The 144,179-nt window shown below is 37.1% G+C and overlaps 1 protein-coding gene and 1 pseudogene across 1 annotated transcript; one reads left to right on the top strand and one right to left on the bottom strand.

Annotated features, from left to right (window-relative positions):
* Positions 1-38,094: 38,094 nt before the first annotated feature.
* LOC145254820 (ATP-binding cassette sub-family F member 1-like) lies at positions 38,095-131,303 on the top strand. Its single transcript, XM_080113648.1, has 20 exons — positions 38,095-38,973; positions 47,993-48,103; positions 50,003-50,402; positions 54,673-54,731; positions 58,605-58,718; positions 63,334-63,434; positions 66,336-66,421; positions 69,532-69,671; positions 71,987-72,135; positions 74,016-74,099; positions 77,556-77,680; positions 90,014-90,126; positions 92,927-93,101; positions 99,174-99,248; positions 101,854-101,924; positions 103,633-103,665; positions 104,702-104,773; positions 105,912-106,073; positions 125,458-125,530; positions 131,058-131,303. The coding sequence occupies exons 1-20, from the start codon at positions 38,836-38,838 to the stop codon at positions 131,240-131,242; spliced, it is 2,466 nt and encodes an 821-aa protein (XP_079969774.1). The 5' UTR covers positions 38,095-38,835; the 3' UTR covers positions 131,243-131,303.
* Positions 131,304-139,472: 8,169 nt separating this feature from the next.
* On the bottom strand, positions 139,473-139,626 carry LOC145255004 (U2 spliceosomal RNA; annotated as a pseudogene).
* Between the last annotated feature and the right edge of the window lie 4,553 nt (positions 139,627-144,179).

The following is a 144,179-nucleotide window of genomic DNA, read 5'->3' as shown; positions in this document are numbered from 1 at the left end:
TTTTAGATGCATTAAAAGTAACCAGCCACTCCTTTCCCCATTGTACAACGTGATCAAGATCAGAGGAGAGAGAATCGGAGAGAACTTGGTCGTTTACTGTCTTAGATGTGCTACCATAGATGGTAGTGTCATCAGCAAAAATGTCTATGAATGGTGTAAGGATGTGATTTGGAAGATCATTAATGTAGATCAGGAAAAGAGTTGGGCCCAGGATCGCCCCTGAAGGACTCCAGCATTTATACTGTGAGCTTCTGATTTTTGCCCCTCAACTACTACTCTTATGAACCTATCAGAGAGAAATGATTTAATAATTGAGAAGACATTTCCAGCAATACCATAGCTGGAGATCTTGTGAAGTAAACCTTTATGCCATACCATATCAAAGGCCTTTGATATGTCAAGAGCAATTGCCCTAGAAAGGTTGCCTCTGTCGAAAGATTTGCTAATCCTATGAGATATAACTGTAAGCACATCTGCTGTAGATCTAGCAGAACGGAAACCATATTGTGTGTCACTAAGAAGGTTATTTTTGCTGAGATGATTGATTACTTCTGTATTTAACACAGATTCCAGCAACTTACTCATGACGCACAGGAGACTTATTGGCCTGTACTGAGAGGGGGATGAACGATCACCTGAATTCTTAAATACAGGGCATACTGATGAGATTCTCCAGGGTAATGGGAAGCAATTCTCCTTAAGACAACGTTTAAACAGTTTTGTAAGTATGGGTGCTAGTTCTGGTTGAAGTTTTTTGAGTACTATAATTGAAATATCATCAGGGCCGGTTGCTTTACTCGAATCAAGGTTTTTGATTAGCTTGGCAACATCACATACAGATATTTGTATGTCACATAGTGTGTTTTCTGATACAGGAGGAAATATTGGGGGTTGGTGGCCTTGATCGCAAAGGGTAGAATTGACTGCAAAGTTCTTGGCAAAGAGTTTAGCTTTGCCTGATGCTGACGAGATTAACTCAGGTCCATTGATGATAGTTGGGATGGAGCACACGCTTCTGTTCAAGATTCTGTTTGCAATTTGCCAAAACGGGTGGGAACCAAGCCGCTGCTCAGCTACTTTGGACTTGACGGACTGAGCATACAACTCTCTTGCGTTCTTTATTACTTTCTTACAATGGTTGCTGGCAGTCCTGAAAGCGGCTTTAGTTTCCATACATCTATTACGTTTGAAGCAGTGGAAAAAGTGATTTCTGTGCGCAATAGCAGCAGCACATTCTGGAGAAAACCATGGCTGGCTGTTAGGTTTTTGCTGAAACTTTTTCGAGGGTATGAAATTGTCTATACCTACAATTAACCATTCTGTCAGGTCTGATACTATAGAGGACACATCCTTTTTAAACATGGAACGCAGAGGAAGATCCGATGTAAATGTACGGAAACTATCCCAGTCAGCCATAGTGTATCGATATACTGTACGATGAAGAGGTACGTCTGAGGACTTATTACATTTCATTTTTATCTTAATTGATACAACTGAGTGGTCGGAAGATCCAAGAGGAGACAGGTGATATGAATTAGTAAACTTTATTCTGATACAACCTTTTCTGGATCAGTTCAAAAAATCCTTATCTCTTGAATAAGCGCTCATTGTCACAACTATAACACTCTGAGAAGTTTGGCTCCCAGTATACAAAACTACTATTCATTCATAAATTGTATATGAATTAGATGCTTCTATTGTTGGCATTGTTTTTTCCCTGACATCTTTGTAGAAAGATATTGTTGGGTATTTATGCAAGGGATCACATGAAAATTACCAACATCCTAAGTGAAAGTGTTTCTGTTAAGAAATCGATTCAAACATGGCACACAGAACATGTTCAAAAAACAATTCTTCTTCTTCTTCTTATTATTATTATTGTTATTGTTACTACTAGTGGGACCAGTGGAAAGTCCACAGGGTACTCATTTATATGTAATATATTTATGTTTACATTCTGTAGATGTTCAATGTAAATGGAAACGCTCGGATATTATTGTAGGTTTTTTTGTTAAACTGCAAAAGTATATATCTAAGCTAGCACGAACGCCCAGCAAAGCCCGGTCGTAAAGTACGCTTAAATATGATATTTTAATTCTTGCAGATTTCATATATATTATTATAGTAAATGTTCTATCGATTTTTATATAATACTAGCGGGGGGGGGGTACCTGGCAATGCCCGGGTGTTTGGAGGTGTGTGTGGTGTTAAATAAAAAAGAACCCGGGGGAGGGGGGGATCGAACCCGAAACCCTGAGGCGAAGTTTGAAAATAAAATCGGCCAGCTAGAATGAGTTACGAAAGATGTTTGAATTTATTTAAGAACGAAATTGACAGGTGCACGGCCGGAAATCGTCGAGCATTACGATGACGACGTAGGTTTGTTTGTTATAAGCGAAGTAAAAAAAGAAAACGTTAACACTAAGCGGGGGAAAAAAACACAAAAAAACTAACGTAAGGCAAACGAACGATGAAAACAGAAAAACGAACACGTGAAAAATGGCTTAAATAAGCCTGTTTCGATATTAAAATTTTAAAAATCGAAAAAAAACAAAAAACATCTCACACCACGATTCGAACCCAAAATGTTTAGATAATGAACCAAGGCCTTAATCAACTGAGCTAATGCAACGTACATGAAATTTGTTTGGTTTTTCAACTATTTAAAGTAAATCAGGTCACGACGTCATCTGACGCATGCGTAGAATCTGTCATTGTCACGAGAGGACTGTTTTTGTTGCCCCCCCACCCCCTGTCGAAAATTGTCGATTTCGGGGTGAAAAAGTTAACATTTTTGGCCAATTTTTCAATATTTTTGGGGCAAAGGATGGAACTTCGATGTGATACCGAGTTTGTGAATTTTCGTCGTGTCTATACACAAACATACATACATACATACATACATACATACATACATACATACATTTTCGCTTTTATATATATATATATAGATAGATAAAGTTGCGATTTCAAACATTAAAAAAAATGTATCCATATGACTTGGGAGCATTAGCTTGAATCAAAACCGAAATAAAAACTTCTGAAAAAAAAAAAAAAATATATATATATATATATATATATATATATATAAGAGCAAATAGTTAATAAAACATGTTAAAAAACACTTTGAACAAGAGTTAAAAACATATTTAATTTGAAAAGGAAACACTAAATAAGCGGATAGTTCTTCATCTGCGGAGTTTCAAAGAAATACTTTTCCTTCTTATCAGAGGGTAGGAATTAGCAAAATGCCGGATCGGATTTTGCATGCAAAAGTATTTGATGAAACTGCAAGTAAGTCAAAGATCTTACTTGATAACAAATAGTGAAGCATAGGGAATAGGGTGAAGAAAAAGGTGATTTCACATGAATGGATAGTCTGGTGAAAGGTAAAGTATCCAATGACAGTAAAATCCAGAAATGTAAATCCAAGAAAGTTAGTTAAATTTCCATTCGCACAAGTAAAATCCAAGGAAATTGCGTATTTGAAAGATGGTCCAAAATAATCCAAAAGGCCGAAATCCGTGGAATATATATATATATAACTTAAGTTCCTTCAGCCATAATTGAAACCGAAACCAAAATTTATGAAGAATTCTTGGTAAAATTACAAGACAAGAAATGGAAGTACATAACGATTAAACGACACGGATGTAAGTGTGACACAGAAAATAACACACACGATATCATATTAATAATTAATATATTATTATTATTATTATTGTTATTATTACTAAATCTAGCAACACACTGTAAAGTAATCACTTTTCATCCAATTATTTAGTTGTCATAAAATGGTTAAATTATTCATGCAGATTTTATATTTATTATTAAATCTAATTCTCTATTAGATATTATGTTGTACCTAATATATATCATTGATTTGAAAAGTTTTTTTTTTTAAAGACTGGAGTACAATTAGCTAGAATAGAAACTAAAACATTTAGTGCCCAAGCCATGTTCCCTTCCATTTCAGCTATCGGCAGATAAATAAGAAAGATTTAAAATTAAACCACTTCCAGCTATGAATGAATTTGCACATGTGCAAAAGTAATAGAAATATATCAGCCAGTTGAAATAAACATATTACATTTCAACTTACCAACATATTTCTGTATGTGTAATTCATTCATTCAAACAAAGAGTTTACTCGTTATAAACCATCCTTGGTGTATGATCATTAGTTTAAGAGTTTATCAGTTAAATATTTTCAAACAGACACACACATGTACTGTTTCTATTTATATAAACATGCGCTATTGAATGTATAAATAATTTTCTAGTTTGGACTATTCAAATGCTTGCAAAATTATATACCCTGACAATTCTTTTATCATTCTCAAAATCAACACAGACAAATTTTGTCAGCATACAAGTTTATTTACAGTTCACTTTTGGCCACTGACGAGAGAGAGATAGATAGAGAGAGAGATCGAACAAAACAACTGCATTTAGCTGTGTGTGGCAGGTGACAGTTGGATATGTCAATCACGCTGGACGACTGTCAGCCTTCTCTTTTCCTCTCTCTCTCTCTCTCTCAGGTTGTTCATGTTAATTGTTTCTTCTAAAGATATCAACCGATATTCCTGAAATGTAAATATTTCAAATATTTAATTGTTCTTTTTTATTTTGTGTTGCGCTATTCTAACTTCCTTGTAGGATTGTAAGCCTTTCTTTGTTTTAGGTAATAGTTACAATTCAGGTCATTTTTATAGAACACAAGTCCATCTGGAATGTGCATGTGTGTACATCTCTGGTTTTATTGCCGTCAACCCAGCTCAATATCCAACAGATATGCTGCCATTTCCAAAACGAACGTGTGTTCATATCATATTAACGGGTATGCTGAATGTGTATTATTATCAGGTAATACTTTTATAACTGCATATATTCTGGAACTACATTACTCATATTACTTTCACAAGTGGAATGAGCTCATCAGATCACATTCCATTAAAGTACTTGCAAAAGAGGCACAGTGCTCGGACAGAGGTTAGAGCTTGGCTGATAGTTTGAAACTTATTAAATTTGAGACTTCATTTTTTGGACCCTCTCTATGAGTAAGACTAGTGGTAGATGCACCAGCTCAGATACGGTGACAATACTACACAGCCAAATGTTACTTGAGGACAAAGGTTGTAGTCGCCAGTGAAGCATTCCTGCGGTAATGTGTTCCACAGATGAGAGTAAAAAAAAAAAAAAAGTTAAAAGGAAAAAGTTTTATTGAAAAAAAAAAAGGGAAATTAAATCGAAACCGAAATAACAAAAAACAAAAAAAAAAAAACAGGTTAGTCCACAAGGAAAAAGGGAGATAACTATTTCTCAGATTATTTCCCTTAGTTCAATATTTCGTATTTTGGTGTGTATTTAGATATAAAATGCTTTAGTCAAACATAATTCAAAAAAATCAATTTATATTTACCAGACATAGGATTTTGAAGGCTGGTCTTTCTATTTTTATAAGTGGTCAGCTATTAAAGTGCCCACAGCAGACAAAAGTGCACTCAAGTGCTGTGGATTTGTGAAAGTGAAAGTTAGCATTGATGCAAAGCTCACCATAATTTTTTTTTTTATTATTTTTTTTAATTACATTTTCACCCCAAACAAGGCACATTGCCACTCAGGTGTAGGGGGATACTATCAGGGTCAGCAACTACGGGGGTACTATGTAGGGATTTGGGCAGCAAGATGTCGGTTCACGTTGCACTTGAACTTCTGCATGTCAGTACAGTTAGGGAAGCATGATCCTGGAATGGAATTCCAGAGTCTAGTGGTTCTGGGGAAGAAACTACTGGAGTAGAAGGATCTTTTACATCTAGGGATCTCTACTGTGTGGGGGTGGGATTTAACTGCCTGTCGGGTTTGTCGAGGGTGTCTGCGTCGTAGGGGCACAAGTGTCTGCAGTTCGTCAGAGCATTCACCATTAAAATACTTGTAGAACAGGCAGAGGAATGCAACGTTTCATCGATGGGACAGAGGCTGAAGCTTAGATGCCAGTTCAGGGCCTATCAGATTGGCGACTCTTTTTTTAACCTTGTCTAGGAGCGAGAGACTAGTAGTAGACGCACCAGCCCAGATGTGACAACAATACTCCATACATGGGCGAATGTATGTATTTACAAACTGAATCTGCATATGTGCATTGCTGGATAGCTGATACCTTGTCTGGACAGACAAGAGTGTGCACCAAAGCAGCATATGAAATGTTGATGATAAAATGTTGACTCACAACACTCTGAGAGTTGGTTTCAGATTATGAGCTGGAGATTGATGCTCAGCTTGTTAAATCTGACAATAACTAACCAATTAAATTGAAAGGGTATCGCAACTAAATGAAATCCATACAATAACAGAACCCAGAGAATCTGTGTGCACTGTGGCCAAAAAACAGAATGTTTCTCAAATACAGGTCATCTACTGTCCAGCGGGCACCCTGGTATGAAGAGAACATGTTACTTTCTGAAGTTGAACAACACAGAAATAATTAAAGCCGATGTGCGGTCAGTAGTTAGTGATTACAGAGTATGTTAATAGATTCAGGTCCATTATATTTTGTGGAAAGAGATTTGCCAAGTTTGTATGGATATAGGGTGTATATATATATATATATATATATATATATATATATACAATTTCAGTGTGCCCATGTACTATCAAGAAATGGGATAGTTGATAGATTTCATCACATGATCAAGCACATTGCTACAAGAGAGTGCTCAATTTTGGAGAAAGTATATTGGAACAATATTATGCCCAAAGACAATAAAACAGCTTTGATTTCATCATCTTGTAATTAAAAAAAAAAGAATAGTTCTCAGCATTCATACTACTTTCTATGGTCCAACCTATTCAGTTCGATTCCAAGAACTTGATTCTTTTTAAATTACAAGCTATTCCAGCATGAAATATAAAGTTGATACGATTGAGACAAAAGTAGGATTTCTGAAAATTGAAAGTCTGACGAAATGGAAATATTAAGCGATTTGTGCCAAACTTTGAACATTGAAAGTGTTGAGAAATGGAAATATTAAATGATTTGCGTTGAACTTTAAAAATCATGTTTGGACCGTCAAAAGTAGTATGGACACTGAAAATTATTCTTTGTTTAACAACATGTCTAACACAACTTCCATCTGTAAGATCCGTGTTAAGGGTCTAAATGCAGCCATATATGGGAGTTTAGACAGATTTGCAGACGATAATGTGATGAGTTATGTGTGTATGTATGTTCGTTAATGTTGGCATATGTAAGTGGAGAGAAATGTTGCAGAGATGATCGTTCAGGGGGTTGGTGGTTGTTTTTGTTTTATGGCATATCAACCCTTTTCGGGTTATTTAATGCCGAATCCAAAGATTTTGAAGAAAAATTTTTTTAATAGAATATATTTGTTGTTTTCACGTCGGTTTCTATTTAACCCATAGTTGGGACCCTAACAGGTACTACCACTCTGGGTTAGAGTGGACCTGGGAGCAATAGTAATTAAAGGGTGGCTCCACACTCCCCAAAGCCCACAAGCTGGGGCCTCACCACTGGATATAGTTTAAGGTCATATCCAGGACCCCCATTAAGAGACTTTTACCCTCTGCAGGGGGGGGGGGGCAGTCGGCGTATTCTAATGCCCCACAGACAGGGCCCCATATATGGAAGGAGATGCTGTCTGGGTTAAGAAATCTGTACAGAAAATATACGACACAGTTAAGCAAGGGTACAGTGACAAAGATAAATAGCCGACAAACAGTCTCAGTTAAGTGAATACTGCTCCACATAGAATATATGCATAGGAAGAATTATTTTGTCAGTGACCATATTAATCCCTCAGATGATAAAGCCCTGGTGATATATGAAAGACCAAATGAAGAATACTCTTCAGAGAGTAATGCACCTAACAAACCAGGACAGGAGGAATTAAGTGACACTTTCAAAGAAATCAGTACTGAAGAAGAGGTACCTGAGATGATACCATTAAGATAAAGTACTAGGCAGAGGTGGCCTTCTCCACATTGCTATTTGTGTAATGTTGAGATAAGGGAAGAGTGTGACAGGCATGTGCAAAAGTGCCCAGAAATGGTGTTTATGTGTTTTCACCAGACATCCAAGAGCTATATAAAGAGGACACTTGAGTCATTCACAAGTAAGTTTGCAGATTGCTAGTATTGTTATGTAGCAGAGTGAGTGTATATAAACAATGTCTCTTTAAGATTGTGATATATATATATATATATATAGTGTATCATCTGGTGTGTATATAACAGTGTCTTTGATATCCAATGAATGCATCTATGCAGAGTGTCCTGCATGTATATAAAATGTTCATTGTGGATGCAATCGCTTCTTCACGAGTGCACATAGTTAACAAATGTGACGCATAAACTTTTATAAACAGCTTCTCTTAGAATTAAATGGATAACAATATGTCTGCTTGTCTCAGATCAAAAGGGACACATATCTTGTTATTTGTCCAAACTCTGAAAGAACACCATAGCAATAAGTTATATTTTACCCAGTCGTTATTCATCATTTCGTAACTTTCAAAAAGTTTGATCTTGCCAATAAATTCCTTAATCAAAAATCCACTGACATAGTATGGACTTGGACTAGTAGTTGCAGTACTGATTTGCTGCAACTCTTGAGTTACATTTGTTACAGGGAAGGGCTGTCCCATGTGAATAAGAAGAATATTAGATAAGTGAAAATGAGATTAGGATAAGACTAGAATCGAACCCTGTAGGCAAAGTTAAGAAATTGAATGCTAGAAATTTAATCTATTGTTAAATTCTATTAGAATAGTTAAATATTGTTTATGTCGGAAAAAAGAGTTGATAGTCCATTCTTTAGAAATCTGAATATTAAATATGTCAGTCAAAGAATGAACAATGCAAATTAAATTATATTGTTTAAAAATAGGTTAGATTAGAATTGAGGATTCTTTTGTTTGTCAAAAGTGTGTTGGACAAACATGTTAAGCCACGTGAAATTGGTCACGTTTGAAAAACACACTTCTGACGTCATAGACAAAGGACTTTTCTCCATATTATGGGTTAGGATTTTAGTCAGAGAGAGCAAGTCAGTTGGTCAGTTGATGAGTTAGAGTCAGAGCCCCTTGGAGGCGAGGGAAGAGGAGTAAACCAATGTAGCCATACCATTTGAATTCCTGATGTCATTCGACCGGTCAATCAGATGAATAAAGCAATCATCATTGTGTTTTGTAACTATTGTCTTGTGTCACATCCTTCACGAACGAAAGGTAATTGTGTTTTATCATCAATTATAATGAACATTGTAAACCCTTCAAAGATTATGTGTCGTCCCCACCCTCATCATAAGTAAAGTATCTCCTCCTCTCTAATATGTGTTACTAGAACTGTAATATATATGTCTTCTCTCCCTCATCATCACTATCTTTGTATTCTGTTATACATGTCATCGTGATATATATCCCCGTCATCCTTAAATATGGAACCCCTGCTACACAACACATTGATCAGTTCTTATTCAGAAGAGTGGGCACAGGGTTTTTTAAATTGCCCAAGTTTCCATCCGTGCAACCTCAAGCAGAAAACCCCCAATGGACTAAAATGCCATCTGTAAAGAATAATACTAGGAAATTTGTTAACTCATTAGTGGCCGAATTAATGGAAACTTTTAAATGTAAATTTTTTTCATGAAAATAGGGTCTGTGACCCTTAAGAGATTATTTTGAAGATTTTAGAGTTTAGATATGAATAAAGATTACTAGACTAGCAAAATGTTTTAATTTTAAGTAACCATTGAAAAATGGCGATTTTTTTTTTTTCTTTTAGCATCCTATTAATGCGGGTAACAGGTTAAAAATGCAAAATAATGTATGGAATTCACTATCAAAAACTGAATTATTATAGGCCTCCCACAACTTCAAGATTTTGCTAAATAAAGAATTTTACTGTTTATCATTGACAAAAAAAAACATAGTAAGAAAGCCTTCACTAAAATCCCTTATTATTTAGAAGCTGAGGGAGAAAAAACTCCCAATTGTGGTTGCAGGAAGTCGCCCAGCATGTTAGATATGTAGGAAAGTGGGATATTTGACATTTACTTGTCACACAAGAAATCCAGCTCAACTGAACCCCCAAAATCGAGTGTTTGAACACCTGACTCCTAAAGTTGGGGAGTCTTCAAAAACAACAAAAAAAAGCAACTCAGCTCCTAAGTCTACACCAAACCCCAAAATTCATTGGTTACTCCAGATGAATTCAATTAACTTTTTAATTCAACTTCTGAATCATTCCCCCTAACCAAAAGACGGATTTTGATTATTTCTAAAAATTCCTCGCCTGCATGATACTATGCAAAATTCCTCTGAAGAAGTATTCCAGATAAGAACAAGGTGGGGGAGGGTTACATAACTTTAAGACTCCAAGAATCGTTAGACTAAAGTATAAAAAAGAGGGGCACATATAAAAAAAAAAAAGAAGCTTGTTCCCAGAAACTGCTAAAACCATGCCTCCCACCACCACGAATAACACCACTCCCCCTCCCATAAATATAGTACCTTCTCTAGCAAAGTTTTTCCTCCCTAAAAGGGAAAGCAAAATGATGTCCCTTAGATCCCACCCCAGATCTCCCCCTCCATTTATCACTTGCTGCAACACACTCAAAAGTACACTCCCACCTTCTCAAATGAAAACACAAAATACCACATCCTCACATCCTCCCTCACCCCTCACCCATTATTCCCACAACCCTTACCTCTCAAAAAAGAGAAGATCCTCATTGGAGAAGGAGGGACAAAAAAACAAAACAAAAAACAAAAACGTTCATTATTTTTCACTGGCAAAGATGCCTGTAAAGTGACACCAGAGACAATCATGAAAAGCCACCATAAAAAAAATGAGAAGTCTTCTTTCAATGAAGACTGTTAATAAAAAAGACATTTCTAACTCAAATAATTTTACAAAAGCTAAAAGATCTAGAGAGGAGACAAAAGTTATGTGCGAAATGATGAAAGAGACAAACATCTCCTTTTGCATTCTTTCAAGATAAAGAACTCTTTGAATTAAAAAAATAATTTGTGTTGGATGTTGAGATGATTGTGTCCTCAGACAGTCTCATTAATTCTGAAATGGGGCAGGTTCTCTGAAGACAGCTGTTGGTGTCTTGAAACTATGTTCATTTCGGATACCTAACTCGATGCTACCACGATGGCACTCAGATTAGCTAACTTGAATATCCGAGGGTTGAGAGACACCTCCTGTAAATCTTCAATGGCTCAATGTGGATATCTGTTTTTTTCTTTTTTTTTTTACACAGGCATCACCACATTATCAAGGCCAAGAGGCCACTCAAGGATACGGGTTAAAGAGTGTACAGTAGAAATTGGACAATATAGTAATCATTAGTAATGAAAATTCGGTAAATTTAATAACTTATAAGGAACGGCTCATCAAGAACTTATTTACGTTAGACTTGAACACAACCATATTGTAGTCAGCCGGAAAGCAGGAAAATGAAAGACAATTCCACAGGCGTTGTATAAAAAAAATCATTTTGGAACTTTCAAAAAGTTTGATCTTGCCAATAAATCCTAAAACAAAAAGTCCACTGACATAGTATGGACTTGGACTAGTAGTTGCGGTACTGATTTGCTGCAACTCTCGAGTTACATTCATTGGTTCTTATTGAGAAAAGTGGACACAGGGTTTGTTTTTTTTAATTGTACGAGTTTTTTTTAACTTGTACAAGTTTTTTTTTTTTTTTTTAGATACTTATCAAGGCCCAAAGACCACTCGAGGATAAGCATTAAGAGTGTACAGTAGTCAGTTGGACAATAAAGTAATCGTTAGTAATGGAAATTCGGTAAATTTGTTAACAAGTGGAATGGCTCATCAAGAACTTGTTTACGTTGGACTTGAAGACAACCATATTGTAGTTAGCTGGAAAGCAGGAAACCGGAAGACAATTCCACAGGCGTGCAGTTCTAAGAAAGAAGCTTTGTTCATGGATCTACGTTTAGGTTTAGGCACAGATAAAGAGTGTAGGGAATTATTGATAGTGTTTTCAGCTAGACGAGTGTTTCTTGTGAAAGTTTGGCGAGGGGGCATCATAGATTGAAGGTCAGTCAAACTCTTTCCATGAAAATAACGATAAAGCAGAGACAAACTCGCAACATTTCTTCTGTGAGATAGAGGTTGCAGGTTAGAGAAAAAGACATCTCCTACGAGGCTACAAAGTCTATTTTGAACTCTATCACGGCAGGAAAAGTCCTTTCTAGCAGCTCCTGCCCAGATGTGGCAACAGTATTCGATCCTTGGATCTACCTGGCTCTTATATAGATAGAGAATTGCATCAGCAGTGAGATATCTACTGGATCGATAGAAGGATCCGACCATTTTTCCAGCGGCCTTGACAACAGATTTGATGTACGTGTTCCATTTAAGATCAAGAGTAAAGGTCAAACCCAGAAGCCTGTCAAAACTTGAGGCCTCCCCAAGACGAGAGCCATTCATTATAATTGACGCCAGATGGGGATCAGAACGTTGATGATGTAAAGATAGGAGCTTGGTTTTAGATGCATTAAAGGTAACCAGCCACTTCTTTCCCCACTGTACCACACGCTCAAGTTTCCATGATATTGTTTACTCTAATCATAGGCTTGTCTAGGTTCAATTAAACTTGGATAGCCCTGAACCTAGAATAGTTGGGCACTGGAAATTCAACACTTCATTATTCGATTTGAATGATTCCAGGGACAGCTTTTACTAATCACTAGGGCTATGACAACAACACATTCTTTTCCTTGTTTTGATTCTCAGGTATATATCCATTGATATCTTATATGTTTTTCCTCGGTTGATTAATTATGTCTGTGTTGGATATATACTCAAGAGTAAAAACAATGAAAAGAATATGCTGTTGTCATGGCCCTATTAATCATACAGCAAGAACTGACAGAGGCTATAATTGGGAATAAGTGGCAGGGACCTCTTAAGAAAGTTTTTAGGTCCTTTGTTGCCGATTATGCATGCCGATTCAATCTTAATTCTTGGGCAACAAAAATGACATTAGATTTGATAGATTAAATTGGGCAATGAAAGAGTACCTTTAATATATTTAAGGCTGATCTGAACTTCTTCGATAATAAGGAGGATCAAGGATTCGTATTTAAGGTTAGATTAAAGAGTGCCAAACGAAGCAACGAACATGGCTGCTTCACTGTATACAGAAGAACATCAACGGTTCACTGATCAACACATTGCCAGTATCACAAAACTGAACGGACGTACTGTAACCACAAGCAATAGGATTTTTGAGGATTTATTCTTTCATTTTCAGGAACTTTGTGCAAAGGGGGTATAAAAGAAGAAGAAATCCTGGAGGCTATGAAACAGGTCAAGCCAGATAGAACTTCTGGAATCGATGGTCTACCTTACAAACTATATTTTAGGCTGTTACCCATTTTTATTCCCTCGCTGGTCGTATTGTACAATTTTTTTTAATGGAAATTGCTTGAAACAATGCATGAAGCTACTTGATATAAGGCGCTAACAAGAACGAAAACTGATTACTGCAAAGACAGGAGATACCTATTGACCTTAGTCTTGAAAAGACCAAGGCTGCAAGTAGAAAGAAAACAGTGAGCATGGAGAGTGTTCCACAACCTTGCAGTCCTTAGAAAGAAGCTACTGGAATAGGAAGCTGTGTTACAATGAGGTATTAAAACAGTGAATTGATGGAGATTTCTAAACCAACGAGTCAAATGAACTGGAACAAAGGAAGCAGAGAATAGATCAAACAATTCTGAGGAACATATGTCATAACAGTATTTGAGTTCAATATGTAAATATATAAATGATTCAAAGAAATAAGTAAAGAAAAAGATTAAACTAGCATTGGTGGGAGAACATACTATAATAGTATTTGTAGAAAAGATTAAGACTAGCAACATCACATCTGTGTGAGAGAGAGGTTGCGGTGAATAAAAATGTGTTTTAGGAATGGGTCCATTCCTAGTATTTTACTGGTGGTATCATTAAATTGCTTTGCAAGGACAAAAAATGGTGGGAATAGTATAGATAAATTACCAACCCTTAATGATGCTAAATACAGAGTAAAAGATTTTGGTCAAGATCTTAGCTAATTATCTGTAACTTGCATCACCTAATCAGTTCTGAACAGATGATCCAGGATAACTTGCATATGATACACATGATTATGGATAAAGTTAACACTGAAGCCACACTGCTCAATTAAATCATTCATTTTGTATGCAAACTCCACTACAATGGTGAGGGTAAATGGTTTGAGATCAAAGTCTTTCAATTTATTCTGATCTATTTATAAAGGTTGTTTACTCTCACCAATGCTTTATGTGCTTGTGTTGGAACCCTTCCTTCGTAGGTTTAGGGTGTGTTGCAATATTTTGGACTTGTAATGGGGTATATATTTAATTGCTGCCCACATCAGCAATATGTGGCACAAGACCGGAAAGTAGGAACCCCACAGGCTCCCCTAAAGAAGGGGCACTCCTGCAATTTTAATAATTGCTTGAGTAACCCCGTTGGCATTCCCCAGTCGGGGCGCCTCAGGCAGCAAGCAATAAACTTGCCCCACCGGAAAGCCTGGTGGCAAGGCCTGGGAGGGTGGACCTCCTAGGTATTACCCAGGCGGCGTACCTCAGTCCAACAGGTGCTGGGCCGGTTCCTGACCCCTCACCTGTTGGGCTGAGTGTCAAGTAACGAATCCTTGACATGTACTACCCTGTCTCCCTGCAGCCGAAGCCGCTAGGAGACACATCCCATCACAATGGACTTGTAATGGTGTATGATCCCACACAGTCGGACGATTCTATTTATAAACGATGCTGCTAGGACTGACGAATCGAATTAATTCACGTTCTGCTACCAACCAATCAGAAACCAGAATTGCTTCATAAATATTAAACCTTTTCTGGAGCAATTTCACATCTTTTTTTCCATCTCAACACGGTAAGAATATTTTGCTCTGTGGAACTGTCTACTGCAAACAAGTCACCTCTCAGGACTTATGTGTAACAACGAACCATCGGAAACTGTTCTGTCTACTGCAAACCAGTCACCTCTCAAAACTTGTTTAGAACAACGAACCATCGGAAACTGTTCTGTCTACTGCAAACCAGTCACCTCTCAAGACTTGTTTAAAACAATGAACCATCTGAAACTTTTCTGAAACTAAACATGGCTTACACTTCTAGAGGGTGAATCCAATATGGAAATAAAACAGTATGAACAGGTGACAGAAGCCATAATACACTGTAACAGATCTGGTGCATAGAGGGCTCTTTGATTGGATGGATGGGCCTTGTAAGATACCTAATATCAAGCCAGAGAAAAATTGGTCTGAAGTGTTGAAAATGATTAAGACTACAACCCATCTGCGGTCTTTGAGAAATCTTACTTTGAAAGGAAGAGTAGAGGTGTGTAACTCACACATTTATTCTCTCATTTTTTACTAATTTTCAGAACTTCCGCTCCTGAAAACCACACTAATTGATTTAGTGGGGGCACTTTTCAGGTTCTTGTAACAAGAAATGCAGCCCATGGTTTGTCGTGCGTGGGGGGGGGGGGGTGAGATCTGTTACCTACATCTTCTTGAAGGTGGCCATAAAGAGGGTGCATTTCTTCATATCTTGGAAACTCCTTGTTTCCTGGAATTTTAAATGTTAAACGTTTTAAAGGGTTTTCTGAGGATCAAATAAAGTCACCCCCCCGCCCCCGCCCCAAAAATGGTGGCCACAAAGTGTGTGCTCATTTTACATCAAATTATTATAGAAAAGTGATCCCCCACTATTTTCAAACTAACATTTTTTTTTTTTTTTTTTTACTCATGTTCAGCCCTTACAAAGCATATCGCCACTTGGAAGTAAGGGGCTACTATTTGGGGCCATGTCTAGGAAAGATTAACAAGATATTTGTTTATGTTACATTTAAATTTCTGCATATCAGTACAGCCAGGAAAGCAGGCAGCAGGAAGAGAATTCCAAAGTCTAGCTGTTCGTAATTTTAAATGTTATTTTTGTTTTCAGCACTCTCAAAAATCTACAAAAGTGTTAATTTTAAAGGAATTTTCGAGGGTGGAGTGATTCTTCATATTTACCAAAGTATTTTTTTAAATTAAGTTTCAAATAAACTAGCAGTTTAGCCCGGCTTTGCTCGGGCCGTATGTACTGTTCATAACTTGCCCTATGTGTGAATACCCTTTATGTAAGATTTCAAATGTTTAGACCAAAAATTGTCGGAGTAATTTCGTAGAGACGGCAGAGGTCAATTTTTTTAAATTTTAACCCCAATTTTGACCCCTTTAACATTTATTATTTATTTTGGTCTCAAATCAAAATAAAAAAATTTACCCATGTCTAAGTTACCTACATCTAAAATTTCAGATGTTTAGAACCAAAATTGGCAGAGAAATTTGGTAGAATCTGCAAAGGTCAACTTTTTCAACTTGGACGTTTTGGCAGCCAAATTTTCGCCGTAAGACTGATTAAAATGCTTGCCGCACGTCTGAATACCTGTTATGTATAAATTTTAAATGTTTAGACTAAAAATTGGCTGAATAGTTTGCTAGACACTGCAAAGGTCAAATCTTTTGAACTTTGACTCCTTGGCAGCCAAAATTTTCAACCCAAACCGATTAAAAAGCTTGCCCTATCTCTGAATACCCTTTATGTAAAATTTCAAATGTTTACACCAGAAATTGACTGAGTAATTTCGTAGAGACTGCAGAGGTCAAATTTTTTTTAACTTTGACCTCAATTTTAACCCCTTAACATTTATTTTTTTTGGTCTCAAATCAAATTATAAAGTTTGATCTATGTCCAAGTAACCTACATTTAAAATTTCAAGCGTTTAGGCCCAAAATTAGCGGAGGAGTTTGGTAGTTTCCAAAGGTCAAAATCATTGAACTTTGACCCTTGACAGCCAAATTTCTGGCCAAAAACTGATTATAAAGATTTTCCCAAATCTCAATACTCCTTATGTCAAATCTTGAGTCTCTAGAATGAAAATCGACAGTTATTTGGTAGAGAAATCTACACACACACACACACACACACACATTTTCACTTTTATAGATATACTAGCAGTTCAACCCAGCTTTGCTTGGGCCCTATTTACTGTTCCTAATTTTATGTGCATGCATATATATATATATATATATATATATATATATATATATATATATATATATATACTCTTCGGAATAGTTTTTTATTTGACAATCAGTGGTTATGTAAACGTGAGATTGTAGGTTTACAAAATATTACTGGCAGCAATATTCTATAAGTTATCCCATCTAAACAAGAATTGCTCGATATGCAAGATAGAGCAAATAAATTAAAATTGTAAATCAATGAATTTCAAAAAACTCTCATTGAAATGAAATGAAGTGGTTGAGTTTCATATCAAAGAATTTTTATTATTCTAAGCAAGACAAAGAATGCTTTAGAAAATTAATCTCCTTAACCTATAGGGTTTCGATGTCTACCATCTCATCAGAGGAGAGAAAATATTAGCAAATAGTTATAAAGGTATGCACCCTATTTGCTAAAGTCAGTGAGACATGGAAAGTCAAAGTGAAAATAATGCATTTATCTATATATATATATTAAAAAGTTTGACTCATGTTCAGGTAAGCTACATTGGCGGAGGAGTTTGGTAGAGTCTGCAAAGGTCAACTCTTTCAACTTTGACCTATTGGCAGTCAAATTTTCGCTCAAAAACTGATTAAAAAGCTTGCTGCATGTCTGAATACCCTTTATGTAAAATTTCAAATGTTTGGACCTACAATTGGCTGAATAGTTTGCTAAAGACTGCAAACGTCAAATCTTTTGAACTTTGATCCCTTGGTAGCCTATTTTTTGGCTAAAAAATGATTAAAAAGCTTGCCCTATATCTGAATACACTTTATGTAAAATTTCAAATGTTTAGACCAAAAATTGGCTGCGAGCTCAATTTTAACTTTGACCCCAATTTTGATCCCTTAACAGTTATTGTTTTGGGCGCAAATTAAGTTTAAAATTTGATCCATGTTCAAGGAACCTCCAAAAGTTTCAAGTATTTAGACCCAAAAATGGCAGAGGAGTTTGGTAAAGTTTTTAAATGCCAAATCATTGAACTTTGACCCCTTGACAGCCAAATTTCTGTCCAAAAACTGATTAAAAAAGATTTTCCAAAATCTCAATACTCCTTATGTCAAATCTCGAGTCTGTAGACTGAAAATTGACAGAGTAGTTTGGTGGGGAAATGTACACAAACAGACAGCCACACAGAATTTTACTTTTATATATATATATATATATATATATATATATATATATATATACTAGCATTTCAACCCGGCTTTGCTCAGGCCCCTGTACTGTTCATAACTTGCCCTACGTGTGAATACACTTTATGTAACATTTCATATGTTTGGACCAAAATTTGTCTGAGTAATTTCGTAGAGACTGCAGAGGTCATTTTTTTTTAACTTTGACCCCAATTTTGACACTTAAACATTTATTTTTTGGGGCTCAAATCAAATTATAAAGTTTGATCCATGTCCAAGTAACCGACATTTAAAATTTCAAATGTTTAGACACAAAATTGGCAGAAGAGTTTGGTAGAGTTTTTAAAGGAGAAACCATTGAACTTTAACTCCTTGACGGCCAAATTTCTGTCCAAAAACTGATTAACAAGATTTTCCGAAATCTCAATACTCCTTATGTCAAATCTCGAGTCTCTAGACCGAAAATTAAAAGAGTTATTTTGTACGGAAATGTATGCAGACACACACACACAGACATTTTCACTTTTATAGATATACTAGCATTTCAGCCCGGCGTTGCCCGGGTGTTTGGAGGTGTATCTTGAGCAAAAAGAAACAAAAAAAAAAAGCGGTCAATTTTTTTTAATCTTTGAACCCTTATTTATTGTTTTGGGCTGAAATCAAGTTATTAAGTTAGATCCATGTCCAAGGAACCTATACCTAAAATTTCAAGCGTGTAGACCCAAAATTGGCGGAGGAGTTTGGTAGAGTTCTCAAAAGTTAAATCATTGAACTTTGACCCCTTAATAGCCAAATTTCTGGCTGAAAACGAAACGTATTACAAAGATTTTCCCAAATCTCAGTACCCTGTATATCAAATTTCGAGTCTGTAGACTGAAAATTGACAGAGTTATTGCATAGGGAAATGTACACACACACACATGTTCACTTTTATAGATATACTAGCATTTCAGCCCGGCGTTGCCCGGGTGTTTGGATGTGTCTGTTGAGTAAAAAAAAAAAAAGTGGTAGTAGGAAGGCAGGCTCGAACCCATACCACGAAGGAGGAAAAGAACGGGAAAAAAAACCCTGATGTCTTTGCGGTTACGACCACCCCCAAACCTGAAGTGACTTATGTTAACATTTAGGCTAGACAATCGAAAGAAGAGGATAACTTTCAAAAATATCGGCGAAAAAAGCGACCCCCTCCTGTAGAAAAATGCCTAGTTGAGGGTAAAGATATTGTTTTTAGCCAATTTTTCAGTATTTGTCGTCTGAAATGTCAAACATAAAAACGATACTGATCTTGGTAAAATCCGTCGCCTCTGTAGAAAGTTTTAAGCAGACATGCAAACATACATACATTTATATATTGGTAACAAAAAAGTTTCGACCCAAACCAATGAAAAAGCTTGCCCTATCTCTGAATACCCTTTATGTGAAATTTTAAATGTTTAGACCAGAAATTGGCTGAGTAATTTGGTAGAGACCGCAAAGGTCAATTTTTTAAAAACTTTGACCCCTATTATGATCCCTTAACATTTGTTTTAGGCTCAAATCAAGTTATTAAGTTAGACCCATGTCCAAGGAACCTATATCTAAAATTTCAAGTGTTTAGACCCAAAATTGTCGGAGGAGTTTGGTAGAGTTCTCAAAAGTTAAATCGTTGACCTTTGACCCCTTAACAGCCAAATTTCTGGCCGAAACGCGATCACAAATATTTTCCTAAATCTCAGTACCCTGTATATCAAATTTTGAGTCTGTAGACTTAAATTGACAAAGTTATTGCGTAGGGAAATGTACACATGCACACGTTCACTTTTATAGATATATATATAGAGATATAGATAGATAGATAGATAGATAGATAGATTAAACAAAAATATATACGTATACATAAATATATATGGAAACAATTTTGTGTTTACTGTAAACTTTTTACGCAAATATTATGCAAGTATGCATGAATATAATTACACGTAATAGTTAACTAAAGATGATCATCCCATAAGAAAACCGAAAAAAATAATAGGGAATTAATTAAAATGAATGTTTAAAAGAATATGCAAATTAGCTAGATCTTTTGCTAGTGAATGCAATTCCACAATCCATATATAAGAAAATTGTATTTTCTTTTTAAATAAATAGAAAAGAGGGTTTTTAATATGAATATCAATACACGCAAAAGAAAAACGAATTCATAAGAGTATAGATTGGTAGATTATTTTTTTTAGTACTTACGCAGAATAGTACGGATTATGTTATTTTTTAGATAGGATTTTCAGGTTAAATGAAGGCAGCCTGGGTATTTTTCGTTTCTTTTTTTACAAAGGAGTCACACTTATCAATACCTGGAAGCCACTCGAGGATAAGGGTTAATAAGTGTACAGTGGTCAAAGGGAACATGCCGTAGTAATCGTTAATAGTGGAAATTTGGTAAGAGGATGGCTCATCAAGAATTTGTTCACGTTGGACTTGAAGACAACCATATTGTAGTCAGTTGAAAAGCAGCAAAACAGAATAGGCAAATTTCATTGAAAGGTGGGTGAAAGTTTCATGTTTGAATGGAGCTAATTTTAAGTGGTACTTAGACGTACCTTAGACAAAGAATATTGAGCAGTGAAAACAAACGCTGACTCAGTTTTGACCCAGTTAAGATTAGTGTAGGTAAGTTTTCTTATCTCCCCCCGTTTTTTTTAAAACTTTGCTCGTGTTGTCATAAAGCCCCCTTTTATTTTTTGTCCCTTCTCACTCTGTGTTTTTTTTTTATTTTTATTTTTTTTTTAAATGCTATTTTTGGTTGATAATCTTCATTCCTGATCCCAATTAGGTGACAAATTTGCTGTTTTGCCAGAGATGTAGGTTCACTTTTGTTTGTTTTTTTCGAAAAAGATGTTTTAAAATGATTTTTTATTTTTTTTGGGGGGGGAGGGTCTGTATCCAATTTTTTTAATTGGCAAAACTACTTATCTGCCACATTTTCTAGTGAGGGTGTTCTTATACTAACAACCATTTTTTCCATTGTACATATTTCATTCATGTTGCATATATTTTAATTTTACCAGCTCCCTATATAATATAGGATTGTCATTTTGGGTTTTAAGTAGGTTAGTTATTGAGTAATTTTGTTTTGGCAATTGTGACTAGTTAAGTTAAATAATGTTAGTTAGGTCCAGTTACTCTCCATCCCCCTTTTTTTTTCGACCTTGTGCCACATTTTATGTGTATCATTATTGTATCTATGAGTAGACACTAAGTTTGTAGGTTACTCGTGAATCATGTCGGCGTTCATAATTATCGCCATTATTGTTCAAGTACATATTAGGTCCTATTGGCGTTACTGTTGGGTCTGTGTTCTGCAAACGTTCTGGTTCAAGTCAAAAGTTCACTTGCTTTTATTGAAATAAGTTTAGTTTTAGGTACAAAGAGGGAGAAAAAAAAGAAAGGAAAATTATTGAGAGTTGTTGTAGCTAGAAAAATTTTTATGTCAATTGTTTTTTTTGCTGTAAAAAAAAAATCACTTAATTTCATCAAGTAGTTTTTTTTTATTTTTATATTTTTAAAGCAAAAAACCAATTTGTTATGATACTGATCAAAAAGTTCGATTGTTAGGAAGAAAAGCTAGTATTAAAGATGGGGAGGGAGTGTCGGCGCTTTAAACTGAGTTATCTTCCAGTGGTGTATTCAAAGATGGCTACTTTCAAGGCGCTGTCATAAAAATGTTTTTCCGCTGTAAAAAACAAAAAAAAAAACAAAACAACTCAATCAAATTAAGTGAAATTTTTTTCTCAGAGATCTTCAGTCCAAAACGGACACGTACAATATAACTTTTCGGTATTTTCATTTTTTTAATGTCTTGATTAAACTGTACAAGTACCTTTATACTAATCCGATATAGCATTCACCCTTAGGTTTTGGCAGTCTTGTAGTTAAGTCCCGGCAAAGTTCGACAACTCTAGAAGGGTCACATCAGTATTTTACACCGTCAAATCACGAATATTACGAATTATTAGTTTTAAAATAAAAATAAAATTTATTAAAGTTTTAAAATAAAAAAAATATGTAATTAATATAAAATATATTGGTACTCTTGCATAATTTGACCTGAACTCTCGTGAATTCCCGTCAAGCATGGATCGGGTGAGACCAGCAATTATCGGTGTCAGCCGAGCGTCGTAACAGACGCAGACTAATGAAAAAAAAACAAAACAAACCGAAAAAAATACAAATGCAGATAATAAAAAATAACAAAAAAACCTATCTTGAAAAATGAAAATATGTTTATTTCATTTTAGGATTTCCTTCTTTTTTTTTTTTTTTTTCAAAATATTTATCAACAGAAAGTTTGTTTTTTTTTCTCCAAGAAAATATATTTTTTACCGTAATTGTTAGGTGTAGGTACAAGTTTTGTTTTTTGGGGTGTTTTATTTTCTTTTTTGTAACTGTTATATTATGAATAAGCATATGGTGGCGAGAAGGAACCAGACGATCAATGTGTTTAAAATTTTAAATAATTGATTTTTCAATCGTTTATTTATAAAAAAACTAAACGAGAAAGCAAAACAAATAAAGTGTTCAAAGTTCGTAAGGATGTGTAGCGTCTACCCCGGAACTAATTTTGACAGTGACATTGAACATTCACTCCAAAAAAAAAAAAAAAAAAAGACCAAAAAAAAGCCGTAGCACTAAATTCGAGGAGTCTCTCGCCCTCTTTTTGCTCGCTACACCAGAGGAGTAAGACGCGTTACTGCCACGCTCTGTCGCTTTTGCGTGACACACCCTGTGCCGTTTCCAAGGGTGAAACCACACAAAAAAAAGAAAAACATTCTTCTTATCTATTCACTCCGCTCCTTACCCGAACAAATTTTCTAAAGAAAATTAATTTATCGTTCCTTTCCAACTTAACGCCAAAAACATTTGACCAGTCGGGAAGGATTTCTTCTTCTTTATTTTTGGACTCAAAATAAACACGAGTGTGATACACCAGGGCAAATAAATTTACACCTCTCATAACAAGCTAAGTCTGATTATTTGTTTTTAATTAATTTTTCTAAATATTTGTTTTCTTATTCATGTTTTTGAAAAATTAATTTTAAGTGAGCTGTTTGTTGTTTTGCCCAGCGAGCACCTCGCTTCAGATGTGAGAATGTTTAGGAAAGAAGATTTTTATCATAAAGTTAATGTTTTTACTTCTTAGGAGAGTAAAAGTCGGGCGCTAATATGAAATAAGAAGTGAAAATGTTAGTTATTGCTGTTGGTGTTTTCACGTGGAGAAATTGATGGATGATGCACGTGAAAGTGGGTTTAACGTCGGGGGGAGGGGGGAGATCCACCGGAGCCGATAATTATCCCATGCTGGTCGACTTGCTGTGACTCTGGGCGACTGCTTTTTTGTTGTGACGGCTAGTGTTTATATAGTGGTGTCGCGGACATAGTTGAAGACAAAGGGCAAACTGATAATTAGCTTATATTTTTCTATTTTAATTGTGTTTGTTTATTGTGTCTTAATGTGTTGTAGGGAATCGTCTGTTTGGTGTATGTATGCATGTGTTTTATCAATTTTAAGCTGAAAAAATTGTGAATGTAACCTAGTTGGTGTTGAATTTTTGCAATGTTTTGTGTAATACTTATTTGCATCAATATGCTGTCTAAGTTGCGTTTGCTGCGATGCTTGTGTTTTACATTTTGGTTTTCTCTTTTGTTGTGCAGCCTTATTTGGCGGTTTTCTTGGTTGAAGTGATGTGCGAGCTATTCTATTGATGTGTGTATGTGAGAGAATGGGCTTTGAAATTGATGTGTGTATTTATTGAGTTCATTTGTATTAACTCGACGAACATCTTTGTCTTAGCGTCGCCATTATTGACTGTTGCAACTGCTGCTGCTTTTCTGGTTTATCATGTAAATATAGAATATAATATTAACCATATTTTTTTTCTTGATTTTTTTTTTCTTTTTCAAGACTTGTTGTTCAGTCAAGTTCTTTTGGTGGCATTGTCGATTTGTACATATCCAGGAGAAACCATCCTTTACACACAATTTTTTTTTTTAAGTAAACATTTGTGTTTACAATTGTTGCACCGCATTTTTGGGGACAGCAATTTCTTCTCCTGACAATATGGGATTGTCTGCATCGATGTTTTCATTTCTTTTTTTCTAACATACATATATTTATTTTCTTGCCAGTCAGTTTTCTGTTTGGCGAGTTTGAAAATATATTTGTCAGCTTTTCTTTTTTGTTGGTTTAGTCGCTTTCTTCGAATTTGAATGTCGTCCGCTTCCATTTAGATAGCGCTTTTTCATTGGCTAGTCAAACTCCCAAATATTCAATTAAAAAAATAATAATAAATAACTAATCAGAAAAATAAAAAGTCACTCCCGACTCCTTAATATCACCTTAAAAATTACTAAAAACATAACAGCAAAAAAGATTATTTAAATAAAATAAAAAGTCGAGTTAGCGTTTCAACATTTGAACAATGCTCGGCTGACACCGATGATTGCTGGTCTTGCGTGATCCGTGCTTCACGAGAATTTGGGTCAAATTATGCAAGAGTACCAATATATTATATAATTAATATAAAAAAAATATGAAAATTTGTTCCATTCCCATGTAATGGAAGAGTTGTGGAGACGGCATGAGAAAGGACACGCATTTCCAAGAATTATTAAAAGCATAAGACAACAATACACTTTTTAAGAAATGTTTAATTTTCAAAGTTGTTTTATTTTGTATATATAATTTTATATTTTGTTATGTGGTTCGTTACTTCAAATGAAGATCTCAGCAGACGACAGTTAATAAATTGAAAGAAAATATTAGTTTTAATTGTGCAAAAATTTAAATTATTAAAAATAAATCATAGCTGTCACAATGGTTGCCGGAAAAAAAGTTATTACATTTTGCCAGAAGTGAAAATTAAAAAAAAAAGAAAGAAAGAAAAAAAAGAGGTAGGCAAAAACAAATAATAAATAAAATAAAAATAAATAAAAAATAAAAATTGAAAAAAAACGTACGAAAAAAGTTCATAAAACTCCTACAGTAACATTTTTTTCTAAATAAAAGGTAAAAATACAAAAAATAAAAAATACTTATATTACATATTATTTTACAAAACTATATATATATATATATATATATATATATATAGTTTCTTGTATCTAGTAACAGTAATTTATGTCTTTTCTTTTCTTTTTTCCGGCCTTTTTTTTCTTTTCTTTCTTACATTCGCACAAAAATACTGTTATAATGCCAAAATACTGTTATAATGCTTATTTTCGTTAAATAACGTCTAATTCAAAGTTACCAGACTATAAAATAATGTTCGAAGCCAACTTGTTCAGGAAAAAACGCCAAATTGAAAATTGATACTTTTAGAAAAAAATAAAACTAAGAAAATCTTAAATTGAAAATTTTCCTGCTTGATTACGGAGGCTGCTGGAAAATGCCGACGACGTAAAACGCAGCTTTCACTTGTAAATCAAATGGAACAAAATAATTAAATTGGGAGGCTTTTTTTTTATATAAAATAAAGAATAATAGTTAGCATAAGTTTAATTGTATGAAACAAAAGTGCTTCTACAGTTTATTGCCGAAACTGGAGACACTATAGGAGAGAAATGTTGCGTATTTCTCTCCTAATAATTACTTAAATAAACACAAGGCCAAACAACATTGCTTTTAACAAAACAATAATAAAGGGTTTATTTAGAAAAGGCAAGATTGTATCTCAGACTGAAGAGAAAGAAAGTGTAAATGTCTGTTTGAAGGTGTGATCTGCCATCGTCTGGGCTCACTGACGGCCAGACACCCGTACTAGTGCCCACCAACCTCCAGCTTACCGTTCAAGTGCCCACTGACGCTCGGCTAGCAGTTCCAGCATCAGATCCTGCCTATACAACTCAGATCAATTTGAGGCATGTCATCCTACCTTAGGAATCACTGAACTTCGGGAGATGCCCATACTTGCTCCGGCTGATCCTGAATCTATTGCCGTACATTTTACTTTTTTTCTTTGTAAAAATGAAACATGATACCCGTTGTCTTTAACAAATCATGTTTTTTATCCTTCCTTGCTATTGCCGTTACTTATTTGTCTTGTGTCTACTTTGTTAGTTGTACAGTCAATTGGCACCTTCACACCTTTTCGCCTCCCCTCCCCCTGCAACTTAATCTGTCCCTTATAGAATTTCTTTAGCTTTTAGGGGAATCACGGTCAACTAGCAGAGAGAACTCAGCAAGCATTGAAGACAGACTCCCCCCTCTCTTTCTCTTAATGCCTTAATGAATCTTGCTTTCTGGGCTGTTGGAAAACTGCTTTTGTGGTACCAGTATTCAAGAATTCTGGCGAAAGAACTGACCCAGTAAATTATCACCCCATTAGCCTCCTCCCACTTTTCGCCAAAATATTTGAGACCATAATTAACCATGCTCTAGTCCATCACCTTACAGATGCTAAACTTCTGACTGACAGACAATATGGATTTAGACAAGCCTGTTCCACAGCAGACATCCTCACTGTAATCTCTGAACGTATATACCATTCACTGGACAAAGCGGGGGAGGGCAGAGCGGTAGCTCTAGATATATCTAAGGCTTTTGACAGGGTATGGCATGAGGGTCTCCTCAGGAAAATGAGATCATACGGTATCACTGGTAGAATACTTAACATAATTAAATCCTTCTTAGATAAAAGAAAAATCCAGGTTGTCCTCGACAGTCGTACATCTAAACAATAAGAAATAAATGCGGGAGTGCCTCAGGGGTCTATCCTTGGACCTCTATTGTTCCTTAATGACCTCCCCGACAAAATTGCCCTGAGATAGGTATATATGCTGATGACACCACACTCTATAACAGGCATGACAGGAAAACAAATGAACACATATCTAAAGAAATGGCAAAAACACTAGAGGATGACCTCCAATCTGCAGTGGAATGGGGACAAAAATGGATGGTCACATTCAATGCTGCCAAGACTAAACTGGTTTCCTTCAATAATTACAAGAAACCTTCTCTGCCACCAATAGCAATGGCCAGTGACTCTTTATCTGAGAGTACATCTTTCAAACTGCTTGGCCTAACGTTCACAGAAAACATGAGTTGGAACAATTACATTGAAAGCATTGCCAGGGCCGCTGCGAAGAAGGTAGGCTCTCTCTACCATGCTAGAAAACTACTAACACCCGAAAGTATCCTGTACCTCTATAAGGCCACCATTTGCCCATGTATGGAGTATTGCTGTCACATTTGGGCTGGTGCATCTGCTACTAGTCTCTCGCTCCTAGACAAGGTTCAAAAGAGAGTCACCAATCTGATAGGCCTTGAACTGGCATCTAAGCTTCAGCCTCTGTCCCATCGATGAAATGTTGCATCCCTCTGCCTGTTCTACAAGTATTTTAATGGCGAACTGCAAACACTTGTGCCCCCACGACGTAGACAACCTCGACAAACCCGACAGGCAGTTAAATCCCACCCCCACACAGTAGAGATCCCTAGATGTAAAAGATCTTTCTACTCCAGTAGTTTCTTCCCTAGAACCGCTAGACTCTGGAATTCCATTCCAGGTCCCTGCTTCCACAACTGAATTGACATGCAGAAGTTCAAGTGTAACGTGAACCGACATCTTGCTGCCCAAATCCCAACATAGTACCCCAGTAGTTGTTGCCCCTGATAGTAGCCCCCTACACCAAGGTGACAATGTGCCTTGTTTGGGGTGAAAATGTAATTAAAAAAAAAAAAAAAATCTCTCATGTCCCTGTTCACTGGATATAAACGATCTTCACTTTTTACACTCGGACACAGTCCAACCTTCTGCAGTCAAAATAAACCTTTTTGTTGTTGTTTTTAAAAGAGGTTTTGTTGCTCATTCAGTGCTACATGTTGGACTAATAATTAATATTTTTTGGAGGTGTAATCTTGCATCTCTAAAATGGTGACTGGACGTTAGACCCTGTTCAACTGACAACAGCCAAAGGAAACGAACTAACAAAGATAAAAGAAAGAAAAACTTTCCGACTCCGAGAAACTGATGACTGAACTATGGGGTGGAATGATATAAGTGTTGCTCTAAAGAAAACAACACTACAGCTTTGTTCTAAAACTTTTATTGAAAAAATCGATTCGGGTAACTTGATTATGTAGTAGAGCTGACATTTATTCAGTGAAGCTGCCTTCAGCCTCAATCACCACCTCAATATGAGTCCGGAACTGGAAGCATGCCATTTCCACAAGCGCTGGTGGTAGCTTAGCAAATATTTGGCAGATGGCGACGATTAGGTTAGCTTTGGTATCGTGGGAGGTCATGTTGGTGATGTTCTCGATGTATGATCAAACAAAGTAGTCCAGCAGGTTCAGGTCAAAGGAAGTGGGGGGGGGGCAGTGAAAGAAAAGTACAAAGTCTTAGCACTCCTTCTGAAGCCAAGCCTGGGTTTCTTTGAACTTGTGGACCAGCGCAGAGTCCTGCTGCCACAGCCAGAATCTGCCAGTGGCCACCTGATTGAACCAGGGGATCACCACACTCTTCAACACATTCAGGTATACTTGGGTGTTCATTTTCAAGTCGGCTTTGAAGTGTGAGGTGGCATGATGTGGTCCTCACTTGAAACCACACCAAAGACTATAACCATGGTAGGCTTACCCCCCCCCCCCGATCAACAGAACTTTATTCCACTATTCTCCATAAACCAATCTCAAAAAAGATTGTACTTCTCCAGCATTAATACTGAGAGCCTCTGATTTCTGCTCATCAACCACTACTCTTAAGAACCTATCAGAGAGAAATATTTAATAGTTGAGAAGGCATTTCCAGCTCTACCATGACTGGAGATCTTGTGAAGTAGGCCTTTAACTGTGCCTATTTTATTACAGATTCCTGATCCCGCACACATTGTTTAGTTGACATAACAGAAGCTTGTAGTATTTGGCCGCTGAAACTCCTCACTGAGAAGTTACCGGTGTTGTGCATCTCACTGCAAGCAGTAAATCACTCCCCTATTCCCACATACAGTCAAACTTCTTGTTCTTTGGATTTGAAATTATGTAGAGATGTATTGTTACTATTGTGGATTTACCCTACCTTACCCTATGCTCAGACTTTCTACACCACTCCAACATCTTAGTAGATATGTGCATTTGTCGGTTGATAGATGCTAACATGGAACTCTCTGCCCTGGGCTTGAAATCAAATGCCTCATTTATCAGTTCTGTATTTTTCATTACCACTATCAACAACCCATAACAAACTTTATTACACTCCTACCTGGAATTAACAAACTTGAATTTTGTTGCAAGCAAACAAACTCGATCAACATCTGCAGATAAATGAATGGCAGCGAATGCAGAGTTTGACCACATGCTGCACCTGGGAATCATATGCCCCTCATCTGATCCAATAGTTTCTCCTTTGCATATGGTACCAAAGTGCTCTGGAGATTGGCGTCTAACTGTGGACTCTCAGCAACTGAATATCATGGTGGTATCTGATGGTTGCCCAATCACACATGTACGGGATTTCTCTTCCTCTCTGCATTATTACTTTCACATCCTGTATCCGATGCACAGTTTTCACTGGTTGTTGATGCATCACAGTTGTAGTTGCAGTGTTGCAACAGCAGCACCAACAACAACTACAACCACTCTCATATATTTTGAGACAGCTGAAACTAACAGAACAATGTTATAGCAAATTTGGCCTCGAACTCCTGGCTATGTACCTCACAGTAAAACACTTTCGACATCCACTCGAGGACCATCATTTTGTAATCTATACCAATCATTGTCTGTTTATATTCGCATTGTGTTCAGACCCCTGTAGTGTTGGGTCCTGATTTGTGGGAATTAGAATTAGCAAGAGCTGGTGGGAGCACATGTTTTGGTGTGAGATTTGAAAAGAGTTTCCAGTTTGTTCTTGGAAGCAAGAGAACACATACTTGTTTTAAGATGTAGCCACCAAATTGCAAAAGTTCCTCACCTTAAGATGAAGAACGAGTAAAGAGAACTTGGCAACCTGTTTTCGTTGAAGTCAATAAACTCAACTGTATAAAAAAAACACAGAAGACTCAGAGTTTCCATCTTTGCTTATACATGAAAAACATTCCCTTGCAGAAAAAATAGAGACAATAGTGATAGAACGAGTCAGCCCAGTAAGAGGTGGTCCTGAAAAGTATGTGCTTGAATGACTATCTATGAAGTAAGTTAAAGTCAAAAAGTGTTGTTATTGCTCAACATCTATATGCATGTATAAGAGAAAGATGATCACAGGCCAAAAGGTAAATGAACTATCTGTTAACTGGGTGACTAAAAATATGTACTTTAATTGAATGACTATACGAGTGTGTGAAATATAAAAAAGTTGATATGCCGTTACATAACTAGAGTAAACAAGTTTAACAAAAACTATAAACACTATCTGAACGTATCCCACAATATCACTCAATAATTTCCGGTCCTAACAAATAAACCCCACTTTTAGGCAAAATTCAACTTTATCCATCAACATAGTCCTCTTGAAGTGTGATACACTGATTCTAATGCTTCTCTAACAATTTGATACCTTTTTTTTTTTTTTTTTTTTAACTAAAACGATTTGTATTTGAGCACGAAATATGCCTGCTTCCATTATCACTTCTTCATTGGAGCCGAGTATCTTTCACTGGAGCATTCTTTTAAGGTCTGTAAACAGCCAGTAATCACTGAAGGTCAAATCTGAAAAATAGGACCGATGCAAAACTAATTTGAAGTGAAATTCATGTAGTTTTACAATTGTTGCGATTAACTTGCAACACTGTGCATTGTCTTGGTAAAAGAACATTTTCTTTTTGATTTTTGACAATTTTTTTCCTTCAAATATACCGATAATTCTATATAATTTACTATTGATGGTTCTTCCCATCTTTTTTGAGTTAATCCATTTAGCATCAGAAAATGATGAAGCCAAAACCTTACCTGTATCTTCCCCATTTGATTATATACATAAGTCTTATATACAGTTTATATAAATTTATATGGTCGGGTGTATATACATGCGGTCAAGCTCCTTTAAGGACCCTTAAGTTGCATATTTACCTTAGTAGTTCTTAACTCTGTGTGTGTGTGTGTGTGTGTGTGTGTGTGTGTGTGTGTGTGTGCGCATATATACAGGTTAAAAGTTTACCATACCTTTTTTTTTTGTTGTTATCCTGTCTCTTCTGGGATGCATTTCTTCCTGTCACTAGTTGATGATTACTAAGAGCATTCAAGAAGAAAACATAACGCTAATTTTCTGGCAAGAATCTCTTTATTTTGTCTACGAGTGAACCCGGGGAACTCCTTTCATTGCTGACTTAAGCTCTCTTGCGTTTCCGTCGACACATTTTTTCTCTGATCCTACTGGTCTCAAATTTACTCAAGTTCGGCTGTCTACCAAACTTTGACTCCAATCGACTGTCTACTCTTTCCAAAAATCCTCATGTGCATTTCTATTTATATCAGAGTATATGGGTGAGGGGGAGGGTAACCGTACTGCATGCAAACACACCAACCCACTTTCTAGCATGCAGGTGCATGCTCTGTTAATGGAAGTCACTGGATCTGATATGTATTATCAACAACCCCTTGACCTTTCTGCACCTACCCAACTCAAGTAAGTTGGGTTTAACTCAGTACTGTGTTAACCATGTTATCGACACACAACAAAAGAATACATTCTTCTTCTTTCTTTTGACCAATTTTTTCTTCAAATAATAATTTGCTATTGATGGTTCTTATCCTTTTTTTTTTTTGAGCTAATCAATTTAGAATCAGAAAATGAACAGGCCAAAACCTTGCCTGCTGGTTTACGTCTGCATCAGTTCAATGGTGGATTCACAATCGTAACATATTAATAAGTATTTTGAGTACCACCCACACTGAGTATTGAATCTTCAACCAAAGAAGAATGTAACTGAATTTTACCAACTACTTTATCTACTATGCTACAAGTCCTGAAACAGTTGCAAATAGCGCTTTGCATCATCAGTGTTTGTGTTTTTAATCAACTGTGAACAGATGCAACAGCCTCTAGATTATTGACAGATGCGCATGCAAAATGATGAATACACTGCTTTTTGATATCTTCAACTTTTCTGTTATCTCATGCAACTGCAATTTAAGTCTGGCTAAAGCGAGTTTGTTAATATTTTGTAATACTTTCCAGGACAACTGCCAAATTTAAGCGAACAGAGTATTCAGCATCATTCATGTTTGCATGATAGCGTTCCACAATAATTTCTCATGCCTGTGGAACTCTTTTCCGTTTCCCTGCTTTCAAGCTGACTACAATATGATCATCTTCAAATCCAACACGAACAAATTCTTGATGAGTCGTCTTGTTAAGTAATCCAATTTACCAAATTTCAACTCCTAACGATTACTATGATACTCTCTCATTGACTACTGTACAGTCATTAATCCTTATCCTTGAGTGGCCTCCGGGCCTTGATAAGTGGTGACTCCTTTGTAAAAAAAAAAAAAAAAAAAAAAAAAACTCTCAACCTGTGACAAACCACATTTTCTACCCTGCTCAATGACATTACTGCCAACCCCAACATTGTATGCAATAGATTTGTTTTCATTCATCTTTTTTCCTGCCCATGTCATTGTCTCTCACATTGCCAGCTGTCGAGGAAGTGCACATGGCTTCACATGTATAGTAAATAGATAAAAAAAAATGTTTGTGTCACACTGTCAACCTTCTATATGTTAAGGTCCACATCTATGTTCTGTTGAGGCCAAGTTTGTCACTTCATCTCGATCTCCTAAAGCTCTCCCGACCTGGTCCAAGTCACTATCTGCTTTTACTATGTCTAATTTGCAACCGTTCTTAACCGTGACCAACTGGCAACTGTCCACAATTGGATGATCGTAAAACATTGCAAACCGCTTTCAACTGTAGTAAAATTCATCGTCACATCTAAACATCACCCGCACACTAACTTTAAAATATATTGACCGATATTTGTTCAGTCCTTTATCCTAAAATAACTGCCTCCACTTTGCTTAACAATTCTATTTCAGCTGCCTTTTGTCTTCCTTGGTGAACAACTTCCTTGCCATCGTTCTGTAAATGAACTCATTTCCTATACTTTAGTTCCCTGATAAACTTATTTTCTCTGGTCTTTTATCAGACTTCTTTTGCTCGTCTTCCCCTACATCCCAACACTTGGGAATATGGGAGGGAGAGGCAGCATCGATAGTATCACAAATCGTTGAGTAGAGTCTGAATAACACTTATCAAGCCCTTGCCTTGCTAGAATAGTATCTTTTCCCATCAGAAAGTAAGTTCAGATAGGTTAGTTTGGAAGTCAATTTCTATTATCCATCAAAAACATGCTAGCATGTAAAATGATCATGCAACTCATGATGATGATGATGATGATGAAAAAGTAATGCTACATCAACTCACAAAAATTATATTTTCCCATTGTTTTGAAGTTCAAACTGCTCCAAAGAGGATATGACACTGTGGCCCTATCTATGTTAAAGAATAGAGAGAGAGAGAGAGAGAGAGAGAGAGAGGGGGAGATGTGTGAGTTGTAATGTAGACACGTTGACTGGAAGTTAAGATCAGCTGATTGGATTGCGTGTGAGTCATGTGATCAGGTTAGCTGAATCGAGGAGATTTGGTTGGGACTTGGACGAGAGCGGACGGCCTCGCCGTTGTGTCCTCCCCTTCGCTGGGATGGACAAATGCTGATGTGGTAGAAATAAGACCTAGAAGAAGAAACATCACAGGCCAAATTCACTTTCCATTCCTTCTGCAAGACATCTGGAAGGTGAATAAAAAACTATAGAACCAATTCTTGTCTTGGAGAGAAATAAATCTTCATCCCCGAAAACAGGAATCAAGTCTCCCTCCCAGACGAGAATTTCCAGATGGACCAACGAAATGGCAGAAGGTATGTCTGAAAATACATGACATGTCACACACATATAGAAAGACCACTAGATGATCAGACACACAACGACATTAACTCTGATAAGATAATCAAACACTCAATCCTTTATTAGAGTTAACAATACAACATCTATAATTGTATCAGTGGTCAGGCTTCAATGAAAACAGCACAAGATAAATCAGGCGTGTGTGTATAATACCATTGGGATCCAAACACTATCTGTTGATCATTGTCTGCTTGTGTCAGTCCCAATGACAAATTGATATGCCCTACACTGAGACCTTTCTCATGTTGCCTACTGTCAGACTTTCTAATTTTCTTCTACTTGTTAAGTCAATGAAAAATAAAGTTCACGAAAAATGAGAGCATAAACTGTCCAAGGAATTTTCCCGAGTGAAAGCAATGTTTTTTTGCATGAAAGGAAATTGAGCACTCGTGTACACTTATGTATGTGAATGAATTCGCATATGTGTATTAGTGTGCCTATGTCTTGTTAAGAAGAGAATGTATGTAGCAGTCGACTTCCTTTCTGGCTTGTTCAAGCAACCTCTTACATGTGTCTGTGAAGTTGTGTACTTGTGCGTTCGTCTATGTACATGCTTCGCTGGCTGCAGTGTTTAGAAGTAATGAAAGGCTCTTATTCGTCTCTTGAAGCCTTTGTCCAGAGGGCCGAAATCAGCCTTCAAGGACTATCTTTATTTGATAGGTTGAGATATCAGTAAGTAGGTTAAATATTGCTGAGATTCTTTCAGACTCTAAAGGGTTCTGGCTGGATTGTAACATACACACGTGTTCTCTCTTGAAGGAGTTCAGCTTCTTATCATAAACATTAGATTTTTCATCATACCGACCACACTCGGTTATCCAGGCATGTCCAGAATGAAGGCCTTGATGCACAGATATACGCATTGGCCTAATATAGACTGGGACATGGAAAAAATTGTAAGAGTGTCAAGGGTGTCAGCTAGCAGCAAAGCCATCATCTGTACAAATACAACCGGAGCCAAAGACGGATACACCGTGGACTCGGTTACATATTGACTATACAGGTCCACTGAATGGACATTATTTCTTAGTGATCATCGACAGTTTTACAAAATGGCTGAAAATGTTTAAGTGTAAACATCTGACATCAACAAGTACACTAAGCACTAAGACTTCTCTTCAGTCGTTTTGGAGTGCCTAAAACTATTGTCAGCGACAACGGCACTCAATTTACCCGCAAAGAGTTTGAAGAATTCTGCAAGGCTCTATCCATTAAACATTTAACAACTGCAATATACCATCAAATGGTCTCGCAGAGAGATTTGTTGGTATGTTCAAAAGAGCTTTGAAAAAAAACAAGGCATGGACACTGATGAGAAGAGTCTTGAAAATGTTTTATCTGTGTACAGAATCACTCCTAACCCAAACACTAATGCCGGTTTGTCACCAGCTGAACTAATATTCGCACGGAAAATGAGATTCATATTTGACAGGATTTTGCCAAGCGCAATCAAGACAACAGCAACGAGAGAAAATCTTTCGACAAGATTCTACAAACCTGGTGACAAAATACTTTTCTTGAATTATAGGACTGGGAAAAGCTCTTGGAAAGAGGGTATTATTATAAAAAGAATTGGATGCATACTATATATGTAAGAAGTAGTTAATTTGACTGTCGCAGGCATATAAATCAGGTAAGACCTCAACACACTGATGACTACAAACAGGCAGAAGATAATGAACTGCTCCTAGAGGTATTGTATGACTCTTTTAATATTCCTCTACCCATAGCACAACCTACTCCGAGAATGGTATCTCCTACTCCAGGTCTGAGAGTACCAGTTTCACCACCAACTCCTCTCCCTCAAACAGTGTTGAGGAGAAAAATTACAAGGGTAAAAAAGAAAAGTTAACCGGCTGAGCCCCAGATCTAAAAACAAATGGTATTAAGCCAAATTCTCCAAGGGGGAGATGTTATGGTAAAATATGTAATCACCACTGGGGCATCTATATATATAAATCCCAAACGTCTGTGTGTATGTATGTTTGTATGTAACGCTAAAACTTTTTAAATAAGACACGCTCCTTGAACTGAATATGATAAACACTACACTTTGTCTCTTTGTAAATATGTTCATAAACTTCCCTTCTCTATTTAAACCTATAGTACATATTTATCCCTTTATTTCCTTCATGGAATACAGTCTCTTGATTATCCCTATATATCAAAGAACTCCTCTGGGAGGGGGGGGGGGAAGACATTGTACAACAATATCAAACTTTTAGTTAAAAACAAAAGAAATACATTACAGTCATCATATCTTGTCGCTCCATCTCTTCAACCAGCGGCGTGCGGTTTCATTACTAACACTGAGGTCTTCGTCCGTGCAATTGGGCCCCAGTGGGCAAGATGTTAAAATGTGCTCGATGGTCTGAACTTGGGCACCACAGGGGCATTCAGCAGTTGTAGAGTAACCCCACATGAGGAGGTTGTCGCCAGTTTTTGCAACTTTTGCCCTTGCCCTATTCAGAGTGACCCACTCCGAACGGGACAGGTGTGTGCCAGGTGGTAAGGTTTCACTGGGCTCTGGCAGTGCTATATTTGTAGACTGAGGGTCTACCTCTCTCTACATCTGCAGTCGGTAAGAGGATGTAGGAGTGTCCGGTAGTTCCTCCACTGTGGCAAAGCTTCGCCGGGACACAAGTCATCTAGCCACCTCCGAGTAGCCATAGAGAGGGTGTCTGGGGTCTTCGAGTTGTTTAGTAAGCTCAACTCTCGCAATTATATCCCGGTGGACTTTAGGTGGTGGTATGCCACTTAATCGGTATAGGGTTGGTAGAGGTGTGCTTTTTAAGTTTCCGGTTATGATCTGGCAAGCTTTGTGGAGATCACATTACAGTAATACAATAACACAAAATAAAAAGTTATCTGTACATATATTGAATTAAAATCAAGAAAAATTTTTAGTGTTATTTTATCGACAGATCGATTTCTTTTTAATATGTCGTTTTAAGCAAAAATAATATTACGTACTTAATTGCCATGTCGAAAATAGTATTATATCCAAAAATTACAAACATTCATTGAGTAGAAAGTTATTTATAGTTAAAAGTAATTTTTATGAAAAATCAGGTAAAATTGCATTTTTCTTAGATGTTATAAAAGTAGTTGATGAAGAGTTCATACACAGGGACATAACTCGAACGAATATTTTAGATTATTTGCTCATGGCGACTAACATTTTAGCCTTATAGGGCTACAGTTTTTTTTATTTACTAAAAACACAACCGTAAGTCTATTCGATGAATTTTCGTGATTTTTTAAAATATTTTACTAATTGTGATATGGCAGTTTAGTACGTAATAGTTTTGCTTAAAATGACATATTTAAAAAATTGATTTATCGACTATCTTAACATGCACCAAAATTCGTTTTCTCAAAAAAAAAAGAAAAAAAGAACAAAAAAGTTACACACATTCAAATAATGACTTCAAAACTATTTATAATTTTTAAGTCCATAGACTTGCATATCATGACAACTTTCATTCATTTCAGAATTTCCTTTTAATAAATGAAGTTTTATTTTGTGGGCCCTCAAAATCAACAGAGATTAGACCATTCCTGTAATGATCCAGTTCCTGTTGATTTTGCGGTGGGAGATTAGTTCTGTGCAGTCCTACGAGATCCACCCTCTCAGGCTTTGCATTCTTGCTTTGAGAAGCGGTTAGTTTCTTGCTAATCGCCTGAGGCGCCCTCACCAGGGAATACCGACTGGGTTGCCTAGGCACCTTTTGCAGGTACCCCTCCTCGGGGGTGCTGACTTCTCAATCCCACTTTCCGACACTGGTGTCTAAGTTATTGCAATGGAAGAGAACTAAGCATCCCCCTACTTTAGTGTAATTGTTTTTAACTAAATTATCTCCCCCTGAAAGGTGTCCTTCAAAAATAAAAACAAAAATTTGCCCCCCCCCAAAAAAAACAGTAATAATGCACAAGTGCCGTCCAAACTGTTTCAAAAATAATTATAACGTTTCCATTAGCAATCACTATAAAACAGTTATGTAAAATAATAGGGCCAGCCAAAAATAATTAAAAAAACAAAACATTTCTGAAGTTGAAATCAGTTAAAAATATTACTTAATCATTACGTTATCTTCATGTAAGATCATTAGAAAACAGACAAAATTTAAGCTAAATCGCTAAATTCAATTTTAGAACGCTAAACTATTAAAAAATTTCAATCTGGCAACTTATATTATTGAAACTATTTATTTTTGTAATATTTTGTATGGCAGCCATGTTGGAATGGAACGATTAAACAGAACTGTTATCACATTAAACTTACGCACTCTCCTAAAAACAAATTTGCGATAATTTTAAAATAATATGCTTAACCGATAACATTCTGCATGTATCCAGTAAAATATAACATTCATTGCAGCATGATTTCGTAAATATTTGGTTCCGGTTGGTAAATTAAAAACTACGCAAATTGTTTCCAGAGAAGTGGAGATTAAACCACGTGGATTACTTCCTCCCTCACTTCGTCAATCAAGACGTAACTAAAGCAGAAAAAAAGAAGAAAATCCAAAACGAGGCTTTCTTGACCGGTTTTTCGATTAGTCATCTTTCGGCGAGGAGGTAGAGAGATCCTGAAAAAAAAAAAAAAGAAGCTAAAATGCCGAAAGCCAAGAAAGGAAAGAAGAAAGATGATGATGAATGGTTTGATTCTGCCGCTGAAAAGAAAATCGAACAACAATTAAAGGCCCTGGGACTTGATGCTAAAGATGAGGATAGTGATACAGGCGCGAAAAAGGTAAGTAAAAGTACAATCTACCTAAAAGTAGTCACAACTGAATGATCGTCATTGGCTTTTTTCTTCTTGACCAGATGTCTAGTTTTATTTGCGCATAAAAAGTTAATAGAAATAATTTGTATGATTTACTTGTGTGTCTTAAAAGTATTGATCAAACGTTTAATTGTAATTTTTGTTAGAACTCCGTTATCTAGCAACTAGTTAGAACTTAATATAAGTCACATGTGGACAAAATAGGTTTAAAATATTAAATGAAAAATTCCACTCAAACTTTTAAAAATGTTTTAAAAATGTCTAAACCTTATATACAGAAGTTAGACAACATAATGAAAACCTTAAAAATGTCGATGTTTCTACAGAATTTGAACCGAACTAAACGTATGGTTCGGTTCGGTTCAAATTCTGGATAAGCACCAAAAATTTCCGTGCTTGTATAATAAAGGAAGTCGACAAATCTTATTAAAAAAAAAAAAAAAAAAAAAAACATTGCAGAAACAGGGGACATAACTCGGATTGCTTAACAGGCGCTTCTACACTACTAGGACGAAATTTCGGAAATCATAATACTGAATTTCAGATGAAAACAATCGTATTTACGTATTCTTCGTATTTTTTTAGATGATTATATTCCAAAATTACGGAAATCGATAAGGTAGAAAATTATTTATTACATATAGGTACGGGATAAAATGGACGAATAAAAATGGGGGGGGGGCTAGTTTTGAAAGCCGATTTATCATAATTTGTTTGTAGGATTCAAATACTTTTTGATTGTATGTGAAAGATTAAAGGCTAAAGTTAATTTCCCAAAGGAAAAAAATGTGTACACGTAAAAAAAAAAAAAAAAAAAAAAAAGTTATGAAAAATGTTTTCACGGCGAGAGGTGTATCAGAATTTTCGGAGTTTTTGACACCCCGGTATTTTTTTTAGATTAGGTCCACCTCCACAATTTTCTTTTAAATGACACCTTAGTAGGTTTTCGACTATGCTGAATACGAAAATCTTATTGAAATTTTGAAGAAATAATTAGTTATTGAGATATAAAAAGTTGTATTATGCATTGTATTCTTAAACGGCCATCTTTTTTACGTGCGTGCAGTGTCAGTCATAGATGAGTAGATTTGTTTATGGCGCGCGCGTACAAAAGATGGCCGCCAAAGAATACAATGCATAATACAACTTTTTATATCTTGATAACTACTTATTTCTGTAAAATTTCAAAGCGATTTTCGTGTTCAGTATAGTCGAAAACCTAGAAAAGTTGTCATTTAAAAGAAAATTGTGGAGGTGGTGGACCTAATCTGAAAATTTACTCAAACGCTTTTTTTTTTTTTTTTTAATTCACCCCCCCCCTCATTTTGAAATGTCTATTAAAATTTAAATAATTTACGCACCGAAGTTTTATATATATCACAAATTGAAAATAAAAGATCAATAAATAAAATATTCTAATTTAAAACAAGAAAGTTATTTGGAAATTTGCCTGTAAAGTCCAAAGTGTAAAACCTTTGATTTTTTTTTAAAGTGGAAGCTTATGTTCTGCTTACATTGTCAAGTAAATATTGGATGCTGACGACAATTTTTTCTCTTTCATTCAATGTTTTCTTTTTTTTTTTTTAGATATTTTTTTTTTAAAATTCACTCGATAAAGTAGAATTAAAATATATTAAATCAAAAATTCATGTATTTCTTTGAGAAAAGAAAAATTCAACAACTGTTTTTTTTGTTTTTTTTTTTGTTGTTAAGGCAAAAACTAATAAGTAAAATGTGACTAGTTTTCAACTATGGGGACACATTTCTTCACGCACAGGGCTAGATGGCTAACACGAACGTGTGGTTTTTACATCATTCTGTCCATCCGTATTTCAAAACAGGAACAAACACTACTTCCGGCGTTTCGCTAACACGTAACATTGCTTATGTAATGGCGGCTTTTTCAAATAGTTGTTTAAAAAAATTCTTTTATTTTAAAAAAAATACATGGAATTTAAAATATAAATATGGATAAATTCTTAACAATGAAGAATGGAAGTACCCATTGAATGTTATTTTTTTAAAGGTAAGTGATTTTTTGGAATTTATATATACATATATTTATTGAAGCAAGTTAAAACCCATTGATTTTCTTTAAATCTTTAAGAAAACGGATTTTAAAAAACAAATATTGCATAATTTGTTATTAAACCTGTTTTTTTTCTTTAATTTGGTCTTTGCTCCTTTAATTGAAAAAAAAATTAGGGTTTGAATTACATTTTTCAAGTAGTTATTAGCTTGGAAAGATAGGACGTCGAATTATTCAATTTTTTATCACACATTTTTAATGTTTTCTGACACACCTAGGCAAGCTCAGCTAAATTTTGAAGTCAAATAAATTCATTGTAAAAATCCTTTTAAAAGATAAAGATTAGTTTTCTGGGTCTATTTCAAGGATAATTAGTAAAGTCCTAAGACATTGAACAAAAAAACCCCAAAAAACCTTCTTTATACAAAAAAAAAATAGCTTAATTAGCCCAAAGCGCGAGGGATTCTGCCCTTCGCAAAATTGCAACAAACGGAAGTTTTGTAAACACGGATAATATGGAAGCCCAAAATTTTAGCCAGTCGAAAGGCTATGTGGAAATTACATCATGTAATTATGAGGTAAAGGGTGCTAGTATTCTTTCTCTACCCCTAGACGTGCATCCGTACACTTATCTTGAACGTTTGTATCGTTTTTACCAGTTTTTAATTTAATTATTTTTCTATCTTCCTGTTTTTAAATTAAATTTTTTCAAATAATTGTTTAAGATTATATAAAAATTATGTTAGGCTGAAAGTTTCACATTCATGCAAGCAAGGAAAATATTAAAATCTTACATATAAAAATTATGTGAAATTTGTAATTTAAAAAAAAAAAAATATATATTTTTTGCTATTATAATTTTTTGGTGTGAAAATATTAAACAATGCTTAATTCAATGATAATATCAGTAGTTTGAGAAATTAATTTTTCTTCAAATTATATCAACTTTATTAATACAAACTTTAGGGGCTTTTTTTGTAATGTTCTCTTAAAAATTAAATTAGTTTTTTTAATTGTTATAATTTACGATGTTTTATTTTTATAAAAAAAAAGCAAAAATAAATTCTTTTTTACTACAGAAAACCATAACTTTAGTAAAGGTATTTTTTGTTTAAACAAAATAATAAATTTACACTTAGATTTAAATGAAAATAAAAGGTTCAATATATTCCGTGATCATTATTTGAGAAATACTGAAATTTTCCTTAAAATTGGTTAAATTCCTGACTTAATTTTTAAGTAAAGGGAGGGGTCAAAATGTTTATACATTTTGAGCTCCGGCATTCATTTTGTATGTACCTAATTAAAGAAAATAAAAAAAAAGAATTTGATGAAAACGATCGTAAGACACAGGAGAGTTCAACAGGGAAGTAATTTTTCGTTTTGATTTAACTAAGATGGCCGAAATTTTTTTTCACCTGCTAACACGATTAAAGGTTTTTTTTTGTTATTAGGTAAATGTGTAGTTTAGCAGCGTAAATTATTTGAAGGCCAAGTGCTGTATGCACCTTCTGGGAAGGTTGGGCATGAGGCCAGCACCCTCACCTGAACAAAGAACTCCTCGCTACAAAAGCATCTACACAGTTGTGGATGGCCTATGCCTCTCTAGGGTCTCAAGGCTATGGATTGTCACTACATAATTATGAAGATTCTGCAGGTTTTATTATTATTTTCATTTTATCTGAAGCTGAGGTTAAACATTTCATTAATGGCTTTTAACTTCAGCTGCGTGTTACCATTTCGTTTGTGCTGCCCGCCAAAATCAAGTTGTCATTAATTGATTCCGTCATGTCTTAAGTTATCTACTGCATGATTTTGGACTATCGACATCGATGTGGGGCACGCTTAGTTTTAGACATCTGATGGTGATGGCTGTTGATGTGGTCTTATCAATAAAAACATCATTGTGTGACATACTTTCTCAGGGTGGCCTGTCCAGTGAGACTGGCAATATTCTCAATCCCATGTGCTGCAGCCAAGATTAGCATTGTGTCATTGCTACAATAATGAATGAAATTTTCAACCAATCTCATTTGATATCTATAGATTAGTGCTCTCTTTCTCTCTCTGAGTCAGCTGTAATTATGAATGCTAAATACATTAGTAGCAAATTACTCTAATTACAACTAAGTTTACAATCCAAGGATTTCAGTCCTTTGCAGTTTAGTGGAATTCTGCTTTTCTATATTATATTTCTATTTGTCTGTCCCACTTTTTCTCAGAAACTACTGGGCTGATTTGGCTGGAATTTTGTGTGGACCTTTATAATAAGGTGCAGCAAAATATTATGATATGTTAGATGCACAGTTTAGCGATAAATATTTATTATTATTTAATGCAACAATGAGCACTAATTTAACCATGTTCAATCATCAATTTGGCATAAACGATTCGCTCTAAGTCAACAAGCTGTAACTTTTGTCCATTTTTAACAGGCTGAAAAGCCTAGTTTTTTTGGGTTTTTTTTCTCTGGAAAAGTGGATTTCTGCTTAAATTTCTAGAACCTTCTATTGATGTGAATTTTGCATGTTTTGGTTGAATTGTTTTTTTTTCCTTTTATTATTAGCAATACCATACCATTTTTTTTTGTTTGGATCGAATAAACTCAAATCAAGTGTTATTGAAAAGAGCTTAAAGAAATATTATCTCCGATTTATTTTTTTAAATCGGACTATTAGAACTGGACTTATGACCATTAAAAGTATCAAAAAATGCATGGTTCACTGGACATTTTGCTTTAAGTCAGTCCTATTCAAATGCATATGAGCTTGTGACTGAAAATGGTAGTAAATTTGCACAATTTACAGACTAACACATAAAAAGCTGTATTTTCAGATCTTTTTAAGATATGAAACTTTGAACATATTATCATTATACCATGGAGATTCAGTTAGCTTTATTTACGACCATCTCACTTGGTAATATATTATATATAGTATATTTCAGTTTCATTTTAACAGCTTTAAGTAGAAACATCATAAAAACAGCTTAGAAAAATGTTAAGTAAGGCTTTATCATCATAGGAAGTTTTATTCTGATGGACATTATCATTTGTTGTTATCACATCATAAAAAATCCAAGATGGTGACTGGGAAATCCAAAATTGCCACCATGACACGATTCAAAGAAATTATTAATAAAATATGGCTTGTAGCATATGAAACTAAAAAAATATTTTACAGATCAGAATTATGTTTTCAAGTACATTAAACTAATTAGCATAATTAAGTTTCATTTTAATGGAAGCATCATAAAAAAACAGTTTAAAAAATGCGAGGTAAGGCTTTATCATGTGAAATATTATTCTGATGGACATTATTATTTGTCATCAATACATTAGATGTATCAGAAGCGGCCATTAAAAAATGACGTGATAAGAACTAATAATTCAACTTAGTATCTTTTCGAAGCTTATAACTAATTGAAAAATGTAAACCAAACCCTAATTTTTTTTTTTTTTTCAATTAAAGGAGCAAAGACCAAATTTAAAAAAAATAACAGGTTTGATAGCAAATTATGCAATATTTGTTTTTTAAAATCGGTTTTCTTTAAAAAGATTTGAAGAAAATAAACGAGATTTAACTATAAAAAATCGATATAAATTCCACAAAACTATTTACCTATAAAAAATACTATTGAATGTTTAGTCCCATTCTTCATTGTTCAGAATTTATCCATATTTATATTTTAAAATCCATTTATTTTTTAAATAAAAGAATTTTTTAAACACCCATTTAAAAAACCTTCCATAACACAAGTATTTTACGTTTTTATTAAAACCGGAAGTAGTTTTTTTTATTTTTATTGTTTTGGACTTCTTATTTAAATGATGTCGAAGCATTTCTCCTAACAAACACCCCGGATATCTTAGCACTAAGTGAGACTAACCTACACTCCTCCATCCTCTCTAACTACTTTAACATGCCTGGCTATCTCCCACTCTGCCGTAAGGACTCTGACAGACATATGCACGGACTTGGAGTCTACATTCGTAACACCCTCCCCTTGACTAGAGAAACAAACCTAGAATCGGAAGATCAAGCCTTTATGTGCTTTAGACTAAACATACAACATAACATTAGCTACTTTTATTTTCTCTACCACTCTCCCTCGACCCAGAACTGCACCATAATAAACAAAGTCTCTGACAGCATGAACGAAGCACTCTCCCTCGACACTAGAGCACAAGTACATGTATTTGGTGACTTTTATGTCCACCACAAAAACTGGCTTGGATTCTCTACTTACACAGATGCAGCGGCCAGCACAATACATAGCTTCGCTATATCTCACTCCCTATCACAAAGGGTTATGTTTCCCTGACCAGCAAGAACACACATCACTTTTAGATCTGTTTCTGACCACAATTCCCAAGGATTGTATAACAAATGCTGACAGCCCACTCTGGAACGCTGATCATACAGTGATAATGATCGAAATCGCCCTAAACTCTAGACCCAAAACTGAAGAGCCAGTGCTCAAAACAACGAGATGTTATAAAAAGGCTGACTGGAAAGCCATCAGAGATGCCCCATGGGGAAATATATTTTCGCTTCCTGCTGAACAGTGCGCAAATGAGACCACTTAATGGTTCTAAACAGCAATTAAAGCACATGTTCCCATGCGGAAATTTTATAGCAAGCCCCACTCTCCCCAATGGTTTCCTTCTACTTGGCAACTGCCATTGCTCAAAGGCAGCATGCATACCGCAGATTTAACCAACATAAGTCCAGTTCAAACAGACAGAAGTATATAGAAGCTAGAAGTAACGTTAAGAAAGAAATAGCGACATCTAAGAGAGAATTTACTAAAACCACTAAAAATGCATCGAAGCACAAAAATTAGGAACGCGTGACTTTTGGAAAATCTACAACAGTGTAGTAAATAATGGGCAATCAACAGTTCCCCCACTAACCAACAATCACGAGGTTGTTTGCTCAGCAACCGACAAAGCTAATATGCTTGCCAGCCGGTTTGCCTCAAACTACACACTGGAATCTTCCAACCACCCCCTGCCTGACTTTCCTTTGCGGACAGACGCCACGCTAGACAATCTAAAAATCACCCCTGCTCAGGTGCATGCTATCATAAAAAACCGTGACACTTCAAAAACATGTGGACCCGATCTTATCCCAGCTGTGCTATTAAAAAAGTGCTCAGTCGAAGTAGGTCCAGTTCTCTCCAAACTCTACAACAAATGCCTTAATGAATCTTGCTTTCCGGGCTGTTGGAAAACTGCTTCTGTGAAGAATTCTGGCGAAAGAACTGACCCATCAAATTATCGCCCCATTAGCTTCCTCCCACTTTTCGCCAAAATATTTGAAACCATAATTAACCATACTCTAGTCCATCACCTTACAGATGCTAAACTTCTGACTGACAAACAATATGGATTTAGACAAGGCCGTTCCACAGCAGACATCCTCACTGTAACCATTCACTGGACAAAGCGAGGGAGGGCAGAGCGGTAGCTCTAGATATATCTAAGGCTTTTGACAGGGTATGGCATGAGAAACCTTCTCTGCCACCAATAGCAATGGCCAGTGACTCTTTATCTGAGAGTACATCTTTCAAACTGCTTGGCCTAACATTCACAGGAAACATGAGTTGGAACAATTACATTGAAAGCATTGCCAGGGCCGCTGCAAGAAAGGTGGGCTCTCTCTACCGTGCTAGACAACTACTAACACCCAAAAGTATCATGTACCTCTATAAGGCCACCATTCGCCCATGTATGGAGTATTGCTATCACATTTGGGCTGGTGCATCTTCTACTAGTCTCTCATCCCTTGACAGGATTCAAAAGAGTCCCAAACCTGATAGGCCCTGAACTGGCATCTAAGCTTCAGCCTCTGTCCCATCAACGAAATGTTGCATCCCTCTGCGTGTTCTACAAGTATTTTAATGGTGAATGCTTTGATGAACTGCAAGCACTTGTGCCCCCACTCGACAAACTCGACAGGATGCTAAATCCCACCCCCACACTGTAGAGATCCCTAGATGTAAAAGATCTTTCTACTCCAATAGTTTCTTCCCCAGAACCGCCAGACTTTGGAATTCCATTCCAGGTCCCTGCTTCCCCAACAGTACTGATGTGCAGAAGTTCAAGTGTAACGTGAACCGACATCTTGCTGCCCAAATCCCTACATAGTACCCCGGTAGTTGTTGCCCCTGATAGTAGCCCCCTACACCAAAGTGGCAATTTGCCTTGTTTGGGGTGAAAATGTAATAAAAAAAAAAAAAAAATAATTATATTCCTTGACTGGAATATTTCCATTGTTTTCAGCTGGAACTTCAACCCATGTTGAAATTTAGAATGATCCCATTGTTTACGTTTTACCAGAACATTCCAACTATCAATCAAGAATGTCGATTGATTCCTTTGTTTTAATTGAATTACGTCAGCAATTGGATTTAACGTCTGGCTTTGCCAAAATCCTGAATTTGCGTGTGTGCAATACATTCAATGTTTTCGGTGTTACATGTCATTCTATCCAGCACCTTTTTAAATATTACTAAACAATTGACCCACTCACCTGCAGTTCTCAAACAAATCTCTAAGTTGATAAGCTTGATATTGATTCCAGCAATATAACTCTACAGACTTTGTAGCCTGTTAAAGATGGGCAATAGTTATAGTCCGTTGACTTAATATGAGTGTCAAATTGATTGTTGAATATGGTTAAATATGTGCTAATTTTTGCATTAATTACTAAATCCCTAACTGCATAATTTTTAGTTTGTTTTCTTTATCATAACAAAGGTTCATTTCAAATTTTAGCCAGGAGTTTCTAAGAAAAAGTGGAACAGACAAATATGCAAAGAGAAATATAATATAGATTAAAATGAATATAAAATATTTTTTTAAATTTCTGATATAATGGTAAATTAACGTTTTAATAAAAATAGGGTGGCCATTTTTATTTATTTATAATCTTTTGTTATTTTTCTTCACAGAATAAAGCAAAGACTAAAAATAACAAAAAAAAGAAAGCTGACTTGTTAGCGGAACTGATTGCTGAAGGTGGTGATGACAACGATGATGAAAGCAATGAAAACCAAAATTTTGTGAGTATATTCCCCCCCCCCCCCCCCCCGATGTCACAAGCATTATCATCACCATGCGACATAAAAAAAGAAAAAGAAAAAGGCCCCTGGATTTTCCTGATGAAGAAACTGTTATAATTCGAAATATTAAATTTGTTTTAATAAATAAATATATTTGGTACTTGTTCAGTTTAATCAAGATATTAAAACATGAAAATATCAAAAATTATATTGTACATATCCGTTATGGAATGAAGTTCTCCGAAAAAAACAATTTCACTTAATTTCATAAAGTACTTTTTTTTTTTTTTACAGCGAAAAAACAATTTATGATACCGAGCAAAGGGTTTGATTTTTAAGAAGAAAAGCTAGCATTAAAGTTGGGGAGGGAGTGCCGGCGCTTTAAACTGAGTTATTTCCTTGTGGCGTGTTAAAAAAATTCAAAGATGGCTACCTTCAATGTGCTTTCATAAACATGTTTTTTTGCTGTAAAAAAAAAAAAGAAAAATTACTTGATCAAATTAAGTTAAAAAAATTTTTTCAGAGATCTTCAGCCCAAAATGGATATGTACAATATAATTTTTTTTTTAATATTTTTATTTTTTAATGTCTTGATTAAACTGTACAAGTGCCGTATACTTATTAAAAATGTCTGCACTGGTTTTGGTCTTCAAATCGTTAAAGTTTGAATTTTGTATTCCATATAAAACTGCTTAAAACAGTGAATTCCTATATTATGAAACATGCGTCAACCAACACTCACACCGTACTAAACAATCAAACCTTCAACATCTGAAGACGTCCCAAGCATTATCACTGCCATGCGATGTAAAAAATACCCTGGATTGTTTTGTGTTTTGCCTGCATGAAGTTTTCTTTGTTTATCACAACTATTTGTCAACTTGAAGGATTACAGGTTTTTACCCCTTACATAGAGACCAGTAATGTTCTCTGGTTGCATGCAAAGTCAAGGAAGATTTGGTCCAGAACACACAAAGGAGGACACAGAATCCATTGTTACTTTGATTCCATTGATTTGTGGTTCCATGCCTGACACGTCTTTGTTTGCAACACACAGTGGCAGAGTATGAAAGATCTTGATGCTGACTCTTCTGGGATTTTCACCAGAGTCCTGTATCATGTTATCCCCACCCCTATCACAGTTGAGAAGGATTAGACTTTGAGATGGGGGGGGGGGTTCAAGATTGTGAAGTTTGTAGCCTAAATGTGATTGACTCGTTCAGATTTCGTTTTTTACAAGGCTACTCGAGGATACGAGTTATTGAGTTTGATGGACAGTGAAACACCAGGGGCATTAATAACAATGGTTATAACTGGTCAAAAAATGGCTATATAAGAGGATAACTCAACAAGAATGTGTTACATTAAACTAGAAAATGACAATGTTATAGTAATCTGGAAAGCAGCTCCAGGTTATTGTGTTCTACAGATGGATACTTCTAGAAAAAAAACTTTGCTCATGAAAGTTCTTAGTTCTAGGCAGATATAGGTAGAAAGGAAAATTATTTACAATGGTTGTTGCTAGATGGGTTTTTGTAGTGAATGCATTACGGGGAGAGGGTGTAGTTTAAAGCTCAGTCTAGCACCTAGCATGAAAATAATAATAGAGAAGAGAAAGATTAGTGACATCTCTTCTGCGAAAAAAAGACTGTAGGATTGAGAATATAACATCGCCCACTGCAATTTCAAAAGGTCTGGCTTCATCTAATAAATGTTCGTCTTTCTCTCGTATCAATATATTAATATTTTTTCAGCGATGTGAGTCCTCTGCTTTTTATTCATTTCACTTATTCTCCCGCTTGATCTGTTAATTGGTTTTATATTTGTAACCTTTTTTTTGTTAATTGAGTTAATATTTACGTCTTTTTATATAATTTATTTAAAAATTTTTTTTCTTAGGTTGAGGATGCTGTCCCTGAAAAGGGTAAAGGAAAGAAAGGGAAAGCTGATTTGGAGTCAGAGAGTGGACCAAAACAGAAAAAGGGCAAGAAGAAAAACCGTAAGGCTTTTTATTCAGATGATGAGGAAGAAGTTGGTCCAGAGGGCCAGGAGGTGAAATCCACATCCGATGAAGATTTACCAAAAAGTAAGAAAAAGACAAAAAAAAAGACTCCCAAGAAATTCTTCAGTGATGATGAAGAAGAAGAAAATGAAAAAGTGGAAGAAATAGAACCAGAGCCAGAGGAAAACATGGAAGAAGATATTGTTGAAAATGGAGTTGAAAATAATGACGCAGAAGTTGAAAAATCTGAAGAAATAGAAAGTACAGAAAATAATGAAGAGGAAGAAACCAAACCAGGTAAATTTTTATTGGTCAAGATGGTTGACTCTTTTTGACTTCTGGTTTCTGCTGTCCATTTGGTTGGATAATTAGACATGGTCAAGCAGACAAGAATGCCATTCTTAGCATTGAGAAAGTTGGAGAGGCTTCCACGTTATCTTAGAGGAAAATAATCATTAACCAAAAGGGACCAGATCTTACTTGTTACCATCCTCCTACCTGCAGAGCAGAAACGAGAAGTCAAGAAGAACAGACAGTTTTGACTATAACCTTTTTATTTTTGTTTTAATACATGGCTGTTTTCTAACGACAGTCCTAGGTATGACTTGAAAGTTCATTTGGTAGTGGGGACCCAATTTGGGAGCTTTATTTCAGATCCACACAGTTTGGACCCAGAATCATAGTACATGCCATTTATATGTTTAAGAGAAACTATTGTTTGCAGACTATTTAAAAAAAAACAAACAATAATAATGTTGACGGATTACTGGTAATAATAAACCTACCTTTTTGGGGAGGGAGGGTAGTGATTGTGCAGTTGTAGGCTCTTAACTTTTACTATATGAATAGCTGCTATATGTCATTGGTTTGGTTGTTTTGTTTTACAGCATATCAACCCTTTTCGGGTTATTTAATGCAGAATCCATTAATTTGGGGGAGAAAAAAATTTAATGCTTAAAGTTCTTCATATCTTCAAATAGTTATTCTTGATATTTGGTTTGGTTGTTTTGATTTTTTTTTTTTTTTTTTTTTTTTTTTTTTTTTACTTTGCAAAACATGATTGAGTTGTTTTGCAAAGGTAAAAAAAATTATTCTGGTACTACCAGATGAGGCTGTCTAAAGATACTGATTTCCTGATCTAAAATGTACTAAACATTGATGTTCTTCCCCCCCCCCCCCACTACAAAACTCTATAATGTTCTATAAAGTCAAAAGCAAGAATAGTAAAATAGTTTTATTTAAACCAGTTCAAAAAATAATGCTTGACGTGCATGCGCAGTTTTCAAAGTTGTTTAGAAAGGCATGATTTTTCCGACCATCCCTTTTTCTTTTCTTTTTTTTAACACAGTGATCACCACTTATCAAGGCCCGGAAGCCACTCAGGGATGAGGGTTATTGCAAGTACATTACGTTAGTGTGGAGATTTGATGAAGTGTTTAATTAGGGGGGGCGGTTCATTAGGAATTTGTTAACATTGGACTTGAAGACATCCAAGTTGTAGTCCGGAGGGAAGCAGGCAGACGGAACAGAGTTCCACAGGCATGCAGTTCTAAGAAAGAAGCTTTGTTCATGGAATCCGTTTTGATTTAGGCACAGATATAGAGTGTGGGAAATTTTTCACAGTGGATTCAGCTAGACGGGTGTTTTTCGTGAAAGATTGGCGAGGGGGGACCAGAGATTGAAGTTCAGACGAGCTCCTGCCATGGAAATAACGATAAAACAAGGATAGTCTCGCAACGTCTCTTCTGTGGGAGAGAGGTTGCAGGGTAGAGAAAAGGGCATCCCCCACTAAGCCACGAAGTCTATTTTGTACTCTGTCATGGCAGGATAGGCTGTTTTTAGCAGCTCCTGTCCAGATATGGCAACAGTATTCCATCCTTGGACATACTTGGCTTTTATATAGATAGAGAATTGCATCAGTAGTGAGATATCTTCTGGAGCGGTAGAAGGATTCCACCATCTTTCCAGCGACCTTGGCAACAGACTTGATGTACGTGTTCCATTTCAGATCAAAGGTCAAATCCAGAAGCTTGTCAAAACACGGGGCCTCACCCAGACGAAAGCCATCCATCACAATTGATGCCAGCTGGGGATCAGAGCGTTGGTTTAAATGTTTATTTCTATACAAAATAATTGACTGTTTTTTTTCTAATTCTCACATATTCGACTGAGACATTGCTCTTTCAGATGGTACTGATTTGAACTCAATCCGATGCAGCTGAGAAAAGTTTTTATGAGACAGATAAACTCACACACACATTTTGCCATTTCTATATATAGATAGAAGGTATGAGATAAAGGGTACCTGTGTGTGTGTGTTTGTATGTTTGCTAAATATTTTTGTTAGCCACATCTGGCTGGGTAGTAACGGTACCATTTGAAAGAGCAATGACCTGGATCTATACTATGTGAAAATTAGAAAAAAAGATTCTGTAACGGTAAACCGGACAAGTTTTTGGAGGGATTGGGGTCCTTTTTTGCGTCACTGTTTCTGCAAGTCAGGCAGGCGTAATTAACTAAAACTATGTTTAAAAAGCTTATTTTGCAACGTCAGGAAGTTATAAGCACTCGTGGCCATGTGGGCAAATATGTTTGCCTTTATCTTTTTACCTCCTTCTCCTCTCTTGCCTTTCATTTTCGAGCCCGGCCACTATGGGCTCAAACATGAAGACAGTTAAGTTTTTTAAAACAAAAACGTGAAGACAGTTAAGTTTGTAAAAAAAAACAACAAAAAAACAAAAACAAAAAAAAAACATACGTTTTTCCTAATGTTTAGTTTACTAAAGTTGTTTTTTCTAATTTTTTTTTTTTTCCTCAAACAAATATCTTTGAATTTAAATATAATCTTTCTCCACCCTTTGAAAATAGTAAAATTTATTTACAGAGAAATGTTTCTCTTTAAAATGAAAATAAACATTCATTGTTAATTATCATTTAAGTTTTTTTTTTTTTTTAATTCAGAAAAAATATATTTTCCATAAAATGCCCCAAAAATGTCAAACTGATTGTCAGTAATAAATTTATTCAGTATCAGATATCCAATCAATGTCCTAAAAGTTCATACAAAAATATGTAACCCCCCCCCCCCCAAATCCTTGGGATTAAAAAAAATACTTTATATATATATTGGGTGGGTAAAATTTTTTGGTGGCAGATTCATTGGAAAGACACTTATAACATTGTTATAAATGCATAAAATCCCATTGTACAAAAGGAAATTGATTTATCTACAACTTTCCTAATGTGTATGTTTTTTTTTTTTGTTTGTTTAATAGCTTATTGTTGAGATACAAAAATGATCAACATATCACAGATATGATTTTATAAAAAAATTTTTCCGATGCAAAATTATGTTATTAAAAAAACTGTCATTAACAAATTGTAAGCTGATTTTTTTTTTTTTTTTTTTTTTCAACTTTTGATATTTTCATTTTAACTTTATTGTCCTTTTAAGGAATTTTTTTTTTTTTTTTTTTGTGGGTGAGGTACATATTTTTGTATGAACTTTTAGGACATTGATTGGATATCTGATACTGAATGAATTTATTACTGACAATGAGTTTGATATTTTTGAGGCATTTTATGGAAAATATATTTTTTCTGAATTAAAAAACAAAACAAAACTTAATTAAATGGTAATTAATAATGAATGTTTATTTTCATTTTAAAGAAATAAACATTTCTCTGTAAATAAATTTTACTATTTTCAAAATATTAGTTTTTTTTAGTTTTGTTTTACAAACTTAATTGTCTTCATAGTGGCTGGGCTCGAACATGTAATGCGAGAGAGGGGAAGAAGGTAAAAAGTTACAGGCAAACATATTTGCCCGCATGGCCACGAGTGCTCATGACTTCCTGACGTTGCAAAATAAGCTTTTTAAACATAGTTTTAGTTAATTACGCCTGCCTGATTTGCGGAAACAGTGACGCAAAAAAGGACCCCAATCCCTCCAAAAACTTGTCCGGTTTACCGTTACAAAATCTTTTTTTCTAATTTTCACATAGTATAGATCCAGGTCATTGCTCTTTCAAATGGTACCTCCAAGTAACATGAAATTTCTATATAAACTAATTTAAAGCAACACTGTTTAATGAATCCTTTCGATAGTTTATCGTTCAGCAGGTGATTACTTTTATGCTGTGGCTGTGTTCTTTCGGGCATATTTCAAATCAGAATCAGGAATTCAGAAAAGAATAGATAATTATATTGGAGTTAAGGCGGGTATTGGAATCACATAACAGAAATTCCCTGACCTTGCTCATATTACTAATTAGCAGAGTGTTACGGCCATCAGCCAAGAGAAGCTATCAGGCAATGTGATGATTCATGGAAATGAAACCAGGCCACTGAGGGTTGAGGAATATATGATATATAACAGTTGATATAGCAAGGGAAGGCTGAGGAAAATGCAAGAGCTTGTGAGAAAGTGATGGATTTTAAAGAAAGAGAAATAAAGATCTGGCCAGAGATAGGTTAGTTTAGAAGTCAATTTCTAAAAGCTTTGCAACGTGCCGGCATGTAAAATGGACATCAAACCAAATATGATTTTTTCTTTTGTCTTTTCAGAAAAGAAAGTTGAAATGCCAAAATTGAGTAAGAAAGAATTAAAGAAAATGAAGAAACATGTAAGTCTTGCATTTTGATATTTGTTGTTTTGAAATAGTTGTTTACAATGATTTCTCATCGAAAAATCTGTTTTTATTTTTGCTAAGAAACATTTTAACTTGCATCATATTTGTTTGGTGATCATGGAACCAGGTAACGCTAAAATGCATGTATAAGGTAGAAAAAAAATTTCTCAAGTCACTCTGTAAGAAATTAAATTAAAAATTAACCATGTTATTAGGTTCTCTAGCTTTGTATAAGAATTATGTGTAAATCTATTTACTTGTATTTACATTTAAAAATGCATTTCAAAGCGTGATCATCATAATGGCCGAACGTTAAGAAGCAGGGCTACATAATACTTAAATCCGGACTGTGTATTAAAAACGTGAAACATATATGTAGATTAATATTTTCCAGAGGTGAAGCAACCAATGAATTTTTAACAAACTTCATACAAGAGTGCTCAATACCGAAGTAGGGCAAGATATACTTTTATTTGTTTTACATAAGCATTTATGTCACTACTCATTCAGACGAACACTACTTTTGTATAAGCAATATCGCCTGATGAGTTACGTGTAACTGGCTGACTGAAACATGCTCATGAATGTGTTGCGACATGTAAATACTTACGCAATATATATATATATATATATATATATATATATAATTATTAACTAGAATACCGGTCCCAGAATAGGTACAATTAACTCTCTGAACAGAACAGTTTTGCATCACTGTTGTTACATTCCTTTATGAAGATTGAAATCATGATATATATATATATATGACCATGATATGTTGCGTCCTACATGTTTCATTGAATGGTTGAAATTTACCAAACAAATCTTCAGAGACATATATAAGATCTTCAAAAGTTTTTTTTTTCTTTTTTTTTTAACCTTTGATTGAAAGGATAAAAGATGGTAAAAGGAAATGTAAATATTCTTTAAAAATTAGAGAAAAAAAACATTTTACTTAAAGGAAATATTATGACTTTCCAGAGATGTAGACGCAATTTAATTCACATGCAATACGAATTGTGCTTTTATTATCTCTGGAAAGTTTCAATATTTTCTGTAAGTAAGTTTTGTTTGTTTGTTTGTTTGTTTTTTTTTTTCTCTCAGATAATTTAAAAAAACTTTTTAAGATCTTCTATATATCTCTGAAGATTTGTTTGGTTAATTTCAACCATTCAATGAAATGTGTGTAAAACACAACATATCAACAATAAATAATGTGAAATAAGTGTATCTGTGGCGTTGAAATTTTCACTATATATATATATATATATATATATATATATATATATATATACACACACATATATTTGTAGTCATCCACATACAGTACTGTTTCCTTGTATCACAACTCCTCAGTGCGGCTAGACTAGCACCTCTTCCAAGCTGAGGATTGAACCTAGAACCATCGCATTGACAGGTTCTACCCATGGGAGTGGTGCCCACAAATGTCTATTTTAAACAAACATTCGCCCACCACTTTTATAGTGCTCAAACCGCTTGTTTACAACTAAACAGCAAGCCTTGCATTTTTCAGCCAATTAAGTAGCAGGTGAGATTATTTACGACAGTGCTCTACCCTAAGAGGGGGGGGCTTAAAATATATTTGTAATCATCCACATACAGTACTGTTTCGTTGTATCACAACTCATCAGTGCGGCTAGATTAGCACCTGTCCCAAGCCGAGGATTGAACCTAGAACCATCGTGTTGACAGTCGGCATTTCTATCCATATGCCCTGTATTGGTCTAGAAATTTTTATTGACTATATACATTATAAGTGTATATTTTTACAAACGCGCGCATACACACACACACACATATATATATGGTATAATCCAGTTGATTGACGCACCAGTTCTCGTTAATATAAGCAATATCTCTTTGAACATAAAACAAAGCAATACACCACCATGTATCTTTTGATACAGTATACAGCATGATCATGTTGACATACTGGTTCTCGTTAAATCACCAAAGTTGAGCAACATTGAGCCTGGTCAGTACTGAAAACAATCTAACATTATCATCTCTCCTGACTGAGGACCCCTTATGAATTTAATATTCCAATGAAACTTCCTTCACGGGAAGCCAGTTCAACCCACCTAGAATAAATGCTGCTCACACATATGCACACACATATATTTCCCCCAAACCTCTGATCTTGATGGAGGTGAGACTAAAACTTGCTGCTATGGTTTCAAATGATCTGAAATAACAGCAATGGGAGACTTGATTCCAAATATTTCTCATGTGTTATATCTCCCCTCTTTTGGAAATAGAGTATGATTATACATACCTCCAAGATCAAATAATCCCTATATACTGTAGAATTTTCTGTATGTATGAAAATCAATAGTCGCTTAGATTTGGAACTTATAAAATTGTCAAAAAAGGTGGTATATCTATCTATCTATTTATATATTAGTGGTTTGGCAAGGCTACAGGGAAGAGAACCAAACAAAAAAAATCAGCATAATTCATCCCAATGCAGTAAAACTTAAGCCAGCTTGCCAGGGCATTATATATATACAAATGTAGGCAAATTTAGGCATATTTTATTGGTTTGAAAATGTAGGGTTTTTTTACCAATTGTTATACAATTGTAATGATAGAATAGTATTATAATCTTCAAAAAAACTGAAAATTTTCATGTAGTTTCGTCCAATAGAACCAAAGATATGAGTATTTCAATATTCAATTTGGCTACGAGTATAAATATATCCATATACATATATATGATGAAAATAATGGAAATAGTATTCCGACAAAATAGAGAAAATAAAAAAGGAACAAACCGTATTATGTGTTCACCAACGTTTCATATTTATTTCGAGACTTCCTCTGGGTGAATGAGATTAAGAAACCAAAAAATATACCAGTACAAAATATTTGAAAAAGTTTCACGTGCACAGTGTGACGCAGTTCTATTTAAGAGAAACGGAAAATTAATGTTGGAAATTCAAAAAGGAAGGGGGGCTGGCGCTGTTAAAGAGAAGGAAATTTTAGTGACATCATATAGCCGTTAATTTAATTTTAAAACTATGAACGCAAGTTTATATTCTTATTGGGAAAAAGATATATCTGTTGAAATTTAAATATAAGTTTGTAACAGGAATGAAATGAGTGTTTTTTATGTAATTTATTGATTGAGATTATGTGTTAATTATTACAGGGGGTGTTTGAATGGTGTGAGAAAGTTAACCTGTGTCCACAGTTAAATAATGTTCTTTTAATAACAGTTTACTTATTAATGGTGCTATGTTATAGAAACCTCCACGTTGTTTAATAGTGCTTGAAATTGCGATAAGCGCAGATTCAAGGAATCTATTAGATGAAACTACATGAAAATTTGCAGGCTTTTTGAAGATTATAATACTATTCTATAGTTAAAATTTTATGACAATTGGTAAAAAGAACATATTTTCAAACCAATAAAATGTGCCAAAATATTTGCCTAAATTTATTATATATATATACACAGTGTCCTGGCAGGCCAACTTCAATTTTGCTGCTTCGGTTGTCTCCCCTGTGGCCTTGCCAAGCCACTAATATATATATATATATATATATATATATATATATATATATATATATTTGTAGTAAACGACATCCAGTCCTGTTTCGTTGTATAACAACTCATCAGTGCCGCTAGACTAGCACCTCTCCCAAGCTGAGGATTGAACTTACAACCATTGCATTGATAGGCAGCAGTACTACCGATTGACCTACGAGAGCAATGCCCGCAAATAACCTCGCCAAATGTCTATTTTAAACAAACATTCATCCACCACTTTTTATAGTGCTCAAACTGCTTATTTATAAACAAACAGCGAGCCTAATCTTTTATTTTATTTTTTCTTTCTTCAGTTGGAATTCCAAAAGCAACTTGCTGAAGAAGGTGACATTCGGCAGTTCACAGTGTCACAAGCTGAAAAATCTGCAAAAGCAGGCGCTCAACTTGACAATCAGCAAGACATCAAGGTAGGTTTTGTTTCATTCTTCGTGTCTCTATTTGATTATTGTTTTTTTTTTTTTTTTTTTTTTTTTTTTATACTTATGTTCATCTCTTACAAAGCATATTGCCACTTGGACGTAAGGGCTTACTATTTGGGGTCACGTCTAGGAAATATTAACAAGATATTTGTTTATGTTACATTTAAACTTCTTCATATCAGTACAGCCAGGGAAGCAGGCAGCAGGAAAGGAATTCCGAAGTCTAGCTGTTTGAGGGAAGAAACTATTAGAATAGAAAGCTTTTTGGCATTTAGTGAAGGGGTGAGATCTTTTTGTTAAACGGGTTTGTCGGGGATATGTACGTCGAGGGGGTACAAGTGAAACGAGTTCCTCAGAACACATTCCATTAAAATATTTGTAAAACAGGCACAGTGATGCAACATTGTGGTGATGGGACAGGAGCTGGAACTAGGTTGATAAAGTGGGACTAATTAAATTGACAACTCTTTTTTGGACTTTATCTAAGAGGGAGAGACTAGTGGTAGATGCACCAGATGTGGCAACAATACTCCATGCATAGGCGAATGGTGGCCTTGTAAAGGTACAGGATACTCTCAGGTGTGTGTAGTCTTCTAGCTCAATAGAGGGAACCCACCTTCTCAAGCGTGAGTTGTGTCCCACTTATTTATTAATGCGTTCTTTGCCATCTCTCTTTTTTTTTTGTTATCACCGCAGTTTGATTCTTTATTAGTTATATTGCTTTTTGGTTTTTATTTAGTTTGTTTTTTAATATAAAGAAAATCAGATTTAACTAAAACACCCACACATTACATAATCTGTACTAATCTTATCCTGTCAGGTTTTCATATTTGTAATTCAGGATTTACTCCTATAGTAATTAACTGATCATTAGTTATAGGCAACATATTTGCTGCTCAGGCAGTGTTGGGTAAATGAGCTAGTTTTAGAGATGAAGAACAATTTTTTATTATGTTAAATCTTTATTATGTACGTACTCGCCACAAAATGAAAATGTCATATTCCAAAAGTTAGGTAAATTGATCAAGTAGGGTTTTTATTTTATTTTATTTATTTTTTTTGTTTATCAGATTTTACGATTTTTAATAATTAAGGTTTTTAATTTTGGCAAAATTTAAAGCAATATGGCTGCTGCTCCCCACCCCATCCTCGTTTCCTAATAGCATTTTTTGTGCTTGTTAAGATAATCAACAAATTGTTTTGTTTTTTGCTTTTTTAGCAAAATTCATTGAGTAAAAAATTATTTATAGTTAAAAATAATTTTACAGAAAATTGGGGGAAATTCTATTTTTCCTAAATGTAAACTCTTTGAAGATTACGAATACAGGGGAAATACTTACCTCCCTTTTCGTCAGTATAATGGCCAACATATTCTATTAGCCTTATAGTGATAGGCTTGTTTTTTTTTTTTGTTTTTTTTTTACTAAAACACAATAGCAGTTGTTCTAACTTGATAAATATTTGTAATGTTTGGGCATATTACTATTTTCGACATAACAATTCAGTAAGTACTGTTGTTTTTGCTTAAAACCACATATTTGATAATACTAAAACTCTGTTAGAAAGTTTCATTATTTAAATAAAATAAAGAATCCTTAAATTTTTGACTGTGTTCTAACTATTCATCCTAACTCCATGTTAAATAGGCTTTTTCATTATTTTCATTTTACACAATTACTGAAAAGCATTCTTAGCAATGTCCTTTGCACAAAATGATGAAAGTTTGTGGCAAGACCTAAAGAAATTCTGATAAAATAATGCAAGTGACTTCTCAAGACAATGCAACTTTTTAGAATTTTAAAAACCTTGTGAAACAGTTTACAAACAGATAGAAATCAGATAACCTCCAAGTACCAATTTTTAAATTTTAACCCATTAGCAGCTCTTTTTCCGGATGAAAACCGATTAAAGTTTTCCACATGGCTGAATGCCCTATATACCAAATTTCAAGTCTGTAGATAAAAAATTTGTTGAGTACATAGGTTGAGAAGTGTCCTCATGCACACATTCTCACTTTTATAGATATATGGATAGATAGATCATAGACGTGGAATGGTTTTCTTTCTAATATTAAAACGTTCTGTTAAGAAACTTTATTTAAATAAAAAGAAACCTTAAATTCTATTAATTTCTCAAACTTCACATTCTCAAATGTCTATCGCTATTCATCATAAATATATATCTTTAATATACTTTTTTTTTTCTTTATTTTCATTTTCCGAAATTCCAGAAAAGCGCCCTTTCCTACCTTGGTAATGTCCTTTGCAGAAAACGATAAGTTTATGGCAAGAGGCAAGACCTAAAGAAATGCTAATAAAATAATGCAAGTGACTTTTCAAGACCATGCAACTTTTTAAACATTTCTTATGAAAATAAATTGTAGCCTGTCAAGTGAACATATTGATTTTGACGTAGACCATCTATCTATATAAAAAGCAAAATAGGCATCAGCGCTTTTGTATGCCTGTGAAAGGCTTTTCAGATCAGGGGTTCCGCTGTTGGTTAGATTCCGCAAGAAGTTTTCCTATGCTTCCGAGATCATAATAATAAGATTCGTAAACGGACATCGTTTCTTTCTTTTTTTTTTTTTTTAATCGAGTTAATGAAAATTCTGACTGTGCCGTCATTTTGAGTGTTTGTTTGCCTTTTTTGTATAATAAAGTGAAACTCTGGCCCCCGACCAGGTTTAAAAGCAATGTTAGTTCATTTCTGTGCATGTATGGCGACTCCTATGATTCTTAAGTTAATTACCAACTCCTTGAATTCACTATCCTTGTTGGCCTAATGGTTAGCATGGAAAACTAATTACCCACCTCTCTCTCTCTTTCTATCTTTTTATTTTTATTTTAACCACATGGAAGCCATTCTTAACATTGCTTTGTCCTTTTGCCAATATCCTCCACCCCGAGCAACGACGGGTATTACTCGCTAGTTACAGCTAAGGTAAAATTCACAGCAAGCAATGATATTACTAAGTGGAAATATAGAATCCACTTAGATGGCCTCACTCGTCATCTGAATAGTTTAAATACTGAGCACTCAACTTCTGATGATCTATGGAACCAGATATCGTAAAATTGTGTTTTTATATTTTTATTCAATCTAATCAAAGAATATTGTCACTGACGCATAAGGGACTACTTTGATAGGGGCCATATTTATAGGGTGAGAAGTTGAACAGCACTGTTCCTTTTTTTTTCTCTGTAACACGGACAGATAACTTAGATCTAAATGTACTTATTTACCAGTAATACCTAAGGAAAACTTGCTTACCTTTTTTACTCATAGTGTAGACAATTATAACTATGGTAAAATGCACAGCTAGAAATTAAATTGCTTTATCATTATTTTCATGGCAAGTGCTCAACTCTGCTCCTATTGATGGTCACCTCTGTAGAATATTCACAACAAACACTTGACTAGCTACAACAACTGTCAACAATTTTCTTTATTTACTATCTGTGCCTAAAACTTGGAATTCTGTTCTTTCCTAGAACTACGCGTCTATGGAACACTACCCAAGTTTCATTATTACCGATCATCACTGTGTTATTTTACCGGTCGTCTGATACCCGACATTCATTAATATTTATTTTCAAGTGGCATTTGGGCCTAGATAAGTGACCCACCCACCCCGGTAAAAAACACAAAAAACAAAAATCAACAGGTGACCTAACCAGTTACTGATCATTCAATTGCTGGTGAACCTGTGGAGCAAGATATTGTTAAATTGTATTTTTATATACTATTATTCACCCTAATCAAGGCATATTAAAATTAACTAGTCGAGCCCCTTAAAATCCCATGGTAGTTGAAAATTTTTTAAACACATAAATAAAAAAAATGTAAGAGAACAAATACTAATAAATTTAAAATGATTTTTTTTAGCAAATTCTTTCTTAACCTTTTTAAGCTAAAAAGAATTGATTAAAAAAAAATTTGGATCTTTTTTTTATTTCACTGAAAATTCAACACAACAGATTTTGTTTTTTCTGAATAATTTTTTATATAAATTATAAAGGAACAAATATCAATTCACTTGCACGATTTTTTTTATTTTACAAATTTTAGCCATTTAACTTTTTGAAGAGGAAATAATGACTTTAATTGATAAAGAGCAACTATAAAAAGGAGGTAATTCGTTAATGTTTGCGATGATGTTTTTTTTTTTTTTTTTTTTTTGTGAAACTGAACGTACAAACAGTAAATTATTTAGATATTGTTTGTACGAATCACTTAATGCTTTGACCTGATCATAGTTGACAGAATGGGTAAAAATCTACTCTTGTTAATTAAATAAATGGTTCAGTTTGACACGAAGATTGCAGTGTTTGAAAAAATACGCCTGTGGATGAGAATAGTAGTCCAAATAATATGAATTATCAATCCTCATCACAAAAATTCCGAAACAAATGTTATTTTTCTAACAGCATTTATTATTTGAAATGTGAATCAAAATATAATTTTCACTTTTTAAAAAAATTTTTTTTTTTTTTAGTTTTTTGTTATTAGAGCATTTTTTTTTTTTTTTTTCTTACACCCTATTCATGCATTTGTAATTCATTAAACTAGACTTTCTACTTTTTAAAAATATTTCTTGTAGGTTGAAAATTTTTCGATCTCTGCTCGAGGGAAAGATCTTTTTGTAAATGCTAGTCTGCATATAACGAATATGCGGCGTTATGGCTTGGTTGGGCCAAATGGGTAAGTAAAAAAATTTTTATTTATTAATTTAAGCAATTACCTTCCAGTTGTGTTTTATCTAGACTTGAATGGCGATATAATTATGACAAGAACTACATACAATACGTATTTAAAGCAAAATAAATTGTTTTTGTACTATTAAAATGATTTCCAATACTTTTGATGTTTTCCCATTCATTTATGTTTGAATTCATGTTTTGAAACGTGACATAAATAAAACAAATATGGGTTATAGTCATCTAACATAGTTTCTAACTTCCGGCATAGCGCTACTGATAGAACCTCAGACTAAGATCTGAAGTGTTTGATTCTGAGTTCAGGTCATGGCGTCTGCTTTATTATTTACTATTAATGTAATATTTTGCTTGTGTTGTCCTTAGTTTGGCTGTATGTTACACTTTGAAAAAAAAACAAATATAATTTTTGAAGGCAAAGCTGCTTCAAAATAGACCAAATATATAAAATTTGCATTTAAAAAGGTCAATCTGGCAACTCTAAACAAGAATGGGAGTGACCTCCCTTTTTAGCCTTGTTTTCAAATATTATTATTATATATGATCATTGTTGTAATGGTCTAAGAAAATAATTTATTCCATCACTAGTACATAATACAGATTTTTCTTTATTTTTGTTTTTTTTTTCATGTGAGGGGAAAATTTAAACCAGCACTGCACTGAGTTTTTCCTAACCTTACAAATAATTTAAAAATTAAAAGCTGTAGTTTATATTTGAGATGAAATAAAAAGCATTTAAAACTACTTAAAAACATAAAAAAATGATGCAGGTAATATGCAAAGTAACTTTTATTGGCTATCCATGCTTCTGTTCAGTCTTGAAAGACAAAGGATACTCCTTAGGGGCAGTTGCGCGTGTAATTGTGAGGCAAGGGTTGCGCACCTCTCCTGAATCGGCACTGTTTCAGTCCAATGGCAAGAAGACCGGGACGACTGGAAACGATGCCAAGATAAGCGGAGAGCACATACAGCACTTGAAAGTCCCAAATGGTTACCCATTTAATACCGATCAGGTTCAATGTTACTTAACTTCGGTGATCCAGTGGGAACCGATGTGTCAACGTGATTTTGCCGTATTATTGGCTATGGTAACAGTTTTTTTTTTTTTTTTTTTTTTCTTAGGCCTTCTCCAGACAAAATTCAAGTTTTCAAAACAAAATTTAGAGTTTGTTTTTACAATCCATAGCGATTCAAACAAGTGTTAAAAAATCACATATACAACAAATAAATGTTATTGGCTATGGTAACATTTATTTGTTGTATATGTGATTTTTAACACTTGTTTGAATTGCTATGGATTGTAAAACAAACTCTAAATTTTGTTTTGAAAACTTGAATTTTGTCTGGAGAAGGCCTTAAAAAAAACTTGGAAAAGCCTTAAAATGTCTTTAAAAAGTCCTTGAAAATGGACATTGAAAATCTGTACGAACCCTGCAAGAGAAAAAAATAATTTCTATGTACATATTCCAATTTATTAGTTTAGAGCTCAGATGAGATGAAGAGCCCATTTTTTAATTTCATGTTCATTTAATTTTCTACCTGAAAAATTTGATTTACTTGATAAAATAAAAAAATTATTTAAGAAAGGATAATTTATATTAATTTATTTATTTGTTGCGGACTATTATTCTCATCTTTATGAGTTGTTTCATGACGTTTCGGCCAACTATTCCTCTGGCCTTCGTCAGGTGGTAACCACGACGGATAGGAACTTCGAATCTCCTAACTCCATTCTCAGCAATCACTGCCATCTGTAGTTGTCGTCTCACCACATTTTGGCCAAGTTGATAGAGGCGTTGAATCTCTACGGTTCCAGATGAGCATTGTCTGAAGATAGCTGTTTCAATCCTACCCAAAGCCAGCCAGAGGTTTACTTGGTCAAAAATGTGGTGAGACGACAACAACTACGGATGACAGTGATTGCTGAGAATGCAGTTAGGAGATTCGAGGTTCCTATCCGTTGTGGTTACCACCTGACGAAGGCCAGAGGAAAAGTTGGCCGAAACGTCATGAAACAACAACTAATAAAGATGAGAATAATAATCCGCAATAAATAAATAAATAAATTAATATAAAATAATATTCATCTCAATAATGAATTCCAATTAAAATAAAGGATAATTTGTTTAACATTTTATATTTTTTCACTCGGATGTATTGGCTTTTATGACCAAATATTATCTGTTTGTGCACTTATTTCTAAGATTTGAGTTAAAATGAATTAATTAAAACATATAGTTTTATTTCCATAAAATATTGGTGGGACTGAATTATCCTAGATGTTTGTTCCTTACAATACTGATGGGAAATTTTTGTCCAATGCCTTAAAATCATATTTAACGATTATAATAACAAATGGAAAGTAGGAAATGTGTTTAAACAGACAAAATGTTGACTGCGCGAAAGTCGGAGTGAAAATGCTTTTGAATTCGGGACAAGATCAAAGTGTAGTATCTGTTCATCAGATGCTGCACTTCTATTTCTTGTTCTCTTTCGGTGGAGGAGAAATCCTTCACGACTGAGACAATTTTTATTTTTGTACCTTTTCTCCATGTTAAAAAACGACCCTGGTGTCTAACTCTGTCCCGTGGGGAGGCATAGTAAATAGGTACAAACATAAATGAGTGTGAAACTTTACAAGAATAGAGACAAAATCAATTTTATTTAACGAGTGTCATAACTCAATCTAACAAAAAAAATGGTGTTTAAAAAAACAATTGGCAGATATTTTTTGTCCCAATCTAAAAAAAATATCAAAAAAACTTTTTGCTAAAGTTGACAAATTTGTGTTCAACTTGCTTGTATTCTTTTTAAAATATACATTTCTTTTCTCTGACACAACTGTTAGTGCATGAGTAATTAATGCATACAATTTTTGTTATTTTAGGCATGGAAAAACTACACTTTTGAAACACATTGCAGAAAGGGCCTTGAATATTCCTTCCAATATTGATATTTTGTATTGCGAACAAGGTGGGTCACATTTATTGGCAAGGCTTGAATTTCTGAAAATGACAAACTATTAAAATTTTTGAGAAGACTTTGGGGTGCTTATCCAGTTTTATCTTGATCTTAAAACTGTTCATAAAAATGAAATAAAAACATGGTACATGTTCATGTCCTTATGAGTTGTCTTCAATAAGTTTTCAGACTTTTTTCGGGCTCTCCAAAGTAATCTCCTCCAACTGCAATGCACTTGCTGTATTGTTCCAACAACTTTTGGAATGCTCCATGAAAGTCCTTTTGTAGGAGTGTTTCAATAACCCTCGTCACAGCCTCTTTTCCCTCCTCAAGTGTCTCATAACAATAGCTTCTAAGGTTTTCCTTCAGCTTGGGGTATAACCAAAAGTCACAGGGAGCAAGGTCTGGACTATAGGGAAAGTGATGTCCATCTTGGTCAAATAGTCTGTCACAAGGATAGAGTTGTAGACTGGTGCATTGTCCTGGTGGAAATGCCATTGATCCGACTTGAAAAGTGCTTGCCTCTTACGACAAAATCTCTTCCTGAATTCCCTTAAAACGACAACATAGTACTTCTTGTTGACTGTCTTTCCAGTGAGAACCTAGTGGATGTAGATCATGCCTGTACTGTCAAAAAAAGGGACAATCATAAGCTGACCTTCTTGGGTTTGGGAAAACCAACATGCTTCCACTGGGAACTCTGTCTCTTGATCTCTGGATCGTAGCAATAGATCCAGCTTTCATCGCAAGTCAACAGACCATCAAGAACTGCGAGATCTAAATTGATCAGCTCAGCTATCTCCCTGCTGTCATGACAACATCTTTCTTTCTGATCTTCTCTGCGCACCCCTCGGACAAACTTTACACAAATCTTCCGCATCTTCAGTTCCTTGCGAATAATTGTGTGTACAGTTCCCACACTGACATAAAACTGTGCACTTATTGTCAATATAGACACACGACGATCCTTATCCATGAAATTCTATATTTGACCAATCAATTCTGATGTTCTGACTTCCTTACTCCTCCCACACCTCTCATCATCCCTCAAAGACTTCCTGCCTTCCTTGAGTCTCTTATGCCACTCAAAAACAGATGTTTGATTAATGCAAGATGGTCCAAAAGCAGTCTGAAGCATTCCATACGTTTCTGTAGCAATTTTTCCAAGTTTCATTGCATATTGCTCATCTAAAGTGTCCTCACAACTGTGACTAGGGTGTATTCAAATTCCTGCTGTAGCTGTTCATTTGAACCTGGAATCATAAAAATTGGTCAGTCATCTCGTAAAATGTTTAGCAATAACATACTGGATTTTCAAGAGTTTATGACAATTTTAAATGTCTGTACAAAAGTCTGGAAACTTATTGTAGGCACCTCGTTTGTATATGGTAAGTTTAAAGAACACAGTACACTAAAAATTATGCAAATGGTTATAGTCAGCTAACGTACTTCCTAATTTCCGGCATATATCTCCCCTGTACATGTACTCTTTATTACGCTTTTCTGATCTTTATTATATTTATACTTTCATAAACATATCTATTGTATAAATTCAAATAAAAAAAACTTATTTTTAAAATTAAAAAAAAAAAAACAAACTTATTTTTATAATTTCATACACATATTATAAAATTTAAAATAAGATAAAAACTTTGATTTTTTTTTTTTTTTTTTAAATTTTGTTATTAAAAGTGCAAGTAAAAACTAATTGTTATTTTTATCTATATAATTTTGTTCATTTTTATTGTATACTTTTCAATAATGTCCTTTTCTTATATTTTATTTCAATAAATCGCTTCACAATAGAAATACTGAAGAACAGTACAAGTGAAGGAACTGATTTGCCTTGTTACTGCTTTTGGTAGCGCTACGCCAGAAGTTAGGAATTATATTAGCTGACTATAACCATTCAAATTCATCAAGTATTTTTTTTTTTTTTTTTTTTTTTTTTTTTAACAAGAAAAAATACTTTTTAATGGCAAAATGTCTCCTCTGCCATTTTCTGCTTACATTAAGGTCAACAGCCAAGGAACATAATTCAAACACAGTCATTATAATAATACCAGCTAGAAACAGTTTACCAATCAAATTTTGAATTTATAAAATAAAATCTTTATAATATAAGGTAGAATGATAAAATTATCGTCCTAAAGAAAACAATACTCATCTTTATTTTAAAATTTTTATTGAAAAAAAAAATAAATTCAGGTAACTTTATTATGTAGTAGAGCTGACATCTATTCAATGTAGCCGCTTTCAGCCTCAATCACCACCTCAATACAGGTCCAGAATTGAGAGCATGTTTTCCATAAGTGCTGGTTGGAGCTTGGCAGATGTCAGCGATCAGACTGGCTTTGGTGTTGTGGTAGGTCATGTTGGTGATGTTCTCAACTTATGACCATACAAAGTAGTTAGGGGAGGAGGGAAGCCAGTGAGAGAAGGATACAAAGTCATAGCACTCCTTCTGAAGCCATACCTAGGTCTGTTTGGACTTGTGGGCTGGCGCCGAGTCCTACTGCCACACCCAGTGTCTGCCAGCGGCCAGCTGATTGCACCAGGGGATTACCACACACTTCAACACATCCAGGCACACATTGATGTTGACTTTCAAGCCAACTTCGAAGATGTGAGGTGGCATGATGTGGTCTTTACTTGAAACCATAATCGTGGTTCGAAACTTTGTTTTCGTCATCCTGGGCATGTCCCTGTTATTCGTGGCAATCCAGCGATGCATTTTGAGGGTGCTGGCAATGGTCCTGTTGTCATAACTTGGATCAGTAAAGAGCATGAGTTGTACAGCAGCGCATCTCCAATCTCGTTTGTTGAACATTGCTTTGCTTTCAGAAATAATAGAAGGCTCCTATTGCTTTTGGGATTTGTACACAACTGATCAACTAGTAGATGGCATGCTACAAATGGAAATGGAATAATGTCGTCTTTTCTTGGGCGACAATTTTATCGTTCCACCCTGTAGTATTATGGCAAAATATGTTCTTTTGATTGTTGCTCATTCTGGGAGTGTCTCAATTCTATTTGATCCTAAAATCTCTTTTGGGTGTGGAAGTGAAAAGATATTTACTTTTAAAAAAAAAAATTTTTTTTTTTTTTTAAATTTTTATCAGAGGTGGTAGCAGATGAAACCAAATCTATTGATGCTGTTGTCAGTTCCGACAAGAAACGTACGGCCCTTTTGGAAGAAGAAAAGAAACTGTTATCTGCTAGCAAGAAAGGAAATGTTGAGAATTTGGATAGATTAAATGCGGTAAGTTCTACAATGTGTGTGTGTGTGTGTATCTATATATATATATATATATGTGTGTGTGTGTGTTACTTTGGTCAGGTGGAGTATCCATATTGTTATATTTCAGGAAATTCATTCTTTCATCAGACATGTGTTCAAGTAAGATGTCATAGCTCCAACATGCAGATCTGAAAGTCTGCATTGTATGATCTGCTATTAACTCAAATTTCCTTTATATACACATTAAACAATGTGTCAAGCAAACTACATTTAGTTAAATAATTACTTCATAAAGAAACAAACTTTTTTCTCCTCTCATTTCTTCTGTGTTTGTGGCAAAACATAAACGGAAAAAAATGGCCATGGATCTAATTTCTTCTATTTAAAACGTTTTTTTTTTTTATTTGGTATTTGTTTTCCTTCAGCATTTCTTCACAAATAAGAAGAGTAATTCATATGAAGTGATTAAATTTGCTTTTCTCATTTTCTCATAAACATCTAAAATAAGATTATATTTCCGAGTATGCATTAGGAGAGTTAGAGTAGATCTAAGTTAGAGGGAAAATCTCTTCCATCCTTCTGGAAAATACAATATTGATCAGGATTGAATATGAAAATCGATAAAATCTTTTTGGGTGGACCTAAATGAAAGTCACCCCCCTATAATTTTTTTTTTTCAAATTTTTCAGTGGTTTATTGATTGGACACTAATAAACCAGATTATCTAAAAAAAAAAAAATAAATAAATAAATAAGTCATTATTTCGACATTTGAAAGGCGTGTTCACGTTTTAGTTACATTATAGTAAATCGATCCCCCATTTTCTAAACACAAAGGAATTATTGCCCTTTGATTTTTTTTTGGTACTTCTACACTTTTGCTTCTGAGCTGAAATAATAACAATATTATTTCAAAAGCCATTCTTAACAAGGAGAGGGGAGGGTGTTTTGTAACTATTCTGTGCTTCCACTGGACAATTCCAATTTATATAAATCTCTAAACATTTAACTATAATTTTTTTTTTTTTTTTTTTTTTTTTTTTTTTTTACTGTAAAAAACACGTTAAATATTTTCTCTAACATAAAAACATGAAAATACACTAGCGAGAGTGATTTATAGATTTTAAATTTATAAAATTTTAAATAAATATTTGTTTTATCATTACTACAAGCAGTGGAAGATTTTGTTTGAACAAAATCTAATAGAAAAAAAGATAAATTAAACGAATCGTTTTTGCCATTGAAAATTTTGCGATTCCGATACTCCCAAAAGTTTCCATTTTTCTGATTCTCGATTCTGATTCATTGTCCCAACACTAATATATATATATATATATATATATATATATATATATATATACATACATACTAGCATTTCAGCCTGGCGTTGCCCGGATGTTTGGAGGTGTGTGTTCAGCAAAAAAAAAAAAAAAGTGGTAGTAGGAAGGCAGGCAGAACGGGGAAAAAAACATGGCATAGGTTTTAGGGCTAGACAATTGAAAGGAAAGGATGACTTTCGAAAATATCGGCGAAAAAAGCGACCCCCTCCCCTTGTAGAAAAGTGCCCAGTTGAAGGTGAAGATATTAATGTTTTTAGCCAATTTTTCGATATTTGTCGTCTGAAAGGTTGAACTTCAAAACGATACTGATCGTGGTAAAGTCCGTCACCACTGTCGAAAGTTTTAGGCAGACATGCAAACATACATACATACATACATTTATATATTGGTAACTAAAGATTTTCGACCCAAACTGATTAAAAAGCTTGCCCTATCTCTGAATACCCTTTATGTAAAATTTCAAGTGTTTAGACCCAAAATTGTCGGAGTTTGGTAGAGTTCTCAAAGGCCAAATCATTGAACTTTGACCCCTTAACAGTCAAATTTCTGGCCGAAAATGGATTACAAAGATTTTCCTAAATCTCAATACCCTGTATATCAAATTTCGAGTCTGTAGACTTAAAATTGAGAGAGTTACTGCATAGGGAAATGTACACAGACACAACACACACGTTCACTTTTCTAGATATGTACCACTGCATGATTTGTCTTCTGTTCGCAGCTGATGGGGTTGGACATCTTGTCATATTGGTGTTGATTGCTGCTCTTTAGGCATTACGATCACTGACCAGATACTCTGTGATGTTTAAAGCACGGATTGAAATGGAAACACAAAGCATTTCTTTTTTTTTTTTCATTAAAAGTTGAAATGGGACTTAATTCAAATACAAGATACTTATAGAAAGAAGCCTGAAACAAATATCTTATTCATTATCATCCAATTTATGTGAGAATGTGTCTTTGTATATTTTGCTCTTTTTTTTTTTTTTTTTTCCAGATTTATGAGGAGCTCCGGGCTATTGGTGCTGATGCTGCAGAAGCTAAGGCTCGCAGAATTTTGGCTGGTCTTGGATTTACAAAACAAATGATGGAGAAACAGACCAAAGATTTGTCTGGTGGTTGGCGAATGAGAGTCTCGTTGGCACGGTTAGTTATTTTTATTCAATGCTTTACAATTACTTGCTGACATATTGTTGTCTGCGAGCATGGATAACATAATAGATCAGTTAAAGTGTTATCGTAAATCTTTCTCTAGCTCTATTCCTTTCCTTGTGTTTTGTCACATTTCCTCTCTAATTCAGAATTCATAACATGATTTTGATTCTAGAAAATCACAAAAATTTAATGCTTAGGCTGAGGAGGTATTAAAAATATATTGTCACTAATCCAAAACATCATCCAAGGTTGTGTCAGCATCTTCCAGCACTTTACGGTAAGCTGCCAGAAAAGCATCCAAGAAAATCCGACTATGAGACGATCAGCTGTTCGCAGCTGATAACATTGTTTTTTTGTTAATAGGGGGGTGCGTTTTTGATACTTTTCTGGAAATAAATAACCAATAGTTGCCAAATCTGCAATTAAAGAAAATAGTTGTCAATTTAAAATTTTATGCTTCTGAAAAAAAAAAAAAAACTATACTAACCCAACAATTGTTATCTAATCTTTCAATATGGCCAAACCAATGAGTCTCTTGTCTTGCATACATCTCTCTATACTGTATAGATTTAATCTTCCTTTGAGGTCACCATATCTAGACCCTTTTTTAACTTGCATTGCACATCCATTGTATCATTCTCATATCATTTCCCTCCATGCATCAATTGTATCTGTGTGTGTGTGTGTATATATATATATATATGGTTGAGGGGTTACATAGTCGGGACTAATGAAGACAATAAGGTTGTTAAATAGTGCTCAATAAAAAGAACAAAATATTTTTTTATTATTTGGGAGTAAACAGTTACATATAGTCGCTACAAATAGCCATCTGTTTCAGTCAAAGAGACCTTCAGGCGACCTGGAACCTCTCAGCGCCAAAAAGAAAAATGGGAGAGATTAGAGAGAAATTATATATAATATAAACAGAACCCTCTCCACATCCACTCTCCTTTACAACCCACAGTCTCAGTATAATTATGACCCACTTTAATTTCAAATTTACATTCTGTTAAAGTTTTGAATAATCTTCCAATAGGTCCTAATGCGTTCTTTCCCTTTTATCCCGTTTTTTTTTTTTTAATCCTCTTTCTATCCCCTTTTTTTAGAGAGCTCGCAATTTTTTATAAACTCTTTATGAACTTTTTATACCTTTTTTGAAGAGCTCCATTTTTCCCTTTCAATTTCTCTCTAATCTCCCATTTTTCTTTTTGGTCGCCTGAAGATGTCTCTTTGACTGAAACAGATGGCTATTTGTAATGACCATATGTCACTGTTTACCCCCAAATAATAAAATATATATATATCCAAAATTGTAGGTACTTTAAATATTAATTTATAGAGAAAAAAAATATCTATCGTTTTGTCTTTCTATAAAAAAAATTTAAATACCCAATTAACGATATTTTAAAAAGTGCCATCTTTATTCTCATTACATTATCACGTGAGCCATGTACTTGCACTTAAAGGCTTTAAAACTGTCCAATAACATCCTGACGGACTAAAAAAAAGATTTATACGTCTTTAAGAAAAAAATGAAATGGTGATAGAAAAGAAATCGCTTGAAAGGACTTGCTCGGGCCGAAAGGTTGCTTAATATCTTTATTTATTTAAAGAGAAAAAAAAAATATATATATATATATATATATATATATATATATGAATGGAAATGTATAAAAAGGAATACAAAAAGTATAAAAGCTTATAACTTTTCTTTATTCGTTTTCAGCATAACTAATATATATATAATCGTTTAGGCTTTGTATAAAAAAAAGTTTAAATACCAATTAACGATATTTCGAAAGAAGTGCCATCTTTATCTTATTATATATCGTTTTTTTTTTTGTTTCTTTTTAATTTTACTTTTTTAGGGCTTTGTTTTTGGAACCAACACTTTTGCTGTTGGACGAGCCTACAAACCATCTCGACTTGAATGCTGTTATTTGGTTAGACAAGTAAGTAATGACAAGAGCCTATTATCATTTTTCTTTTTTTTTTCATTAAAAACAAGTGGGTACTGTAATAGGAACCAAATTTTGGGAGGGGGGGGGGGCAACAAAAGTGGAGAGTTGAGTAGAAAGATTGTTTACATTTAAATTTCTGCATGTTGGTATGGTCGGGAAATGGGGAGCAGGTGGGGAGGATTTCAAACACAAGTAATCTAAGGAAATAAGCTATTAGAGTAGAAAATTCTCCTGCATCTAGGCACTGCTTTATAGTGAAGAGGTGTGATTTTGCTGTTAAATGTGTTAGAGGTTTTATCATTGGAAAGGGGATGTGTATAAGTGCAGTAAGTTCACTGGAGTTTATTCCCTAAATGTAAAACAATCACAGATGCACCACTGTGATGATGTGAAGAAGATTGAAGGTTAGCAATTGGTATTTTTATTAGGTACCTGCCTAGATTCACTTAGCAGGGGAAAAAGAACACTACTGAAAGTTGAGCTGGAATCTCTTGGTGAAAAGAAGCAAATGTTAGTCAAGGCCAAGGAATTACAAAACAACTCCAATGAGATGTACAGCAGAGTATACCTAAGACCTGACCTAACTAAGAACCAGCAGATTGGTTCAAAAACACTTGAAGGTTTGGAGGGAAGGTCGCACAAAGAATTGAGTCATCAAGCGGAGCAGGATCATAGAGCAGACACCCAATGGGATCGAAGTTTAGCAGACGGTATTACTATTAGGTTAGAAGCTTAGCAAACAGTATTAGGTTAGAAACTTTTTTTTAAGAGAGAGGTTAGTTGTGTGAACTAGCTTAGATGTAGTAACAATACTTCACTTAATATGCAGCTGAATGGGGACTTTCTTATAAAGATAGGATGAAAAAATCATTAACAGATAGCATGCATTTTTTTTTTTTTTTTGTGTGTGTAGCATTAAACGGTAAGGAACAAATGCCCCCCCCCTCCCTTTCCTGTTACAGGTATAAATTATTGGTAATGGTTTCATTTATTTGAATTTGCAATTTTAATTGCATTGGGACAGGTATTTTTCTACTGACTGACTATCCAGTTGTAGACAGGTTTCCATGGCTTGCACAGGCTTACCTTTTGGCAGCTGCATAGACATCTGTTCGCTGTTGCAAACTTTCTTAGAAAAGCCATACTTTATTTCAAGCAAAAAAGTTTTCCAGTCGGATGCCCTTACAAACCTCAACCACTTTAAGGGGACATATTTTGTCGAAATACCATATTGCTATAGTTCTCTGCTAACTGGGCTATTGTGTTTGTCTGTTTTCAACAATATAATCATCCACACAAACACTGTTCTGACCTTGGATGCCGCAAGAACTACTATTGCTACTTATGGGAACAGCAAGATTATCCATCAAGGTTTTACTCCTAGATCCACTGTGGTTTTCTGTGTATATTAATAGGGTTACTACTTGAAGGATGTGACTCTTCACCACATATGGACGGTGATTCACTATGGAAACACTGTTGCAAATTAAAACTGCAAAATGAGTTATTTTATGCATCACGTAGTAGCAGGTGCACATGGTACTGTATAAAAAAGATTTTGAAATATAACATTCTTAACTTTGATAATGATATGTTCATATGATATTCTGTTTTAATTTCCGTATTTATTATGTGTTGGATTGTTTTGCCTTCTAAGCTAATCTATCTCTGGCCAGGTCATTGTTTAAACTACATAATCTGAAATGTGACATATTTTCTTTAGAAACCATTTCCTTAGTTGAGACAAGGTTTTTGTAGGTCAGATGCTGTTCTTGATGTCAACGAAGTGAGGTGATGGTGGCTATTGCTTTTATTGAAACACCAAAGTTAAACAGCGCTTCATCTGCTCTTTAGAACTTATTAGAAATTAACAAAATAATACAATATCATTTCAGAACTCCAAAACTTGTTATACTTCTATTCATTTAATGGAATTCCTTCCCTGTTCCTGCTTCCCTAAGTTTAAATGTAATGTGAAGAGACATCTCGCTGTTCAACTACTCAGTCCCTTGTTAAACATGATCTCAAATAGTCGCCCCTCTTATGTCCACATGACAATATGCCTTGTTTGAGGTGAAAAAGAATTTTTTAAAGAAGTCATTTTTTTTTTCCTTGTTTAGGAGTTAGATGTTTTCTGATATTATGCAAGAAGCTCGTTCTCCAATTCTCACGATTCAACAGGTCAGCAATCTCCAAATCCCACTCTGTGTGGTCTTGAGCAATCACTTGCTTTCAAGTTTTTCTTGGCTTCATACAATATCATTTCATTGTGAGTTTGAGGCATCCATAATTCTATAGTGGTTCATCCAAGAGGATGAATGCTCCAGCATAACTAATTATGGTCGACAAAATAGAAAATATTTGTAAAGTTGTCCGTTGCTATTTTTAGTGTATGTGAAATGTACAATGGGAGCATTAGAAAATTTTTGTTTTAAATTTTATTACATCTGGCTTATTTATTCATTTTTTAAAAGAATTTTAAAAATTATTTTGGTACCCACATTATGAGTGGAGGTAGCCAAAAACAACATTCAAAGACAAATGGTTATTCTTTTTAAAAGTAAAAATTCAACTTGAGAAGTGACAAAATGGCTAACTGGATTACCAATTTTTTTTTTTTTCCTCAACGATTACAAAGCATCAGTGTTATAATGTTGTTGCAACTTTGAAACAAGGTGGGTTTGCACAGACTTGAAAAGTCTTTGAATTTTGACTTTGGCCTTTAAAAGGCCTTATTTTTATTATCCTGAAAAATCCTTGAAAACATGGAAAATGTCTTGAAAAGGCTTTGGAAATTGTATTCTTTATGTCCAGTAAAAATCTGTGTCAAAATATTAAAAATAAAATCGAAATAAATACTATTAAATTATTTTTAAGTATTAATAAAAATACCATTAAATTTTTTTTTAAATATTAAAAAATAAAATCCAAATATAGTGTTCTGAAATTACATAGTAGTATATGGATACAAGAGTTACGTCCCTTTTGGGAGGGGTGCTCAAATCTCCCTCTATTTTTGCTTTCATTTATAATTTCATTTTTTTTTTTTTTTGTGGGGGGCACAAGAGGCAAAGAGTAGTGGCGGCCACCATAAATAAAAATGACCCCAGCCCTCTTAAAAAAAAAATTCTCTTTGCACAGTCTGAATTCTCCAATGGTGACCTCAACTTTTGACTTTGAATTTGTAAAACAAACCCCAAATTTTGTTTTGAAACTTTGAATTTTGTCTGGAAAAAGCCTTGAAAAACTTTGAAAAGTCCTTGAAAATGGGCATTGAAAATCTGTACAAACCCTGGACACGGTCCTAAGCTGCTACTCACCAAAACAGAATGGGTTAAAAAAAAAAAAAAAACTTCATAAAAGAAATAAAAACTAAAAAAAAAAAATTAAACTTAAAATGAGATTTTTACTTTGCACATGTAACCGATGGCTCTTCTATATTTGCAGTTATTTACAAAGTTGGAAGAAAACACTGTTGGTTGTGTCTCACGACCAGAGCTTTTTGGACAACGTTTGCACTGATATTATCCATCTTGACCAACAAAAACTCTTCTATTACAGAGGAAATTATGGTAAATATAGTGTGAATTAAATAGTTAAAATATTTGTTTCTCTTTGTAGGCGTGTATATATATATGTGTATGTGCCTATAAAGTTGAGTTTTTTTTTTTTTTTTTTTTTTTTTTTTTTTTTTCTTGCTCTGACATTTTCTCTATTTAAAAATTATTAAATGAACTTCTTGATACACTCAGTCATGGATATGCAAGCAACTACATGAAGGTTAACTCCTTTACATATTCCTTTGAATTCCTGTTATTTAATTACTTATTCATTTTTATGGTTTCTTATTAGATGATTACATTCATTTCACTGTTATGCTGAATTCTATTTATGCATAGTTTATACATTCTGCATAATTGTAGAATTTTAGAATTGTTCTTTGATAAGCTCTTAGAGGCAAATTGTTAAATTGACCCCTGATTTTCGTCAAACAATTTCACGACTTGCGTACGTTGTTCAATGCTATACTTATCCGTAATTAATTTCCAAAATATTATCTGTAAAATATCTAAAATAGAAAAAAAAATGACAGATTTTCAGTCCTTCAGTGACTTTTTAGACACCCTGTATTAACATTCAATACTCCAATAATTCCTAAAGGGATCAGATTAGTATATACAATAGCAAAAGTTGACCTATATATACCAACCCCCCTGAGATGCTTCACGTGTTATAAATTTGGACACCACAGAAAAATAAAATTCAAAGGACACAGAATATGTGGAAACGGTAGTTTAAAGAAGCCCAACCATAACATAGATAAATGCACTAACAAAATTAAATGCCAAAATTGCCTAAAAAGAAAAAACTCAGTATTTCTCCAAAATATGCAAAGCCTATAAAAAAAAAAAAAAACAATCAAGGAAGTGCAATACAGGTATCCTTTTCAGAGGCAAAGACAATGCTGAACTCTTATCAAAAAAGCAAACGCATGCAGAAATTGCACAAAAACCAAACGAAACGAAACGGATTACTAGACTTAACAGACTATTTCTTGAATTAAAAAAAAAAACGTAATCAAAACTGTGAGAATAACACAAAAAGGAACTAACCAAAATCAAATATCCATTAAAATACAATCAAATGACCAAAATCCAAAACCAGTTCCTAAGATTAAATCTGACAAAGCCAATCAAGATACACAAATAAATCAGCAATAAAACGAGTCCTTCAATCTCCCACAAAAACTCTAAAATCAAAACAACCAACAATAAAAATAAAAGCAAAAAGCAGGTAAAAACACTTGAAAAAAATAAAAGCGGCAAATGGGGAAAGATACTTTCCGAAAACCGACCATACAAAATCCAAATCGTTCAGCATCTTGTAACAGAGATAAGCCAAATATAAAAACCTATGAATCAAGAACACAACCTGAAGAATCAGAAGATATGGAAATAGAAAGCAAATCCACCAGTGAATGCTTTTTTATCCTTGTCCTTGCACCAGCCTCTACAAAAATATCCCAAACCAGAGACCTACTAAAAACCGATACCTCCAAGAACAACCCTGAACTAGAACAAATCGAAGACAGCAACTGTAGACAGAAGACATAAAGGAAACAATAGTCACTGAAGAACAACCGTTAAAAATCTAAATAAAATATGAAAAACAAAATAATCCAATGGAATATAAGGAGTTTAAAAGCTAACGTGGACAAAACTAACACTGCTCGTTTCAAACCAATTTCCAGAAGGTATCTGCTTACAGGAAACTTCCTGAAAGAGGGTCCTGGATATGCCCTAAAACTATATCCGATGGTGAGGCCCCACCTTGCAGGCTTTGGGGAGTGTGGAGCCACCCTTTAATTGCCATTGCTCCCAGGTCCACTCTGACCCGGAGTGGTAGTACCTGTTAGGGTCCCAACTATGAGTTAAATAGAATCTGACATAAAAAAAAAATATACTCCATTAAAAATCGTTCCTCAAAATAACTAGATTCGGCATTAAATAACCTGAAAACGGTTGATATGCTGTAAAACAAAAACAACCAACCAATCCTGAAAGAGAATGACATATACAACTACATAAACAAACAAGGAGATAAAGCATCAGACGGTGCGACTATAATTATTAACAGTTAAATAGTACAATAAAATAAAATTACAAACGAACATTCAAGCAATAGCAGTAACAGCTACCCTTCAGTTGTTCCTTTACAAGAAACACGCATACAAGAACAGGTACTTATACTGCTATAGACCTCATGATTTGTGATCCTACTTTACTCTCTGATTATAACGGAGAAGTAAACGAAGATAATTATAGTAGTGACCACTTCCCCATAATACTAGAAAACTGCACATCCCAAAGAGAGGTACAGCTACCACGTTGGAATTTTTAAAAGGCAAACTGTAGCAGAAGCAGCAATAACTAAAATGAGGGGAAAAAGAGCTTACCTCGGGTATGTCTGTTGTGTCACCAGTTGGGGGGAAAAAGAGAATTCCAAGATGGCGTCCGGGGGTTTTTATTAGCATTTACCCCATGCAACTCTCGGAAAATCACGTTTCTGTCTCATGTGATTATGCAAATGGATAATTCCCGGCCACTATAAAAGCAGGAGGCTAGAGACGAGTCGGCAGTGTCCTGCAAACTGTGTGTGTGGGTGTTTCTGGCGATTGGAGTGTGTCTTCTTTTACCACGGTTATCACGGACAGGAATTCCCTCTCTTCTGGAGGTGGGCGATATTGACTATTTTGAAGTTGTACTGTTGCTGACAGAACATTTATTTATTTATTTATTTTTTGCCTACTACATTTTTGTTTCAAGCTATTTCGGCCCGAATATGGCGAAGGTGCGGATAAGCAGTGATATTATCAAGCCGTTCTCTGGCGAGGGAGACGTTGTAGCGTGGCTGAAAAAAGTGAGACTTGTCGCACAACTTCAGTAGGTGGATGACGTAGCGAGTCTGCTACCTTTATACCTGGAAGGCGATGCGCTGGCCCTCTACATGGAAATGGAGGAGGACGATCAAAAGAAAATAGACCAGATTGAGGCTCGATTAAAGGAGGCATTTACTGATGACGCGTTTGCAGCATATAGAAAAATAACTATGGTTAGATGGGCTGGTGAACGTGTGGATGTGTACGCCAACAAAATCAGGCAGTTGGTTGGATTGGCCGGATTCACAGGAGAAAGCTCAGAGAGACTCACAAAATTAATTTTTGTCACTGGATTCCCTGACACCATCTCAATTGCTCTTCAACAGGTGCCGAACATCAAAGCCCTGACCATGGGGGAGCTAATGTCGAGAGCGAGAATTTTGACGACGACTAGCGAACAAAATCAGGATGTGGTTGCGGCCACACGCTCACCCAACAACAGGGCCCAGAATAATCTTGTTAACGTGACCTGTTTCAAATGCAATGTTAAAGGCCACCTTGCAAGGGACTGTCGAAAACGTGGAACACTGTGTTACCGTTGCGCTGAGAGTGGACACTGGGCTCGGAACTGCTCGGGAAACGAGCAAGGGGAGGACGCATAAGCGCCAGTCTCCTTCCCAACCAAGATGTGAACACGACGCTCCCGGTGATAAGCATCCATGTTGACGGGACGCGATGTTTGGCGCTTATTGATACAGGATGCTCCAGGACAATTTTACATGCAGACCGGTGCCGGTCTTGGAGAAAAACAAACGTAAATGTCAACACAATTGGTGGAATGTCCCATGCGTGCTGCGGTGTTGGAACGGTCTCTGTATCCACTGATAAAGGTGTGTCTGTCAGAGTCGATGTGTTGGTGGTGCATGGCAAGCCACTGGGATTTGACTTGCTTCTAGGGATCGACGCCATAAAAGCTCTAGGAGGTGTCATTGTCAAGCCTACAGGATCAGTGCGGCTGGGCGCCAGGAAAAGTATTAAATGCGCAGCCATTTCTATCGATGAACCAGATTTCACTGCTACCTTTGACCATCAAAACCGAACGTGGACCGCATCGTGGAAATGGTCTGTGGACCACCCCCCCTGAAAGGCTGCATAATCGAGTGTCAGAGTACCCAGTGCCAGCAGAAATTCGTGAAGAATACACGCAGGAGCTCCACACCTGGATAGATAATGGTTGGCTCGTGCCATACCCAGAGGATAAATTGGGACCCCCCAAAGGTCTAATTCCCCTGATGGCTGTGATACAGCAGAACAAAGCCAAAGTGCGCCCGGTAATGGACTACCGGGAGCTAAATCATTACGTAGACGCATTTACGGCCAACGCAGATGTTTGTGCGGCTAAGCTGCGTGAGTGGAGACAAAAAGGTGCTAACGTGTCTCTACTGGACCTCAGAAGAGCATACCTACAAGTCCGGGTCCATGAGACACTGTGGCCATACCAGACTGTGGAAATCGATGGGAAAAAATACTGTCTGACCCGTCTGGGGTTTGGATTGAATGTGGCTCCCTTGATAATGAGAGCAATTGTCAGCGAAGTACTATCTCAGGAAGAAGTTATAAGCCGCGCAGCATCTGCTTACATTGATGACATTTTTGTCAATGAAGACGTGGTGCCCGCGACCCGTGTGAGAGAACACCTCGCGCAGTTCGGGTTGGAGTGCAAGAACCCGGAGCAGTTGAAGGACGGTGCACGGGTGCTGGGATTGGCAGTCAGGATGGAACGCAATGAACTGCGGTGGAAGCGAGGAAATGCAATTCCGGAGGCTCCCAGTATTGTTACGCGACGAACAATCTTTTCCCTGTGTGGTCGACTTGTCGGGCACTTTCCGGTGTGCGGTTGGCTTCGTGTGGCTTGCGGAATACTCAGAAGGAGAGTAAGTTCGGTAACGAAGGGCTGGGATGATGAAGCAAGGGACGCTGTACTACATCGTATGATGTTCGAAACCTTAAAATCTGCACAGCAGAACGATCCGGCACAGGGAAATTGGTGTGTGGACGGCGAAGAGCTGAATGTATGGGTCGATGCTAGCTCCCTAGCAATTGGGGCAGCCTTGGAGATGTGTGAAACTGTGCTGGAAGATGCATGTTGGCTGCGACCTGAAGATGACTCTCAACATATCAACTTGGCTGAACTGGATGCCGTATTGAAAGGCATCAATTTGGCTCTCCAGTGGCAGAGCAAGGTGCTACACATAAAGACAGATTCTGTTTGCGTATACCATTGGGTCTCGGACATGCTAACTGGAAAGGCGCGAGTACGCACCAAAGCAGCAAGCGAGATGCTTATTAGGAGGCGATTAAGCACTCTTAAGGAGCTCGTGAAAGAGTACGGGCTGACAGTGGATGTGACGCTGGTTCCATCAGCACGAAACATTGCTGACCGACTGACACGAGTGCCACAGCGGTGGTTTGAGGCAATGAAAAAGAAAAACGGTCTTGACCCAGTGATAGGCGCGGTCCACACAGACGAGCTGGATGAGAGTCAAATCATGGCTATTCACAAAGATAGTGGACATCCGGGGGTGCAACGCACTACCTACTTTGTCAGGAGAAGATGTCCAACCACGACAAAAGCAACTGTCAGAACGGTCATACAGAAATGCGAGGAATGTCAGTCCATTGACCCAGCGCCAGTCAGGTGGGAAAAGGGAAAGCTGGAAGTTAACGAGAATTGGAATGGATATCACGCATTATGGCACCTTCCATTTTTTAACTTTAACTAGTAATACACACGGACGAAAAAACGCTTTGGATAATCACAGATTTCAAGGTTGTTCTACTAAAATAGCCATATTTTTTAAACCAAAGCACTTCAAGTCTTCAAATTACTACTGTTTTGTTCGGAAATGAATATACTTTCAAATGAATTAATAAATATGAATGTACATTATATATTTTAAGAGTTTTAAGCAAATAAAGTGATAAAAATGTGAACGTCATAAAATGGCGTTTTCGGTAAGGTTTTGTAGTGACCCCCCCCTGTTTTCTAAAGGTCCGTACCGTGATTGTATGAAGAATTTCGTCATGAAATTTGGGAACCAATTAGAAGAGGTGTTAATCTTAATACTGTCAAGTGTCCGAAATATTTTTGACCATTTCTGTTTTTGTTGTGTTAAAAATAAGACTTTAATATGACGAGTATTGAACATTTTGAAAAAAAAATTCTTCGGACACCCAGTAGTAAGTAAATCAATCTTTTTACTATCTTTATCAATTAAAAGTATTGTTTTATGTTGAGTAGGACCGCGGTAATTGATAATTTAAAAGGACCTACCCGAAAAAAAAAATTGTTTCTATTTATCGAATTTGGTCAAATGAAGTTTAAGCAGCAGCAGCAGCAGCAGCAGCTCCAGCCTGTAGAATCAGCGATAGCACAGTTGTAAACAAACACGCGTTCTTTAATTTTTATTCAAGAACGAATTAAGAAAAACATGAAAATATGAATATAAATGTTCTTATGTTTAATTAGAGCTATTTTGTTATCAGAATAACATTAGTTTAGAACTATTCGGTTTTCAGAATATATAATAACAACAATCCTAACCAATTCGGCATTATAAATCTGTTGCAATTTCTCACAAATCTCGTCAAATTTAAAAACATGGTTAAAAAAACAAAAACTTTTGTAGATATATAGCTTGCATGCACTTTTATTCTTTAAATTAGTTTTGAACAGCGAATTAAAACAATGTTTTACTGCGAACAGCCACAAATGTTTTTTTTTCAAAATCAAAATAAGTATCAAAATCTCGTTTATACATAGATTCGAAAAAGTTGTCAAAAAACAAATATATAACAAATAAATGTTATCAAAGGCAAGATAAGTTACTTTTCTACCGAACTGGATATATTTTTTGTGTTTTTATTCAATGTAACATGTTTATTCAGCTCGAAAAAAACACAGTGTTTACCGTGGAAAATTAAAAATGGCGCCCGACCCGACTCTCTTTGACACGGTAAGTTTGAGAAAAGGAGTTAAAAATAAAAAAAAAACTATACAAAATACTGTTAAAAACTCACCGAATATATGTCAGCCTATGTCACGGTAACATATATTGAGCGAGTTTCTAGCAGTATTTTGTCTACTTTTTTATTTTTAACTCTTTTCCCCAAACTTACCGTTTCAAGAGAGTCGAGCGCCATTTTAAATTTTCCAAAACATCGGTAAACACTGTTTTCAAGCTGAATAAACATGTTACATTAAATAAAAACACTAAAAAATTATCCAGTTAGGTAGAAAAGTAACTTGCTTTTGATAACATTTATTTGTTATATATTTGTTTTTTTGACAACTTTTTCGAATCTATGTGTATAGTAATACAAACCCTCAAAATCTATATCAATATTCTTGAAATTTTAAAAGCAGTTAGAAAACACATCAAACTACAATTAGGAAGCTTTTTATTTCGTTATTTTTTTTTCTACTTATTAAGCGAAAGATATTTTTACAACCTGCTCCAGCGTAGTATAAACGGCCTATGGAATTAACACCTTCAACCTCGAAAATAGAAATCAACAAATTTTTGAACGCTCTTTTTGAAAAAAAGCTCTCTTAACTTCACCTCTAATACAAATTATGTGTGGCAAGTCTCCTCCTAAAACACTCTTTAACCCTAACAATAACACTAAGTTCGAGTGGCAAGCCCCCCCAACAAAATACCTCTGTAAGCCACATACAAGCATCTAAAACAAACAAACAAAAAATAGATCCTTCCTTAAAGAAAAATACACATAAAAATAAATTGGTTAACTGTCCTAAAATGCTAGAACGGCCAGGAAATGATGAATTATTTTACATTAAATTTTTGTGAAACTAACCGCTCCCCCCTCTAATATTGTTTTTGTTAGCTTTGTCTCTGTCAAGTTTTCAGTATGTTCACACATAATTTTCCTTAGCCCTACAATTAATTCAAAGTCCGAATGGCAACCCTCCCCATATTCTCATTGCATAGAAACCCTCTTAAAACTACACATAATCATCTTAAAAAAAAAAAAAAAAAAAAAAGCATGCATATTTTCCCATAGAAAAAAACAGTTAACTGCCCTAAAATGCTAGAATGACCTGTAATAGGAAATTATTTTACATTCAATTCTAAAATAATTTGTTTATCTTTCATTAAAGTTTTTCATGGCATTTTATACATAATTTCCTAAAAAGGTAGAATCACATTTTGGAGGGGTGGTCAGAAGGAGTTGAGTGGGGTTAAACAGAAGTGTTAATCTACAATAATACCAAAGAAATATTGCAATATATTCATTTTTAAATGGTCTTATGTTTAGATTTAAGTTTTTTGTACATAAAGCACATTACAATTCAACGTTGAGTTCTCCAACTTCTTTTCTGTTTATGGATACATGGCATTTTTAAGGAATTGCTGCATATTTATGCACATTTACTGCAGATTATTTGGAAACCATAAACTTTGGGAGATTTTCAGTTGCATATTCTGATTCCTTGTACAAAAATACACTTATATGGTAAATTTCATTTTTTAGTCTTGTGTTTTAACAAAGATATGACATTTTTACTGAAAAAGTAGTGTAAAAAATGTGACGAAACGCATATGGTCTTAAACAGGGAAAAATATCCAAACGTGTGAGGCACAAAAATAGCCATAACTTCCTTAATTTTAATCAGATTAAAAAAATTTAAAAAGATTCTTTCTTAGCTCATCAAGCTCTTTCTATGCATACCAATATTGAAATATTTCAAGCTATTTCAATTTTTTCATGTGTATTGCTACTTTAACAGACTGTGGTCCATCGCGTTTCTCCATTTGGAGGAAATTGGCAAGGCAGGACTCGGCAAGCGTGATTCATCAGTTGGAGGCAGTGTTCCTCGAGCGTGGCGCGCTGCATGAACTCCTTTTAGACAATGACACAGCTTTCTGCAGCAATATGTTCCAAGCATTTGCATGTAAATGGGGAGTTCACTTGCGATTCCGTTGTGCATACGCTCCAGCCGGGAATGGCATAGCGGAGCGATGTCATCGTACAGTGAAACGAATAGCAGCTAGAATGTGTTGTCCCATACAGGAGGCTGTCTACTGGTATAACATCACACCAAGAGACGACGCATCTCCCTCCACTGCGCCTGCCAACAGGATTTATCAATACGAAGTTCGAGTAAAGGAGACCAATCTCGCAACTGCGTCCCCAGGTCCCAAGAACAGCTTTTACCAGGTTGGAGATCGCGTATGGGTCAGAAGACCGCAAAATCGATGTACCACGAGGTTCGGCAAGGGTGAGGTGACCAAGGTGATCAGCCCTCAGTCAATTTTGGTGGACGGTGTGCCTCGTCACGTGAAGGATTTGCGCCCTCGCCATTATGTTGTTACATCGGAGGAAGAGGGAGACTCAGACAGTATGATGTCTTCTGAAAAGACAGAGAGTATGATGCAGGACGACGAAGAGGATTTTGAGCCATATAATGTACATACTGAAGAAGCGGAGGAAGGACCACCCGTCTTGCCTCTACGAAGGAGTACCCGACAGAAACAAATACTGCCCCCCTGCCCTGATTGTGAAACACCGCCTATGGAGCAGACTGGTGGCAATAATGGCGATGAGGAGAATGGCAGGGAGGAAGTGCTGCCTCCGGTTCTTCGGAGAAGTACCAGACAGAGACGACTGCCCCCCTGCCCCATTTGTGATCATGAGATCAGGGGGGAGTGTAGCAGAAGCAGCAATAACTAAAATGAGGGGAAAAAGAGCTTACCTCGGGTATGTCTGTTGTGTCACCAGTTGGGGGGAAAAAGAGAATTCCAAGATGGCGTCCGGGGGTTTTTATTAGCATTTACCCCATGCAACTCTCGGAAAATCACGTTTCTGTCTCATGTGATTATGCAAATGGATAATTCCCGGCCACTATAAAAGCAGGAGGCTAGAGACGAGTCGGCAGTGTCCTGCAAACTGTGTGTGTGGGTGTTTCTGGCGATTGGAGTGTGTCTTCTTTTACCACGGTTATCACGGACAGGAATTCCCTCTCTTCTGGAGGTGGGCGATATTGACTATTTTGAAGTTGTACTGTTGCTGACAGAACATTTATTTATTTATTTTTTTTTTGCCTACTACATTTTTGTTTCACAAACTAGGAAAAATTCCAGCAGTTATGTCAAAATGAATTAACCTCCCAAGTTGAATAAAAAAAAAAACTCCACTACATTTTTTACTGAAAATAGAAAATGAATAGTCTCTCCCTCGTAGACAGGATCCAAAAGAGTCGTCAACTTAATAGATCCTGCACTATCAGCTAGGCTTCAATCGTTGTCCCATGTTGCATCCCTCTGCCTGTTTTACAAGTATTTTAATGGTAGGTGCTCTGGCGAACTACAAGCCCTTGTTCCTCTTCGACGCAAGCAGCAAACTCCCACACCTACACAGTAGGTCCTGGATATGACCTTAAACTATATCTAATGGTAAAGCCCCAGCTTGCGGGCTTTGGGGAGTGTGGAGCCACCCTTTAATTGCCATTGCTCCCAAGTCCACTCTGACATGGAGTGGTAGTACCTGTTAGGGTGCCAACTATGGGTTAAATAGAAACCGACTTGAAAAAAATATTCTATTAAAAAATTTTTCTTTAAAATCACTGGATTCAGCATTAAATAACCTGAAAAGGGTTGATATGCCATAAAACAAAAACAACCAACCAACCTACACAGTAGAAATCCCTAGATATAAGAAAGCCTTCTACTCTAATAGTTTCTTCCATATTTTGGAATTCCCTTCCGGGTTCCTGCTTTCCAGATTGTACTAACATGCTGAAGTTCAAGTAACGTAAACAGACATTTTGCTGCTCAACTCCCTATATAGTATCCCTGAAAACTATGTCCCAGATAGTAGCCTCCTACATCAAAGTGGTGCCATGCCTTGTTTGGGGTCAAAATGCGATTTAAAAATAAAAAAAAGTATAGGCAAAACACTATCTTTTAATAAGGAAGAGTAAAGCTTGGTTTGATAAGGAATGTAGAAACGCCATAGAACTACGACAAGCGGCTTTTTAAAAAATTTCAAAACCAACCTACAAAAGAAAATTTAAATGCATTCAAGAACAGCACAGCCAGTGTCCACTGATTATTGAAAGCGGCCAAAATAAGAACTTGGAAGCAAAACATCCAAAATAAACACCCGCACAAAAAAGCAAAACTATATAGGAAATGGCAAGGACAATATTCTTTCTTGACTCCATCTTGAACACTCTAAAATAACCCACAAATTCTTGAAGGAGAGGAGCCTCCATGGTGCATAGCGTGTCATGTTCTGTACACTGTATGACACTTCATGATAGATAGCACCAAATTTACATTTATATGACAAGAGTACAGTAGAACCCAGAGATACGTTTTTTTTTTTTTTTTTTTTTCAGGTTATGATCTGATGTTTTTCCCACCCCTGGTTATGGTGTTTGCCACGTCTTATGATGTTATTTATAATGTTATTTGATTATATACATGGGTATTATATACTGTACTGTATTTTGTTATTAATTTTTAATATGTACTGTATAAAATTTTGCTTAGACCCCGCCATAGGGTGATTTCACCTTATGATCCCAACCCTGAAACGGATTAATGCTATGTCCCAGGTTCTACTGTACTTTATTGTAAAAACATTTAAAGGGTCTATTTAAACACAAAGGTAGACCAAATAATAGCATACTTTAAAGAAATAAAATTTGAAAAATAAATGTAAAACTACTCAAGTAAGCAACATAACACAAATATACTACAATATCTTCAAAACAAGTAATAAAATAAGAAAATGATACATACATATAATAAACTCTGCCTAAGAAATAAGCCTTAACCAAGGAATAAACTTCGACTAAAACGAATATGATCAGAAATAGTGTTTGGCCTTGAATGACCCTACAGTGGTTGAGGGGCTGTCAAGCCCAAACCAAACCAATTTTTACATGGATCAATAAATAATAATCTAAATGATATCTTTGAAGAGTTTTAAGCAAATAAAGTGATTAAAATCCTAACACTACCATTTTTGCAACTTTTGTGAAGAACGGATTAGGGTTAGGCTTTTTAAATAATTGTTACCACTCGTCAATGAGAAATTTCATCATGAAATTTAGAAAACAATTAAAGATGAAACCCTTGCTACTAATGGCCTAGAGTAGCATATAAAGACTATTGGGTGTTACCTTGATTCCGAATATCTGCTATTTGTGGTTTTAAATCTACCTTCAACCCTAACCTGACGAGCTGAGTCTATGAGCCAAGAAAATGTGCAGACAAACATGGAGATTTACCTGTGCAGTTAAATGAATGACGGTTCTTTTTTTTTTTTTTTTCTTTTTTTCTTTTTTTTTCTTTTCTTTTTTCTTTTTTTTTTCTTTTTTTTTTTTTTTCCTTTTTTTCTTTTTTTTTTCCTTTTTTTTCCTTTTTTTTTTTCTTTTTTTTATCCTGACAAAAGACTTTATTAATTTAATTTTTTTTTTAATTTTTTTTTTAAGGTGCCTTCAAAAAAATGTTGGTCCAGAAAAGAAAGGAACAGTTAAAGGAATTTGAGAAACAAGAAAAGAGAATCAAAGAACTGAAAGCTTCAGGAAAATCGTCCAAACAAGCTGTATGTATATTATTTTATTTTTACTTTTTGGAATCCTTTGAGATGAAGTCTTCATAATTTATGCATTTTTTGCAAACTGTGATCCTCATCTTCACGATCGTTGTTAACGTTTCTGCCAACTTATCCTCTGATCTTTTTTAGGTGGTTAATCACAACGGGATAGGAATGCAGGGTCTGTTAACTGTATCCTCAGTAATTACTGCCTTCCATAGTTGTTGTTGTCTTACCACGTTTTGGCCAACTAATCCTCTAGCCTGCTTTGGGTAGGATTAAAACCACTATCTTTAAACAATCTGGAATCATAGAGACTCAGAATCGTAGAGACTGAACACCTCTATCCACTGTGCCACAGGCGATCAAGGGTTGATTTTATAAATCCAATTTTGAGATTTTATCTGGTCTTCCATTGTCGGGTCCGTACCAAATGGTATTATATATTACAGTTACAAGACTCAGCATTCCTATGCTGTTGTGGTTTAACCACCTGAAGAAGGCCAGAGTATAAGTTGTATAAATTGGCCGAAACGTGGTTAAGCAACAAAAACTATAAGATCAGGATAACAGTCTGCAAAAAAAGTGAATACATAAGCTCTGTGTACTTTTGTCTCTCTCACTTTTTGCCTTTTTCTTTTTATTTAAAAAATAATCTAGCCATTAAAATTCTATTTATTCTATTTTATTATTGCCCTTTATTTATATATATATATATATATATATATATACACACGCATATATATTTGATTAACTTTCTGTTTCAGATTATATTTTTTACCTGTTATTTTTATTTTGGTTCAAGAATAAGATTACATACAACTTATTCTCCAATAAATGCGTAAGTTACTAATTAAATGTAAAATTTCATGAAAATCTTTTTTAATCACCAAATTTAAAAACCATACGTGTGAAATATCAGGAAAATTCATTAAAATAACCTGCTGGCTTGACAGGCTGCAGGGATGCAAGTTCTTTGGTCTTTTAGCAGATTTCTGGGCTCTTCTACACTATCAGAACAAAATTTTGTAGTCGATAAATGGAGTTTTTAGATAAAATACTATGGTTTCTACTGATTTTTTTTTTGTCAATTCTAATAAATTACAATGTTAGCTTCCAAATTATGCTGTCGAAATTACCTGAATATTAATGAATTATTAAAAAAAACAAACTTTAATCATGTTAGCAGGTGCAAAATTGCAACCATCTTGTTTTATACAATAAAGCAAAACGAAAAATTACCTCCCTTTTTGAACTCTCTTGTGTCTTAAGCAAATATGATTGTTTTCTTCAAATTCTATTTTCTATTTTCTTTCATAAATAATTTTCTACCTTATCGATTTTCGTAATTTTTGGATATAATCATCTTAAAAATATGAGGACTACGTAGATACCATTGTTTTCAAGTGAAATTAAGTTTTACGATTTTTGAAATTTCATTCTGATAGTGTTTTTCTGTTTTACTAAAATCATTGTTTTTGGTAGATAATACCATTAACCATTCCCATCCCAGAGGCTGAGAGCAAACTCAATGACAATGGCGTAGGGCATTTGTAAAGCTAATTCATGATGGTCACTAGTGTGATGCATTATTAATAGACTGAGAGGGTTGAGGAAGTCCTGTGTGTGGTGTAGTCGTTTGCTCCACCCATCTCCACAGCAATAGGTTAAAATACAAATCTTTTGAGAAGACCACAATTTTTTAATGGTTTGCAGTCCACCATTAACATTGCTATATGTCTAGGATTTGTCGCAAATTAGTGGCTTCCGTGAGTCTGTTAGTCCGGACTATTGCTAGATAACCGTCCATTAGTTTTTCCTGAAATTTTGCCACAAATTGTATTTCATTAAATAGATGTGCACAGTAAAAAAATTTTTTTTTTACAAAAATTCCCGTTGCACCCCCAGGGGCTCAAAAGGTAAAAAAATACTCCAAAATGACACATTTTGCCCCGTAACTTTTGATCCATCCATTAGATTTTTTAAAAATTTGGCCAAAATGTAGAACCCATTGTTCTTAATATAAATCCAGTATGAGTGACCCTGACAAAATTCTGGTTCGCGTCCTCTGGGACTTTTAGTACTAAAAACGCCTTTTTGTGTCTCAGTTTTCATATTTCTCAACAAAAACTTGATATGTCTGTCTATATAGTGGTTTTTCATGGTGGTCAACTCAAATATACATGTGCTAAGGCCTGAAACTGCACCATTATCCATTTACACTGAAATTTGGCGTATCCAGGAGCTCAAAAGAGGTGAAAAATGACCCAAAATGGCCAAAAATGAGACTTTTTGCGCCATAGCATTTGATCCATCTATTAGATTTTCCTGAAACTGGGCCAAAATGTGGAGGCTATTGTTCTTAATATAAATTTGGTATAGGTAACCCTGGCAAAATTCTGGTTTGCATCCCTCTGGGACTTTTAAGGCTAAAAAACATGCCTTTTTGTAGCTCTTTTTTTTCATATTACTCAAGAACTTGATATGTATGTCTATAATAGTAGTTTTTCATGGTGCTGACTTTGAATATACATGTCTTAAGGCATGAAACTGCATCGTTTGTTTATTTTCACTGGGATTCAGCATTCCCAGGAGCTCAAAATGGAACACAAATGTCCCAAAATTGAAAAAAATGACACGTTTTACCCCATCCATTAGATTTTTCTGAAACTTGGCGAAAATGTGAAGGCATCATTTCTTCACTTTTTTTTTTTTTTTTTTTTTGTGGCGTCATCTCACATGCAGCATAAGTGGCGGACCACACACACGTGGTTTATTGTTCTTTAAAAGTATTTCCTTCTATTTTTAGGAAAGTAAGCAGAAGGAAGCCCTAACTCGAAAGCAACAGAAAAATAAAGCGAAACAGAGTGTTTTTGCAGAGGATGACAAACCTACGGAACTTTTACAAAGGCCCAAGGAATATGTCGTAAAGTTTTCATTTCCGAACCCTGCACCATTGAATCCACCAATTTTAGGATCACATGGTAATTTCTTTATACACTGTTTTACATCCTCTGTCTTAAGGTAATACTTGTAACGGGCTTAGCAGTTGTGCAACTAGGCTCTGGATGTGGTCAGTCATGATTATCAGTATTTTCTTTCTCTTCTGTTTGGTAAGCATCTGTGACTAAAATCATAGAAAAACATTCCTTAAATTATTTTTTTTCTCTTAAAGATTATTTTGTAAAATGTGAACTAATTTTTCAATCCTATTATATAACTAAAAGAATACGTCCCAGAACAGTTTTGCATGACTTTTATTTCTTTTTACGAAGATTAAAATCCCGATATCATGATACTAAACCTTATGTTTAGGATCCTTAGTCCCATTTTGATCAAAATTCAAATGATTTGGAATATATAGAGTATAAGGACCCCGGGAGACCAGAGGCACAAAAGTGACAGCTTTCAATCGATACTGGTTGGCCTTTACCTTCATACATCATCACCCCTCCACTCCCCTGATTTATCGGAGAGGGACCTATGTTTTCAGTGGCGTCTGTGCGTCCATTAATTTTTCCTGAAATTTTGCCACAAATTGTATTTCATTAAATAGATGTGCACAGTAAAAAAAATTTTTTGCGAAAATTTCCATAGCATCCCCAGGGGCTCAAAAGAGGTAAAAAAATGCCTCAAAATGGCCCAAAATGACACGTTCTGCCCCATAACTTTTTATCCATTGATTAGATTTTTTCTGAAACTTGGCCAAAATATGGAGTATTGTTCCTAATACAAATAAGTATGGGTGACCTTGGTAAAATTCTGGTTCACGTCCCAGAGGGCTTATAATGCTAAAAACACCCCTTTTTGTGTCTCTTTGTTCATATTTCTCGACAAAAACATGATATGTCTGACTATATAGTGGTTTTTCACAGTGGTCAACTCAAATATACATATGTTAAGGCCTGAAACTGCACCATTATCCATTTACACAGGGATTCGGTGTATCCAGGGGCTTAAAAGATGTCAAAAATGACACTTTTTGCTCCATAGCATTGGATCCATCCATTAGATTTTCCTGAAACTGGGCCAAAATGTGGAGGCCATGGTTCTTAATATAAATTCAGTATGGGTAACCCTGGCAGAATTCTGGTTTGCATCCCTCTGGTATTTTTAGGGCTAAAAAAGCATGCTTTTTTGTAGCTCTTTTTTCATATTACTCAAAAACTTGATATGTATGTCTATATAGTAGTTTTCTCTGGTGCTGAATTCAAATATACATGTCTTAAGGAATGAAATTGCACCTTGTGTCCACTTTCACTGGGATTTAGCATTCCCAGAAGCTCATAAGTGGTCACAAATGCTCCAAAATTGAAAAAAAAAAAAAAAAAAAAAGACACTTTTTACTTCATAACTTTTGCCTCATCCATTAGATTTTTCTGAAACTTGGCAAAAATGTAAAGGCAATTGTTTTTCATATAAATTCAGTATCGCTGACCCTGGAAAAATTTTGCTTTGCATCCCTGAACATATACACTTGCCTTACCACTAACTCAACGTTGACCCTTCGCACTTCTCACATTCATCATTTCGTCACTATTTTTTGTGGCGTCATTTCACATGCAGCTCCAGAGGGGGACAACGCATGCGTGGCTTGTTTTTCTTATTATTTACAAAACTTTTTAATAAGCAATCGAGGGATAATTATTTTACATTTTCTTAGTTATATTACTTTTTGTTAGGCATTTTAATTTTTAGATAAGATCGATTGTTAATATAGAGAATGTTTTGTTTTAAGAGAGGGGATTAAATTTATTTTTAATGAGTGCTACAAAACTTTGGGAGGAGGAACAGGATTTTCCCTATATTAAAAATCGATGATAAAATTGAGAATTTAGGATGCAGATCTTTATAAAGTAAAACTTTCTTTATATTAACAATATTTGAAAATTAAAATGTCTACCAAAATGAAAAATATAAATTTAAAATTAAATTAAAATGTCTACCAAATGAAAATGTAAAATAATTTAAAATGAAATTAAAATGTCCACCAAATGAAAATTTAAAATATTTAAAATTAAAATGCCTACCAAATGAAAATGTAAAATAATTTAAAATTAAATTAAAATGTCTACCAAAATAAAAATGCAAAATAATTATCGATTGTTTATTAAAGTTTTGTAAATAAAAAAAAAAACATGCTCCTACATTAAAAAAAAAAAAAAAAAAAAAAAATCTTGGCAAAAAAACCCCAAAAAAACAATTTGTGTTTGTAACAAATGCAATATATAAAGGTCAAGGTCAACTAGTATCAATTAAAAGCTCACACTTTTGTGCCTCTGATCTCCAAGGATCCTTATACATTTTCTAGAATAAAAAAATCATGATAGTGTATAGTAATACATAAATAAATAAAGCAGGGGAGACTAAGGCAGTAGACCAAGATATATCCAAGGCCTTTGACAGTCAGATCCTATGGTATTGCTGGACGAATACTTAACATAATTAAATCCTTCTTAAGAAAAGAATCCAGGTTGTCCTTGATGGTCGTACATCAAACAATATGATAAATGCAGGAGTACCTCCGGGGTTGATCCTTGGCCCTTTATTATTCCTGATATTCATAAATGAACTCCCTGATAAAATTGTCTCTGAAATGGGTATATTTGCTGATGACACCACGCTCTATAACAGACATGAGGGGAAAACGAATGAACACGTATCTAAAACCATGGCAGAAAGCCTAGAAGAAGACCCTTGGTCTGTGGTGGAATAGGGATAAAAATGGATGATCACATTCAATACTGCCAAGACTTAGTTCCTTTCCTTTAATAACTATAAGAAACCTTCTCAGCCACTAATAGCCATGGCTAATGATATATTACCTGAAAGTACTTTGTTCAAACTCGTCTTCTTAACGTTCATAGGAAACATGAGTGGGAACAGATATATTGAGTGTATTGCCAAGGCTGCTGCAAAGAAGGTGGGCTCTCTCTACTGTGCTAGAAACTTATGCCTGGGAGTATCCTGTACCTTTACAAGGCCACCATTCGCCATGTTGCCACATTTGGACTGGTACATCTGCTACTGGTCTCTCCCTCTTAGACAGGATCCAAAAGAGTCGCCAACCTAATAGGTCCTGCATTATCAGCTAGACTTCAACCACTGTCCCATCGACGAAATATTGCATCCCTCTGCCTGTTTTTACAAGTACTTTAATGGTAGATGCTCTGACGAATTATAAGCCCTTGTACCTCCTCGACGTAAATATCCCTGACAAATATCAAAATCCGACCCCTACACAGTAGAGATCCCTAGATGTAAGAAAGCCTTCTACTCTAATAGTTTCTTCCCTAGGACTGCTAGACTTTGGGATTTCCTCTGGGTTCCTGTTTCCCTGACTGCACTGACATGCAGAAGTTCAAGTGTAAGGTAAACAGATATCTTGCTGCTCAACTTCCTACATAGAATCCCTGCAACTTATGTCTCAGATAGAAGAATATGTATAAAATTTTAGCTTAAGTAATCTTTAAAAAAAAAAAAAAATGAAATTCAAGGGATCTTGTTTAATTAGTAAGTGATGAATCAACTTTAATGTAAATCTGAAATATAATTTTAAAATATAAGATTGCACTCGTATTATGCTCCCTTAAAATACTGCAAAGAAATTGAAATTTGGAGAATATTAATTGATGCATAATACCTATTGTTAAAATCTTTAAACAATTGGAAATATCTGAATGATCAAGGGTTCCATCCCCTTATTGCATATAACTAAATTTATATTGAGTTTATATATGGACTCTTTATTAGCGGCATACCAAAATTCACAAAAATTAATTAGTTTACATGTAAATCCTGTACATAGAAGTGTGTGTATGTGTGTGTGTGGGCCAAACTACAACAACTCTCCCAACGATTAACCTATCATTTAGCTGACAATAGCGCCATACAACAACACCTTACATCCCACGATAAAAAGCTATAGTCGTCTGACATTATAAATATCTTAGCTAACAGTACTAAAATTCAATACCTTAACAATTGCACATGACGACTAAAATTACTAGCATTATTATTATTATTATTATTATTATTATTATTAAAAAAATACAGCCCCTCTTTAACCAGATCTCATTGAATGCCAGGAAAATATACTAAAAGTATTTAATAACTAACAAGAAACAAAATAAATAAATTATAAAATAAGAAAATAAAAATGTTAAATAAAAATAATTTACACCTAACCATCCTGCACCCACCTTTTTTAACTAATAAAAAAACAAAACAAAAAAAAAAAAAACTATAAATACACCAAGCCTCAAAAGAAAAAAATGATAACCACAATCGCTACTGATGATAATCAGATGCACTGATTGAAAGTGCTTGAGTAGAATATGACTGAACAACAACTTTTGGGCACCATTTTATACAACATGGCAGCTGAAATAAAAAACGCCCGCTCGGCAAATGGAAAAGATATCCAGAAAAAATCGGGTAAAAGAATAACTGTTGTGTTCAATCAGAAGTGCTTGAATAACGACTTGCTGCCAATATATACATATGTGTACACACAAACACACTTAACATTTTAGAGATGTATTTCTACACTGGAAATCAATTGGTATTTTTATATATTTGGAAATAAGGCTATAATTCTTATAGCTGTAAGGTGTTTCTTAATAATAGGCATATTTGCAAATCAGTGGATGTTATTAACAAATCCCTTACCAAAATATATGTATGGCATAATTGTGTTGAAACAGATCTCTAAAAGTTAATCAGCATGGAATCTGGTCAGTACCAAATCGGTGGCCATTTGAAATTGCTTGGCTCTGTATACCATCTTCCATGACTTCTTTTGTTGAAGGGAGCCTGCATAAATATATATTATGATGTGACAAAAGGTGGAAGTCATAAAAAGAACAAATGTGGGCAGCATAGAAACAATGCTTGCAACCATACAACTGCATTGGACTGGTCATGTCGTAAGAATGGCGGATTACAGGATCCCTAAAATGCTCCTCCCGTACAAAGACATAGTTAAGCATCACCTAAAGGAAATGACCATTGATATACCAGACTGGGAGACAAGTAAATGACCAAGAGAAAGTAATGACTAAGAATTAGAGACTGATCGCAGCCCAGCAGAGAGAACAGTAGCAGATAATGTACCAGGCCTTTGCCTCATCATCTTCAGATATGAAGGACTGCGGGACATGGAATAGAATATATATCTATATATAATGTCCACATATCAATTGCCAATGTAAGTAACATAGTTGTCATCAGGACATCTACATAATTCGCTAATATATAAACGGACTGATTGTAAAGCATTTACTATAACAGTTCTGCTATAATCTGTCAATATCTTTGAGATAGATTTTTTGTTAGATTATTTTACCATTGTTTTTTTTTTTATTTTTATTTCTCTGTCGCACTCTGTCTTTTCCTCAGACAATCATATGCAACGTTGTTGTCCACATTTTGACATGGACCCAACATTGTGCATGAAAGTTTCGCAAAGAAAGAAATTTGACTTGAGTTTTTGCGGTTGAAAAAAAAAGGCATTTATTACCGATCCACACCAAGCCACTTGACACATATTTCTCAAACCAGCAACTATATGGTAACATTCTTGCTTTTCCTTCCTCTGGGTCGATTAACAGTTTCCCAGTCTGCAGCTAAAATCAACTGCTATGTTTGCAGCTTGCCCAATGGCACATGATCATCCAACAATTTTGTTAAAAATGTGGAGGACTAACAAGTTTTGCATCTTGTTTAAAAGTTTCTCTTGCACCGACATGTGCGTAAAAGTCCTATCATACTGTCATTTGCTTAAAAGTCTATCTCACGTTGTTACACGGTTTAATGGTAATATCACTGTCGCCACCCATGCTTTTTTCTCTCCCTCTCTTGGCGTTCTTCTTCCACCACTGTCACATCACCTCGCACCACTGCTTGGTTATTTGCATACGTGAGATGCAATAGCTGCTACATACATGTAAGTGGCTTTGTTACAGATAGAATTTCTCTCTTTCGGAATAAACCAGAGTAAATTATTTGTATCATTTAATTCCATGTTTGATTTAATCCTGTGTTATCTTTTCCAGGTGTGTCCTTTAAGTACGAAACTAGTGATTGGATTTTCAAGGATCTGGATTTTGGTATTGACATGACGTCTCGAGGTAAGCTCTCCTCTTTTTTAGAGGCAATATTAAGTAAACCAAATTGAATTTAAAAGCATTTAATATCTGAAGAAAGACTTTATTTTCTCTATTTTATTCATGAAAGCGCAAATTTTCTCCTTTTCCTTTTTTCTTTTTCTCTCTCTCCTCTTTTTTTCCTCTTTTTCTCTCTATTTTTCTCTTCTCTCATTTCCCTTTTCTCATTTCTTTTCACTTTTCCATTTCCCATCATACGTTAGTTTGATTGTCCACTGATACCTTTGGTTTCACAGAAACTCTTGAAAATTAATCAGGATGTCAAGATAGCAGATGTATCAGTTATTCAGTTTATGTGATGGTGATCAAACTACTATATTGTGGTCTTTGATATAAAATATATATATATGTCTTTGAAGTTTTTAACCTTTAAAACTATACAAAAAATTACTTTTTATCATTCGTTAAAAAACCATCTAGTCAGTAAGTCATTTAATCACCTGCAATCACTGCATCAACTCTCTTGAATTTACTATAATACCAATTTTTTTTATTTTTCAAGGGATCATCAGTTGTTTACCATGAAACACTGTTTCGGGGATTTAAAAACAATATGTATAAAAACATATATATATACATGCTCTTATATATGTAATTGATCACTTATTATTTCTGTGCTAAAAACTAATATATATATATATATATATATATATATATATATATATATATATATATATATATATATATATATATATATATTACAAGTCTTATAGAATACTGTAAGGAGATATTAATATAAAACAATCCCAGCCAAATAAAACTGCTCAATATACTAGACAGAGCAAATAAAAATTATAGTTTATATGATAAAATTTCATTTAAAAGAATCAATTTACAAAATTAAATTTAAAATTTCTTGTTTGAAGCAAAGAATACAATGTTTAAATTAATGTCCTTAATCCAAATCTGAACATATAAACTATATATATATATTGTTAATAAATGACAAATATCTATATTCCAAAGTTCATGATGTTGATCATCTTATAATTTATTCCTTTAATTCAGTTGACATTTACAATTCTTGACAGTATCTGTTTTGTAGCACAAAATCAATCACTTAATTATTATATCAATTAGTGAATCTATTTTGCCCTTACTCATCAGAAGAAATAGCAACAGTCAATCTGTCAAAAGTGCATTTTGACATAATTAAAATCTGAAAATTTGAAGAGAAGCTGTAAATATCTTATAATACGTGTCCATTATGCCATTTTGAATTTTAGAAACTGAATTAAAGGAATAAATTGTAAGATGGTCAACATTATGAACTTTGGAATGTAGACTTTTGTAATTTTTTCACTTTATTGCTCTGTAATTACATTGAGCTTCTTAAATAAGGATTGGTTTATATTATAAGGAAATGAAATATATTTCCACACACACACACACACATATATATATATATATATATATATATATATTCATAAAATAATACAAGAGACTTGTCTGCATATTTTTTTATTGATTTATTCTAAGTGCCTGATTAATGTATAAGTATTTTTACTTGACAAGGGTCGCATGCTCTCATTCTGTTGGCCATGATCGGGTAGAAATCTTAAATAATTTTCAATTGTATTAGTATCGCCACATTGAAGGTTGAATTTTTAAACTTCAAAAGAGTGTCACCTGGATCTGAATTTCCTAGTACTTCATCCGTTATGCCATGGGTCATTGTCGTGAGAATAACACTAAAGATGAGAACAGTAGTTCAAATAATACAAATTATCAATCCTCATCTTAAAAAAAAATCAGAGATATCTTTAGTATTAATGTTCTGAATTTTTTAGATGAGGGCTGATTGTTTATATTGTTTTGATCGGGACTATTGTTCTCATCTTGAGTGTTATTTGTGCAACGTTTCGGTCAGTGTATCCTTTGACGTTCATCAGGCATGCGTGTTATCTTGGAATAGGAGAAAAATTACTGGTTCCGTAAATGGTTTTGTAATCTTGGAGTTGTTTTTTAGTATTTTCACTGGTTTCATATCTATGAAAATAATTGGTTGACTATGGGAGACAACTCTAATAATTTTCAACAGAGGTTTTTTTATAGTTGAAATTTTTAGTTGTACAAATTTTTGTTTTTCTTGCAATTAGGTTTCCATATGCTGCTAATTTATTTCTATGCTTGATCTGTAGTCTTAGTTTGTTATTTTTATATTCTAATATATTGTCTACAAGAATTTTTTTCAAAGTTAAAAGTTAGGCCAAGAATATTAGTATTTAGATGCCGTTGTTTCCCCCCTTACATCTTGCATCGACTATATTAGAATTACTATATACGATGAGCTTTTTTTTCTCTCTTTTTTTGCGGGTCGAGGGGGGGGGGGTGCTTTTTTCACATGACTTGCTTGTTTTTTTTTTAACATTAAATATAATTTTTCTTTCTATAAATAAATTGTTTCGAAATATTTGGTTTAATATCCATTTTACATACTGAGCATCATTATTTTATTTTTATTTATTTATTTTTTTTTTCTTCAAATTTCTTTCAAGTGAATCTTAACCTGCATTGATTAAAACATATTCATTTAGTTAATTTTGTAATTTTTTTTTTTTCTTTTTAGTTGCCATTGTTGGTCCTAATGGTGTTGGGAAAAGTACATTTTTGAAGTTATTAACAGGAGAATTGGATCCAGTAAGTATTATTTTCTTCTGTACTAAGTAATTTTAGTTAATTTCATCTATAGAATTACATATGTTATTATATATTTCTTTTTAGCCAATTAATTAAGTTTCTCTCTATAAAAACACTGTTAAACACAATTTGAAAGTGCATCGAACAAATATTTGGAATCTATAAAATGTTATGTGTATATTTTTATAGATTGGATTCATTTTGAAACTAATTAACCTTTAAGAGTTTTGAATACAATTGCTAGGCATATGGTATGGTAATGTATGGTATTTTAGTTTTATAGAAAGGGGATACAAAAGAGGGGAAAATCTTTCCTGAAAATTCAGATCTTTCCACTTTTTGTGAAATTTTAGCATCGGTTAATATTCTCTAAATCTCAGTTTCTTTGGCATAATTTAAATTTTTCCTTTTTTTTTTTTTTTGTATGGGCATAATTTGTTTGTTTTGGGGGGGGGGGGTATGGGCATAGTTTCATTTTTTTTGGGGGGGGGTATGGGCATAGTTTCATTTTTTTTTGGGGGGGGGGGGTATGGGCATAGTTTCATTTTTTTTGGGGGGGGGGTATGGGCATAGTTTCATTTTTGGGGGGGGGGTATGGGCATAGTTTCATTTTTTGGGGGGGTATGGGCATAGTTTCATTTTTTGGGGGGGTATGGGCATAGTTTCATTTTTTTGGGGGGGGGGGGGGTATGGGCATAGTTTCATTTTTTTGGGAGGGGGGGGTATGGGCATAGTTTCATTTTTTGGGGGGGTATGGGCATAGTTTCATTTTTTGGGGGGGTATGGGCATAGTTTCATTTTTTTGGGGGGGGGGTATGGGCATAGTTTCATTTTTTTTGGGGGGGGAGGTATGGGCATAGTTTCATTTTTTTTTGGGGGGGTAAGGGCATAGTTTCATTTTTTGGGGGGGTATGGGCATAGTTTCATTTTTTTGGGGGGGGGGTATGGGCATAGTTTCATTTTTTTTTGGGGGGGGGTATGGGCATAGTTTCATTTTTTGGGGGGGTATGGGCATAGTTTCATTTTTTGGGGGGGTATGGGCATAGTTTCATTTTTTGGGGGGGGGTATGGGCATGGTTTCAGTTTTTATTGTATGGGCATAATCTCCCATTTGAAATTTAAAATAGTATCCTATTTTCATTAAATTCGATCCATAGTTATTAGATACCAGTTAAGCAAAATTTCCTGAATTTCAGTTTAAGTCCTCTTAAATTCTATGCATTTTCTAGAATCAAAATCTGAATAAGTATTCTAGACATACGGTTTGATATCACTATATCTTGATTTTAATCTTCGTGATAGAACATAAAAGTCGTGCAAAACTATTCTGATCAGGGAATTTTATTAGTGTTCTAATTTATTATATACTTAAATAAAGTATGTGTATCTGTGACCCAATGCTCACCTTTGTGATTGCTTGACGATAAAACAACACAAAGTGAGTACTTGATGTAAATCAGTTAAGTTCTGCGTGTGTGCTAGTGTTACTATCACGTAGTGTATAAAATAAAACCCCAAACATTGTTGTCGCTAGCTGTCTTGTTGCATTGGTCCCCAATGATTCTCTCTTTCTCTGACCTGCTCTTGCTCAGTTTGGACTCCCAATCTCTCTTGAGAGTACCTCCAAGCGGCTAACTGTCCTGAAATTGGGGGGGGGGAGTCTTTTTTCTTTTTTTTTTTTAATTACATATTTATTTTTCTCTTTCAGGTTAAAGGAGAAGTTCGAAAGAATCATAGACTGGTAATGACAACAAAATTTTCTTTTTTTTTTCACTTTATTTCTTAAGCCGATCACATAAGTAGAAAAGACGTCAAGTCCGACATCTACCTGACTGTAATATGACCTGTTGCTTCGTACATCTCCACGCTGACTGTTGGTGAAAGAAGGAGAATTATGAATTCTTCGTTATTTAACGAAATTTCACTTTTTTTTATACAGAAAAGGCGGATTTCGCTGAGTTTTCTGCTTTTTGGTCATAAAGAGAAAAGTAGCTAGAGTCTTACCTCCTTATTTAAATGATCCTGGATATGACCTTAAACTATATCCAGTGGTGAGACCCCAGCTTGCTGGCTTTGGGGAGTGTGGAGCCACCCTTTAATTACCATTGCTCTGACCCGGAGTGGTTCCAACTATGGGTTAAATAGAAACGGACTTGAAAACAACAAATATATTCTATTAAAAATTTTTTCTTCAAAATCTTTGGATTCGGCATTAAATAACCCGAAAAGGATTGATATGCCGTAAAACAAAACCAACCAACCTTATTTAAAAACAAAAAAAAAAAAAAATTTTTTTTTTTTTTTCATCTCTATCTGGCTGGGTTTTATTTCTTTTTTTTTTTTTTTATTTACAAATATACATTTTATCTAGCTTTCTCTAAATTTTTTTAGGATTAGCAAAATTTCATTGTATAAGTTTTCGAGCAACTAAGCCATACTCAAATTTAATTATTCAAATATGGTTATCCATATTTTCTTAGGCCAGAGTTGGTTCTGGTTCTGGCTGGATAATTTATACAAACTGTTTAAGCCTCCTTATCTGGATTTTGCATGACACTCTAACTTCAATAAAAAATTTCCCAGCAACTGAAAAATCTCTTCAAATCTTTTTTTTTATGCTACATGTTTAAAATAACCAATCAGACCCCCCCCCCTTGAGTGACCTCAAGGATCATCACTAATCCATCATAACCTAATGGCTTTGTGCACCTTACAAATCATATGTACACTTTAAAATCATTATTACTCCAAGTAATTCATGTTATGTTGTTTTTCAGCGTATTGGAAAGTACGATCAGCATTCTGCTGACCAGTTAAACCTTGACGAAACACCTGCAGAATATCTACAGGTATTTTAAAAAAAACTTTTTCCTTTTCTCCTTTTTTCTTTGTCTTCTTTTTTTCTTTTTTATTTCTTTTCATTTTCTTATTCAACTAAAACTTAATTTTTCATATTTTCACTTTAAATAGGTTACTTATTTCAATCGGGTCATGGATTAGCTTTTTGCTTTTTTTTTTCAGTTTCCGTGTTTTTTTGTTTTTTTTGTCTCCCAACAAAGGGATTGGACCTAGTAATTCACTCACATTTATTGGTTTGCACTTTTCTCAATAACCACACCTTGGATTTTGAAAAAAAAATTTTGCACAAACATTAATCATGGTGGAAGTAAATTTTTGGCAGAACGTATTTTCCGTGATAACTCTGGTTGTACCCCTACAGGGCATTATAGAGGTAAAATTGCCCCTAAAAATCATTCATCCGTTTGTACTTTTCTCAATAATCACGTCTTGTGAAATTTTGGACAAACATTAGTCATGGTGAAAATAAATAAGAGTGGAGGGAGACATTGCTTGTTTTTCTTAGAGCTGGGCCAATTTCTTTAGTTGATGTCTTTCCTTAACTATTTTTCCCACAGATCTCATCGAAGTGGACACTGTTTCTGTTTTCACTGATGATCTTAAAATAAACCTTAACTGTAAAATAGCTTCTTTTCTTTTTTTTTCTTTTTTTTTTTCTTTTTTTTTTTTTTTAACACACAGACATCACCACATTATCAAGGCCAAGATGCCTCTTGAGGATAAGGGTTAAAGAGTGTACAGTAGAAATTGGACAATATAGTAATCAATTCAGTAAATTTGTTAACTTATATGGAATGGCTCATCAAGAACTTGTTTACGTTAGACTTGCTGACAACCATATTGTAGTCAGCCAGAAAGCAGGAAAACAGAAGACAATTCCACAGGCGTGCAGTTCTAAGAAAGAAGCTTTGTTCATGGAATCTACGTTTAGGTTTAGGCACAGATAAAGAGTGGGGGGAATTATTGATAGTGTTTTCAGCTAGATGAGTGTTTCTTGTGAAAGTTTGACGAGGGGGTACCATAGACTGAAGCTCAGTCGAACACTTTCCATGAAAATAACGATACATCAGAGACAAACTCACAACATCTCTTCTGTGAGAATTATTTGTTTATAATTTCTGCTTCCAGCGTCTTTTTAATCTGGGATACCAAGATGCACGAAAAATGTTGGGGCGTTTCGGCCTGTCCAGCCATGCTCACACCATTCCAAACAGAGATTTATCAGGTGGACAGAAATCCCGAGTGGCCTTGGCTGATTTGACTTGCAGAGCACCAGATGTTGTCATTTTGGTAAGTATTTGAAAAAAAAAAAAAAAAAAAAAATGGAGAGAATATTTGGTATTTTCCGCAAATATTTTTGTTTTGTTTTTTTCTGTATCATTTAATAGCTTGATATTTTATTTCAGCATTACTGCCCCCCTCATCTTTAATAATTTTGTAATATAATTGTTAATATTTCATGTCGGGGGTTAATTATTATTCAGAAAAAAAATGATTTTTCTTTTGTAAATATAAATATCCTTGCTCATTAAATATCTTAAACAAATGTCTTCTCTATATTTATTTAAGATAACAATTTAATTCTTTTTAAAATAGTATTCTGTTATAAAATAATTATCAGTTAGAAATCAATAAAACTAACGTCACTTTATGAAAGAAAATTGTACTATCTTAGTCAATGACATGACATAATTTGATTTTAGAACAATTCATTTTAAAATAGGCAAATTCAGAAATCTTTGATCTTAGCAACATCGGATAAATCAGCAGGTGAAATTCTGTTAAATATTTCATTGGGTGGTTCCTAAAAATGTTCCATTAAAAAAATTTTTTAAACCATTATGTATTTTTTTATTTTATTTATTTTTTTTTTCACTTTCATTTTTGTTTTGCCTTTTTATTTATTCTGTTATTATGTACCTATTTACTATGCCTCCCCACGGGACAGAGTTAGACACCAGGGTCGTTTTTTAACGTGGAGAAAAGGTACAAAAATAAAAATTGTCTCAGTCGTGAAGGATTTCTCCTCCACTGAAAGAGAACAAGAAATGGAAGTGCAGCATCTGAAGAACAGATACTACACTTTGATCTTGTTTATATATTTTATTGAGAAAGAAAAAATTGAACATAAAAAACGTACAAAAAATTCAATTCAACAAAATTAGGCACAAGGCCCTACAAGAAATTGGGAGGGGGAGGGTACAGGGTCTTTTTGACTATGTAACAGATGAGACTTTGAAGTCTTACTCTTGACTGGCAACATTTACCAAAATACCTCAATCACTCTGTGGATCCTAATCTAACTAATAACCCCAGCGTTCAATGTAAAATTTAACTATGTACAATTTGTATATTCATTTCTGTATGTTGTGTGTGCATTTTTTTTTTTTTTTTTTTTTTTTTTGTGTGTGTGTATGTGTGAGAAAATAAAGTTCGATTTCATTAGAAAGAGTTCTTGAATTAATTGGCATAAAATGTTCGTGGAATGGGAAAAAACTAATGAAAATGTTCATTTCGAAAATAAGGAAAAAACTACTAATGTGTTGTTAGTAAGACCCCCCTGTACTATTCTATGTGGCTAGATCCCCCACTGTTTTCCGGGGAACCGAAAACAAGCAGAGCATCCCTAATGGGGTTTGGGGAAGTCGCCTTAATGGAGGTGGGAGAAAATAAAGCAACGGATGGAGGGGATAGGAAGGTGACCTCTGAGTAGGGGGATGACCGGGGGCATCAGAAAATAAAGATGAGGAGCAGGGGGGTTGGGCAGACTCAGAGGTTCTCTAATACCAAAAAATAAAATCAGGAACAGGATCTCATTTGTACCACCAGTCAAGAGTTACTTTACTGAACTTATAATGCTAACCTAGGCGGGATGGGTTCCGTAGGACCCAGCACCGCCCATGCCATGCCTAAGGAGGGAACACGTATTGAAACTTGGCTCCTCGACGGATGCACAAACTAGTGCTGTGCACCCACCTCTTGTCAAATTCCACTCTAGGCAACCTCTTCCAATCGCATCTGATCTTTACTTTAAGCAAATGTTTAAAGTAAATGATCAGATCCCGATCAGGAACAGATGTCCCTTCGTGGACCAACTTGAGGCGCGCGATCCAAATGGTCATGCGCGCTACTGCTAGGATCGCCAGGAAAACCAAACTTTCCTCCCTGGGGAACGGCGGCTCCATGTTGTACACAAAAGTTCCTACGTCGAGATCGAGCAGACACTCGGCATCGATGCGAGCTGTTACCCCCTCGACGTACTTTAGTAGGGGCTGTATCCGGCTGCAACTAAAAAACGCGTGCTCGATTGTTTCGGGCTCGCGTTCGTCACAGCATGGACAGAAGCGACTGGTATGTTATTTATACCGGAAAAGTACGTCGAAGAGGGGCAGCGCATTTCGGACCAGTCGCCAAGTCAGGGAGAATTCCGAGTTATTCAGAATCTCCCGTCCCGGCGCCCAACGCCATTGAGAACGGACAACCTCCATCGACCATCCCATCCGCCTACAAAGTGGATCCTTCGCGGTCCCCTCCACTAAATCCCGATACAGTTTCTTCCTTGGCTGATCGAGGACATTGGTCCCCGGCAAAGCTCTAAGAGCGGTTCGGCATTCGGAGAAGAACTTGGACTCCCCCTTCGGTCTACGACGACCTTCTACCGAAGGGTTGGGTTTGAGATTGGGAAACGAGTTCTCAACCACAGGGACCCAAGGAGCGTCTCCTTCAAGCGAACGACCCAGGAAAGCCAATCTCTCGGCATTTCTATGACACAAGAGACTGGGCTGACCCAGGCCTCCCTCGCTCGGATTTTGAACACAGACCTCTCTGCAGACATAATGCTTACCCTCGTTCCACAAAAGTGAATCGAGGCGCCCTTGTAAGCGGGTTAGTCGTTCTGCAGGGAGAGGAAGTACAGACAAACGGTAAAGGATGAGCGGAAAGACGTATGTAGCACACGCCTCCGCCCGACCCTTCAAGGACAATTTCCTTCCAATCCAAGTCTTTACTGACGATTTGACCTTAGACTGTACTTCCGACCAATTCTTTTCCAGCTGAAGTCCCGGTCCAAACCAGACACCGAGAATACGGACCGGTCCATCGGTCCAGCTGAAAATACCTGGAAGCGAGTTTACCCCGGTCCAGGCCCCCAACCGCAGGCCAACAGACTTGCTACGGTTGAAGATGGCCCCTGTTACTTCTTCGTATCGAGTGAGCGCCTCGACCACCGCTTGAACGTCCGTGAGGCAAGACACGAACACGGTGACGTCATCGGCGAACGCGGAAACCCTGGCTCGTGTGCCTCCAGGGAGAGCTATTCCGCGCAGGACTGGTGTAGCCGCCTCGTCCCTTAACTTGCGAAGGAGGGGTTCCAACGCCAGGACATACAACAGAGGCGACAGCGGACAACCCTGTCGCACCGACCGAGAGACAGCGAATGACTCCGACAGCTTACCGTTGATCTGCACCGCTACCGTCGGCCTGTCATACAGAACAAAGATCCACTTGCGGAAGTCCGGATTAAATCCGGCGGCCTCTAGCACAGATCCTAGGAACCGATGGTCGACCCTATCGAATGCCTTGGACTGATCCAAACTGATCAGCGCGGCTTCGGCGTCGTCTTCTGTCCCCTCTATGATCGAGCGTATCAAGTGCAAATTGTCTTGAATCGATCTCCCCTTCACAGCATAAGTCTGGTCCGGTTCGATCAAGTCAGTGATGACAACCTGCAAGCGATTCGCAAGAATCTTTGCCAAAATCTTTAACTCTGTGTTTAGCAGAGTCAAGGGCCTAAAATCATCAAAGTTTTCCCTCCCACCATGCCGTTGACCTTTCCTCAGCAATGTGATCACACCCTTGGTCACCTGTCCAGGGATGGAACCCTGGGCAAACCAATGGTTGAACATATCCTTCAGAATAGGGACCAACATGGGCGACAGCCTCAAGTAAAACTCATAGGGTAAACCATCAAGCCCCGGGGATTTGTTATAGCCGACCTGCTTCAACGCAGTAATGACCTCATGTTCAGTAATAAGACCATCACAGCTAGCCGCCCGAGCCGCCGTGAGGCGGGGCGAGTCAGCCAAATAGCTGCCAAACTCATCAACCCTGAGTCCGGGTAGTTGGGTGAAGCGCACCGATAGATGCTCCCGAAACCCCTCGCAGATCTCCCGAGTCGATACTAAGGGGTGTCCTTCCAGGTTATGTACTTTACGAATGTACCCATCCGAACCGCGCCTTAAAGCAGCCTTACGCTCAACAGCGTCAACATTCACAGCCTCGTTAGAAACTTTGTTTAACCTAGCCCTAACTACTTGACCTTCATACCGCTCGCTAGCCAAGCGGTTGAGATCTTGTTTAGCTAGTGCTAACTCTAGGGGGTCCCCCCCCTCCACCGCCCGGGTCAGCTTATCCTCTAAACGCTTCTTTGCCTTAGCCTTATCTATCGCGAGGCGTTGGCTATACTGGACAGAGAAGCGCCTAATTTTGGCCTTGAGACTAACCCACCACTTACTCCCTGTAACCGCCCCCACTAAAGCCCGCTGAATTAGCTCAGTGACCTTCAACCGGTAGTCCTCCAGCTCCAACAAGGTGCTGTTGAACTTCCAGTATCCGGCCAGTTTAGGCCTAGCACTTAAGCTCAAACGGGCCATAACAAGTTTATGGTCCGAGTGTCCTAGCAAGTGGAACGTGGGGCAAGATAGGAAGTCTACATCGCCTCTTCTAACTAACATCCGATCCAAGTAAGTGCTTGGATGGGAAGGCACTACAGGATGCCACGTCCACATCTCCCGCCCCGGATGATCCAGACGAAATCTGTCGACGAGATCGCACGAGGCCATCAGGTCAGACAGACTGCTGTCACACCACGCCGACCCGCTAGTCCCCCCGACCTTATCTATTTTGGGATCAAGGATTGCATTCCAATCCCCCATTAAAACTAACCGTTCCGGATCCACTAAGAAGCCCTCCAACCGTCGAAAAAAGGTTGCCCTCCCTACAGCAGCATTGGGAGCATAAACAGCAACAATCCGAAAAACACTACAATTAACAGCAACATCAACAACAAGCGCCCGCCCGTCCTCGCCTGCGTGAACAACATTCACCGACGCTGACAGGGTGCGACTCACTAGTAAGGAGATTCCACGACTATAGGTATTGCCATATGCTGAGTAGACATCGTAATCGTTTACCAGCACCTGACAATCCGCGTCACAAACAAAGTGGGTCTCCTGGATAGCGGCGATATCTACCTTGAGGGACACCAAGTCTCTCACAACGCGCGAGGCTTTGCTTCGACACCTGATGCCCCTCACATTCAATGTAGCCAAGTTCAAAGACATGATCACTTACCTCAAGCACTGTCACAGACGGGTCTGAAATCCCGGGCAGTGAGGACATGGCAGGCCTGGCCAAGGCTGCCGGTTAGTAAATCCGATGAAGGTGATCCATCCTTGGCCACGCCCCCCACATCCAGGGGGAAGGTTAGTTTGAGTGCCCTGTATAGCGATGGGTGTACATACATGGGGATTCTACCCTCACATTTAAAGAAAATGTTGGTCAGTGAAGGATGGTCCCTATCCACCAGCTGCTGGCCTGGGATCGCATTCTTCGCTGCCCTAATCATTGCCCACATTCCTCCAGTCCTAGCGTCCTTGTTGACCCTAACGAAAGTGGTCAACAAGGGAGCGTCCTTGAATTTAGTGGGGTCTGTTACTAGGTCTCCACCGACTTTTTCAAAGTTTTTAAGTTTATTGTACCGGACCTTCTGTTGTCCTTTAAGGTCCGGAGCCGGTTGGAGAGGGTCTGTTTCACAAATCCTGCTTCCTGGCAGGAAGGGGAGCTTTTTGGTCCGTTCAGTGCGGACTTTGGGAGTGGGGGAGGGGACCTCTTTTGGTTGATAGGGAGGCTGAGCGCTTGGGGAGGGGGTAGCCTGCTCGTTTTCTTCTTTTTGGCTCCTGTCACGGGATGAGGGGCGGGAAGAGTTTCTTGGGGCCTTTATAGGAGAGGGGGAAGGTTGTTCGGGTTGCTGGGGTGTTGGGATCACAGGGGGCTCATCCTGTGTTGTTGTTGCGAGGGAGTCCTTCTCAGTCTCAGTGGGGGTAGGAGGGTTTGCGCGTGTCTTGCGGCTTTTCCTCCTCCTGGCCCTCCTGATCTCTGTTGCGCTCAGGGCCATAGAGACTGTTGTTGTCTCTTCCTCTGCCTCTGACGCGGCCTCCTCCTCAGATTCTGGTAGTTTCCTCTTGTTTGAGGAGGAGGGTGTCTGTGTGTCCATCTTCTCCGTCTCGCTCTTCGGTTGTTCTTGGTCTTGGGTGACTGTCTGCAAGAATGGCTGTTTGTTGGTCTTGCCTTTCTTTACGACTGTCACCCAGCCTGTCGGTGCCTCTGGAGGATTTGCGGCCGGCGCTGGAGCAGCGGCTTGATTTGTTGTCACGCTTGTTCCCGCCGCTTTTGTGGGCTTCTTCCCTCCATTCCTCTTCGGACAGTCCTTCGCCATATGCCCTTGTTGTGTGCACAGCCAGCAATGGGGCCTCCTCCCTTCCACTATAAGGGAGAGTGTCCACTCTCCGAACTTGAGTGTGGCTGGGATGGCGTAGAATCCAGCCTTGTCCAGGACCATCTGTACTTTGTAGTCCCCGGTCATGATGTTTCTTAATCCGCGGACCGGGGTGACTTCCTCTACGTCCCCATACTGGCTTAGGATAGCCCCCAGTTGTTTGGCCTCCATATAGCAGGGGACGTTTAGAGCAGAAACATTTGCTCTCCTCTTGTTCATATAGATGGGTTGGAGCTTTATGTTCCTGCTCTGATGGCAGGTCCTGGACAGCCTGACTGCGTCTTCGGAGGTGGGGAGCAGAACATCCCACTGTGCGTAACTCCTTCTACAGATGTAGTTGGCGGGAATGTTCTGCTCCAGCAACACGTTCATCATGGTGTCCTTGTTGACGCCCGTCAGACCCCTTGTCTTGGTGTCTGAAGTTATCAGCGAGAGCACTCTTTTCTCCAGAACTTCCACTTGACCCGGGAGGGGTTGGATGTTGTTCCCCTGGGTATACTCCTTGTAAGTGGAGTCGAAGAGTGCTCTGTAGTCTTCGGGCGTCAACTTCCCTTGCTGCTCTTTGGGGCCCCATGCCGGTCCTCCATCCTGGTGGGTGTCAGCTGGACTCGGGTTGGGGGGCGTAGCTGGTGTTGTGGGGCTCTCTCTTGTTATGGGCATTTTTGGTTTCGGAACTGGGCCGTTGCCAGGCAAAGTAGGCCATTGTGTCTTTGGCGTTGTTTCGTCCTGGCTTGGTTTGCTTTCCGGGCCGCTCCCTTTTCTTATTTTCTTCCTTTGCTGGGTGGCTGTCCCCTTGGGGGATGGAGGTGTCTCCCCTTCTGGTGCCGTGTTCCCAGCTGGAGCCTTGGTGGGTACTGTCAAGGGTGTCTCTCCTTCCAGCTTGCTTTTGTTACCACTGGCCGGAGAGTCACCCCTTTTCCGTATTTGGTCCTCTTGGGGAGTGTTGGGGGGCCAATCACTGTCTTCCCCGCCGAATAGTGAGCAGATGGAGGCTATTACGTCTTCATCCAGCGCCTCGGTTTGGTCCGCGGTGCTGATTTCCTCCTTTTCTGTTGGGGAGTCGCCCTTTGGGGGAGCGGGGGATGGGTTCCCCGGTCTTCCTCCCTTGGTTCTGCCATCCTGGGGTGCAGCTGGTTGGCTGGGTTCTGCACTTTCCCCAGCTAGTGACTTAACGGCAGCTTTTTCCGCTGGGTTGCCCTCGTGGGGAGCGGTTGCAGGTGCTTTTTGGGGGGTCGCCGCGGGCTGCGGCCCTACCCTCCCGCTTTCTTCCAAGGTCGCCGCGCGCCGGGGCCCTACCTTGTTTCCTGGCGCCGTCTCGCCGGGAGATGCATCAGCTCCCTCACATAGGGAGTCGTTCGCAGTTGAGATGCTGCGCATTTGGGGTGACGTACCCCTCCTGCCTGGCATCGTGGCGGTTGCACTGGCCGCTGGCGCAGACCAAAGTGTAGTGGGGGAAAAGAAAACCCAGGGGAATGGAGGGGGAGGAGGGGGAGGAGCGGACTTTGAAGAAATTAGAGTTTTTGACTTCCCCTCACGGGGATGTCGGGTTAGCAGCTCAGATCCCCCCGTGAGGGGGGAGAGCAGAGAAGAAAGACGCAGTGGGTGCTAGCGGGTCAGAGTGCCGCGTCGCAATTAAGAGAGAGAGGGGATAGGCATCCCTGCCCACAGAGGGGAGCAGAAACGAAGCACCCGCCCTACCCCACGTCACCCTACCCACTAACTTACCCCAACGGAAGCGAGAAAGAGAACCCTGTCTGCTCGATCCACTGGGAGAGCAGCGAAGATAGACAAAGTTTGGGCCTGGCAGGTCAGAGTGCTGCTCAGGCAATTAAGTGTGGAGGAATTAGACCATCCCCTGTCTCTAGAGGGAAGAGACCGGAACGAAGAAAAAATGCATGCAACAAACAACAAAAGCAGGTCTCAACTACCAGCTAGTGGTGTTGGTCCCGAGATTCCAGTCTCCCAAAAAAGGGGATCGGTTTCCGGGTCCAAGCTCCCACAAATGTGGAGTCGGTCCTTTAGGTCCTGACTCCCCAAAGGAGGGGGTCGGTCCTTGCTAACGAAAGTTAGTATGAAAACACACCTTAACCTAGCCCGAAAGCCCGGTGGCGGAAAGTTTAGTAACTGAGAGAACAGATACTACACTTTGATCTTGTTTATATATTTTATTGAGAAAGAAAAAATTGAACATAAAAAACGAACAAAAAATTCAATTCAACAAAATTAGGCACAAGGCCCTACAAGAAATTGGGAGGGGGAGGGTACAGGGTCTTTTTGACTATGTAACAGATGAGACTTTGAAGTCTTACTCTTGACTGGCAACATTTACCAAAATACCTCAATCACTCTGTGGATCCTAATCTAACTAATAACCCCAGCGTTCAATGTAAAATTTAACTATTTACAATTTGTATATTCATTTCTGTATGTTGTGTGTGCATTTTTTTTTTTTTTTTTTTTTTTTTTTTTTTTTTTTTTTTTTTTTTGTGTGTGTGTATGTGTGAGAAAATAAAGTTCGATTTCATTAGAAAGAGTTCTTGAATTAATTGGCGTAAAATGTTCGTGGAGTGGGAAAAAACTAATGAAAGTGTTCATTTCAAAAATAAAGAAAATACTACTAATGTGTTGTTAGTAAGACCCCCCTGTACTATTCTATGTGGCTAGATCCCCCACTGTTTTCCGGGGAACCGAAAACAAGCAGAGCATCCCTAATGGGGTTTGGGGAAGTCGCCTTAGTGGAGGTGGGAGAAAATAAAGCAACGGATGGAGGGGGTAGGAAGGTGACCTCTGAGTAGGGGGATGACCGGGGGCATCAGAAAATAAAGATGAGGAGCAGGGGGGTTGGGCAGACTCAGAGGTTCTCTAATACCAAAAAATAAAATCAGGAACAGGATCTCATTTGTACCACCAGTCAAGAGTTACTTTACTGAACTTATAATGCTAACCTAGGCGGGATGGGTTCCGTAGGACCCAGCACCGCCCATGCCATGCCTAAGGAGGGAACACGTATTGAAACTTGGCTCCTCGACGGATGCACAAACTAGTGCTGTGCACCCACCTCTTGTCAAATTCCACTCTAGGCAACCTCTTCCAATCGCATCTGATCTTTACTTTAAGCAAATGTTTAAAGTAAACGATCAGATCCCGATCAGGAACAGATGTCCCTTCGTGGACCAACTTGAGGCGCGCGATCCAAATGGTCATACGCGCTACTGCTAGGATCGCCAGAAAAACCAAACTTTCCTCCCTGGGGAACGGCGGCTCCATGTTGTACACAAAAGTTCCTACGTCGAGATCGAGCAGACACTCGGCATCGATGCGAGCTGTTACCCCCTCGACGTACCTTAATAGGGGCTGTATCCGGCTGCAACTAAAAAACGCGTGCTCGATTGTTTCGGGCTCGCGTTCGTCACAGCACAGACAGAAGCGGCTGGTATGTTCTTTATACCGGAAAAGTATGTCGAAGAGGGGCAGCGCATTTCGGACCAGTCGCCAAGTCAGGGAGAATTCCGAGTTATTCAGAATCTCCCGTCCCGGCGCCCAACGCCATTGAGAACGGACAACCTCCATCGACCATCCCATCCGCCTACAAAGTGGATCCTTCGCGGTCCCCTCCACTAAATCCCGATACAGTTTCTTCCTTGGCTGATCGAGGACATTGGTCCCCGGCAAAACTCTAAGAGCGGTTCGGCATTCGGAGAAGAACTTGGACTCCCCCTTCGGTCTACGACGACCTTCTACCGAAGGGTTGGGTTTGAGATTGGGAAACGAGTTCTCAACCACAGGGACCCAAGGAGCGTCTCCTTCAAGCGAACGACCCAGGAAAGCCAATCTCTCGGCGTTTCTATGACACAAGAGACTGGGCTGACCCAGGCCTCCCTCGCTCGGATTTTGAACACAGACCTCTCTGCAGACATAATGCTTACCCTCGTTCCACAAAAGTGAATCGTCGCGCCCTTGTAAGCGGGTTAGTCGTTCTGCAGGGAGAGGAAGTACAGACAAACGGTAAAGGATGAGCGGAAAGACGTATGTAGCACACGCCTCCGCCCGACCCTTCAAGGACAATTTCCTTCCAATCCAAGTCTTTACTGACGATTTGACCTTAGACTGTACTTCCGACCAATTCTTTTCCAGCTGAAGTCCCGGTCCAAACCAGACACCGAGAATGCGGACCGGTCCATCGGTCCAGCTGAAAATACCTGGAAGCGAGTTTACCCCGGTCCAGGCCCCCAACCGCAGGCCAACAGACTTGCTACGGTTGAAGATGGCCCCTGTTACTTCTTCGTATCGAGCGAGCGCCTCGACCACCGCTTGAACGTCCGTGAGGCAAGACACGAACACGGTGACGTCATCGGCGAACGCGGAAACCCTGGCTCGTGTGCCTCTAGGGAGAGCTATTCCGCGCAGGACTGGTGTAGCCGCCTCGTCCCTTAACTTGCGAAGGAGGGGTTCCAACGCCAGGACATACAACAGAGGCGACAGCGGACAACCCTGTCGCACCGACCGAGAGACAGCGAATGACTCCGACAGCTTACCGTTGATCTGCACCGCTACCGTCGGCCTGTCATACAGAACAAAGATCCACTTGCGGAAGTCCGGATTAAATCCGGCGGCCTCTAGCACAGATCCTAGGAACCGATGGTCGACCCTATCGAATGCCTTGGACTGATCCAAACTGATCAGCGCGGCTTCGGCGTCGTCTTCTGTCCCCTCTATGATCGAGCGTATCAAGTGCAAATTGTCTTGAATCGATCTCCCCTTCACAGCATAAGTCTGGTCCGGTTCGATCAAGTCAGTGATGACAACCTGCAAGCGATTCGCAAGAATCTTTGCCAAAATCTTTAACTCTGTGTTTAGCAGAGTCAAGGGCCTAAAATCATCAAAGTTTTCCCTCCCACCATGCCGTTGACCTTTCCTCAGCAATGTGATCACACCTTTGGTCACCTGTCCAGGGATGGAACCCTGGGCAAACCAATGGTTGAACATATCCTTCAGAATAGGGACCAACATGGGCGACAGCCTCAAGTAAAACTCGTAGGGTAGACCATCAAGCCCCGGGGATTTGTTATAGCCGACCTGCTTCAACGCAGTAATGACCTCATGTTCAGTAATAAGACCATCACAGCTAGCCGCCCGAGCCGCCGTGAGGCGGGGCGAGTCAGCCAAATAGCTGCCAAACTCATCAACCCTGAGTCCGGGTAGTTGGGTGAAGCGCACCGATAGATGCTCCCGAAACCCCTCGCAGATCTCCCGAGTCGATACTAAGGGGTGTCCTTCCAGGTTATGTACTTTACGAATGTACCCATCCGAACCGCGCCTTAAAGCAGCCTTACGCTCAACAGCGTCAACATTCACAGCCTCGTTAGAAACTTTCTTTAACCTAGCCCTAACTACTTGACCTTCATACCGCTCGCTAGCCAAGCGGTTGAGATCTTGTTTAGCTAGTGCTAACTCTAGGGGGTCTCCCCCCTCCACCGCCCGGGTCAGCTTATCCTCTAAACGCTTCTTTGCCTTAGCCTTATCTATCGCGAGGCGTTGGCTATACTGGACAGAGAAGCGCCTAATTTTGGCCTTGAGACTAACCCACCACTTACTCCCTGTAACCGCCCCCACTAAAGCCCGCTGAATTAGCTCAGTGACCTTCAACCGGTAGTCCTCCAGCTCCAACAAGGTGCTGTTGAACTTCCAGTATCCGGCCAGTTTAGGCCTAGCGCTTAAGCTCAAACGGGCCATAACAAGTTTATGGTCCGAGTGTCCTAGCAAGTGGAACGTGGGGCAAGATAGGAAGTCTACATCGCCTCTTCTAACTAACATCCGATCCAAGTAAGTGCTTGGATGGGAAGGCACTACAGGATGCCACGTCCACATCTCCCGCCCCGGATGATCCAGACGAAATCTGTCGACGAGATCGCACGAGGCCATCAGGTCAGACAGACTGCTGTCACACCACGCCGACCCGCTAGTCCCCCCGACCTTATCTATTTTGGGATCAAGGATTGCATTCCAATCCCCCATTAAAACTAACCGTTCCGGATCCACTAAGAAGCCCTCCAACCGTCGAAAAAAGGTTGCCCTCTCTACAGCAGCATTGGGAGCATAAACAGCAACAATCCGAAAAACACTACAATTAACAGCAACATCAACAACAAGCGCCCGCCCGTCCTCGCCTGCGTGAACAACATTCACCGACGCTGACAGGGTGCGACTCACTAGCAAGGAGATTCCACGACTATAGGTATTGCCATATGCTGAGTAGACATCGTAATCGTTTACCAGCACCTGACAATCCGCGTCACAAACAAAGTGGGTCTCCTGGATAGCGGCAATATCTACCTTGAGGGACACCAAGTCTCTCACAACGCGCGAGGCCTTGCTTCGACACCTGATGCCCCTCACATTCAATGTAGCCAAGTTCAAAGACATGATCACTTACCTCAAGCACTGTCACAGACGGGTCTGAAATCCTGGGCAGTGAGGACATGGCAGGCCTGGCCAAGGCTGCCGGTAAGTAAATCCGATGAAGGTGATCCATCCTTGGCCACGCCCCCCACGTCCAGGGGGAAGGTTAGTTTGAGTGCCCTGTATAGCGATGGGTGTACATACATGGGGATTCTACCCTCACATTTAAAGAAAATGTTGGTCAGTGAAGGATGGTCCCTATCCACCAGCTGCTGGCCTGGGATCGCATTCTTCGCTGCCTTAATCATTGCCCACATTCCTCCAGTCCTACCGTCCTTGTTGACCCTAACGAAAGTGGTCAACAAGGGAGCGTCCTTGAATTTAGTGGGGTCTGTTACTAGGTCTCCACCGACTTTTTCAAAGTTTTTGAGTTTATTGTACCGGACCTTCTGTTGTCCTTTAAGGTCCGGAGCCGGTTGGAGAGGGTCTGTTTCACAAATCCTGCTTCCTGGCAGAAAGGGGAGCTTTTTGGTCCGTTCAGTGCGGACTTTGGGAGTGGGGGAGGGGACCTCTTTTGGTTGATGGGGAGGCTGAGCGCTTGGGGAGGGGGTAGCCTGCTCGTTTTCTTCTTTTTGGCTCCTGTCACGGGATGAGGGGCGGGAAGAGTTTCTTGGGGCCTTTATAGGAGAGGGGGAAGGTTGTTCGGGTTGCTGGGGTGTTGGGATCACAGGGGGCTCATCCTGTGTTGTTGTTGCGAGGGAGTCCTTCTCAGTCTCAGTGGGGGTAGGAGGGTTTGCGCGTGTCTTGCGGCTTTTCCTCCTCCTGGCCCTCCTGATCTCTGTTGCGCTCAGGGCCATAGAGACTGTTGTTGTCTCTTCCTCTGCCTCTGACGCGGCCTCCTCCTCAGATTCTGGTAGTTTCCTCTTGTTTGAGGAGGAGGGTGTCTGTGTGTCCATTTTCTCCGTCTCGCTCTTCGGTTGTTCTTGGTCTTGGGTGACTGTCTGCAAGGATGGCTGTTTGTTGATCTTGCCTTTCTTTACGACCGTCACCCAGCCTGTCGGTGCCTCTGGAGGATTTGCGGCCGGCGCGGGAGCAGCGGCTTGATTTGTTGTCACGCTTGTTCCCGCCGCTTTTGTGGGCTTCTTCCCTCCATTCCTCTTTGGACAGTCCTTCGCCATATGCCCTTGTTGTGTGCACAGCCAGCAATGAGGCCTCCTCCCTTCTACTATAAGGGAGAGTGTCCACTCTCCGAACTTGAGTGTGGCTGGGATGGCGTAGAATCCAGCCTTGTCCAGGACCATCTGTACTTTGTAGTCCCCGGTCATGATGTTTCTTAATCCGCGGACCGGGGTGACTTCCTCTACGTCTCCATACTGGCTTAGGATAGCCCCCAGTTGTTTGGCCTCCATATAGCAGGGGACGTTTAGAGCAGAAACATTTGCTCTCCTCTTGTTCATATAGATGGGTTGGAGCTTTATGTTCCTGCTCTGATGGCAGGTCCTGGACAGCCTGACTGCGTCTTCGGAGGTGGGGAGCAGAACATCCCACTGTGCGTAACATTCTACAGATGTAGTTGGCGGGAATGTTCTGCTCCAGCAACACGTTCATCATGGTGTCCTTGTTGACGCCCGTCAGACCCCTTGTCTTGGTGTCTGAAGTTATCAGCGAGAGCACTCTTTTCTCCAGAACTTCCACTTGACCCGGGAGGGGTTGGATGTTGTTCCCCTGGGTATACTCCTTGTAAGTGGAGTCGAAGAGTGCTCTGTAGTCTTCGGGCGTCAACTTCCCTTGCTGCTCTTTGGGGCCCCATGCCGGTCCTCCATCCTGGTGGGTGTCAGCTGGACTCGGGTTGGGGGGCGTAGCTGGTGTTGTGGGGGTCTCTCCTGTTATGGGCATTTTTGGTTTCGGAACTGGGCCGTTACCAGGCAAAGTAGGCCATTGTGTCCTTGGCGTTGTTTCGTCCTGGCTTGGTTTGCTCTCCGGGCCGCTGTCCTTTCTTATTTTCTTTCTTTGCTGGGTGGCTGTCCCCTTGGGGGATGGAGGTGTCTCCCCTTCTGGTGCCGTGTTCCCAGCTGGAGCCTTGGTGGGTACTGTCAAGGGTGTCTCTCCTTCCAGCTTGCTTTTGTTACCACTGGCCGGAGAGTCACCCCTTTTCCGTATTTGGTCCTCTTGGGGAGTGTTGGGGGGCCAATCACTGTCTTCCCCGCCAAATAGTGAGCAGATGGAGGCTATTACGTCTTCATCCAGCGCCTCGGTTTGGTCCGCGGTGCTGTTTTCCTCCTTTTCTGTTGGGGAGTCGCCCTTTGGGGGAGCGGGGGATGGGTTCCCCGGTCTTCCTCCCTTGGTTCTGCCGTCCTGGGGTGCAGCTGGTTGGCTGGGTTCTGCACTTTCCCCAGCTAGTGACTTAACGGCAGCTTTTTCCGCTGGATTGCCCTCGTGGGGAGCGGTTGCAGGTGCTTTTCGGGGGGTCGCCGCGGGCTGCGGCCCTACCCTCCCGCTTTCTTCCAAGGTCGCCGCGCGCCGGGGCCCTACCTTGTTTCCTGGCGCCGTCTCGCCGGGAGGTGCATCAGCTCCCTCACATAGGGAGTCGTTAGCAGTTGAGATGCTGCGCATTTGGGGTGACGTACCCCTCCTGCCTGGCATCGTGGCGGTTGCACTGGCCGCTGGCGCGGACCAAAGTGTAGTGGGGGAAAAGAAAACCCAGGGGAATGGAGGGGGAGGAGGGGGAGGAGCGGACTTTGAAGAAATTAGAGTTTTTGACTTCCCCTCACGGGGATATCTTGACCAAAAGGCCAAGGACTGTTATTATGTAGTTTATATACAATTGAAGGATGTTTCATGGAAGGGGAAGTTCTGGACAAGAACTAAAATCTTTTATTGACTTATTGGGTTTGTATTACTGTACACATAGATTCGAAAATGTTGTCAAAAAACAAATATATAACAAATAAATGTTATCAAAAGCAAGATAAGTTACTTTTCTACCAAACTGGATATATTTTTCGTGTTTTTATTCAATGTAACATGTTTATTCAGCTCGAAAAACATACAGTGTTTACCGATGTATTGGAAAATTCAAGATGGCGTCTGATTCTCTCTTTAACACGGTAAGTTTGGGAAAAGGTGTTATAAATAAAAAACTACACAAAATACTATTAAAAACCCCCCCGAATATATGTCAACCTGTCACGGTAACATATATTGAGCGAGTTTTTAACAGTATTTTATCTGTTTTTTTATTTATAACACCTTTTCCCAAACTTACCGTGTTAAAGAGAGAATCAGACGCCATCTTGAATTTTCCAATACATCGGTAAACACTGTATGTTTTTCGAGCTGAATAAACATGTTACATTGAATAAAAGCAGGAAAAATATATCCAGTTTGGTAGAAAAGTAACTTATCTTGCTTTTGATAACATTTATTTGTTATATATTTGTTTTTTGACAACTTTTTCGAATCTATGTGTACAGTAATACAAACCCGACTTATCTTTCTAATGGTCTCATCTACCCGTTTGAGTAATAGTTTTTCACGTCTTAATTTGAGATGCCATTTTCATTGCTAGAAATTCAGATTGAACAGTTGCTTTTTAATATCCATTGATGTTGGTTTAAACATAGCAATGCACATGGCCAATAAAACGCTTTGGATAATCATAGATTTCAAGGGGTTTCTACTAAAATAGTCATATTTTAAAAACCAAAGCACTTTAAGTTTTCAAAATACCACCGTTTTGTTCGGAAATGAATATACTTTCAAATGAATTAGTAAATAATAATGCACACAATATATTTTTAGAGTTTTAAGTAAATAAAGTGATAAAACGTGAACATCATAAAATGGCGTTTTCGGTAAGATTTTATAACAACCCTACCTGATTTGTAAACGCTCGTACTGCGTTTGTGTTAAGAATTTTTTTATGAAATTTGGAAATTAGCTAGAAAAGATGTCATTTTTAATAATTTCGAGTGTCCGAAATTCATTTTCTTTTTTTTTTTTCTTTTTTGTGTTAAAAAAAAAGATTTCAAAATGCCGAGTATGGAAAATTTTGAAAAAAAATTTCCTTTGGACACTCACTATTAAATAAAACAATCTTTTTACTATGTTTATTCGTTAAAAAGATAATTGGACAGTGTTTTCTCTAGTGGTACATAGCAATTTAAAAACATGATATCCGAAAAAATCGTTATGAATTTTAATCTAGACTGATGTAATATTAGTAATAGCAGCAGCGATAGCATGGCGCAAACAGACGTTTTGTTTTTGTTGTTTATTTTTATTCTAGATCGACTTTTGTTTTTGTTTGTTTTTTTATTGAAAATCTGGTTATAAAAAAAATTTCCTACATGTTTTATCAACCATAAAAATATTTTTAAAAACTGGGTAGTAGTCAATTTTTTTAAATATTTGAACAACCGAAGATGTGAAATATGATTGTTTTGTTTCACGTGTACGAGCGGTACACACTTCTAATTTTTGTCCTTTAAAAAATGTTTTCAGTGAATTATTATCGAATGGAAACTAATCTACTCGATTATTAAAAAAATGTAATTAAAAATATAAATAAAATTAATTCAAATTTTTTTTAACAATTTGTCAGCTTTAGCAAAAACTTGTTTCTTTTTTATATTTATTATTTTTATATAATAGGTGGCGCAAAAAATACTTGCTATTTTTCCCAGCATCATGTTTTCTGTTAAAATGACGTCACTTTTTAAAATAACATTTATTTTTGTCTGTCTGTCGTAATTCTTGTAAAGTTTCACAATGTATCAAACACACTCTTTAAAAAAAACAAAAAAAAACTCGCTTAATCTTATGCCTAACTCTAGGTAAAAGTGGCAAGCCTCCTCCTTAACAATAACGCTAAGTACAAGTGGCAGAGCTCCTCACTAAACAAACTTGTAAGCTCATATAAGCATTAAAAAAAAAAACAGCGTAAAAAATGTTTAAAGAAAAGTGCACATGATTAATCTCCCATAAAAAAAATAAATTGGTAAACTGTCCTAAAACGCTAGGATGGTCTTGAAATGGTGAATTATTTTACATTTATTTGAAACCAACCCCCACTCTAAATTCCAGAATTGGTTTTGTTTCTATCAACTCTTCAGGATGTTCACACATAATTTTCCTTAGCCCTATCATTAACCCAAAGTCGGAGTGGCAACCTCTTCACCTTCTCATAATTGTACAAAGACCCTCTTAAAACCACACATAATAGCTTTTTAGAAAAAAAAAAAAATGCCCAAGATTTATCTATCATTGAGGAAAAAAGTAGGGGGGGGTAACTGCCCTAAAACGCTTCAATGATTCAAAATGGGAAATCATTTTACATTAAATTCTAAAATTTTTGTTTATCTTTTATTAAAGTTTTTCAAGTTATTCACATGTAATTGTCTATAAAGGTAGAATCACATTTTGAAGAGGTGGTCAGATGAGTAGGGGTAACAGAAGGTATTAATTAATCTACAATAATACCAAAAAAATATTGCAATATATTCATTTTTAAACAGTCCTAGATTTCGATTTCAGTTTTGGGCACATATAATGCATTACAATTCAACTTTGAGTTCTCTAATTTTTTTTTCTTTTAATGTGGATACATAGCATTTTTAAGGAATTGCAAAATATGTATGTGCATTTACTGCAGATTATTTGGAAACCATTCATTTCTGGAGATTTTCAGTAGCATATTCAGATTTCTTGCACAAAAATACACGTATATGGTAAATTTTATTGCTTAGTCTTGTGTTTTAACAAAATATAACATTTTTACTGAAAAAGTAGTGTAAAAAATGTGACAAAACACATACGGTCTTAAAAAGGGAAAAATATCCAAACGGGCAAGGCAAAAATAGTCATAACTTCCATAATTTTAATTGGATTTAAAAAATTTAAAAAGATTCTTTCTTAGTTTATCAAGCTCTTTCTATATATACCAATATTGAAAGATTTTAAGCGATTTAAATTTTTTCATGTGTATTGCTATTAAAAACCACTTTTCCAGGGTTTGCACAGACTTGAAAAGTTCTTGAATTTTGACTTTAAAAAAAAAAGCCTTATTTCTATTATTACCTTGAAAAATCCTTGAAAATATGGAAAATGTTATGAAAATCTCTTGAAAGGCCTTGAAATTCTTATTCTTTATGTCCAGTAAAAATTTGTGTTGAAACTATTAAAAATAAAATCAAAATAAATATTATTAAATTATTTTTTAAGTATTAATAAAAATACCATTAAGATAGTTTCAAATATTGAAAATATAATCAAAATACATTGTTTTGAAATTGCATAGTATTGTTGTTGTGGATACAAGAGTTACTTCCCATGATCACAAAACAAAACTATCTTAGGAGATAAAGTGTCAAATCTCCCTCTATTTTTGCTTTCATTTATAATTTAATTTTTTGTGAGTAGAGGAGTATTAGCTATGTTGGTTGAAAATTTTAAAGTCGTAAAGAGAGGTAATATTTGAGATGAAATAAAAAGCAATTAAAACTTAAAAACACCAAAAAACGGTGCAGGAAGATTGCAAAGTAACTTTTATTGGTTGTGTATTTGATTTTCGACCACTTTTTCGAATTGCTCTGGATTGTAAAACAAACCCCAGATTCTGTTTTGAAAACTTAAATTTTGTCTGTATATAACTTTGAAAAAAACTTTGAAATGAACATTGAAAATCTGTACGAACTCTGTTTTCTTCTTTCCTTTTTTCAGGATGAACCTACAAACAATCTCGATATTGAATCGATTGATGCTCTTGCCGATGCAATCAACGAATATGAAGGAGGTAACATTGCTTTTCTTTACATTTTTAATCAAACTTTTGATAAAGACGGGTTTTGTATGAATGTGTTGCTCAATGTTGTAAGCAATCGGTAATTCTTTCACATTATATGAATGGTGAGAATTGAAATTCAAATGTTGTTCAGCCAAGGTTTGTTTTCTATATTATTACTATGAGGCTACTTCATGGAGTGGGCAAGTGGTCTGATGTTGTTGCAGTTTTGTTCAGAGATAGGTTTTAAAATCCGTAACACCGTGTTTCAGCAGAAGGACAAATTCAAGATGACTTGGATGCATGCTGGTTCCAAACAATGGCACTTGATAAACTATGTGTTACTCAGAAAATGTGAGATGAGGGCTATCTGCAGTGTTCGTGTTATGCGTGATGCAGAGTGTTGGACCAACTATTGGTCGGTCAATGCAAACGTTAAGCTTGTGAAGCCCAAGACGAGAGGACCTGGTGAGGTTATCCCAAAGCGACTTAATGTTGAGCGTCTAAGGGATAATATTGTGAGGGAGAAAATAGTTAAGGAGATGGAAGAGATTGACTGAAAACTCTTGGCCTGCTTTTAGGGAGTCTGTCTATGAGGTATGTGAGAGAGTATTAGGTTATTGTGAACATAAACATCAGGATTGGTTCAATGAGAATGATACTGAAATTCAAGCTCTGCTTGATTCAAAGGCCAGGGCATTGCATGCTTATCTCGGAGGTGGTTTGACGGATGTGATCAAGATCAATTGAGGGACAATTTTAAGGCAATCAAAGGTGAGGTGCAGAGGAGGTTGTGAAACATACAGGACGAATGGTGGAGGCAGAAAGCTGAGGAAATACAGCTTGCCTCGGATTCTAACAACACTAAGGTCTTATACAGCTTACTGCATGCGGTTTATGGATCATCCAGATCACCTATCACTCCATTGCACTCGAGAGATGGTGGGGATCTTCAAGACCCTACCAACATTCTTCAGAGATGGAGGGAGCATTTTGATAACCTCCTAAACAGGCCTTCTTGCGTTAATCAGGAGTTTGTTAGGTTGATTCCTAGCAATCCGGTCAAGGATATCTTGGCAGAGGTTCCCTCTCTCCAGGAGGTTGAAGCAGCTGTCCATAAGCTGAACAATGGAAAGTCTCCTGACCTGAATCAGTTGCATAGAGAGATCTTTAAATGTTCTGGGCCCAAGATGATGCAACACTTGGCGGACTTGTTGCAGACTGCTTGGCATGGTGAGTATGTTCCACAGGATTGGCGGGATGCATTGATTGTGATGCTATACAAGGGGAAGGGCGCCAGATATAAATGTGGAAACTATTGGGGCATCTCATTGCTGTCAGTAGTTGGTAAGGTTCTCTGTAGGATCATGCTTGACAGAATGCTTTCCAAGAAATTTGGTAATTTCGCCACCATTTATTTATTTTTCAAGCTATTCTCATGAAACTTGGCACTCTTATATAAAATTGTGTTCTTTCTGATTATGCAGTCAAATTTGATGTATCTCTTTACCATAAGCCATGAATTATAAATTAAGATGTACAAACTTCATGGTATCATACAGTGGGTGTCTATTTATGAACAAAACTAAGTATTGTAGTGGTATTTAAATATAGCTTTTACCAAAGGAGAGCTTAATCTGGAGTGTCGTCATTGAATGCCTAAAGAGCATTCATGGCCAGTATTTACTACTCCACTCAAAGAAAAAAAACTTGAGTAGATATGAATTAATCTCAGAAATAAATCGAAGAAAATTTTTCATATAGATTTTGGATTTCTGTAAAAGATGGAAATTCCCATAGTCGACCAGAACTTATGCATTTTGGAACCAGTCCAATTTTCAATTTTGTAAATCCTCTCTATCTGGCCCAAAATATACCATGCAACCATAAATCGTACTCTACATGAATCCTCAATATAGCTTTCACAGTACCAGGATACCAGGAATCCTAATAAGCAACAACTATATATTCACCAGTTGATTGTAATTTTTGTCATTGTTGTTTTACTGAAAATTCAATTACGTAAACAAAGAAATAAAACTAATTTTTTACCTTGTTTCCACCTTAACATTTAAAATGATTACTTTAAAGGTTTTAGGGTATGCTGAAAACGAATATCGCATTTGAATTTTCTGCAAATAAGTAGTTTTCCGGATATTAAGCAATTTCATTTCTTATGTTATTGCTGGTGGCCATCTTGGTACGCGCAAGCATGCAAACGCAACCCTGAGAAACTATGCACAAATGCACAACCCAAATTGCCAACAGCAATAACATAAGAAATAATATTGCTTAATATCCGGAAAGTTACTTATTTGTGGAAAATTTAAATGCAATATTCGCTTTCAGCATCTTGAAAACTTTAAAAGGTAGTCATTTTAAAGAAATGTTATGGTGGAAACAAGGTAAAAATTTACAAATTGCATCACAATAAAATTCTTTATCGAACCGCCTAATTATTATTATTATTATTATTTGGATATCCTCAGTTAAAAAAAAAACGGGTTTGTTTAACAGATTCGAAAAAATGGTCTTGACAAGGAGTTAAAAATAAATTCAAGTTTCACAATATCTTTTTTATTTAATTGTTAGGTGAAAGTACAGAATAGTTAACAAAACACTCTTCCTTCCCCATGTTAAGAATGGGTTTCTAAATAACGTTATTATTTCAGCATGGTAGCATAAGTGCACAAGTACCTTTCATTTGTTACTAGCGGGGGTACCCGCCATTGCCCGGGTGTCTAGAGGTGTTATATTTTGCTATTATTATTAAGTGTTCTTATTAGTAAGGATAAGAGTCTTCAGAGTGGTCATGGAAGTAAGAGATCTTTGAGGTTCATGTGTGTGATATGGAGACATTAACACGTGTATATAAAGAGAGAGTGAGAGTTTATAAATGAGAGAGATTGCATATAAATACATTTTGAGGTGTTTTCATATCTAGATAGACCGATAGGTTGGCATTTATGCCGATGGATTGACAGGTTGGCATTTATGCGTTGACAGTTCGTATGAACGGGAGTGTTTATATAACATAAATAGAACAACACATATACTTTCTAAACATATATTTTTTAGATGATGAATTTCGGATAGTTCTTATATATAAATTGACAATACCTTTTTCATGTAATGATGGACACAGGAGAAGGCAGTTATAAAAAACATGATGAGCATTTATTCTTCCCTTGACCGGTCAATGGCTTTGCGTTCAGGAATTCAAAGGTTCACATTCTAATGTTTCAAAAGTGACCATCTCGCTTCTAGACGTTCGACTCCCATGTCTGGACCCAGACTATTGTCTGACTCTGACTCTCTGCCTCCCTTCTTCTGACTTCTTAGTAACTAACTCTCACTTCCTATATTGAGAAATCCATGCATGTCCGGCCAACGTGACCACAATTCACGTGCCATCAACATGCGCGACCTGCACGTTTCCGAACATTCTGATTTCCCATTTTTCCTTTGTTGTTTTCACAAAATGTTAAAACTTTTAAAAAATCGGAAACAAAAAAAACGAACGTGATGCAAACGAACGATGTTAAAATTTCTTAAAATCGGAAAAACAAAAGCAAAAAAAGAAAACACGAACGTGATGGAAAAAAAAAAAAAACAATGTTAAAACTTTTTTTTTAAATCTGAAAAATAAAAACAAAAAAACAGCAAACACAAAAAATGGCATAAATAACCCTGTTTCAATATAGTATTGTTTGGAAATCAAATTTGAAAAACTTGAAAATAATTGTTTAAAATTGACAAACTCAGAATAAAAAATGACTAGTTTAATAAGACAAAAGCAGAAAAACAGTTTTCTATTTTTAAGAGAATGCTTTAGTCAGCTCAGCGCCATTATGTTAGCATTAGAGTTTAGCGAGCCATTTATCTGTTAATTTCTATAAAAGATAACATTTTAAAGAAATTTCCGCATAATTGACGTAACGTAAAAAAATCCCAATAAGCTTTGGGGGGGAAAAAACATGTTTTGAACAATTGAATTTTTTATTTTTTATTCAAAAATAAAAAATAATTATTAAAACAAAAGCAGTAGTTTTTATTTTATTCAAGAAAATAAAAGGTACTCATGTACTTATTCAGCCGTGCTGAAATAATGACATTATTTAGAAAGCCATTCTTAACATGGGATGGGAGGGTGTTGTGTACCTATTCTGTACTTTCACCTAACAATTTAATTTCACTGCGTTTCGATCTACAACATTCCATGAGAGGTACGTATACGCTAAAGCTTTTTTTTATTTTTTTTATCAACACAACTGCTAATTTTGACTTTCACCAAATTTCCTTTAAAAAAAAACAATTAGAAACTCTTCAAACATTGAGTGAGGTATTTAAACCATTAAAAAAAAAAAAATAACAACGGTAACGTAAGTGCATAAACAAATTTTTTTTTATTGTTTTTCTTTGCTTTCATTTTGTTTGTTTGTTAAATTCGGCAAAAAAAAAAAAAATAACAAAAGAATACAAAAACAATAGGTATCGTAAAACTTTAATTAAACTTTTAAATAATATTTAAAACTAGCACAGATTCCATTTTGACTTTCACCAATTTTCATGTTAATAATTACATAAACTCCGGCAAAAAAAAAAAAAAAAAAAAACAGATAAAATTATAACAAAAATCGGTGAAGCTTAGATAATTAGGTCCTGCAGACGAGTCTCATTCTGACATTCAGGAAATTTAGGTTAACAACTGATGAAGCTACCGAAAAGTAACATATAAACAAAATATTTTAGAAAATAATTTCTTAATTTTACTTAAAAATTGATTATAAAGAATTAAAAAAAAAAAATTATTGAAAAATATTGCAAAGTGTTTACATAGCTGGTTCTTTGTGATAATAGGGGCATCTGAAACCTCCCTTCCAAAACGAAAAAATCTTTAGTGTTTTTACTATTTTAAAGCGCTTTTTATTTATTTATTTTTTTTAAACCCAAGTAGTGGCTAGTTAACTCAGAACAGCAAGTGCGCATAGCGGAAATTCTTCTGGGTTTAGATTTATTGTAATGCTTTTATGGTGGTCAAAAAACGTTTTTCAGCCGCCATATTAATTCCTATTTACTTGCTTCCCCATGAGGGCAGAGTTAGACACAAGGTTGGTTTTTAATGTAGAGAAGCATTTATTACTAAAAAACGAAATGGTGAAATATAAAAGCAAGTTAAGTTAAACATTTTTTTATTCAAAGAATTAAAGAAAGAAAAAATTCAAAGAAATTTCGAAACTCATTGAGATAAAGATTACCTTTAAAGTAGTTAATAAAATTCTTGTACATCATATTAAATGTTATGAAAAGTTCTATGACATTTTTATCATAAAAGCATTAATCTCACTTCAAACAAACAGTTCAACTTAAAAAATATAAAAAAATCGTAATGAAAGAATCGTAAATCTAAGATATTTTTTAATGATGCAATTCTGATTCCCCCCAAAATACACGATTCTTATGATTCTGATTAATTGTCCCACCACTAATATATATATAATATTTTTACTAAAAACTCTTTCTGTTCTACTTTTTTTAGGTGTCATTATTGTCAGTCACGACGAGCGTTTGATACGAGAAACCGACTGCCAGTTGTGGGTAATTGAAGACACTACAATAAATGAAATTGAAGGAGATTTTGATGATTACCGACGTGAGTTGCTTATGTCTTTGGGTGAAGAATTGGTCAATGCAGCAGCAGCCTCTTCCTCCTCAGTCAAATGATTTTTGTAGACCTTAAAATGATTTTTAATATTAATAAAATTGAGTCGCACTTTGATTATTACATCCGTGATTTTCGTCTTTCTTTTTTTTTTTTCTTTTTATAAATAATGGCTTGATATTTCTTCTTCAGAATGCAAAAAAAAAAAAAAAATTAAATTTCAATGATGGATCTGAATTCTTGAGATGAGTGTTGTATAGGGGTTACATATTTATAGATGACAGGAGTTCATATTAGAGACATGTATAACGGGGATTCATATCGAGAGCACATATATGACGATAGTGATGACAATTCTGAGGGGAAGACATTTATATTACAGTTCTTTTAACACATATTAGAGAAGGGGTGATTTATTATTATTATGAAGGAGGCACATTACTTGGAAGAGGTTATACAAGAGTTCGTTATAAGATGATAATAAAACACATTTACCTTTTCCATTATGAGGAATGACGACACGAGACAAACAGTCACAAACATAGATGTTTTTTTTATTCTTCAACCGGCTGATCGGTGATGTCAGGAACTCAAGCCTTTTCGACTACATGGTCTACTCTCCTCTCTTCGCTTCTAAAGGGCTCTCCTCTCAATCTCTCTGGATTCTTATCTACTGACTCTCTCTCTCATCTCTGTCTACTGTCTCTTTTTACTGACTCTCTAACTTCGAACCCTCGATCCTATATTAAGAAATCTCTGTTTATATGACGTCAGATATGTGTTTACAAACGTGACTAATTTTCACGTGGATTTACAAATGTTTGTCCAAACACACTTTTGGCAAACAAAGAATCCTCAATTCTAATTCTAACCTATTTTTAAACAATATTTTTTTAACCCGCATTGTCCATTCTTTTAACTGACATATTCAATATCCAGATTTCTAAAAGAATGGACAATTGACTCTTTTTCCAACATAAACAATATTTAGCTATTTCTAAAAGAATTAGCAATCCACTGCATTTCTAGGATTTCAATTTATCCATTATCTTTTAACACTTGCCTACAGGGTTCGATTCTAGCCTTTTCCTAATATCATTTTCACTTATCTAGTATGTCTTCTTACTTACATGAGAGGGGGACAGCTCTTTCATATAACATGAGGATTAATAGTTTGTATCATTCAGACTACAATTCTTACTATTGGGATCTTTGAGATGAGTAATTTGAATATTTATTTATTTGCGGACTCTTTTCCTTATCTTTATAATTTTTGTTTCACAACGAGTATTAGTTGGCCAAAATGTGGCGAGATGACAACAACTATGGAAGGCAGTAATTGTGTTGTATCATAAAGGGGAGACCATGTGTGTGATTGTCTAAATGTTTTGTCTATTAATTGTATATTCATATTTAATTGTTCGTATGCAGTTGTGTGTGTGTGTGTGTGTGTGTGTGTGGTACATGTATTTTGAACATACCTTCTTCATGCGTCATTGATCTTCCACCTGGAATTCATTTCGTGTCTTGGAGGGGAGACTAGAAACCTGTTTTGGATGAAAATTCATTCACTCCAAGACGATGAATTGGTTTTATAGTTTTTTTTATTCACCTTCCAAATCGATCGCAGAAGAAATGGAAAGTGAATTCTTGCAAGGTCTTATTTTCACACGCATCAGACCCCCCCCCCCCCCCCCGCCGCGTCTAAAACCATGATAAATGGTTCTTGTAGAGGTCGATCTCACTCCGTGTTAAATCCATTAAATAGTACAAAGAAGAAAGAGTAGACATCATTATTTATTATGTAATAAAAAAAAACATCTTTTTATTTTGTCTTGATTGGAAAACGATTAAAAACGGATAATAGTAAACTTTACGGAATGCAAGGTACCATGCTCTGAAGCAAGTTCCATGTGGGCTGGCGAGATTTATGACTCCCCAAATCCAACCGATTGTATAGCAAGGAAATCTTGTGTGGGCACGCTTCGAAAAACTACCTTATTTAGATGTGACACAATAGTGTTATGAATTCATGCAGAGAGGTGCATACTGCAGTGAAGGGGGTGTTTGACCAGATGGGGTGGGGGTGCAGAGAAATGCAAAGACTTGGCTAGCGATAAGGGACCAACCGCCAAGCTGTCATTCTTGGTTTTTTACACACAAGCCAGATGGCATATCATCTCAAAAAGGAGACAGAATTAAAATTATCTTCTTGAGATGTCGGAAGATGTTTTTATTTGGAGAGGCATTGCTGATAAAGACCTCACGCAGTGTTGAGTGAGGAAGTCCTGAGGGCTGCCATGGATATCAGTGTGAGCAACCACCATCCTCCCAGGAAAGAGAGGGAGGGGTGTTGAGTGGTTGAGACAAGGAGAGGCCTTGAGAGGAAGAGAGAAAAGGATGTTTTTAACCACTCCCTCTCCCTTCTGGGAGAGGTGTTGAGTGATTGAGACAGGCAGAGAGAAAGGATGTTCTTAACTTACTCTTCGGAAAAAGGATTCTGAAAAGATTCAAGCTGTGGCCAGCAAACTGAACAGGTGTTTCTTGGCCTGAGGGCCCCTCAAGGCCTGATGTTATGATGTCAACTGGACTTTGTTAATGGGCGATCTGTGACTTTACTTGTCTGGTCAAGCATCATTCACTTCTTGTAGGCAGTATCGGTTGTGAACTGATGAGATTAATAAATAGTTTGTTATTGTTTATAAACCGGAGTTCTCTTTGTGGTGAGGATGTGTAATAAATTGCGAACAGACGGGCTTACCTGACAAACGCTCGAGGTGTGCACTCTGCAAAGCGAGCACGTCTAAAGAAAAATGGCAAGATGGCGGCGGCCGGTTAATATTGCCAAGTAATCACGCAAAATCTCGTGTTGTCTCGCACACACGAGAGTTCAGCTTAGCATAAAAACGGGTCACTGTGAGCAAGAAGCGAGAAGGAAAAACGTAGTCAGGAAAAGACGACGCTTCTGACGACTGAGAAGAAAAAAGAAGAAAAAGAGCAAGAAGTAGAAGAGGAAGAAGAGAACGATACATGAGAAGACGAGGTGTGTGCGGTTTTGAGTAAATCGAAACAGACAGAAAAAAAAAACTCTGATTACAAGCTATTTCGGCTTTGGTATGGAGAAATTTGACATCAGATTAATTCCGGAATTCGATGGCTCCCCCACTGGTCCCTCGGTGGTCGAATGGCTGGAAAAGGCTGAGCGCGTTTGCCGGTTGTGCAAGAGTAAAGACCCAGCTATGGTTATCCCATTGAGACTCACTAAAGGGGCTTATGCCGTGTACCAGCAGCTAGGGGAGGATCCAACCATGGAGCAGATTACACAAGCGCTATACGGGGCATTTGGTACAGACCCTTTTGTCGCCTGGAGGCAGTTTTCCGAACGCCGACTTGGGCCGGGGGAGACAGTGGATGTCTACATGGCCGACTTGAAAAAGCTTGCCACTCCCTTCGGCGGTGCAAGTGATCGCATATTGGCATGCGCCTTTTTGTCGGGACTTCCGGATGAGGCAAGTCGACTGCTGCGAGCATCGTCAAGACTCACTGAGATTGGATTGGAGGAGTTATTGGCAAGAGCACGAAACATCTTGAAAGACGATCGAGAACTATTCTCCGCAGCTGTTGACACTCTGGACTCGCCAACGAAGGGTCTACAATGCTATACCTGTGGTGGCCCCAACCACTTTTCCAGAGACTGCAAAAGCGGTACAAGGCGCACCCCTAATTATGGAGCACGACAAGTAATACGGTGTCATCAATGCAATAAGCCAGGCCACATAGCGCGGAATTGTCCGGGAAACGGGCAAGGGGAGGACGCCGCAGCGCTAGCACCCTCCCCAACGCGGCATTGAACAAAGCGCTGCCTGCAGTAACAGTTCAAGTTGATGGATGTGAACGTTCAGCGCTGGTTGACACCGGCTGTACCCAAACCCTTCTTCGAAAGGAATATTGCGCCACATGGAAGAAACGAAGGATCCCTGTACTTACTGTTGGCCAAGGCTCATTGGTGTGTTGTGGGGTCAGCGTTGTTCATATCAGCATTGGCAATGGCTCTCCGGTTGCTGTGACGGTGTTAGTGGTCAATGGGGAGCTGCTCGGATATGACCTTCTCCTTGGAATGGACGCTATCACACAGCTAGGCGGAATTACTGTGAACGGCGCCGGTGATGTGAGCTTCTCTCGACCAAACAAACAAATGTGTGCAGCAATCACTCTCGATGAGCCCGACTTCCATGCAGAATACGATGAGGGCACAAACACTTGGACAGCGTCCTGGAAATGGGCAGGCGACCAGCCACCAGTGTCATTGCGGAATCGACTTACAGAGTATCCTCCTCCTGCGTGGCTTAGGGGGCAGTACGAGGCAGAACTTCAAGTGTGGCTGGATAATGGCTGGTTAGTTCCATACCCAGAGGATGAGCTCGGGCCCCCGCGGGGGCTTATTCCCCTGATGGCTGTCAGACAAGAGAACAAGCAGAAAGTTCGACCTGTTCTTGATTACCGGGAAGTTAATGAATACGTTGACCCACACACTGCGGGGGCTGATGTCTGTGCTCATAAACTACGGGAGTGGCGGCGGCAGGGTGCGGAAGCAGCCATACTGGACTTGCGAAGAGCGTACTTGCAAATACGTGTTGAGAAATCGCTGTGGCCGTTCCAGACGGTGGTGATCAAAGGAACTCGCTATTGCTTGACCAGGCTAGGATTCGGCCTGAATGTAGCCCCTAACATCATGACAGCAATCATGCAGGCGATCCGGCGTCAAGATGAAGCGGTGCAACATGCGACATCGTCGTATATAGACGACATTTTTGTCAATGAGAGCCTCCTGTCTGCCCAGGCGGTCAAAGAACACTTCGAGCACTTCGGATTGTCGTGCAAGGAGCCGGAACGGCTACAGGACGGGGCGAAAGTGCTCGGACTGCAGGTGAGCGGAAGTGCAGATGGCCTTCAATGGGGAAGGAGTGGTGAAATCCCGGAAATCCCATCTACCATCACACGTCGGAGCACGTTTTCCATTTGCGGAAAATTGGTGGGTCACTTCCCTGTGTGTGGATGGCTCCGAGTGGCTGTAGCGGCCATAAAGCGATGGGCAACTTCTATGTCAACTGGATGGGATGATGAGGTGCATGATCCTGCCCTGCGAAGCATGCTGGTGGAAGTTGTGGCCAGAGTGACCAATGATGACCCTGTACGGGGGAGCTGGTGCGTCGATGGGAGTGAATTTACAGTTTGGGTAGACGCCAGCTCACTTGCCCTTGGCGTTGCTCTGGCGGTCGACGGAAGGATAATAGAAGATGCCTGCTGGCTTCGGCCGGAGAATGACGCCAAGCATATAAACCTAGCTGAACTCGATGCTACACTGAAAGGAGTCAATCTAGCGCTTCAGTGGCAGGCTAGAATCCTTCACATCATCACGGATTCCACGTGTGTGCATCGGTGGATGACCAATGCCTTGAACGGAAAAGCACGTCTGAAAACGAAGGCGTCGGCCGAAATGTTGATCCGGAGGCGGCTTGCTACCCTAACCGAAACCACTAAGGAATACGACTTGGTCATAGATGTGACACTGGTGCAGTCCTGTTTGAATCAGGCGGATCGTCTGACCAGAGTGCCACGCCGTTGGCTAGACCTGCCAAAAGAAGTGAACGAGTCAGCACCTGTAAATTGCGCTGCAGTGGGACATAGACTCAGCCCGGAGCATATTAATGATGTCCATTGCCAAAGCGGGCACCCCAGTGTAAACCGAACGCTTTATTTCGCCAGATTGGTCGACCCCTCTGTGTCTCGGAGGGCTGTGAAATCTGTTATGGGAAGCTGCAACACCTGCCGATCGATTGACCCAGCACCTGTCCGGTGGAAGAAGGGAATACTCAGTGTGAAGCGTAATTGGGATAGGATTGCGATGGACATAACGCACTACAACGGGAGGCATTTTTTGACGCTTATCGACTGTGGATCATCTAGGTTTTCATTGTGGCGGCCCCTTTGCCGGCAGGACGCGGCTGCCATTATCCATGAGTTGGAAGGTGTGTTCCTCGAGTGTGGCCCTCCTTCTGAAATACTCATCGACAATGGCCCCGCTTTTGTTAGTGAGCCGTTTAAACAGTTTGCAGATGGCTGGGGTGTCCATCTGCGTTTTCGGTGTGCCCATGTTCCCAGTGGAAACGGGATTATTGAGCGCAATCACAGAACGGTTAAGACAATCGCAGCGCGGAAGGGGTGTACGGTACCTGAAGCAGTCTATTGGTACAATGTCACCCCTAAGGACGATGTTTCACCCTCCACCGCGCCAGCCAACGCGCTACATACATACTGTGTCAGGGTGAGAGGTTTGGAGAGCAGCTCACTACCCGAACCGGAGCCATCACAAAAGAACATAAAAGAAGGAGATGTCGTCTGGGTTAAAAAACCCCGAGGCCAGTGCACGACTCGCTACGGAACCGGTCATGTCACTGAAGTGATCAGCCCGCAGGCGGTGTGAGTTGATGGAGTACCTCGTCATATTAAAGACTTAAGATCAGTATTCCAAACGCAGCTGCCGCTTGACGAAGACAGTGAAATTGAATCCGTGACCAGCGACCCATCATTCTGGTTCATGACGGCTTCAACGCACAGCGACACTGAGAGTGGTAGCCTTCAAAGTACTGACCCTCCTGCTGATGATGAAGACCCGGACGGTGATACTGCGATGCTCAGCTTTAGGTTCGCCGACCTTCGTGTCACGGAAGACAGCGCAGACGATGATGAAGCCCCGAATCCCCCTCTCCGAAGAAGCACTCGAAGAAAAAGGCCACCGCCTCCCTGCTCTTTCTGTGATAATGAGATCAGGGGGGAGTGTGTAATAAATTGCGAACAGACGGGCTTACCTGACAAACGCTCGAGGTGTACACTCTGCAAAGCGGGCACGTCCAAAGAAAAATGGCAAGATAGCGGCGGTCGATTAATATTGCCAAGTAATCATGCAAAATCTCGTGTTGTCTCGCACACACGAGAGTTCAGCTTAGCATAAAAACGGGTCACTGTGAGCAAGAAGCGAGAAGGAAAAACGTAGTCAAGAAAAGACGACGCTTCTGACGACTGAGAAGAAAAAAGAAGAAAAAGAGCAAGAAGTAGAAGAGGAAGAAGAGAACGATACATGAGAAGACGAGGTGTGTGCGGTTTTGAGTAAATCGAAACAGACAGAAAAAAAAAAACTCTGATTACAGAGGACTCTTTTTTTTTTTTTTTTGCAGCAAGCTGATCTGACCAGCAGAGAGGACACAGAAAACCCGGAGACCACATAGAACAAGAGCTGATTGGATCGAGAGGCAAAGCACCTCACCATGGAAACAATGTGAAAGCAATCACAGGCCACTTTGTGACAGAACAATGTTCGAGCGAAAAAAGCACCTGTTATATCGGGTGCAGTTAGTTCCCGTTATATATATATACACACAAAGCCATGTTTATAGTTGGTGAGCCAAATTATTTAATCTGTTTTGCATAGTTTAGCAAATTCTATATGGTGATCTTGAAGACAAAATATTTAATAAAACTATTAAACCCTTTATTTACGTAAGCTATGTTGATATTTTCATTTTGACCAATAATATTGACCAAAGATGCAAATTTTAGAACCTTTTCCAAAGTAACTTCTTAAATTCACCATGAAATTAAATCTAAATAATAAAAATCCATTCTTTTCTTGAAAACTAACAATTTCTTAACACTTCTAGTTATATAAAAAAATAACTAAATGGCTTAAATTCTTCTTTTAAATTTCAAGAGTGAATGCCTTTATCACTAAAAATAGCCATTGTTAAAAACGTACTAAACCTGACTACACATTCACGGTAATTCTGACAATACTCCTTGTTTGGGATGACTAAAAATTAAAGAAAAAGAAAAACCCTGTCAATCTGTGTCTGCAATGCTTAAGTGGAACCACAGTGCTTCATCAGTGTAACTGGCCCCAAGAGATTCAACCCCTAGGCCAAGTGAGCCATTTGCTAATTGCTATTATACCTACAGGCCTTGATTGCTTTAGATAAATCCACTAGTAGATATCAGGTGGGTGTATATGTGTTTGGTTGCGTAATAGATTGGACGCACCGATCAGTATGTTAACCAATAATCTTTCAATGAGAATCAAGATAGCATAAATGTTAAAAGAAAAAGATAAAAATGGGACTTGGGTGGCATTAGCCAGAAATGAAATAGAAAGCAAAATTTTGTAAGCCAAAGAAAAAAAAAATCGATGGATGCCAGGCGTATCTTGTATAACTTTGCCTCCCCACGGGACAGTTAGACATGAGGTTGTTTTTTAACGTGCAGAAAAGGAACAAAAATAAAAATTATTTCAGTTGTGAAGGATTTCTCCTCCACTGAAAGAGAAAAAATTGAAGTGCAGCCTCTGTAGAACAGATACTACACTTTGATCTTGGCCTGAAGGCCAAGAATGTCTGCTTATGTTAGTATTTATTTGTTTCCCCATGAAAGCAAAATGTGACACAAGGTTGTTTTTAATGTAGAGGGAAAACCAGCTCCCCTAAAGCAAGGGAGAAAATGGAGCACTATGGCAGTATTCAAAAATAATAATTGTCTCAGTATGAGGAGTTTCCCCTACATTGACGAAGGACCAGTTAATTTAAGTGTAGCATCAGAACAGATACTACACTTTGAGATATCAAATTCTTTATTTGGGCTAAAATTACAATGTAAATTTTTTTTTTTTTTTATGCTTTTTTTTTTTTATTATTACATTTTCACCCCATACAAGGCACATTGCCACTTTGGTGTAGGGGGCTACTAACAGGGGCAACAACTACTGGGGTACTACATAGGGATTTGGGCAGCAAGATGTTGGTTCACGTTGCACTTGAACTTCTGAACGTCAGTACAGTTGGGGAAGCAGGGACCTGGAATGGAATTCCAAAGTCTGGCGGTTCTGGGGAAGAGACTACTGGAGTAGAAAGATCTTTTACATCTAGGGACTTTTACAATGTGGGGGTGGGATTTTGCAGCCTGTCGAGGGTGCTCACGTCGTGGGGGCACAAGTGCTTGCAGTTCGTCAGAGCATTCACCATTATAGTACTTGTAGAATAGGCAGAGGGATGCAACGTTTCGTCGATGGGACAGAGGCTGAAACTTAGATGCCAGTTCAGGGCCTATCAGATTTGCGACTCTCTTTTGAACCTTGTCAAGGAGCGAGAGACTAGTAGCCGATGCACCAGCCCAAATATGACAGCAATACTCCATACATGGGCGAATGGTTGCCTTATAGAAGTACAGGATACTTTCAGGTGTTAGTAGTTTTCTAGCATGGTAGAGAGAGCCCACCTTCTTTGCAGCGGCCCTGGCAATGCTCTCGATGTAATTGTTCCAACTCATGTTTCCTATGAACGTTAGACCAAGGAGTTTGAAAGACGTGCTCTCAGATAAAGAGTCGTTGGCCATTGCTATAGGTGGTAGAAAAGGTTTCTTGTAATTATTGAATGAAACTAGTTTAGTCTTGGCGGCATTGAACGTGACCATCCATTTTTGTCCCCATTCCACTACAAATTGGAGGTCATCTTCTAGAGTTTCTGCCATTTCTTTAGATATGTGTTCATTTGTTTTCCTGTCGTGTCTGTTATAGAGTGTGATGTCATCAGCATATATACCCATCTCAGAGGAAATTTTGTCGGGGAGGTTATTTATGAATATCAGGAACAGCAGAGGTCCAAGGATAGACCCCTGGGGCACTCCCGCGTTTATATCATATTGTTTAGATGTACGACCGTCGAGGACAACCTGGATCTTTCTCTTATCTAAGAAGGATTTAATTATGCTAAGTATTCTACCAGTGATACCGTATGATCCAATCTTCCTGAGGAGACCCTCATGCCATACCCTGTCAAAAGCCTTAGATATATCTAGAGCTACTGCTCTGCCCTCCCCCGCTTTGTCCAGTGAATGGTATATCCGTTCAGAGATTATAATTAGAATGTCTGCTCTGGAACGGGCTTGTCTAAATCCATATTGTTTGTCAGTCAGAAGTTTAGCATCTGTAAGGTGACGGACTAGAGCATGGTTGATTAAGGTCTCAAATATTTTGGCAAAATGTGGGAGGAGGCTAATGGGGCGATAATTTAATGGGTCAGTTCTTTTGCCAGAATTCTTGAATACTGGTACCACAGAAGCAGTTTTCCAACAGCCCAGAAAGCAAGATTCATTAAGGCATTTGTTGTAGAGTTTGGAGAGAACTGGGGCTACTTCAGCTGAGCACTTTTTTAATAGCACAGCTGGGATTAGGTTGGGTCCACATGCTTTTGAAGTGTCAAGATATTTTATGATAGCATGTACTTGAGCAGGGGTGATTTGTAAATCGTCTAGCGTGGCGTCTGTCCGCATAGGAAATTCAGGTAGGGGGTGGTTGGAAGGGTCCAGTGTGGAGTTTGAGGCAAATCGACTGGCAAGCATGTTAGCCTTTTCGGTTGCTGAGCAAACAACCTTGTGATTGTTGGTTAGTGGGGAAATTGTTGATTGCCCATTATTTACTACACTGTTGTAGATTTTCCAGAAGTCTCGAGTTCCTAGTTTTTGTGCTTCTATGCGTTTTTTAGTGGTTTCAGTAAATTCTCTCTTAGCTGTCGCTATTTCTTTCTTAACAGTACTTCTAGCTTCTATGTACTTCTGTTTGTTTGAACTGGACTTATGTCGGTTAAATCTGTGGTATGCATGCTGCCTTTGAGCAATGGCAGTTGCACAAGTCGAAGTAAACCATTGGGGAGAGTGGGGCTTGCTATAGAATTTCCGCATGGGAACATGCGCTTCGATTGCAGTTTTGAACCATTCAGTGGTCTCGTTAGCACACTGTTCAGCAGGAAGAGAAAAGATATTTCCCCATGGGGCATCTCTGATAAGATCTCTAATTGCTTCCCAGTCAGCCTTTTTATAATATCTCGTTGTTTTGAGCACTGGCTCTTCAGTTTTGGCTCTAGAGTTTAGGGTGATTTCAACTATTATCACTGCATGATCAGCGTTCCCAAGTGGGCTGTCGGCTTTCATTATACAATCATCAGGAACTGTGGTTAAAAACAGATCTAAAAGTGATGCGTGTTGTTCTTCCTGGTCAGGGAAACAGGTTGGAAACGTAACTATCTGTGATAGGGAGTGAGATATAGAGAAGCTATGAGTTGTGCTGCCTGCTGCATCTGTGTAAGTAGAGAATCCAAGCCAGTTTTTGTGATGGACATTAAAGTCACCAAATACATGTACTTGGGCGCTAGTGTCGATGGAGAGTGCTGTATCTATGCTGTCAGAGACTTTGTTTATTATGGTGCAGTCCTGGGTCGAGGGAGAGCGGTAGAGAAAGTAAAAGTAGCTAATCTTGTGTTGCAAGATTAGTCTAAAGCACATAAAGGCTTGATCATCCGATTCTAGGTTTGCTTCTCTAGTCAAGGGAAGGGTATTACGTGCATGCAAGTCCATGCATGTGTCTGTCAGAGTCCTTACAGCAGAGTGGGAGATATCCAGGCATGTTAAAGTAGTTAGAAGGGATGGAGGAGTGTAGGTTAGTCTCACTTAGCGCTAAGATATCCGGGGTATTTGTTAGGAGAAATACTTCAACATCAGCTAAATTAGTTCTAAGCCCGCGGATATTTGTGAATGCAAGCCTGAAGGGAGGAGGCAAGTTGGATTTGTTTGACCCTAAGCCTGGTTTAAGCTTATTTTTAGATTGTACTGTCATCATAATTATTTTTTTTTTACGAGTTTTAGGTAAGGGGGAGCTGAACAGGAGGTTATGCAGAGTATTACACATGCATCACAAGTAGACCATCAGCTGACTCTTCTTCAACTAGGACTGTGGCCTCAGGAAAGCCCACCGGGGATGAGTGCAGGGTCCCTTTCCATGCGCAACATGGCACTACAAACATCTCGATATTATTCAACTGTTAATGGAGCAGCCACTCTAAGCGCTACCAAAGAGTTAGGGCACCTGTACTACCAGTCGGAAACAGCAGCCAGTAACTGTCAATCCGGTACCCTCAACCCATTAGAGGAAGGTCAACCCAATCTAATTGCTCAGGCATATGTGGTACTCAAGCACTCTCAAGTGCCCAGTTTTAGGGGTGGGATGTGTCGGGAGTTGGGAAACGGCATTCATTGCCCTAGACAAGAAACAAAATTTACCACTGGGTGTTTCTGTCGAACCACTGTGATAGTGTCTCTGCGCCTGACTAATAGGCAAAGAAGGAGTATGGAAGCCAGGCGATAGACAGAACCTATCTACTCCTTAAGCAAATTAGGTTTGCGAACCGATAATTTGTTTGAGTCACCAGCTCTAGGAAGGTTGTCATCTGAGACTGAAAAGGCCTCCCTCCCCTTTGGTTTAGTTTCAGAGTTTTCCTTCTCCTAGACGGATGATCTGGGAAGATCTACTGGGTCCGTCAACACTGAGAGGGTTTGCTCCGCGCCTGGGTTCTAATCCAGGTATTTCTGTGACCCCGCGTGGTTAGTTAATGTTACTGGGTTAGTTTGTAGAGGGTATATATCTGCTGATTAGTGCACTCCTCAAAGTGGATTAGGGGCATTGCTATTTCATTGTTACTGGATAAAGGGGGTGAGTAGAGTCATGCAGTGTAAGCAATTAAGATTATAAGAAGTCTTGTTAGAAAGGAGATAATGTGGTTTGAGGCTTTCTTTATTTTTTATTTTATTCATGTTGGCTTGGGTCTAGGATGACATTGAAGTGTGAGTAGATGAGTAGGTGTTAAGAATTGAACTACGAGTTGTGCCCAAACTATATTTTAGATGTCAGGAGGGCTTGAGATGCGAATGCAATATAGTATGGATAAAACTACGTTTTGAGTCATGTGTAATTAGGTAAATAGATGTATGGGCAAGTTTTTAGTAGATGCAAATAAAGTTGAAGGTACAAAGTGTGTTTCTGTTGAGGGAAGATAATTTCATCTTTCAAGTAGGAGTCATGGTCATTTAGCGTAACAAGGAGTATTGGATTCAGTTTTGTATAAA

Source organism: Euprymna scolopes, chromosome 30 (assembly GCF_053919585.1).
Source record: "Euprymna scolopes isolate OS-2025 chromosome 30, ASM5391958v1, whole genome shotgun sequence".
NCBI lineage: Eukaryota > Metazoa > Mollusca > Cephalopoda > Sepiida > Sepiolidae > Euprymna > Euprymna scolopes.
The sequence above is the reverse complement of the archived record's forward strand: the minus strand, read 5'-3'. Positions and strand labels throughout refer to the sequence as shown.

Excerpts from the sequence above, each read along its gene's own strand:
- LOC145254820 (XM_080113648.1), top strand. The coding sequence starts at position 38,836 with ATGCCGAAAGCCAAGAAAGGAAAGAAGAAAGATGATGATGAATGGTTT. Across the intron at positions 72,136-74,015 it reads ATGAGAGTCTCGTTGGCACG|GGCTTTGTTTTTGGAACCAA; the intron begins GTTAGTTATTTT and ends TTACTTTTTTAG. Across the intron at positions 99,249-101,853 it reads TATTGACATGACGTCTCGAG|TTGCCATTGTTGGTCCTAAT; the intron begins GTAAGCTCTCCT and ends TTTTCTTTTTAG.